Raw genomic sequence first — 144,179 nt, 5'->3', positions numbered from 1 at the left:
CCTGTAATTGTTTTCCCGAGCGGAATTACTTTTGTTAGCTTGCTCTTGCGAGCAACGGGACTTAATGCTGTGTTGGTCTTAGCCGAGAGTTATTTATTAATTAATAACGGTTCATGATCCTGCAGGGTGTGTGAGGCACAGTTCTGTCACAAATAACAACCCGAAATTACAATTCATAAAAAGTATGTTTGCTATTATTTATTAATTCTGAACGTATAAATTTGTTTGTACTACTTCGTAGCGAAAATTCTCGCAAATTTTCCTGACAAATGCCTGACAAATCTTTCTTGTAACACGACCTACAAACCCTATAAGCGCTTGACGCAATGACCCAGACAAACTTCTGTGTTCCAAATAAAGTTTTTGATGTGTAAACATCTTAGCTCTCGGTATACGGCATTTGTTAGGAGAGATTTCGTGAGTTGACCGGAAATCACGTCTAACGGAAATACGTAACCACGGCGCTGCCATCTGTGGCGGATGATGCGAACCAAACTTTGCACAGACAAAGGTAAATGTTTCAATGATTTCAACAAGATGAGCAGTATTTCAATTAAAATTCCTTGTCGAAAATCAGATCCAAAGCCGGAGTTTAGTATTTTTTTCAAGCTTAAACTTTTGGTCTGCAAATTAAATGATTCTACAGTCGACGTAGCTGCTCCGGCAGCGAATTCTAGCGGAGGGTGCGGAAACTACGCATGGTTCGCGTCCAGAAATGTAGTTAAAAACACACGATATCATCATCGCTCGGTATCATTTCATAGAATTATACGTAATATTGCGTGTCAGAGTTTCCTATTATGAGTTTATTTGCAGCACGAGAACACGCGGATGAACTCGTCACCGAGTTTGGATGTCAACACATCACTGGCGAGCACTGAACTACTCGCGCACGTGATTTTTTTTTCCTGCGCGATTCTGAACGCAAAGAAAAAAAAATTGGTTGTCTTTAAAGTTGGTTTAAGGACGATAGTTTAACGCGACGTCATAACAAAACATTGATGAAATGATTGCATACTTTTATGAATAAAATTGAATCATTTTTATTGAATTATCACTATTTTGAATGGATACAAAGAAGGAGTGAAATGAAACCTACAATTTAATTGATAAATTTACTTTTATTTGCACTCATTAATTCAAATATGTTTATTACTTTAACGAAGAGATTATTTTAACTATAACTTTTATACATGTTTGCTATTTAACTTCTTCCAATCTGTGTTATTCTGTTAAGGATAGGACGATGATAGGAAAAGTAGGAAACGAATGGGAGTGTTTCAAGGATGATGTGAAGGAAAATAGCTTACCCAAAACCAAGATGCAGTAAAAAATAATATATTTGCGCCACGGACTCTGCAGCAATGCTAGGAGGAAGGGGTTAGCAAAGAGCAATGAAAATGTTACATTGAAATGCATGAAAACAGAATTACGCCACGGACTCGGTCGCAATGCTAGGAGGTTCAGGTTAGCAAAGAGCAATATAAAATGAGCGTAACGGGACACAGCGAAACGGGACAATGTACGTTACGGGACACCTTTTCGTGCGTGCAGCCGGAGTTCATCGATTTATTAGACGTTGTCACGTCAAAAAACATGCGCTGCACTCGTTGGAACACGTATGCAACTGCAAGGCAGAGTGCGTGAATATTAAGCCCTTGCTATCCTTAGCCTGCGACTTTCACCTTTCAATTTATATTTATTTTTAATCTGGTGGAAAAAAGTGAGAGACTAAATATTTTTTTTTCCCCGTTTCGCTGCAATGCGAGTCAATTTCCAACGGAATAATACATATTTCTGTCTTTTATTCGTTTGTGCGCCGTAGCTGCCGCCGCGCGTACTCTATGGAATAACAGATGGAATGTCTGCAGAATTAATGTTGTACGGCGAGCAGCTGTCAGCACCGCTCACGTGTTTCATGGAATATTTCCTCGGAGAGAGACATGTGCGTGTGTGTACGTGTATGTGTGGAACATAAGGGAAAAGGGTTGAGAGGGAGGGGGGGGAAAAGAGTCAGTTGGTTCGCATGACGTAACATTTCAAGACAACTGGAAAAATTCAAGAATTCATTTCATTTCTGCGTAGATCTCGAAAACGTTCACCTTCACGTTGCTTTTCTGACTGAACCGTAACTGACTGAAAATTTCTACTAAATTCATGAGCCAAAAATAGTAGATCGTCGGTAGTAACGGCACAGCTCGGTTCTTAACAAAAAAAACCCTCAATCAATGAAAATGAAACGTACCTGGTGAATAAGTTTTCCTGTGAAGCATAGGACTGATCTTGGCCAATGGAAACGAGGCTGTTTGAATGTTTACCGTAATTTTTCTCTCGAAAATTAAAACGCAACGTCACAACTGATTACACCAATAACTGACGTAAGGAGAATTTAAATGACTTCTGCGTTAGTCAGAACTCATGAAATTGACCACGTGCGAAAGCTACGAGGGTAATAAATGCTATCAGTCCAGAATCCTGCAAGGAGTGATGAATTATAACTGTAGCTCATTTCTGTTTCTTTATTTTATATAACCTTTTCAAGAATTTTTAGATGAATCATTGATATTTGGTAGCACATAAACTCATTGACATCAGACGAGCCAACTGTGGAAGCCCCTATCGCCAATCATAAATAACCAGTTAATTTTTTTCCCGTAAAAAATGGATATTAGTGAACACGTAAAAAAAATACTTCCGTGACATCTTGCAAACTACAAAATCATGACGCGAAGTTACTGTATGTAAATTATTTGTGGGTTTTAAATGATTCTTGTCTTACACGAACGGGCCAACATTGACTTGCGTTTTGCCAACAGAGCTGTCAAACACAGTTGTTTTAAATAAATTTAAGTTCGTTTGTTCACCAATAGTCTGCCAACAAACACACTTTTCATATATTTTTAGATAATAATTCCGTATTGAGCAAATAATTAGTGTATCGAATTGTTATTGCGTGGAGACTGGGACTTGCGAAGAGCTATTATGAATTTCATAAACTTCAGCAATGCACCAGCCAAGCCCGCCATTGTCAATTTTTAAAAATTAAAAACCGATCAATGTTGGGCGGTTTTTCGCGTGTAACGGATCAATGTTCGGTCAATGGGAGTTGCAGCTTTTGTTCCGGTAGCGTGTGTGCTGTCTCGCTATGCCGCCACGTCGAGTCGCCCGCCGGGAGAACGCCAGCCGGGGACGCATCACAACGCCGAAATACCACAACGCCGAAATGCCAAATCGACCACAACGCCGACAGCTAGAAAACTGATGTGTACCACAACGCCGAATTACCACAACGCTGAAATACGCTAACGCCCAAAAATGTCATTGCAGGACTGCCACAAAGGTTATGTTAGGTTAGGTTGGACTAGGTTAGGTTAGACTAGGTTAGGTTAGACTAGGTTAGGTTAGACTAGGTTAGGATAGGCTAGGTTAAGTTAAGTTAGGTTAGGTAAGGTTAGGTTTGACTGTGGTGTTTCGGCGTTAAGGTACATTTAAGAAACACACACAAATTCATTCAGTTGTTATTTCGGCGTTGTGGTACACAGCAGTTTTCTAGCTGTCGGCGTTGTGGTCAGTTTTGACATTTCGGCGTTATGGTATTTCGGCGCTGTGGTAACGACCCGCGCCGGCCCGCGGAGCAAGTGGACTCGGAGGAGCGCAGGGCCTCGCCCGATCACGCGGCGCGGGGAGACGACCCCGTGTTCCGCCTCCAAGAGCGGGCGTGCGACGGCGAAGTTCTTCTCTCGGTCCCTTCGCTTTCCTTTTGTTTGGTCTCCGGCGAAGTGTGTTTGTCTTGCTCCCCCTCCATTGTCCCTCCCCTTCTCCTCCTCCCCGCCAACACCGCCGCCGCACTTCAGTCCTCGAGGCTTCCCCCGCTGACGTCGACGGCAGCCACGCCGCAAGAACACAGCTCCCTGCGGCCTGGCGACCCTTCTCGTCAGGGGTGTATGTGTGTCGGCGAGGCGGGATGATAAGCGCGATGCTCGCTGGTGCTTCTAGCGCGGTGTCTCCTCTGGACTGGCGCGCAGTCTTCTCATCGTCACAGGATAGCTGTGACATTTGAGCGGTGACCGTAACATTATATGGCAGAGAAATGAAGATAAATGTGTAATGCAAGTCCCTTAAGTGCTTTCAGGAATCTGTACCGGTTGTTTTACAGCTAAAAAATAACTCTGAATACATGCGTTTTTAGCAATTTTTAACTCTTCTGAAAGTGCAGTTTAAAAACTGAATCCAAAATAAAAAGTACTTTTTCGGCCCTCAGCGAACCCTTGAATGCTTTTCGTTAAACAGACCCAATTCAGATATCTCGAGTAGTTTTGAAATCGCGTTGTTTTCCCTGAAGCTCTGCACACCGTATGTGTGTGCCCGGGTGGGCGGAGCCCTTAACTGCGATCTTCAGGTTTACTTGTGGTATCAGAAATATGGGCTTGGATGTGTGTGAATATGCGTGTTTTACTATAAGAAAATGTATTAGTTTTTTTTGACGTGATAACGTCTTATAAATCAATGAACGCCGGCTGCACGCACGAAAAATTTTCTCGTTCCGCCTGAGCCGAGCGTGCAAGAACCGGCCGACCACAGGTGCGAGAAAATCTTATATAATATCAAACAGGTTAAGGCGGGCTTTATAACTAATTGTTCGTGATTATATTTAAAAATAATAATATTTAAATTAAATTTTGCAAAAAACTGTAAATAATATTTGATAATTAATAAGTATGCAATTTTTCATCAATGTTTTCTTATGACGTTATCACGTAAAATTATCGTCCGTAAACCGACTTTACAGACAACTCCCCCTTTTTTTATTTTTTTTTGTCTTGGTTAATTTTTATTTCAATGTTTTATGTCATAAAATATTTTAAAACCTTTTTAAAATTTATCTTTAATATTTTAAACGTTAGTTAAATCATGTTTATCTTATGTATTATATTTTTAGATTTTCTAGTGATTTATCAAACTATCGCTTTTATTAAGTTAATCTTGCATGAACCAACGTAGTAAATATTTATGTTGTTAAGTGTAAGACAAGGTGGCACGCCTTAACTTCGACACTTAAAATAATATGTACAATAATATAAAATGAAATATTTGTGTTATCAAGGCGGAGTGATAAGTGCGGCGCTCACTGGTGCTTCTAAAGCAGTATCACCTCTAAGCGCAAGGCTCTGAACTGGCGCGCAGTCTTCTCGTAGTGCATAGGGCAACTATGATATTTTAGCTTTAATCATTATATTATGTCGGAGAAAAAGGATAAAGTTTTAACGCAAGTCCCTGGAGTACTTTCAAGAATCTTCACTAGATGTTTTATGTCTAAAAAGTATACTAAAAACATACGTTTTAGCCATTTTCATGCTTTTAAAAATACAACATAGAAATAAAATATGGAAGCAGAACTATTAGTACTCCCTCAACGTATTCTTATATAATTTCGTGAACATATAAACATACACCACTCGAATATCTTGAGCAGTTTTCAAATCGTGTGTATTTTTCCGAAGCTCTCACAAAGTATGTGTACCCAGGTAGGGATAATGTTTAGTTAAACAAATTCTATAATCACTGCAAAACTTACCACTGTCGTAAAATTGTTTCTCTTAAGTAAATGGATGACACTGAGCTATTAATAAACCAATTATAGCATTTACCTAATCACGAGTAACCCACCAAAATATGTCACATTTACGTCAGCCAATGAGCACTATTAAAAAGCTAGCATATTTACAGAATATTCCAGTTTTGTCTGAAACGAAAAGAGTCTATGAAATGAACGTGGTCCGTCAGCCTACTTCGCCCGTGCGTGTGGCCGGATGCAACCCGCACAGACTGCAAGTCACGCGGGTTGCCACGCGCTCAGGGGCTGCCCGTAGGCGCGGGCGTCTCTGTCACAGTCCCCTCCCGCCCCCGACTGGGGCAGGCGCCGCAGGGAAAATACGTCATCAATCATGGCGACAGCGCGTGGGCGGGGCGCCGGGACTCGTCGCGTTGTCGCTGTTGTACGCGCCCGCGACCGAAATCCACAGTTTGAGAAGTTCGCTTTGCCTTAGAGAAATATCTCAGCAGAACATTTGCTTTGAATTACTTCAATAATACAAAACACGAAAATGTACATTTGTGCAGTAATTTTTCGGAAGGATTCAATGCTAATCAATCATCCTTTTTTTTGACGTGATAAAGTCTTATAAATCGATGAACGCCGGCTGCACGCACGAAATATTGTCACGTTCCGCCTGAGCCGAGCGTACAAGAACCGGCCAACCACCGTGCGAGAAAATCTTCTATAATATCAAACATGTTAAGGCGGGCTTTTTAACTAGTAGTTCGTGATTATATTTAAACAAATTATTTAAATTAAATTTACGAAAACTGTAAATATTATTTGAAAATTTAAAAGTATGAAAATTTTCATCGATGTTTTATTATGACGTTATCGCGTAAAATTATCGTCCGTAAACCGACTGTACAGACAACCCCCTTTTCTTGCGTAAAAACGTCAGTTAGTCTAACCCTCGAGAAATCAACTTGTATATTTATTTAGGAAACTTGTTAAATATACTTATGTGTATGGGTTGAAACTTCCATTCCATGCTTCTGAAGATAACTATAAATGTTGGAGGGAATCTTCAATTGCGTATTAAAACGTTAAATATATTAACGTGATCCGCGTAAAACGGCCTGGAAGCGGCCCTCTCTTTCGGAGGTGCTTCTCTTCCTGTCCGTCCCTTGACCGGAGAGTGGGGGGTGAAGGGGTATGAGGAGGGGAAGGTAGGGAGGGGAGAGACGAGTCTGCCGCCTGGCGGCCGGGCGGCGAACTACGGCGCGCCGCGTGATTTCGCAGCGCGCGAGCCGTCGCTTTGACGCGCGCCGGACCGGAAGCGGCGGGCTTCTTCCGGGCCGTTAGGCCGGCGCCCGCCCCCGGGGGCAGACCTCGAACAAGCGCCCGCGGACCTCAAAGCCCTGGCGCGATGGCGCGTGAGTCGCCCGTGGGTTCCACGACCCGCAGCCTCTGTTGTTCGCTCCTCGGCTCGTGTGCGCCGGTCGCTATTCACTGGCTGACTTACAGAGAGTCTCTGAACCAACTGCGATACGATAGTCGTGGCCTTTTACCAGCTACTGTTCATCACCTTGTCTACCACTTGACCACAGACAGGATGTCAAATTCAGTTAATACATTGGTAACTAAGCTAACCTAAATAAAAGACAATAAGCAAGAACATGATAAAAAAAAAGGAGGGGTGGTTGTCTGTAAAGTCAGTTTACGGACGATAATTTTACGTGATTAACGTCATAAGAAAACATTGATGAAAAATTGCATACTTTTTAATTTTTTAAATATTATTTACAGTTTTTTCGCAAAATTTAATTTAAATAATTTGCTTGAATACAATCACGAACAATTAGTTTAAAAGCCCGCCTTAACCTGTTTGATATTATAGAAGATTTTTCTCGCACGGTGGTTGGCCGGTTCTTGCACGCTCGGCTCAGGTGGTACGTGACAATTTTTCGTGCGTTGCGGCCGGCGTTCATCGATTTATAAGACGTTATCACGTCAAAAAAGTTTCAAATTACAATACAAACTTACTAGCAAGTACTGTAACATGATTCACGGGTATTAAAATACATTATACTGATATCACAGTTCATACCTTTTTTTAAATAGTATTCACAGGACAGTAATATATTTAACAAAAAAAATGAAACAAAATAATGCCAAATACTTTAGAAATTAAAAACTTTTCACCATCAATTAGATTTTTTTTTGTTGTAAATGGAACAGAAATATTAATGTAAAATCACAGATATTTGTACATTTATATGAAAACAAAATAGTGTTCGCAGTAATACTGGGTTCGGATTATTAGCGGGTATTTATGTTTTGTGTTGTCCCAATACCTCCAGCAGTTAGAGTTGTTCGTAAACCGTTCCCTCAATAGTTTTCCAGTATTAACTGCGCACATTAATAAGTGTAATAAAAAAAGATAAAATCCAATTGTAAAATATTTGATTATATTTTCCATTATTTTTTAAAAAAACTATTGTTTGAATAAAAACATATTTTAAAATATAAAATAATGCGCAAATTTTCTTAATTAATGATCAGTATTATCTAGAAAAACGTATTTTATACATCCAAAAAAAAAGCCATAGCGAAGTCTTGTACACAGATAAAATATCTTTCTTGTAGAATTACAAACATTTCTTGGCGACTGTTTTCTGAAGGGGTCTTTTTTGTTAAAGTCCAGAAAATGTTCTCTAAGTAGGGACCGGAAAAATTCGCGGATTCAATGACCTCTAGGATGGATAATGGCCTCCATTATCCTCTGCATTTCTCAAGTAAACACGCGTGTTCATTGGGTACTAAATTGTGAGGCGTCTCCACTGGGTAGCTTGTGATTCGACGCTTTTTTGGTCGATAGTCTCTCATTGGCCCAGAGAGCTCCAATGAACTGCGAGCCGATAGCAGAACCAGCAGAATTGTACACATGTTTGAATTTCAGCCTATCACGAAATGAATCCGCTAATTTTTCCTGTCTCTATCTATAACTTATGCCTATCGTTGAAACAATCCACGAGTTTATTTTACATTTACAGAATGACCCGCTGTAACGTCCGCGCAGAACAGCTAATCTGATTGGCTAGTCTGTAGTGGTTGTGTTTATTGGTTAAAATGTGAGGAAATGGCGTGCCCAGCGACCCTCTTGCAGCAGGCCGTTCCGAAGGCAGAGAAGGTGTCGGCCATACTGCCTTATCTCAGCGCCGGGACCGAGCTCCGATGGCAGGCCGTCAGGTCTTTAAACGATCGTCACAAAGTACTTTCCCGTCGACCGCACGTCCTCCAGTCGGGAGAGAGGTTTCAGGGAACGATTCCGTGTTCGAAAAAAGGGGGAGAGCGCGGTGTTTGAAATGTGTAAAGTTGCGACGTCTTGAGCGCCCACCGCGGCCGCCAGGGGGAGAAGGAGCGCTGTAGTCTCGTGACGAGGCGATAAGGCGGTCCCGTGGCCGAGCCTGACGACCCTCTTGGCGACTTATCGGGAAGCCTTCTTTTCACAGACGAGAGAGCAAAAACCCGAAGTTCCCCGAAGTTCATGTTTTTTTTCCCCCGTATCTTTAATGTAGCTATCCTAACCAAATCAACCGTCCACAATGTTTTAAAGTATTTATAATGTAGCTAACCTAACCTAATTGACCATTAGTATCCTTTTATAAACACCACCATATTTATTTACAATGAACCAAAAAAAAAACCGAAGATGCACGATTGAGCGTTTGGCTCTCTCGTCTGTGAACAGAAGGATTCCCCGACTTATCTCCCGGACTTCGCCCCAGCGGGCAGCCACGTTCCGGGCATTTCCCGAGTCGCGGCTCCACTAAGGTGCGCCATCTGCTCGCTTTCGGTTTTACGATCCTTTTTTATTGCACCTATGTTTATACATAGTACATACATTGTGAAAAATATTTCATCAATAAAATTCGTTGCTCCAGACAGTTGAATCTCTTTCAGCGTGAGTGCAATTGGTTCAATATCAATCTATTGAGTTGATTATTTTCTCACAGTTTACCATTGACAAAACTAACACAAGATATAAGGCAGCAACTTTTATTCACCTCATGCAAAATAATGCCAACTACAAATAGATACCTTGTTGATACACACCCACGACTATTACCAAAACTCAAAACTTCTTAAGGTACATAAATAGAAGCATGCTTATATTATAGTTACACTGGTATTTATGTGGGGTGAAATAATTTCAAAATCCCTACAATTTGGTTTTTATTTGCAGTTCAATGATCGACCGTTCGTAATCCCGCACTTTTGTTCTTTGTGTTACACAACTTTGGTTTCGATTACATTATTTTTCATGACAATAATATTGCGCTACGTTGCCTTGGTTTACATTTTTGTTAAATTCTTGTGATGATTGTTTGTGGTATTACATAATTGGTGTATATACAAGTGGAAGTCCTCTCATCATGTTTATACTGGTAGTATTATGTTGTTTTTTATTTTGAGTAATTTTATCTTACTTTTTATTTTTGAAAGATAATATGTTACGGACTTTTATACTTAGTTGTGCTTATTTGGTTGCACCTTCACCCTACTGGGTACATTAGGTGCACGCACAAAGAACGGAACTTGTACTGTGGATTGTGTGCCGCTTACCAGAGGAAGATAGACTAGACTAACTGCCTAAGGTATGTCTAGTTCTTGAGAGGGAGATCGTATAGTAATTCACGATAGGGGCGTGCTGGAGTACAGCTGTACAGATATCCATGTAACGTATGCAATATATAGAGGTTCACGTTTGGTACTAATATCACCTACACTAGTGATCAGATCGATTGAAAACCCGAAACATCATCTCATCATTGAAACCAGAAAATTTTCACGAATTGGTTTGATCGTAGTGTAGCCTCTAAACCCTTACACTTCTTGGTTTATTTTATAACGAATGACAACTGCGGAAAACTTTGCACTAGAATAATCTTATAATGCTGCCACTTCTTCTCGCTATTTTGCACGTATGTGAAATTAACTGTCTTCTTGTAGACGAATACAAGTATTATAATCATGTTCGTTCTTACTGGCTCAGCCAAGAACGGGAAAAAATTATCTAGCTTATCAGAGAAGGTAAAAAAATAATAACAGCTATTGAAAAAGTGAAAACAATTTTTAAAGTCCAAACACAATAAGACCTACCCACGATCTTTTCCAAGTCGTTGTTGATTATGTGCATACAATACAATATTTCCCTAGTTGGCCGGTCATTTTTTTAGTCAAATACTAAATGATTATAATTCACCTGTAGATAAGAAAAAGCAAACTTTGTCATAACTCACATACTCGAGGAGGGAGGGGGGGGGGGGAAAGGTACAAGTACTGAAGAACAAATCAGGCCTTATATTTTTTGGACTTAAGTCTCTGTTTGGCCATGGGAACAATTGATTTTATGTTTCATCTTTGCGGCCTTGTGCTCCTTACGGTCTTTGTCGCTTCGCAGATGAGAAACCTCACCACTTTTACGAAATCCATTTCCGCTTGGTCACTACAACGCAGTCACCAAAGGACGTAATTGAACAAAAGACGCGATCAGCTTGTTTAACGTCAATCCGTGGCACGAAGCGAATTTCGCGAAAAATTTCCTAGTCCCCATCCTCGAGTCAATCAATCACGAGGTAATGGAAAAATCAAGTGTACCGGGAAAGTGATCCCCCTTTCTTTCTCTTTTCTCTGTCCCCCCTTAATCTTTCTTGTCTTCCAGAGAGCGGATGCTGGAGATGCCAGATGCAGCGACATCGCCCCCCCTCCCCCTCGGTCAGGACGAGGGTGGGGGAGGGCTGGAGGAGGGGGGAAGGGGAGGAAATGTGATTGATGTTCGTCGTTCAGGGACACAAATATGATCTGCAGGTCCTTTCACCCCGGGAGGTCCTTGCCCAGTGGAGGCGAGCCTCTGTCCACGGAGGATCCCTGCACGAACGCAACAACGTTTCCTTTCACTGAAATGTGTTCCATTCCCTAGTGCGCGGCACGCCTTTGCATGCATAGGTTCCCATGGTTTTGGCGAGTTGTAAGGGAAAAACAAGCTGAGCTTAGTTTTTATTTATTTATTCGTTTGGCACGGTTGAGGTTTAGATCACGAATTTAGGAATTGTCAGGACATGGCAATTCTGTGTGACGTATTTATCCTCGCCATTGCCATAATTGTCACGCCCCAAAAAATTGCTGGAATTGCAACCTCTAACGAGGTTAGTAAGTATGAATTTTAATCTCCGTCGTAATACAGTCACTTCCATAAAAAATATATAAATAATTTTAAACTGTTCCCACGGTGCAAATACTACACTTCAGGCAATGTTCTGGGTGTTTAACGAATACGGCGCGCAACAATGAGCTGAAGGAAATAAACACACTTGCTATGTAATCATGCACAAGCGGCCATCCCCTGGTTCAGTTGCTAAGGGCGACAGTCATTCCTAGTGATTACTAAACCTCATTACATAACTGTTAAAACTCATGCTAGTGGTTGCTGCAAGTGGATTTGCCTACACTCGAGGGTAATTAAAATACAACTTGCTTCGTAGTGCCAACAATTTAAAATATGCGTTTAATATAACGCTGAACGATTCTGTATATTAACAAACGAAAGTGAACTAGAACGAGTTATCAAAGGCAGTTCGAAGCGAACGTTTTTACAAAAAAATTGGTTGCCTGTAAAGTCGGTTTACGGACGATAGTTTAACGTGACGTCATAACAAAACATTGATGAAATGATTGCATACTTTTATGAATAAAATTGAATCATTTTATTGAATTATCACTATTTTGTATGGATACAAAGAAGGAGTGAAATGAAATATACAATTTAATTCATAAATTTACTTTTATTTGCACTCATTAATTCAAATATGTTTATTGCTTTAACAAAGATATTATTTTAACTATAACTTTTATACATGTTTGCTATTTAACTTCTACCAATCTGTGTTATTCTGTTAAGGATAGGACGATGACAGGAAAAGTAAGAAAAGGAATAGGAGTGTTTCAAGTTTAATGTGCCTCGAAAAAAGTCAAATCGATGGTTGTTCCAATCGAGTAGAAGAGCGATAGATGCGGCGCAAGCGTACAATGAGCGTAACGGGACACAGCGTAAAGGGACAATTTGCGTTACGGGACACTTTTTTGTGCATGCAGCCGGCGTTCATCGATTTATTAGACGTTGTCACGTCAAAAAAATATCGATTACAGGCTCTCACGGCCATTGTCCTTAAACTGTCTTGGCTTTGAAGTTGGCCCGCGCCAAAGTGGTAGTGTGTCTCAAGCTTATTTGCACCACCGAGTAGATGGTGTACACTGTTGGCATGTTGATACTACCCGGATTACTAACATTAAAGATCTAATATTGTATTCCATCATTAATTAGAATAAGTTTTAACATCCTTGATTGTTCTATTTGTTGATATTTCTAAGGCCCTTACTGAGTGTCTTATGACAGTATTATTACATTTGTAGTCAACCTGAAAGAAATAAAAAAAAATCAATGATGAACACCAATTATGATTTCAAATGAAAAACTATTTGTAGCAGTTGTTCACTATTAATAAAAGGCATTCCATTAAATCATGAGCTGTGCTATAATGGAGCCAAAATTTCTAGTATTAGATTATATATTTTAAAAAAAATTCTGAAAAATGGTTGAAACCAGATGGCGTCTTTCAGTTACGTCTTTATAGAAAATATTTGTTGTCCTTCCAAAAGTTTTTATATTACAATCAGTGTAAATCAACTATGTTGTGTACTTTAAAATTATTTTAAATCCAAATAACGCGTTTTAAAACGTTTTAAAAGATTCTTGCCACAGTGAATATTGATCTAATAATGTTTCTTTGAAAATGTGCCATTGCTGGTTTACACTATAGGTCATAGAGAAACGAATAAAGAGATAAATACACAAACACAGAGAAAACAAGTTGAAATTACCTGATGTTTTCAAAACAGGCTAATTTTTACTTGTTTTTCTTGTGCTTCTGTATCCATCTCTTTATCCGATCTTAAGGTTTCTATATGACCTACGGTGTAAATTGAATATTAGCAGATCATGTTTTTTTATGACTTGCCATAAGAATAATGTATTTCAAAATTCTAATTCCAAATTATATTTAGAAAATACCATTTATCACATATATATTAGTAATTTCATTAGATACATTATAAATTTGTATATAAATGTTTTGTGCTCTCTGGCAAACATCTGGCAACTCAGCACACCGAGAAAAGGACAGCGCTAACGGCAGAAATCGTGCATTGGAAAGAGACAGTAAATGACCATTTTAATGCACACTGCAAACGAAGGATGAGGCACGCTATATAGCATTGTACAATCCACCGCTAATGCGCGCCTCAAACCTCAAAAGTTAGACATACATATTTTAAAGTATCCGTAGGGACTGGAAAAATTCGCGGTTTCAATGACCTCTAGGATAGCCTCCATTATCATCTGCATTTCTCAAGTAAACAAGCGTGTTCATTGGGTACTAAATTGTGAGGCGTCTCCACTGGGTAGCTTGTGATTCGACGCTTCTTTGGTCGATAGTCTCTCATTGGCCCAGAGAGCTCCAGTTGAACTGCGAGCCAATAGCAGAACCAGCAGAATTGCACACATGTTTGAATTTCAGCCTATCACTAAATGAATCCGCGAATTTCTCCGGTCTCTAAGTATCCGTGTTGGTTTTACTACGGAAAAGATGTACTTAGTTCAAGCACTGCATGTTGCATGTACAGACAAATGTTATGTCAAGCACATCACAACTAGGTCCCGGAGTGTGTGTGGGGTGAGATAAAAAGCAGAGTTGAAGCATGGTGAGGAGAAGCATTAAACTGGTCCGTGGACAACCGGCGTGTTTTCATCCCTTGAAGCTTGTTTGCGATACAACGAGACCGGTCGCTCCAGAGGCACTCAGAGCGCTGGAGACACTCGGCACGAATAAACACGAGCAGAAATAAAGAAGAGAGGGGGGAGGAAGCGAGATGGATCGCGGGACAAAGCCCTGTCCTCATGCGAGAAGGCCGACCGCCGCTAAGCCCATGCATATGAATGAAGGGAAGGAACAAAAGTGCTCGTCCCGTGTCGCACGGCCGTCGGGCGGGTGAGTGTGATGAAGGCTCACACATCGGGCGCAGACGCCCCGCGCATGCATTCGGGCTGATTCCCAAGATTGGTCACACGCTGAACCATTTTTTTAAAATCTTTTGTTTAAAAAATTGTACGTAGATGAACCTAACACAACGCCAAAAGAAAAATTGGTTGTCTGTAAAGTCGGTTTACGGACGATAGTTTAACGTGACAACGTCATAACAAAACATTGATGAAATGATTGCATACTTTTATGAATAAAATTGAATCATTTTTATTGAATTATCGCTATTTTGTATGGATACAAAGATGGAGTGAAATGAAATCTTTAATTCAATTGATAAATGTACTTTTATTTGCACTCATTAATTCAAATATGTTAATTACTTTAACGAACAGATTATTTTAACTATAACTTTTATACATGTTTGCTATTTAACTTCTTCCAATCTGTGTTATTCTGTTAAGGATAGGACGATGATAGGAAAAGTAGGAAACGAATGGGAGTGTTTCAAGTTTAATGTGCCTCGAAAAAGTCACATCGATGGTTGTTCCAATCGAGTGGAAGAGAGATAGAAGCGTACAATGAGTGTAACGGGACACAATGTAACGGGAAAATGTGCGTTACGGAGCACTTTTTCGTGCGTGCAGCCAGCGTTCATCGATTTATTAGACGTTGTCACGTCATAAACTCAGCAGTGGATGGGAAAAAAAATAGAGTACCTCAACCCTGGCTAATTTCGTCACTGAACGTGGCTCGGTCTAACTTATTCCTCGTGATCTAAATGCTTCAACGAATACTGGTTACTTTCAGCTCCAGGAACGACTCAATTCACGAGCAGGGATTTACTTGCTACGGCGGCAAGGAGCTCACTATAGTTTTTGAGAACCTCCCATTTCAGCTGTACCTATTTCTTTTAATATACTCCAAGTACTCATTTCTTTGTCATAGAAAGATTGTACATATTATTGCATAATTATTGTATTTCAATACATTGACTTTAAATTTAAGATTAAACGCTATATCATTAGTAATTGCAAATTTTCCCAGATCCCAACATTTAAAAAAAAATATATATATATATCGATACTTCCAATATCTCGACAAGGTATAACAATAACTGAGATAAAGTAGCTACCAGCATTAAATATTAATTTAAAAAAAACAATCCGTTAAGCACTAAACGTAATTAATCTTATATGGGTTGAATGCCCAAATATATCAACTGTGACTTTTACTGCTTGGTAGCGAGCTAAACAGCACAGCAGATAGCTGATAGGAGAGTCTGCGCATAAGGATTCACCATGAGACCTATACATTTTACAGGAGGGATATATTTTTTGTAATGTTGGTACTGGCAGGAAGCTGTCGCATGTTCGCGAGACTGCAGCGGAGAAGCCTCGCCGGCTCCTGACTAACACTACGGGATCCCCACGTAACTTAGAAAAAGTCAGAACTTAGAACTTTAATAACTTATAAACACATAACTCAGAACACTCAACTTAGAAACGCCATAACTTAAAAAAAATCATAGCTTAGCACTATTTCAACTCAGAAACACACAACATAAAACTGTCATAACATAAAAACACGTAATTTAGGAAAACATTACGCAAAAATACGCAATCTAGAAACTTCATAACTTGGGAACACGCAAAATTAAAACTGTCATAACCTAGAAAAACACAACTCAGAAACACACAACCCAGAACCACGTAATTTAGAAACATGCACATTAGAACAACCAAAACTTAGGGAATTCTAATGTTTGCGTGTTTCTAGTTATGTGTTGCCAAGTAGTGTGTGCGGCAGCACCCCGCCCTAGTGGAGAGCTCTGCCCGTCGGCGGGGCTGCGTGTGAACGGCAACAGCGCAACACACAGCCCGCTCTTCCAGTTTTAAATGACTTTATTTTGACGTGATAACGTCTTCAAAATCGATGAACGTCGGCTGCACGCACGAAAAATTGTCACGTTTCGCCTGAGCCGAGCGTGCAAGAACCGGCCAACCACCCTGCGAGAAAATCTTCTATAATATCAAACAGGTTAAGGCGGGCTTTTTAACTAATTGTTCGTGATTATATTTTAAAAAAATTATTTAAATTAAATTTGCAAAAAAACTGTAAATAATATTTGAAAATTAAAAAAGTATGCAATTTTTCATCAATGTTTTCTTATGACGTTATCACGTAAAATTATCGTCCGTAAACCGACTTTACAGACAACACTTTTTTTTTTTCAATTGAAAGTTACTGTTTTCAACGACGGCCCCAGCCGCTGGTTGTTGCCGAAGCTATCATTCCCTCCCGATCAACAACAGTGAGCGATCCCTCACAGTTCTGTTTTTTTAAAAGCTCCCGAATGTTTATAAAAGCGAACTGGAACTTTACTCCCGTCCTTCCCTATTAGGGCGCATATGTGGGAGGGGAACGTGAGAACGCCGGCCGTAAGGTCGAAATAATTAATCTGTTTTTAACGACGGTAATTCTAATTTATACTTTCTAACCGTCATCAGACGTGGTAAAGCAGCGTTTCCGCAATGTTTAGGGCGAACACAATATGGCGATGGAGATGTTAAAAAAGTGACTGCACTTACGTCTCCTGGCAGTTCGTAACTCCGTGCTGGGAGGGCCGGGCAAGAAACAACAATGGCGCCGCGAGTATTTCAAACAGCTCCCCCTCACACTCCACCCGGTTCCGTGCCAAAACTGGTCGAAACTAGCGCGTCCCTCCGCCTCCCCCCAGCACCAGCCGCCAGGGCTGCCAGTGTTTGCCGCCCGGGAAATTAATATCCCCGCTCGGTCCTTCAGCGGCACGCGTCTGCCCACTGAGGGACGAGAAGGAATAAAAAAAATTTTACGCACATCCGGTGGCAGGACGAGCCGCAGCTGCGAGCAGGGCTGCCAACGCCGCAGCAAACAAGACAGCCGACGATCCAGGAGCACCTGCTCTTTTACGAAACAAGAAATAGTTTTTAGCACCGCAAGAAAGATATTGTAACTCTGTACGACGCATGGCTATGGTTATTTTTGCGTGTATTAAATACGTTTTTCGAGGTAGTACTGAGTATTTCTTACCCACATTGGCGCAGAATTTTATATTTTAAATAAATTTTGCATCAAAAATAATTATTTTAACCTTGGAAGATATAACAGAATATTCAAAAATTTGACTATTTGTTTGTATCATGCTTATTATTTAATATTATATATTGGAGGCAATGGGACAACACACAGCATAAATGATCGGGTAAGAATTCGAACCCAGTAAAAACTGAAGTTTATTTTGAAGTGATAGATTTGTTTTCATGTAAATGTACAAATGCCTGTAATCTTACATGAATAATTCTGTTCCATTTACAAATTTAAAAAAAAAAAAAAATACACGGAGCCGGAACTTAGCCTCGGACTGATCTATCGGAAGTTTCAGCACAAAGTTGTTTATTCCCGTCCAGCCAAACACGTTGTTGCAATATCAATCTCAACATAAGTCACGCGGTATGTATCTTGTTGTTCCAAACGTTTTGTCAGCCGCTTCTTGCATCACCAAAAACAACACACGGCATTTATCGAACAATTACAATTTTTTTTTCCCTCATAACTTCGGTTGAAGGGGGGGAGGGTATGTGTCCATGTAATTATTACTCCCTCCCTCCCCTTACCCTTGATTCCGCCACTGGCCGCCGTGACTTCTACCTGCGCCATGAAGCGGCCGGTGAGACAGCTGAAGTCGAGGACCAGAGTCTCTTCCATGCGTTCACGCGCCGGAACACTGAGATACAACTTCCGGCCGGGCGGTCTCCGCGAACCTCATTTCCATGGAGAAAGATGCGGGGCCGCAGGAAATACAATCTCTCTCTCTCTCTCTCTCTCTCTCTCTCTACCCCCCTCCCCCTACATCCTTTTCCACGGAATACGGTTAAGCCGGGTGCACATTTGAAAAGAAAAAAAAGGGTGGTTGTCTGTAAAGTCGGTTTACGGACGATAATTTTACGTGATTAACGTCATATGAAAACATTGATGAAAAATTGCATACTCTGTTAATTTTCAAATATTATTTACAGTTTTTTGCAAATTTAATTTAAATAATTCGTTTGAAAATAAAATCGCGAACAATTAGTTGAAAAAGCCCGCCTTGAACTGTTTGATATTATAGAAGATTTTCTCGCACGGTGGTTGGCCGGCTATTGCACGCTCGGCTCAGGCGGAACGTGACAATTTTTCGTGCGTGCAGCCGGCGTTCATCGATTTATGAGACGTTATAACGTCAAAAAAAAATAGCTGTAATTGTAACGGTGGGTCGTGTGCACAAGACACTGATTCACAACGTGTACATATGAGGGAAATTAATATATTTAAATTCGGTTGCGGACGCATGGCGCAGCAACCAATGAGAGAGTAGAGTAGGCAGCAAGTTTCGGCGGGTATATAGAACTGTTTATAATTATACTGTGGAGAGAAATTGTTCGCGATATTAAAATGCGTGAATGACGAGCCGCTGTTCTGGATGCTTCGTGTGCTGGGTCGGACCTGGATGGTATTGCTGCTTACACCATGTGTCAATAAGAAACATGTAATTGAGGTTCACACCTCATAGAATTCACCAATACTCCCCCAGGCATATAATCCCGTTAGGGTGTGGTCCTGGTTAGGAGAAAGATGGGTCTTTTACATGCCTGACACTGTTGCCAGTGCCCAACATGGGTTCCGAGAACCGGGAAATAGATTCGCCATTTCCAATCGCGGCATGTTACTGGAGAGCGCACGGCTAGGTCGAGAGGTTGAGGAGAGACGACGAAGGTGAATGCACTAAAAAAAAAATGAATGTGCAAATGGTATTTTGGCAGCCCGTTTTCAAGGAATTGTTCGTTTTAACCGCACGCCGGGGAAGTACTAACGGACTCCGGCTCGAGGCTGGTTCAGGAGCGCGCCCGGAATGTGTCAGTTCGGAACGCGCCCCCTCTCCCCCCTCGACGAGGGAACAAACAGTGCGCCGTGCCGCCGACGCGAACACACCGCGGCTCGGACCGGACCGAGATTTACAGTCGGTCGATATCGGAAACCGCTCCTGACGCGAGCTGGGAGCGCCTGCCTGTCCGCGCGCTCCGAGGGCAGTCGCTGTCCGTGCACTGCAAGCCACCAATGGCGGTGTTGCCATTTCCTCTATAAGATTTAGAGACCTCGTTCAGACGGGGCGACAAGTTGATTCCACTAGTTGTACGGACGGGGTGTCGAGGAGTGTGTAGCGACGTAGCAGATGATTGGCAACCTCGCAAACCTTCGCACGACCATAACGAACGAAACTAAAATAGAATTACGTACATCCATCGTTCGGAACGTGAGTTATGGTCTAAAGTTCATACAAAAATCTCAAAGAATAGAAAAAAAAATATTTTTTTTCCCGCTAATTTGCAAATTTTCCATGCAATTTTTTTTCTAATTTTTTATAAAACCCTTATTCGGTATTTTAAAAAAATTAAAAACTGCCAAATCTGTCCAGCCGTTCTCAAGTGATGCGCTCACTAACGAACAGCATTTAATTAGAGGAAAGAAAGGTTTCGTTACCAGTGCTATGAACTACTGCAAGGGTTGTGTGTCTTTTTCCATCTGCTTCCATGAACATTCCAGCTATATATTTGGGTAAATAGTTAATATGAATTAGTATTTCGGTTTAATTGCATTGTATGCAGAAAGTGTTTTCACTGTCGGAAATTTGTGCCCTGACATGTTATCTCATTAATTTATCTTGTATATTTGTTTTCTGTTATAACATGTACGAGATGATTTTGGGATTTGACTGTGCAGATTTAAATTAATTAATAATTTCTACTGAATTTGCAGAACTGAAACGACACTTCTTTCTGTTGGAATCTTGGCTCTTTAGGCACTTATATTTTTAATTTCTTTAAGATTGTGCGAAATTTGAAAGAAACGTTGTGTATATTTCTTTTAACTTTTTTTCTTTAGGTCCATGATTGAGTTGCACTGCACAATATTAATTTCATACCTAAACGAAATTTTGAGGAAATTAGCCACGACTTCTTGTGTGAACAGCATTAAAGTAGATATACTTACTTGTTGGACAGGCGAACTCAAATTACTTCTCATTTTTGCTGAGTCTCCGTTTCTTGTGACCACGATCATTTTAGGTATAAAGGAGTGCTATTCACCTTTTTTTTATTTAATTGCCATTTAGGATTAGGAATATCTGTATTTTTAGTGTTCATTTGAATCTCGTGCAGTGGTGATTTGATGGCCGATATATATGAGGTGGCGGTCTTGTGCGATGCTGTGATTCAGCTGGAATTTGCAGTGGAATTGTCCTGTATGGGAAAGGAGGGGCGAAAGGGTAGCAGGCACTAGACCGAAAGTCATTTAACCTAAATTTCTGAGAAACGATTTTCGGTCTAATGCCTTTCGGTCTAGTGCTCTCCGGTCTAGTGAATTTCGCTCTAGTGCATTTCGGTTAACGGCCTGTTCCTATAGTTACCTAATGCATATTCCCAGCAAGATAAATATCCAAGATTTCCGTATATTGTCTTGACTGTTTAGTGGCTTTCGGTCAAATGAATTTCGATCTAGTGACTTTCTGTCTAGTGCCTTTCGGTATAGTGATTTTCCGCCCACTGCCGCGTCCCCGGGCGAAATAGCAAGGGCATTAGGGACAGTACAGTTGCGCCCAGAACATCGTAGCCGAGCATACAACAGACTTGCTTGCAGGTAATATTAGTTCCTTAAGGTGTTTGAGTATAATCTGCAAGCATCTCCGGTGCTCGCAGGCGTACAGATTCGCTATCAGTAGAGACCGGAAAAATTCGCGGGTTAATTTCGTGATATGCTAAAATTAAAATTATTATACCGTTGCGCTGCTTCTGCTATTGGTTCGCTGTTAATATGTAGGACTCTTGGCCAATAAGAGACCATCATTTAAAGAAGTATCCATTCACATGCTACCCACTTGAGACGCCTCAAAATTCAGCACCCAATGAACAGGCGCCGTTTGCCCAAGTAGGCAGAGGATCGTGGAGTCTATCTTGAAGGTCATTGAACTCACGAATTTTTCCAGTCTCTAGGTATCAGTCGTTGGCTTCCTCGAGCAGCTCTTGGGAGTGGCTATAGCAAGTACACTGGACAGCGCTATGCTTACAAGGCGGGCGAGAGCGTGGAAAGTAACATAGCGGCAAGAGGATTGACTACAGATATATTAAAAACATATATCAAATTTTATTGGCATTATCTGATGTCAAACATCTTAAAAAAACAAACTTTAAGAACTGGAGGTATAAATCGCCCATAGATATGTATAATCTTTTAAAAAATTGTTTTCCAAGAGAAAAGAAAGTTATTTTTTGTTGTCATGATGTTGGTACCATGTGTATTAAGCAGATATGATGTTCGTACTGGGCCCACCGTCTGCCGTCCATCTGACAGATATGAAAACAACGCCGGTGTTTACACACAAAACACTCGGCGCTGTCTCGGTATTAGTCCCTAGTGTGTTCGGCTCTAGTTGAGCTGGTTTAGGGAGACGGGTCCCGGGGGAGGGGGGTGAGGCGACAGTCCACGGAGGACGGGCGGTGCTCACAATGGCGCCATCAATCAGCCTGCTATCAGCGCGCGCCAGCAGGAGCCCGGGGGTCGGCAAGCCGTGGCCCGCGGGCCAGCGCCTGCTCCTGCTGTCGCCGCTCTGTGGCGCTAGCTGTGACACCACTGTCACCGTTCATAAAATGATTAGAGACCGGAAAAATTCGCGGATTAATTTCGTGATAGGCTGAAATTCAAACAATTGTACAATTCTGCTGGTTATGCTATTGGCTCGCAGTTTAACTGGAGCTCTCTGGGCCAATGAGAGACTATCGACCAAAGAAGCGTCGAATCACAAGCTACCCAGTGGAGACGCCTCACAATTTAGTACCCAATGAACACGCGTGTTTACTTGAGAAATGCAGAGTATAATGGAGGCTATCCTAGAGGTCATTGAATCCGCGAATTTTTCCGGTCCCTAGTTATCTAGTATCTGTGTGTTTGCATTCAAAAAATGGACTATAGATACTGGACACCACCGCGGGGCATCACAGTTGAGGCAGCGGCGCAGCCGGGCGAGTCCTTTCCCGCACTCGCTCGACGAGTTCTCCTTCCTCTGGCTGTCAGTTGCGCCCGTTTGTATTCTGTGGTGTCCCCCCCCCCCCCCCCCCCTTGTTCTCTGCCATTCTCGGTTGCCACTCCTTCCTCTGACGTCAGCCGGCGGTTACACAGGCTTAAAGGAGCGTTACGTAACAACCTAATTACACAGTTTAGTGTTTAAAAACTTGTCGCTTCAGGACACAAAAACAAATTAATGTCTATTGATTTTTAATACGTCAATATTAACTGCAGTCAATTTGATCACATAATGTTTTCGTAATCAAAAATTATTAGCAAATATCTCTCTTCTTTGTATCGCACGATATATCAGGTAATTTAAGTTTCCCTTTTTGTGTTATACTTCAACACACATTAAAATTTTCGCCATGGATCTGAAATGTCATTTATAAAATACAAAATAAATTTGCGTTAATACTGAGAATCAGCCAAGAGATGATGCACCGTAGGAGTATAAACAGTTATGAAATAAAGTAAGGTAAAATAAGCAGTGCTTAGAACAAGTTTATTCTCAGCGTAGTTTGCTAAATGCAATGCATAGAATATCTACCCTAAATTATTGTTCAATTTTTGTTCATCCCAATAAAAAATAAAATAAAAGGGTATTTTTGTGAGTACAAAATCATAGTGTTCCACATGTAGGCCTAAAACTCTGTCTTCCAAAGTACAAAAATTAATGTTTGCTATTCAATAGCACTATATGTATTATTTATCAATATTTTTAAAATAATTACTCCCTTTTTCGTGTTACTACTTATTCAAAATTTGAAGCAGTCATTTTTAAAAAAAATTTTTAAAGTCCGGGAATATTGTTGAGCCAACCATTTTATACGGTTCAGGTTTTCAGAATGCCGTGTGTTTCTCACAGAGATGATGTACGGAAGTTTGCACAGCGCCCAGAAAAGAAAAAAAAAACAAAAAAAACAACGAAGCAGTAGTTTCCCACCGGCTGTTCCGGACAGTTTAGGGAAGGCTACTTCAATTATAAAGTAATTAAACGTTAAGAAGGGGAAAAAATTAAACTGGACAAAAGGGGCCAGAATTAAAACCCATCTCTGAGAAAACTTTAAACGCGGGGAGTTTTTTAAAAAATTAATTTTAACTTTTTCCCCTTTTGCCAGCAGGCGAGTTCGTCTGTAAGGGTTTCAATAATTACATCCTGATAGGTTTTTAAAGCTGAGCACGGCTCCCACACTTACATTGTGAAACGATGCACGGTGTTAAGATTGCCGTGCATTATTTAATGTGGCCAGTAATCAAAATCAAAAGTACGGAGCCACCAACTCACAAAGGCTCTGGACTTCACATAAAGAAGTAACTTTGATCAATCAGAAAATCAAAGAGCATTTTAAAAAAAAAACCTAACCTCATAGATAACAAGCACTAAAATTCCTTTACTTTGAAGATGAAAGAAACGTGAAACATTGCAAAACGTAAGAATTTTATTCTCAATATTTTGCCTCTGTTTGGATTTTATTCGTAGGCATGAAGCTTTGAGGATCTCGTGTGTTATTTTGTTTTATAGATTTTTTAACTGTTTTTTTTTGTTTTACTGTTACTATATTTCATTCCTCTGTTATGTAAAATGTAGCCTTTCTGACGTGATAATGTCTTATAAATCGATGAACGCCGGCTGCACGCACGTAAAAAAAAAGACTCATTGTCACGTTCCGCCTGAGCCGAGCGTGCAAGAACCGGCCAACCACCGTGCGAGAAAATCTTCTTTAACATAAAACAGGTTAAGGCGGGCTTTTCAACAAATTGTTCGTGATTAAATTTAAACAAATTATTTAAACTATATTTGCAAAAAACTGTAAATAAAATTTGAAAATTAAAAAAGTATGCAATTTTTCCATCAATGTATTTTCTTATGACGTTATCACGTAAAATTATCGTCCGTAAACCGACTTTACAGACAATTCCCCTTTTTTTCTCTTACTTTGCTTGTTATTTCTGGTCTTAGTTATGTTTTACTGACAGCGAATATCCTCCCAGCCTGCTCTGGGGCGCACTACGTCAAACACAGGCGACCCGAGGTAGCTGGTTATCACTAGGGACCGGAAAATTTCGCGGGTTCCATGACCTCTAGGATGAACTTTATAGTTCTACGTACACTCGGTCCAATGCCACCCTCTCATTGGCTGCTGTCTTTTGAAGGTGTCCCAACGTAGCGGCCTGTGATTCGATACAGCTACGGTTGAGTGTTTCTCACTGGCCCGGAGTCGTCCAGGTGAGTTGTGAGCCAATAGCAGAGGCAGCACTGAGGTATAACTAGGGTAAAGTTAGGTAATTCCGTGATACTAAACCTTTTATGTTACAGTTTCGAAACTATTAAGCAATAGTTATTTGTATTAATGTTTTTCGATAGAGGGATTTCTTACCAACAATTCCATACAAAATTTTTGAAAATATTCATATTGTGCCCTGAGTTATTAACTAAAAAAGTTTGGTAGTATAAGTAGGTAACTTCGTGATATTCAACTAAGTCCGTGATAGTATTTAGGTTACTTCGTGATAGTACTTATAATGTTTACAACTGGCGGTGTTATTTGACTTTGGTAAATATTTTTTTATTTAAATTAAATGGTGCATAACATTGAAATGAAGGTCTGGTGCATCAGGCAGGCCATAAAAAAACACGATATTGCACAAAATAATTAAAAATAGTAAAAATATTAAAAAATATTAAAAATATTTACAAAAAAAATTAAAGAGCTAGTATTAAGTCACCTTAATAATTTTTGGTAATTTTGCATAGATGATCTGGTGCATTTGATAGGCAATAACGAAACATAGGCCTATTGCACAACATACTAATTAAAAAAAACAGTATAAAAATCAAAATAGGCTTTTAAACATAAATTTACACAAGAAATGACAGCACTTGCATTACGTTTCCTTGGCAGTTTTTAGTCACTATCATCAGATTCCTCGCACCCATCACACATAAAATACAATTTGTCCAAAACTTTCTGGCATTTTACATGATAACAGACACTACAAAACTGGCATTCGATCCACTCGGCTCCATTCTTCTTCTTGGCATCATCTGCGTAGGAACTGCCACATGCACCACAAACATCGTCATTTTCTTTCCGTGGATTCGATTTATGGCTACGGCCATATGCAATTTTTTTTTTATTTCCCTGCCTCCCCTGAAGTTGACGGCTTTTGTGTGCTCGTAAAAAATACTTTTGCATAAGGGTCATTTTTACTATAGTCTTGCGCTCCTTTTGGCTTACTGGGAGCTTCAAAATTTCGTCTACAGTAGCCTTTTCCTTTGCAGACTATTCCGTTCTCTGTCCCTGAGTAACAAGCGATGAAGCTAGGGCATAATCAGAAACAGCATCTTTGTTCAATGGATAGATCCCATCCTTTACGAAACTGTTGCAGATCCATTTTTTGCCCACCTTACTGACTATTTTGCCAGACCTCAGGAAATAAGAGAGCCCAGTTTCGTCGCAGTTCCAGAGTCGTGTTGGCTTGTCTACTAAGTTTAGTTGTTCATTAATTTTTTAGTTTTTTCATAAAAATCATTTAGACTTTTTCAATTTGCCATCGCAGATCGCTCAAGAGATAAATTTTCTGACGTCCTGAGTGTTAGACCATATCTCTGCTTCAAGTTATCCCGCCAAAACAAACCAGCCATCTGCTTATCTGAAGAGAAAGGGTGGTTGAGACCTGCAGCTTCAGCAACCCTATATCCCAAACGTTGGACCTGGTTAGCTGTAAGCCTGAAGCCTAGCGATTGCATTGATGCTACGTAATTTACTACCTTAATTTAAAGTTCAGGTGGCATTACGAAAGGCTTTCCGATTTTTGCTAGGGTTGCACTATCTGGATCTGCTAAAATTTAGTACAATCCTTGAGGGTACTCTAAGGGATACGAAAGCGTTTGCTAGCCTTGTATACAGTCCATCCTTCATCCTTCACCAAACGCAAAGCTTTTTTCAGGGTTTCAGACGTGTAGGAGCGCCCTGGCTTTGTCCGCTTCGGCGACATTTCAGCGCGAAGACTGGAAAAAAATTCCAAAACGTAAGAAAAATCATCACATTGCTAAGCTCGCACGCCTTAAAATAGTTACAAAACTTTAATATAAAATATATATGTTAATTAGCTGTATCTTACCTGTAACTGGCGTTAAAATGAAATTTGTAGGTTGAAAAGTTTGTTTTCTAAAAATAAAAACGTCCGCTTCTGTTTTCGCCACCATTAACTATCTCGTCCGCAATGCTCCGCAAGACGAATATAGTCGTAGAACTTCGTACACTTGCCTAGAGATGGAGCGAACGGGCTTGCCAGCTTACTGAACATGTCGGTGATCTAGCGGAAAAAATCCTAATCTCGTTGGAGTTCAAGCTACGCCGTTACTAAGAGAATTCTATCTATCATGGCGTTACTTGATATCACGGAGTAACCAAACTTTACCCTATTTGAATTTCAAGCTGTCGTGAAATGAATCCGCGAATTTTTCCGGTCTCTACGTTATCAGTAGAGACCTGCAAAATTCGCGGTTTCGATGGCCTTCAAGATAGACTGCACATACCCCTGTACACTCGGGCAAATAACGCAAGTTTATTGGCTGCCGAATTGTAAGTCGTCTCAGCTGGTTTGTCTGTGATAAGATCCTTCTTTGGTTGAGGGTTTATAACTGGTTGAGATTCGTCCAGATGAACAGTAAGCCAATAGCAAAATTATCTAAGAGATATATGTGTTTGAATTCTAGCCTATCACCGAATGAATCCGCGAATTTTGCAGGTTTCAAGTTATCAGGCATTAGTCTGGAGGGAAGTGGAGTCGGCAGTGGCCGGGCCAGGGTTCGAACACGAGTCCACCCGAGCGTGGGCTGCAGTCGGAGCAAGTTCAGCTCGAGGCTCCAGAGGCGACGACGCGAACAGAAGCCGCCGACAGGGGGCGCAACTGAATAGGCGGACTGTGGCCACTGAAACATCTGTGCGATCAGGACATAAACATAACCAACTTAAAAAAAAATTTAGCAGCTTGGCTTCTGAGTTGTAGCCGCATCCTTGGCGAATAATTCACCGACGTTTTCGGTCGAACATTGCAGTCGCCATCATTAGGGAGAAGTTACCGCATGTTACATCAGTTACCTGATGATGGCGACTGCAATGTTCGACCGAAACGTCGGTGAATTATTCGCCAAGGACGCGGCTACAACCCAGAAACCAAGCTACTTCAGACAATTGCCGTGAAAGCCTGCCAACATTATTTTAAAAAAAATTAAGTTTTGGATATCTAGAAATCATAGACATTTCTTAAACAAAATATCTAAAATAAAAATAAGTAATTTTACAAACATTCTTAGTTCATAATTTATGGAATAGTGTATTAACGGAGTGGTGTTTTGAGTATAATGGCAAAATATAATACTTTGGAATAATTTTTGACGTTGTTGAATTATCTTGGTAGCAATGTAATAAGAATGGCTGCCATGTGCACATGTTCAAACGTGTGTTCGTCTGTTTTTTTTTTTTTGCAATTGAAAATGAGGCTGTGCAGTTTTTAATTTTTGAAACACGAGATAATTTTTTTAATCTTAGTTTCTGGTTTTTCCGTATTTCAAATAAAAGTTAATCATTGAACACCTATGGTGCATATAACGAGCAAAAAAATTGACCACAAAAAAAATCAAGGTTACCAACAATTACTTGCGAAACGTTAACGACTTTTGAGGTTGTTAGGTTGCCTATAAATGCCGCGCATTTGAGTTGCGACTCTTCATCTTCCTTGCTCTGTGGCTGTGGTGCTGTAGATGTGTGTGTGTGTGGAGGGGGTTGGGAAGGGGACGAGAAAGGGGGGGGGGGGGGGTCCCTCACGAGAGCAGCTCGATAAAGGCGGCGCGAGTTTAATCGATCTCTCGACGTCTCGGAAGTCACGGCTCCTCGTGAGAGAGAGAGAGAGGGGCTCCATAAGTGACCGCGGGCGATATATCGACTGACGCGTCCCATTCGTCGTCAAAGTGGGCCTGCCGACGTGGTTTCTGGCTGTCGACCGCAGCTCTGACCGCGAAGGACGTTAAAGCACCCGCTACATTTTTCTTTTTTCTCTCATTTCCGGGATACTCCATTCTTTTACCAGTTTCCATGTCCGTCGGTGCACAGAAAAAAAATTCTGTACTTTTATAAAAGTAAGGGGGGGGGGGGGGGGTATTTCTGTGAAGTCGGTTTACGGACGATAATTTTACGTGATAACGTCATAAGAAAACATTGCTGAAAAATTGCATACTTTTTAATTTTCAAATATTATTTACAGTATTTTGCAAATTTAATTTAAATATTATTTCTTTAAATATAATCACGAACAATTAGTTAAAAAACCCGCCTTAACCTGTTTGATATTATAGAAGATTTTCTCGCACGGTGGTTGGCCGGTTCTTGCACTCTCGGCTCAGGTGGATCGTGACAATTTTTCGTGCGTGCAGTCGGGGTTCATCGATTTATAAGACGTTATCACGTAAAAAAAATATATATATTTGGAAATGGTTTGTAATACTACAAGAAAGATATGGTAACTTTGTACAACACATAGCCATATGGTTATATTTGCATGTATGAAATACGTTTTTTCGAGATAATACAGAGTATTTCTTAAGATAATTGGCGCACAATTTTATATTTTAATTGATGTTTGATTGAGGAATTTTTTTGTAATCCATGGAAAATATAATCGAATATTCAATAATTGGACTTAATTAAAGTGCGCATCAGTTAATACTTGAAAACTATTCAGGAAACGGTTTACAAATATTGGAAGAACTGGGACAACACAAAGCTCGGGAAGTAATCGGAACAGCAATACAGTTGTTTTCTTGCAAATATTAAAAATATATATATTTAGACAGAGGCGCAACAACAGGGGGGGGGGGGGGCAAGGGTATTTTGCCCCCCCCCCCCCTCCCTTCTGAAACCTTGAAGTGGGGGCAAACGGGAGAAAAGAAAGTGCTGTACAAGTCGAATATGTTATTTCCACTAGCTGTGTAATCAATTTTTAGATTATAAACCTGCTTAAATAGCACCATTTTCCACCTTGAAATACAAATTTTCCCGGGGGAGGACCCCGGGGATCGATGATTCTTTATAAAAAGGTATATTGCCCCCCCCCCCCCCCATTTTGAAAATTTAGTTGTTGTGCCCCTGTATTTAGAAGTAAATATTTCTGTTAAATTTACAAAAAAAAAAACAGTGTGATGTGTAATTTATTTGTGTCGTAACTACGAGTTCACGTGCATTCTGCTGCGGAGTAATATTTTTAACTTATACGTTTATTTTTTTTTTTTCACCCGGAGAAGCAGCTGGAAAGCGGAGCACTGATTAAACTACAGCAAACAGCACGCTTTAAATGCTACCAAAACCCAAGGCCAGAATTATGGTAAAAATATCTTCAATGAGTACTAAAAGTATCCACAGTCTTCAGAAATATAACTACATCCTTGCCCCACGAATAATTGGGATAATTATGAGGAATGTATATAAGCTATTCATTAGGATACACTTTAAGAAAACAATTTTAAAAGTTTTCTGCTATACTAAAGCCACACGTTAGTAAATTCACGCGTATGTTCTCCAGCTACAGATGCAATTTGTGTACTAACAAATTCGAATGAGCCTATGGCAAAACGTTTTAATATGCGTACTTTTGAAATGATAGGCAACATCATTATAATTTATTCTTAGTGTTATGAAAATGTTATAATACAATTTTTTTTAAAAAATATATTTGAGTTGAGTACGCGTAAGATTTGGCAGTGGTAGTTTATTATGGCTGTATAATTAACTTAATGTAAATTTAAAAAAAAAATAATAATATTTTACATAAGGTTTACAAATAACATGCAGCATTAATTCTAGCTAAGAGGTAGATCTGAAGTCTATAATTTTGAATATTAGTGAAATCTGTATAGCTATGAAACATTGTTAAGAAAATTTAAACTGCGTTTTATGTAAAATCAACTAATAAAGTTAGACTAAAATTGCAATAAAATATGCACTGATTGAATCCCACTAACTACAGGCAATAGCCGAGGCTGTGCCCAGCACCCCTCTGAATATGTAAAACGAAATATATGTCCAGATCCACCCATACAAGGGGAGGGGGAGAGGGGGGGGGGCAGAAAGGGCAGATTTCCCCAGACCACAAAAAAATTCATCAGTAAAAGGGGCCACATCTAAAGCGAAATAAAAAAAATGGATGACAAACTGTTGATTACCTGAAACTAGCACTATTATGTTATATTACAGTTTAATTTTAAGAGCTATCAAACAAAAATTTGAATATAATTGTTAAGTTTTAATTTTTTTTTCAATAATTAAGTTAGTGATACAATTTTTTTTTCAAAAATTGTAATCTTTTTTATTTGCCCTGAAACAGTAACCATAATCATTCCAATACATTTTTCTAAACTAACTACATACGTACATGTGCATATAGTCCTATGGAGCGAGGTAGGAACCAGGCCCTAGGTTTCTCTTTTTCAGGTTCAGGTGAATAGTGTGTAAATGTCAAATTTTAGCTGATGGTGTACAACAAACCCAAACTCTGCCCTGAGGCACAAAATGTCTGTGCATATGTATGTTGTAAAAGATAATTTCACACAGCGTTTTTTATCTTTGCACCTGGTTTCAAATAATTTTTTTGTGATAGTTGGAAACAAAAATCTTTTTTTTTTTTTTCCCTGTCTCTTCTGAACGCATGCCTGGGGCGAGAAGCGGAACGGACGGGTCGCCAGATGACGTCACGCGGCGAGGCTCTGCACAAGCCCCCGTTTCAACACACGGACAGCTGTTTTCAAAATGAAACAACGGTAATCTCCAAACACGTGCTTGTTAGTTGTAAACATGCCCTTTTCTCACTTCCTCCTCCCCCCCCCCCCAAACACTTTTCACGTCACTCGTTATTTTCCTGCCAGCCGTCAACAATGTATGTTCCGTTCGGGATGGAAAAAAAACACGAAAAAAAAACACGAAAAAAACATGCGTTTGATGTCGGAGATAAACACGCCTCCAAACAAAAAAAAATTACTTTTGAACTTTTGCTTTTTTTGTTTTATCATCATTTGAACAGACTGTACAATAATTACAAAACCGTGACGTTTTAAATTTCGCAGCTCGGAGCGAGGCCGGCCAACCTCGATGTCCGCCTGCGGGCGCGCGATGTTGGCAACCCTGCGCGCGACAGGTTGCCTGCCTGCGGCGCGCCGGCCCTTAGTGTGCGAGAGGGGGAGGGGGGTCGCCCTGTAACAGACGGTAACTCGGTTAGTCGGCGACACCAAGTAGTATAGAAGTAGAGAGAGATTTCACTCCCAGGTTGAACCTCTTTCCTTATTTTTTTCTCTCGGATAACCACCACTATGTAATGTAATAATACCAACAACCAGCGTGAAATAAACCATTAAAAAAATGTATTTTAAATACGTCTTTAATTAATGCATAATGTTAAATTATGGTTTTAAAATAGTTTTCGAACGGTTTTTTATTTATTAAATGTATGTACAAAAATGGAATTCAATGTTATTGTTTAAGAACGTAATTTTGTTTGTCCCAATACCGCAGGATCTAGGGCTCCATATTGTATAGGATCTAGGGTGTTATTTTTATTCCAGATTAATGGAAATATTTTAATTCTCCCTTCCCCCCCCCCCCCCCCAATTTTTTTAAAATTATAATCGTTCAGAGAATAACTTAGGTTATAATCTATCCATCAAATTAATAACTTATTCTGAAGTCCAACAAATAGACATAACCTAACAACCCCATGTTTACTTGTAGATTGTCAAATATTTATTTTCAACTAATATTTTTCACATCGTTTCTAGGCTTAATATTTTCACAGTGCGACACCCAACATCTTATTCCAAAATTTTTCTTCTTAACTTTTTCCATCTCAAATTTTTAAATATCTCAAAGTAATACCAAATTGCATTCGTTTCAAATTCAAAATATAACCGTTTTAAATTTTTAAACGATCAGTGACACCAACACCTACATTCAAAATATCAAAGAAATAATGTATTTAGCATGAATGATTTTAAACAAGTAAACTAAAGTAAATTTCGAAAATAAAATCAGATTCCTTGATCAAAGACAAATTATTCAACATAAAATTATAAAATTATTTAGTTTAAAATAGCTTTCTCACGTTGGCACAAGTCTTTTCCACAGTCTTCAATAAGCCATCGTAGGCCCTGTCTAGTGACTATCCCCTGGGCGACACCACATCGGCACGAGCCACCGAGTTTTAGCTGCCCGCGGAGGTCGTCCAAGAGCGAGCATTCCCACCCTCACTGGTCCTGCAATAGAGAGAGCGCATTATTTGGCGGGATAAGATCAATCCCTAACATTTGAAGAAGCGTGGCCGTTTTAAAAAAAAATTTCAAAGCATTCATGAGGACTGCCGACAGAAGTGAAAACATTTTCGCAATTTGTACGAAAAAAAAAAATTATCACACAACAAATTTGTTTTATCACGTTCGTAAAATAACTCCTAAATTACTATAAAATACTCATTGCATTGTAATTGTAGGTATTAAAAAAATAACGATGTTCTTAATTTTAAGGTTTTATTGATACAAAGACTCCGTTTTCTTCGTTATTCAAACTATATATCTATATGAGAATATTAATATATTCTATACTCACTTTTTTACTGCACAGTAATCGTATACTTAAGATTTAAAAGCGCAATAAGTTATACTAATAGGAACAGATATAGTGTTATCGTTAACACGTCACGTGACCATGTCGATGACGACTTAGGCTACATGATTTTACTCCCTATCCAAACCTTCCCATAGAAGTTTTCACTTCAAAAAATAGAAGGCAGGGAGACGTGCTATATCTAGACGTGCTATACCTAGACGGCAAGTCCTCAGAGCAGAACAGGAATTAAAATGAGAAATTCGCTGCATGAATAAGCACTGACATCTTCCAAAGACTAATTTTCGCAAACTTGAAGATTTTTATCCTAATGAAAACATTAGATTCATCTATCTAGCCTGGACCACAGATAACTTTAAACGATTCCATCACTTATATATATACAGATATATATGTGTGCACCAGTTATGGTTACTGTTGTGAAAAAAAAGAACACAGACTTGGCGCTCGCAAATCACTCGTGCAGGAGTTGGGAGCGAGCTATTATTGGAGCACGCTAGCTATGCACCTCTACAATTTTTACTCAAGACTTATTAAATTAAAAAATATATATATATATTTTAAAAAGAGTTCCTGCCAGCTCTATGTGATATTAGTTCTAGTTTCGTTTGTCTACCATCTTCGAGCTTTCTATGTAAGATTATTAATGTAAAAAAAAAAACTTTGTCGTTTTACGTTTCACCAACTTCGCTGGGGTCTTAACGAAAAAAAAAAAAAAAAAATACCGTCGTAGCTGAGACGCTGCAAACTTGACCGGCTGAGCGATGTAAGCCGACAATGATTAGGTAATAAAACGACGCGAGCTGAGGAAGAAGGAGAGACGGATTGATAGCTTCTCCGTGTTTGCATGCTGGGATATGAGATACTCGACGGCAGCCGAACTTCTCGCAACTCGCCTCGCAGAAGCATTCATCATTTCCCGTCGGGGAGCGCGGCCCGCTCACAGTGTAGGCTTCTTCAGGGGGGGGGGGATTATAGTCGGTTTCACTTAGAGGGAAACAATTTTTGACGCGGTAACGTCTTATAAATCGATGAACGCCGGCTGCACGCACGAAAAAATTGTCACGTTCCGCCTGAGCCGAGCGTGCAAGAACCGGCCAACCACCGTGCGAGAAAATCTTTTATAATATCAAACAGGTTAAGGCGGGTTTTTTTTTTAACTAATTGTTCGTGATTATATTTAAACAAATTATTTAAATTTAATTTCGCAAAAAACTGTAAATGATATTTGAAACTTAAAAAAAGTATGCAATTTTTCATCAATGTTTTCTTACGACGTTATCACGTAAAATTATCGTCGGTAAACCGACTTTACAGACAACCCCCCCTTTTTTTTTTCAGCGCAAAAAAAAATTACAATTCGTCAAAAAAAAAACACCGCTAAGCAATTTCTCAAGATCAGATCCACCAGCTCGTTCAAGGAGAATATTTAATCATTTGGACGTTTATTAAATTGCGCGAAGGCGTCTGAGCATCTCTTTTATCAAAAAAGTTTCTGCAACTCGCAGAGCTTGTTACAATCCCCTCGGATCCCTTCCGCTGGGAGATCTCAGCGGAGTTCGTCTCTCCGGAAGCCTTTGAGGGATATTCCTGCCACACCGCAGCCTGTAGGCATTTCCTCGTCGCGACGCTACTAATTAAATGCTAATGCTATAACAACCAGTCTCTTCTGTCAGGTATGGAGGTCGGACGTGACTTCAGACAAGTGTTCAACCTAAGACGTTGTTCTACAACTACTCAAGCCACATTTTATACAAACCATTTCGTACACGCTAACGTCATTAATTTACTGTCCACTTGATTTTTGTGTGTTGAATTTGATGTAGTTTCTAAGTTACTGTAAAACTGGTAAAAAAAATCTCTACATGTTATGAAAGATTAGTATTCCTACAAAGGCTAGAAGTGCCTTTAGGGTGCAAATCTCAGCGTAAAAAAACTGGATTTACGAATTTTTAATAAACTTCACTACCTTCACGCAGCTGCAGTGATTGAACCTCAGTTAACCTGACTGACTGATCCAATAAAAAATACATCAATAAAAGAAGTATGGAATAGCAGACTAACAGGTGTCACGTGTCAGTAGTGTAATTTGCCCGAGTACATAGAGGATCGTGGAGTCTATCCTAGAAGTAAATTTAATGAGTATTTTTTTCAGTCCCTTACATGTAAGTAATTCTTTCCCCAACCTTCAGAGTGAATAAAATGTGTACAGTGAATAGTAGGCTAATTTGGCTCAAAATCTTTCCCGAAAAAATCTCCATAGATCACCATAGAACGGCTATAATTATGTCATCGTACGCCTAGTAAAAAAAGGGGGGTTGTCTGTAAAGTCGGTTTACGGACGATAATTTTATGCGATATCGTCATGAGAAAACATTGTTTTGTGCGGCCGCCGTCTTTATTCTACTCGGACGCATCGGCCGATGGAGTGGAAGAGAGACAGATGCGTCACAAGCCGATCGTGCCTCTCTATCGCTGCTTGTTCCGCGCTCTCGCTTGCACGCTCGACTCAGGCGAAACGTGACAATGAGTCATGCTTTTTCGTGCGTACAGCCGGAGTCCATCGATTTATAAGTAGAGACTGGAAAAAATCGCGGGTTCAATGACCTCCAGGATAGACTCTACTACACTCAACACACTCGGGCAAATGCCACCTGTTCATTGGCTGCTGACTTGTGAGTCGTCTCGACTGTCTGTGATTCGACACTTCTATGAGTGAGGGTCTCTAATTGGCCCTCATTAATACAGATTAACAGTGAACCAGTGGTAGAAGCAGCGCTAAGGTATAATTATTTGGATTGTAACATATCACGAAATGAATCCGCGAATTTTGGAGGTCTCTATATATAAGACGTTATCACGTCAAACAAATTTTTTTTTTTCACTTCTAAACAAAGATGCCAAACGTAGTAATGCATCGCATTCTAAGTTGGGGTAAAACATTTTGGGCGTATCGCACGACCGTGTCTAGCGGGCGCCGGTAAAGCCTTAAGCGCTCGCCTGATCTCGTTCCTGAATAACGCGAAATTACGCCGCGAGGCGCGCCCTCGTCGCAGGCGCTCCGGCCCAATTACGCAGATTGCCGCTGCGAGCTGCCGCCAGGGCCCCTGGCGGCGGGGAACTGAAGCCCCATCAATTATTCACCTCCCTGCCATTCCTCACCCCTCCACTCCAGCCGGTAATCATTTCGTCACCAGCGACGACGATCGGTCTTCTGCAATCTTCTGCAGTCTTCGCGAACAGGCAGAGATCAAACAGATGGATGAAGCTTTGTTATTTTTTTCGCATCTAAAGTTAGCTCAAAGTAATCCAGGCACAGAAAGTGCTGTCGTGACAGTTAACCTTTGAAAAAAAAAAGAGAACTCGAGGTTATACCCTGTTTTAGGTACGTACTAATAATTTAGAACCATATAATGCTTTTGCTTTGTTTGCAATACACTAAAACTCCGTTTTGGCATGTTTTTTTTAAATAATTTTTTTTTGCCAAAATATTCTTGTAATGCAAGTAGCAAAGTAGCGAATATGGCCAGAATTAGTAATCCGGAAAGCATCTTCACCGGTAATTTTTTTTTTTGTGTGTTGAATCAATCTGCCATTGATTGCCCGTCATAGCTAACTTACGATCTCACTGTACGTGTGACACGAAGTTTTGATCAAACAAAGTAGCGCATAATTAGAATACCCGGGCGTGTAATGTTTTAGTAAAAAAAAAAAAAAATGAAAGGCACAATGTGGTCAATTTACAAGTTTATGGTCGAAATTTTACATTTTCTCCGTAACAACTTTTAAATGTTGGTATTTTATTTAGAGCCGTGTAAAATATTTTTGGCACATTTATGACGTGATAACGTCTTATTAATCGATGAACGCTGGCAGCACGCACGAAAAGCATGGCTCATTGTCATTTTCCGCCTGAGCCGAGCGTGCAAGAACCGGCCAAACCACCCTGCGAGAAAATCTTCTATAACATCAAACAGGTTAAGGCGGGATTTTTAACTAATTTTTCGTGATTATATTTAAACAAATTATTTAAATTAAATTTGCAAAAAACCGTAAATAATATTTGAAAATTAAAAAGTATGCAATTTTTCATCAATGTTTTATGACGTTATCACGTAAAATTATCGTCCGTAAACCGACTTTACAGACAACCCTCTTTTTCCATATATATTTTTCTTAACGTATACACTGTCCTCTTACTCCTTTGTTGAAATGCGCTCCACTGTTTTCTCGCCTGGTCCTCCCCCCCTCCTGCTGGCTTGCCGCAGCTTGCAGCGACCCCGCTGTCGCAGGCCTGTCGCCTCGAACCTGGTTCGGAACAGCTGTCAGACGGGAAGACTCCACGTCACCCTGCTGAACACGCGAGCCGCCAGCCGCGTCAACAAAGGAGCAGCGCAGGAGTGACCTAGCGTCAGACCAGTCGCAGCTGTCTGCGCGGCGTCCCGGCAATGCGTGGGCGGCGTTGCCAAGTTCACCCGAAAACACGAGCCACCAGCCGCGACAACACTGGAGCAGCGCAGGCGCGGCCAAGCGTCAGACCATGGAGGTAATAGTTAGTCTATGGAGTGGAAGTCTGGAAGCAAACATGAAGCACCAAGCAGACGATGTTAAAGACAAGGATAGAGCTAGTAGTGGCAAAAACGCGAATGCTTAGCATTGTTTTGAATGGCACCGTTTTAATTTTTCGCTGAATACACGTGATGGTGAAAGCTTGTGCAACTTTTGGTTGCACTAATAGATTCGGCAGTTGTGGTGGATTAACTTTCCACAGGTAAGAAACTGTTATTTTCTTTTTGTAAATGTATTATGTGCGTTCATACAGGTAAGTTGATTAGCAAAAAAATGTGCACATGAACAATGTTAAGTATGCATAAAATCATGTTGGCCTACCCTAGGCACTTTCAACTGTTGATTTAAATTAAATTTTAAGTAATATTAAAACAGAATGTTTTTTATTCACAATGCACGAATCTTGAGAAGTATCTACATGTAAACAGCAACACACACTGTGACTTTACACTTTCGCAACCTTTGAACAATTTTCTCATTAACTGTTTTTTAAAAAATGTTTTATTCGACTACAGTTTGCAGCATAGCATTTCGTGGAATCCAAAAATTCGTTTGAATTGAACATTCGTTAATTGTAATATAAAGTATAGTGTCGATTTCATAACACTTCGCATCAGTCATCGCAGTACATCAATAATAATATATATTCACAGTAAAAGAAAAAATATCAAGACAATGTTAAAAACCAAGTATTATAGTTGCTCATTGTATTAAACAAACATGCAGAATCGTAAATACTTGAATGTGGTATTGGCAGTTCGTACACTCATAGTCTGTAATTAAATCGTTCCTAATTAAGTACTTATAATACCGTTTAAATGTGAAAGCTATGCTAGCCCTCCTGCGTGGTTCTTTATTACTAATAATATAAAAAGAATAGTTTCATATTTAAATTTTTTGCACGCACATTTCCTAAAGCGTCATACAAATTACATTGCTGTCTGCTATTCTTTTGCCACCCGCGATATGGCGGTACATGTAAACAATCGTGCGCATGCGCAGTCCGGAGATTTTATTTCGGGCACAGGCTACATTGATTACCCTTGAAAAGTACTCCTGCTTCCACTCCATTACCTCCACGCGTCAGACCAGTCGCAGCTGTCTGCGCGGCGTCTCGGCAGTGCGTGGGCGGCGTTGCCAATTTTACCTGGACATGAGGAGACTCCAAAGAAGCATCGAATCACAGGCTTCCCAGCTGGTATTTCTCACAATGCAGAAGCCAATGAACAGGTGGCGTTTTTCCGAGCAAGCAAAATACTCTTGAAGCTAGCCTAAATGTAGTTGAACCCGCGAATTTTCTAGTCTCTACTTATGCACGTAAACTTTTTTTTTAATTTTTTTTATTTAATGGCGATAGAGAATTAAAATTTTTAATATAAATTTTCCATTGTTGGACAGGACTAAAACACAACAGAACGGTAAAGACTAATGGCAATGCGGCACATACAAGAAGTTGAATAGGTGCTGCTTTCTTTAATTTTCTGCTGATAATACTCGGTCTGTGACCAGAAGGAAAAAAAAATTGTTAATTTTATGCTTTATAGGTACCGACAGGTTTTTTTTCTCTCTCCGAAGAATTGGGTTTTAAAAGCGTTCGGGATAAGAGCCGGTGCGCCTGAAAAGGGAGAGTTCCACCAGGGGCCGATCAGCCGCAGCTCGCGTCACAGTAACAACTCCCGCGAGGCCGCGCCACCGGAGAACAAAGGCGGGAACTCTCCCGGCATTAATTTCCTTTTCCAACCGCGTATAACTGGAAACATTAACTTCACGAGCAGCAGGGGGAGAAGGAAGGAAAAAAAAAACCTCACCCATCGCGGGCTTGTGATAAGAAGAGGTGTGTGTGGGGGAGGTTGGGGGATATCTCCAGGAGCCCAGGGAGAGGGGAGTGAAGAATAAAGCCGCGGGAAGCCAAGTGTGGCGGTGATACAGCGCGGGGCATGCCGGGACGCGGGCCGCTCGCTCTCTTTTTGAAACGCCCTGCCGCGGAGGAGGCGAGCCGAGAGATACCAGCTCGGCGCGGCGGTTGAACGCATTCATCTGCCGGACCTGTAGAGGGGGCGGCCATTGTTGGCACTATCTTCCGTTCAGACGGTCGAACACCGGCTTTGGGAGCTTGCGCAAGATCCCTGTTGTTCAGCGACGGGACGCACTGCAGACTCTTGACATTCCAAATACATTTGTGGTTAGAGACAATAATGAATAGAGACCGGAAAAATTCGCGTATTAATTTCGTGATAGGCTGAAATACAAACACTTGTACAATTCTGCTGGTTCTGCTACTGGCTCGCAGTTTAACTGGAGCTCTCTGGACCAATGAGAGACCATCGACCAATGAAGCGTCGAATCACAAGCTACCCAGTGGAGACGCCTCACAATTTAGTACCCAATGAACACGCGTGTTTACTTGAGAAATGCAGATGATAATGGAGGCTATCCTAGAGGTCATTGAATCCGCGAATTTTTCCGGTCCCTGTGCGGGGACCAGCGACTGAACAAGAGTTCTGACCGCCCTAGGCTAATTATGAGGACGCGACCCCCGCCACGTGTGTGTGTTACGGTCGGCCTAACAAGTAGTATATTAGTTTTGACTTTGTTTACTAGTGTGAAAAATTTAACACGGTTCATACTGCCTATAGAAGGTTAAAATCAGGGAGTCCAAAGCTTTTTCAGTTCACAGCGCATTTAGTTTCAGTGTTTTGTCTCGGTCTAGTTGAAATATGTAGAGTAGATGCAATGATGCTAGATTAATAGTGCATGCGAAGACACGATTTCAGCGCTTCCCCCCCCCCCTCGATAATCGCGCCCTAGGCTGCAGCCTAATTAGCTTAAGGGTTAATCAGGCCCTGGCGGGGACAAACCCGAGGGGGGAGGGGGGTGTTTGGACACCTCCCTTCCAGGTTTTCAAAACTAACAAGCGAATACATAAGACAATTACAGCAACTTAGCTACATAAGGTTACAGAGAGATTATTTTAGAAGGTTTATTACAATACCTGTATAGTGTGCTACTATAACGTATTTCAACCCCATTATAGCCGGACATTCAGCTGGAATTGTGTTTTTCTAAGTAGTTTGTACTTAAAGTTGGTTTGCACTCATGTTACTGTACGCATATATTTCCTACAAACTTGACATGTGTACTTTATGTATTGTGAAATAATACATGGCTTAATTTAAAGAAAGAATTCAACAATCAAACAATTGACTTCATATAAAATATCTAATTAATAAAATAAAGTACTAGAGTGATATTATAAATACTGTTGGTGTTTAATCATTATTGACAGAGAAGACGTCAAAATATATTTTAGATGCGCGTGATACAAATGTAATTTACCTACAAATAAATTAATAATATATATTCATAGCTGCAGTACACGGCTTTGCCCGGGCTGAACACATGTTTATAATAGTATATTATAGTGTGGTAAACATAGAGAAATGACACAATTACTGTTTGTACGTCTATGATAATATGACCTATGATTTTCTGTTTACCCATGGCGATCGGTTGAACGGTTTAGAAGTTGATGCGCTGCAGCACCATCTAGTGAAGAGTTATAACAAAATTGATATCGCGAAAATATACTCCGTGTTCAAATTTTTATGTATACCAATTTTCATGGCGATCGGTGAAACGGTTTAGAAGTTGATGTGCTGCAGAAAAAAAAATGGAGAGCATAAAAACCTTTTCCATGAATAAAACACTTCGATGTGCCAACATTAATGGCCTTGACGGCAGTAATTTCTCTTTAAAAATGAGCCACGATTAACATAGTTGTTCCAGCCGCAGTAGTGAGAGAACATCATGAAATACTGTTTTGAAGACTTTATTGGCGTGGTAATACTTTATTCCAGTCATCTGTAATGAACAGACTCCCAATGTTGTGACGCGTATTTCTTTTCGACGCTGCGAATCAGAACTATAACTTTTTTTTGGACATACGCCACTGTTGTTCTACACCATATGTCATACATAGACAAAACCTCGAGAACGGACAATGTAATGAATACTCGAACACACAGAAAAACAAGCCAAAATCGGCCGAAATCAAAAGTTCTCTTTATCCGTTCGTGAGGTTTCTCTTTGACGTACAGAGTGTATGAAAAAAAAAAAAATTAAAAGCGTAGTTTGGGTTAGCGCTGTAGATTTTTCGTCAAAACGTCGGGATGAAATCATAACAAGTGTTTCGTATTTTGTTATGCAATTTGATTATCAACCGTAACAAGCATGCCTGCGCCTACACTGGTAAGATGGCGAAACAGGAAAACACAAATACTGCGTGACAAACGCATGCTTTATCCTTTGTGGGCTCAACCATTGTTTACACATTATTAGTCTCGTAGTTATTAGCGATTAAAATCTGAAGGTATTTGGTCACACAAGAAAGTTCGACCGACGACTATCACGAGCGAACGGGCGTGTTTTCACGTCTAAATTAAAATCCCGTTGCAATAATCATTCAAAGAACGTGTGTTGCAAGTCTGGCGACGATGAGCGACGCAGTCCAGAGCGAAAGTCAGCTCGCTTTGGCCACCCCTGGCGCGTGTTTGTCGATAAAATACAGTTATCCGTGGCGCGCGGCCCACGAATCCACCCCCTCGCTTCCCCACCTAACATGGCGGATGTCTCAATATTTCACGCCAGTTGCGTCGCACCGGCCGCTGGAACTATAATTAATTTTCAATCCGGTAATCCGGCGAGGCGGGAGTCGCTGCTAGGACGGCTTTACTTTTTTTTTTGTTTTTTACGTGTCCGCGGAAACATGGCAACAGCGCCTCTCCCCTCCCCCCGCGTCCACTGTCCGAGCCAGCGCCCGGAGAGTTCGTTAGTTCCTCCTCCGCCGGATGTTCGGGAGAAGTAGTTCCCGAATTAATCCGCGCTGCCGAAACGACACTCCAACCGTCGAAGGAATACTCGGAACTGGTGGTTTATTTTTTTCTAGTCCTCTGGACGAAATGAAACACACCTTCCCTAATTATATAATTACAGAGCAGCTAAAATCGTAGATTATTTTCCGATACCCTTGACTTGAAAACAAGCGGCTATAAAGACCGGAAGAGTTCCACAACGCTTCAACTGGAGATCTAAATTTATATAGTCAATAATAATTTTAATAATAATCACGTTCATTCACTGATTCATGCAACGGGTAATTTTGATTTAATACAGTCTGTTGGACATACGTCATTGCAGTCTTGCACTGTTTTTAATTAAAAAAATAATAATGAAGAACTCAAAATAAGAAATAAACATGAAAACATAAACCCATAAAAAAACTTATTTCATCGATGTATTTGTGTTGCCCATAATACCTGTTTATTATTCATCGTTGTGTTCGAATGTTTGCGGCGTTGTCAATTTTTGTTTTCTGTCTGCATTTACTGTTCTTGAAAATGTCTCGGTTAGCCCACTGTGGTCATAATCTGTTACATAATCACAAATCCTTCCACGGAATTCTTGTCCTGTCTGATATCTTTAGTTTGATTGTTTTCTTCTGTGCTGTCGTCGTTGTGTTGTCCATAATACCTGTTTAGTTTCATCGTCTCGACCATCTGTTCTATGTCAGCTGATTTAGGCCTGTACTCTATGGGTTTATGAATTCATTTTTTATTTCTCACTTTGAATTATTGAGTTTTTTTTATGACAAAACAGTGCAAAACTGTACTGGCGTACGTCCAAAAAAATAATGTCTTAAAGTGAAAAGTAAGGTTTTACATCACAGCTATGCACGCAGGCTTAACTGTGTGCCGCAAATGGGCAACTATAAGGGACATCGGCACGTTCATTAACTCTATAGGCCTACGCAGCACTAAAACATTTGTGTCATGTCGCACGAAGCTATGAGCTATGAGCTATGAGCAGAGCTCCCGGGTGTAAACGCGCCGTTTACAAACCGCACGAAATTTATTTAAAGTGTCTTCTTACGAATAGCATTCAAGAGCCACTGCCCGTGTCTATAAAAGTTATGTTCTGTAGTTTCTTCTAAAAGGTGTGCTGTCTGAACAGCGAAAACGTCTAAAAACCTGTGTTTTAAGTGCCTTTTTGGGTATGAAAAATTCCACACATAGTATTGCAAATGGTACAGAAAAACGCAGGAGCCTTTAACCTTAAAATTTCACCATAAAACTATACGGTCACCTCTTAAAGTTTCACAGAGGCGCGTTATGGACGCGAAGACTGCGCGTCAGTTCGGTGCCTGGCGTGTAGAGGCGAAGCGTCATGTGATGTGAGAGCCAGTGTCGCCCTTAGCGCCCGGCCAGGTGGCCCCGTTATTCACTGTTTGCGACAAAATACAAAATTACTTAATAAAATACTTGGACGTTCTGTAAGTTGAAGAGCCTGATTGGCGGCCTCTCGCAGAGTATATCTTTCTTCTATTCCCGACGGGTTTTGTAATCGGTATCACGTATTGCTGGTTTTTCACTGTATGTCATAGAGAGACCATAAGAATGTACAAGGAAGATAAGTACACAAAAACACGAGAAAAAAAGCCAAGAATCAGCCGATGTCAAATGTGAGAATGCAAAGACAGCACAGAGAACAATTTGAGGAAGAATAATTCGAAAAAAAATATCACAATACGAACTAACACAGTAAGCTAACAACGACGAGACAGTTGTAACAATAACAGAAAATACAGACAAACAACACCCTTGGAAAACATACCCGTATGATACAAAATACGGATAATCTGGACGATACAACGACGACATCACAGATCAACACAGTTAAGTTTCCTTAGACAAAACAGCTGCGACGTTTCGGGAACTGATATCTGTTCCCGTCCTCAGGCCGTAAAAAGGATTTTAATCATCAATCTTCCCCAGGACAGGAATGGTTCAAAGAACATGTTGGTTATGTTGTTGATTGTTGCGTGGCAAATGTGGCGGACATATCCGAGTGTTGAAAGGTTCCTCCTGAGCGCCTGGACATCGAGACGTGGACGCCTGGCGCCGGGACGCAACGACTGGCTCAGACGCCGGCCTCCGACGAGCCGTCACAGAGGCCCACGATGTGGCCCTGTCATGATGGTATAAGCCCTACTCGGGCGCACGTCGCTGTGAGAGGCGAGGCACGCGTTTAATTACGCCCCTCCCGCGCGACGCGTAATTACACGACGCCCCGTTAATCAATAAAGCACTACAATGCGAGGTAGCGGCACGCCGGCGCTACCGGGCGCCGCCTCTGAGGCAGTGACTACCGGGCGCCGCCTCTGAGGCAGTAGCTACCGGGCGCCGCCTCTAAGGCAGTAGCTACCGGGCGCCGCCTCTGAGGCAGTAGCTACCGGGCGCCGCCTCTGAGGCAGTGGCTACCGGGCGCCGCCTCTGAGGCAGTAGCTACCGGGAGCCGCCACTGAGGCAGTGGCTACCGGGCGCCGCCTCTGAGGCAGTAGCTACCGGGAGCCGCCACTGAGGCAGTGGCTACCGGGCGCCGCCTCTGAGGCAGTGGCTACCGGGAGCCGCCTCTGAGGCAGTAGCTACCGGGCGCCGCCTCTGAGGCAGTGGCTACCGGGCGCCGCCTCTGAGGCAGTGGCTACCGGGAGCCGCCTCTGAGGCAGTGGCTACCGGGCGCCGCCTCTGAGGCAGTGGCTACCGGGAGCCGCCTCTGAGGCAGTAGCTACCGGGCGCCGCCTCTGAGGCAGTGGCTACCGGGAGCCGCCTCTGAGGCAGTAGCTACCGGGAGCCGCCTCTGAGGTATTAGCTAATGGGAGCCGCCTCTGAGGTATTAGCTAATGGGAGCCGCCTCTAAGGCAGTGGCTACCGAGCGCCGCCTCTGAGGCAGTGGCTACCGGGCGCCGCCTTTGAGGCAGTGGCTACCGGGCGCCGCCTCTGAGGCAGTAGCTACCGGGAGCCGCCTCTAAGGCAGTGGCTACCGAGCGCCGCCTCTGAGGCAGTGGCTACCGGGCGCCGCCTCTAAGGCAGTAGCTACCGGGCGCCGCCACTGAGGCAGTGGCTACCGGGCGCCGCCTCTGAGGCAGTGGCTACCGGGCGCCGCCTCTGAGGCAGTAGCTACCGGGAGCCGCCACTGAGGCAGTGGCTACCGGGCGCCGCCTCTGAGGCAGTAGCTACCGGGCGCCGCCACTGAGGCAGTAGCTACCGGGCGCCGCCTCTGAGGCAGTAGCTACCGGGAGCCGCCTCTGAGGCAGTAGCTACCGGGCGCCGCCACTGAGGCAGTGGCTACCGGGCGCCGCCTCTGAGGCAGTGGCTACCGGGAGCCGCCTCTGAGGCAGTGGCTACCGGGAGCCGCCACTGAGGCAGTGGCTACCGGGCGCCGCCTCTGAGGCAGTAGCTACCGGGAGCCGCCACTGAGGCAGTGGCTACCGGGCGCCGCCACTGAGGCAGTAGCTACCGGGCGCCGCCACTGAGGCAGTAGCTACCGGGCGCCGCCTCTGAGGCAGTAGCTACCGGGAGCCGCCACTGAGGCAGTGGCTACCGGGCGCCGCCTCTGAGGCAGTAGCTACCGGGCGCCGCCACTGAGGCAGTAGCTACCGGGCGCCGCCTCTGAGGCAGTAGCTACCGGGAGCCGCCTTTGAGGCAGTGGCTACCGGGAGCCGCCTCTGAGGCAGTGGCTACCGGGAGCCGCCACTGAGGCAGTGGCTACCGGGCGCCGCCTCTGAGGCAGTAGCTACCGGGAGCCGCCTTTAAGGCAGTGGCTACCGGGCGCCGCCTCTGAGGCAGTAGTTACCGGGCGCCGTCTCTGAGGCAGTAGCTACCGGGAGCCGCCTCTGAGGCAGTAGCTACCGGGCGCCGCCACTGAGGCAGTAGCTACCGGGCGCCGCCTCTGAGGCAGTGGCTACCGGGCGCCGCCTCTGAGGCAGTAGCTACCGGGAGCCGCCTCTGAGGCAGTAGCTACCGGGCGCCGCCACTGAGGCAGTAGCTACCGGGAGCCGCCTCTGAGGCAGTAGCTACCGGGAGCCGCCTTTAAGGCAGTGGCTACCGGGCGCCGCCTCTGAGGCAGTAGTTACCGGGCGCCGTCTCTGATGCAGTAGCTACCGGGCGCTACTGAAATGCTTACGAGGGCCACGTACACAAGTGCCACTACACACCGCTCACAGAGGAGGGGCCGAATACCAGGGGCGGGGAGGGGATGAGTTCCCAGATAGTTTTATGCACTAGTTTTTTCCGATAGTAGCTCCAAGTCATTCGCTAACAGAATCCATTGGAAAGTTTACAACTTTTGCAATACACACGGACTTACGATCTTTGATGTGTAACCACGGTGCTGCCATCTGTGACGGATGGCGCGAAAAGAAAGTCCACAACTACAAAGTGAATCTTTATATCATTTAACTGTTCGATGGATTTTAACAGTATGGGTAGTATTTTAACGGGACTCCTTGTCGAAGATAGGTCCGAACCAGGGTTTTGGTGTTTTAGCAAGTATTTTACGCTCTTATCGGAGCCGATTCGTTATTTAAGATTAAAATTTCTGTCTGCAAATCGAATGATTCAGTTGTCGACGACGCTGCTCCGGCGGGCGTTGAAACAGAACAGTGGAGGGTGGATACGTAGAACCATAATACTTCTGAGGACTGTCAGGATTGAAACACAAATTACATCACACAGACTACAGCAGAAAGGAAGTGGACAACAGGTAGGAAAAAAAAACCAATGCCAGGTCTTTTCGTAGAGCAATTGTCGCAAACCGTAGGAAACAGGAAGCTTGGTGGTCGAACTGCTGTGAACACGAACGAGGTTCCAGTACATTAACACTCGTTCAGGCCTTGGAAATTTAATACTCGACTGTAAAACAAACATACAACAGAAAATAGTTAAGTGTGACTTGACTTTTACAAACAGCGGAGATCGCGTAGAAATTGTCAGCTACAAAAAATTTTAACAACAAAATGAATGATTGACTCTTGCGATGGTCATAACAAGAAATGGTCGTAACATGAAATAACCGCAACTTAAAAAAGTACCCGAGAAAAATTAGAAAGGCCATGGTGTTTTTGTGCGACGGTGCTGCTATCTCTAGTAGTTTTGCCGTAACTGTTGTGTCGATAATTGCAAAAAGACCGCATAGAATGCTTTGAAAACATATTCTAGCCTGGCGCAGGGCACCGTTTATCAAAATGGTTGTCGATCTGTTCCCTTACTGGGGTTCGATTTGGACGCGTTCTGGAGTAGGGGCCGCGAGTTATGTAGGTTACTGTTATGTCCCAGGAAGGCTTATTCGTAGAGACCGGAAAAATTCGCGGATTCATTTCGTGATAGGCTGAAATTCAAACATGTGTACAATTCTGCTGGGTCTGCTATTGGCTCGCAGTTTAACTGGAGCTCTCTGGGCCAATGAGAGACTATCGACCAAAGAAGCGTCGAACCACAAAATACCCAGTGGAGACGCCTCACAATTTAGTACCCAATGAACACGCGTGTTTACTTGAGAAATGCAGAGGATAATGGAGGCTATAATAGAGGTCATTGAATCCGCGAATTTTTCCGGTCCCTACTTATTCTCTACCTCACCTGGAAGTCTTGGAACACCGCCCTCCTGAGTGCTTCGCACGTTGGGACTGGCATCGTGTGAACGGCACTTTGGCAACCGTCGATTGGGCCTGGCTTCGCTTGAGACAAAATCGATGATCGAGCCAAGTCCCGTAGTTACTTTCACGTCCTCTCCTCCTCACCTCTCCCCCACTCCCTGAGCCAAGCGATCCGTAAGCCTGGATCAGAGAGCCGAGCGGAATGGATGGAATTAGACCGCGCAGCGCGCCGTTATGTTTACATTCAAAACATCGCCCTTTCCCCGGTTTTTTATTTGAGTTCCAGCCTAGCACACCTAGCTAATGCACGGAAAGGGATGAAGGATTCCCACTTCACGCCTTGGATTAGACTCTTACTTGGGGTGGACAGGCTTATTAGGCATGAGCGCACGTAATATACTATAATTACAGAACTTAAACCGGTTGTACATATCATACACACTAAAAACTATTCATGTTTAAAAAAAATGCTTAAGATAATTTTTGCAGGGCCTTTTAGGGGGGGTTTATCTGTGATAGTGCTATACTCGCTGGTGCTTCTAACACGGAATCGCCTCTAAGCGCAAGGCTCTAAACTGGCGCGCAGTCTTCTCGTCATGCACAGGAAAACTATGATATTTGAGTCGTAACCAAATAACGTAATAAATGAAGTTAATAATGTATAATGAAAGTCCTCGAGTGCTTTTAATTTCCATGCTTTAAATTTATTTGAACCATTTAAATTTCAAATAACATAGTTTGTAAATGAAATCTGGAAACATAACAATTTATCCGATCTCAGCGTATCCTTAAAGTATATACATTTTTTTTAAAATAATGGTAACGATAATTGAATATTGAACCATTTGACAAATTTTTTTTTCCTCGTGTTTATTAAAGTGCGCAGTTAATACTGGTAAGCTATTCAGGCAACGGTTTACAAATAACTATCATGTATAAAGTAACCCTCGGATAGCTCGCGTATTTCAAATCGTGTGTGTTTTCCTGAAGATCTGCACACCGTGTGTAGGCGGGGCCCTTAAGTAAAAAGTACGTGCATTGGTACGGTAGTTACGTAGACAGCGGCAGACTGTATTTGACTAAAAATGATATAGGTAATTTGACGAAACTTCTTTTGAATCCGCGCTAAGTATACGCATTTCATCCTAGTTACAGAAAAAAGTGTCGTGACATTCAACTCTATAATACACATAGACTAGTAAAGTTCTAACGAGAATTTTAACAGTATTTTTTTTTATTTCCACTAGATAATTTTACATGTAATGATCAAAATCACTCAAAATAAACTAATTAAAAAACTTTCGTAACTATATAGAGACACGACTAGTTCAAAATTCAAACAATTGTAAGGTAAAGTTTAAATAATTTTAATCTTCATTTTGCTGAAGGAACATAAGTAATTTTGACTCGCCTTCTGCTTAAATGGGTCAAATAAAACTAGTAGAAGAAGGATTCAATCATATATCCAGCAGGTTTCCAATAAGAAATAAATAGTACACTGTATTTTTTTCATAAACGGAACAGAATTACAGAAATTTGTAAATTTTCACCTTTACATTAAAACAAACGAATCACTACAAAATAGTGTTCGGAGTTATATTGGGTTAGGTTTCTCTCAGAACCTCCAATAGTTATTTGTAAACCGTTGCCTGAATAGTTTTCCAGTATTAACTGCGCACATTAATAAACACGAGGAAAATTTTTTTGGTCAAATGGTTCAATATTCAATTATCGTTACCATTATTTTAAAACAATGTTTGAATGAAATATTAATAAAAATTCATGTAAATAAATACTCAGTATTATCTCCAAAAAAACGTATTTATTATATGCAAAAATAAACATAGTTTTGTATAAAGTTAGAGTATCATTCTTGTAGTATTACAAACAATTTTTTTGGCTAATGGTTTCCAAAGGAATCTTTTATAAAGTCTTTGTGTAACGACGTCAAAAGAACCCACAAAAATTGTCGGGTGTGTCTTTATCTCGAAAAGTATTGCGGTCATGAATCCTTTTCCTACCGTTTTCCTTCTTGTGAAATTTGGGGCGCGTAAGACTGCCATACTGGAAAACTACCATAATGACAGAATTCCGCCTGGCCTCTTCGAAAAAGGCGGAAAAGTAGCATAACGGAAAACTGCCATTAGTTAAAAGGATGAGACGGAATTCTGCCATGTTTTCTTATACACTCCATGGAAAGAGTACAGCAGCATTGCTCTCGAAGTAGTGTATATAATACTCGGTAGGTAGCGCTGTCAACCCTCCAGTTTTTTTTCGGGTTATCTTTAAAGCCTACAGATAACGCTTTTGACTGTCACAGTTGCAACCACAAATCACCGCATTGATCGCGCACTAGTAGAAACAAATGTTTCCAAAAATGTGTTATAGGTAGCACTGTATTCTTATTACAACGATTTGTATAAAAAAATAACATTTGTAGTTTTCCATTATGCCACTTTTCCTCCTGTTTTGACGGAGGCGACGGAAAAGTACTTTATGGAAAACTGTCATAACCTAAAAGGACAAAGGGGAATGAGGAAAACGGCCTTACTCGTAAATTCGTAATCTAACTAGCTTCATAGAATTTACATTTTTCCATACTGGAATAATTAAAATAATTGTAGATCATTATTTAATGAGTGCAAATCCAACGCAAATATTCAAGGGTTTTCTTATGTAATGTTTTCATTATTAGGGTGATAGAACACAATTCAGATATTAAGGTTTTTAATATTCATATTAAATTGAATTAGTTTTTTTTACTAAAGGTTATACAATAAATGGTATTATAATTCAGAGACGTTGGTTAACTTGAAAATCAGATCTGTACGGTTGAAATATCTAGCTGAATAGTTCAGGAACATATTTCCCAATTATAATTTTTTTTTCATTAGCATATTATCTTGATCAATTCTGATTACAGTTTGAATATCATTTATTAAATATTAAAGCGTAGTTGATATAAACAACTACTTTGCGGAACATCTAGTACCATGAAATTACATTTGCAAATTTGACTGAAAAGCATCTATTTGTAAGATAATTAAAACATATACACACGCATTGCTTGGCGAGGCCAAAAATTGATAAGATTGTGCTGGAAAGTATCAAGGGCTTTCCTCGTGTTGAAATAAATGGACTATTTTATTTACACCTGGAATATACTGGTACACACACATACATATATATAATACGTGTGTGTGTTAAAAGACGATCTTCCTGATTAAAAACTATGTGGTTTTTCAGAAATATTTTTTTCCTCGAAAACTTCTGAGATACCATATAACTAAAATTTAACTGTCAATAATACTTCAAGAAAATATACATCCTTATACAACCACTCACTGATTGATACACAAAAATATTTTATGTACAAAAGCAAATATTTTTATGATAATGCTATAGTTACTAAAAACTAAAACGCTACAAAACTACAAAAAATGTTTTTGCAAAACTCCGTTCCCCCGGAGAAACCCCCGGAATGGCCACCGCATGGGGAGCCCAAGAAAAGAAACGGGCTCCCCATTTGGAAGCCACCTGGTAGGTTTTTTTCTGTTCCACCCACCGTTTCTTTGGTAGCCTGACTTGTTACAAGGGATTGTATTCCTACCAGAGAAAATGCCACCATTTTATCTGGGCAATACGCCTTGGAGGAGCCGGGGCGCGAACCCGGGTCCTACAAGTCACAAGGCAGGCGCTCTACCCCAGAACCAGAGTGGTAGAGCGGATACTTGCAGTCTTCTTAACACTGACATGATGTTATTCCATGATTTTACTGAAGTTTCGTGCAGTAACATCTAACCTCGGTAACGAACACATTTATGTGTTCTTATGTTGTTCGTTCAGCATTAATTATGTAATTTCATAACAGTGAAATACAATTTGTATAACTAGTCTGGCAATTTATTAGTTGATTTCCTGCAAACAATCATCCCCGCTGTACATAGTATAGACTAGTAAAAAATAATGTAAGTTTTCAATGTTGATGGTAAAGTTATTTTGAAATAAATGTTAGATATTAAAAGAGTGTGATTATTTAAAATATGTGTGTGCTTACAAGCATGAAGTTATTGTATAAACATTTTATTTAATTGGTCTTAAAACCACAGAAAAAATAACTATTTTATATCACTTTTGGCTTTCTTTTGCTTTACCGTGCTTAATATATTGTATTGTTTTTATTTTAAACCATTACACTAAAAGCGACTCGCTGACACAGACGTTTCATGCGAAACCAACAGCCGCGTGTCTCGATACAGCCCCACCGATTTCTTACACGTTTTATATTAGCTTCACCTGTATGTTTGTTTGTATGTTTGTAACCGACTCCTTTGCACTCGATTTTGACCTACTTTTAACGGACAGATTTAATCTAAACTTCGTACACTTATCGAGGACCGGTGACAATACACTAATTTAATAAGTTTATCTCGTTATCCTGATTAGTATTGACAGGATTAAATAATTTCCTCACCCAGCCTCTGTGTGAGAGCTAGTGAGACAACCGTGCAGTCGGCACATGATTGCCGTGTACCTACTTTCCAGCTCGTGCACTCGCTTTATTAGTGTTATTACATTACACACGATTCAGTTGGTTGGTTGGCCAAGCGGTTAAAAGCGCGGGTCTTCGATGACGTCAATATACGGATTTCTGGTCGTGAGTTATAATCCCGCTACAGATAAGAATTTTTTTTTTGTTTTCTTTTCAACAAATTTTGGGAATGGTACTGTAATTCGTCTGGGACTTCGCCAATCCTTCTATTCAAACTAAAAAGTGAAAAATAAATATTGTTTAAAAAAACTAATAAACACGCTTTAAAAGCACATCGAACTAAAAAGTGAAAAATAATTTTTTTAATAAGCTTAAAACAATAATGAATGAAAAATACTAGTATTATTGTGAAAAAAGCGTGGGGCGCTTTGTTCCATATTTATCGTACATCGAGCGCCCGATGGTAGAGCAGCCGACAGTTCATCGGAAGGCTCTGGGTTCGAATCCCAGTCCGGGCTATCCGATTTTTTTCTCACATATTCTATACACTCTCGTTGAGAAGGTCCTTTCCTCATACTTTCCAAAATTCCTGTTACGTAAATGTGGAACGCTTCACGTAATAATTAATCCGTAACTTCCATCCTTTCCTGCTTCACAGCATTAATTTCGTACAGTATGTAAGACTGGTCGATATCACTTGTTCGTCAATAACCTTATACCATTAAGTCTCACTGTATATATTGATAATGTTAAAATCTTTGAATGGCTTCTAAAATCGAGATTTGACTATCAATACAGCTGTACACATTAATATTTTGGAAAATAATAACATTTCCTTATAGTTATCACGGAATTAAAAGTAGATTAGAACAAATAACAGTTTAAAAAATTAAAAAAAAAACACGCTTTTATAAATATACCAAATTCAGATAATAATAAATAATAATAAATTAAGATACTATCAAAATGATAATCCTTCTACTCATATCTATCAATAAAATAATTATAACTATTGACACCATGAACCCCACGCTTTTTTTTAAATAACATACTTTTTTATTTTACACTATTTTTAATTCAAATTTATTAAAATTTATTTTCTATTTTTAGTTGGATTTCTATAAAATCGTGTTTTATTTATTTTTTTTTTTAAACTATTATTTATTTTTCTGCTGATTCCTGAAATAATTCTAAGGAATCGGTAGGAAGTTTCCTTACTGTAGGTCATGGTTAATTCCTTTCACATTGTCGTTCTACTGTGGCGTTGTGTTTGGCCGTCTGCATTGACCGCGCTATTAATCTGTTCGCGGTAAAGCAAGCATTTCAGAATCAGAAGAAATATCATATCGGAAATAGGCTATTCCCCTGATAAACGAAATGATTTCAAGGCTTTCATAAATTAATATTCTGAAATGTTTTCACTTAACCAGCTCATTTGAGTATTTCTAAATTATTTCGTAGTCATTGACGCAGTTAACATATGGGCCTAATTTCACAAGTACTTAATCAATAAAACAAACAGCAAACGTGAATCGTTCTCAATTAAAGTATAACAAATTTTTCGTATTCACAGTTCCTAGGTTGGAAATGTTGTGATTATTTTATCTATTCTTAATGGCAGTTGGTTTTATTTTTTGGATCTATATGTTAAAATACTCTTCTAGAGGTTTTCTCAGCATATGCTAAAAACAATGCTGGAATCACAATATCCCGTGACAACCCCGACACGACAAAAACAACACCATTAAGAAGTAAGGTCGTAGTGAAGTCAGCCCACTAAAATTGAACCCCAACAGCCCATCAGAAACATAATGTGGGTATTATGAATGACGTAGTAACGTATACATGTTTTTCTGTGAATTCATTCATGCTTAAGTTTATTTTATCGTTCTTTTGATAGACATGACGTAAAATAAAATCAATTGAATTGCCACCTCAGTACTATAGATGGCTATACAAATGATGGTGACAATCTGTCGTGGCATTTTAAACTTATAATATGAATCATGCAATATTTTACTTACTTAACCATCGGTTGTCAGGGAATTGTGATTTTCGGTCACTAGATTGCATTTCATTTCAACTAGTGACCTGGAGTTAAAACATCAATTAGAATTACAAAACTTTGTAAGCTGGTTATTTCTACCAATTCTTTCTAAGATAACAGACATAATTTACTCATGTCGTTCGAGTATTAGGACTGTATGGTTACGTTTTAACTTATGTTAGATTTTCTGTATGGCAGTCTTCCGTTGCTCCCCCCCCCCCTTGTCAAAACAGGAGGTATAGTGCCATAATGGAAAACTACCACATTTATTTAAAGATCGTGTTTATAAGTATACCGTGCTGCTTCCTATAACCCATTTTTGTAAACATTTATTTCTACTAGTTCGCGATCTGTTGAGTTGATTTATGACGAACTACAGAAAATCGCCGCCAGAAGTGCTATCGGTAGCCTTTTAGATTAACCTCAGAAACAGCTAGGGGGTTGACAGCGCTACCTAGAGACGTATTCTATACGCTACTTCGAGAGCAAAGCAGTTGTACTCATTACATGGAGTGTATGAATAAATATGGCAGAATTCCGTCTCGTCACGGCAGTTTTCCGTTATGGTGCTTTCCCGCCTTTTTTTCTTTCGAAGAGGCCAGGCGGATTTACGACATTATGGTAGTTTTCCATTATGGCAGTCTCCCGTCGCCCCGGGAAATGTTTTCCTCTCGGGATGTGGAGCCAACCTGCGATGTCCCGGAAAGGACGCGCGAAATTATCTCCCCCCCCCCCCCTTTTATCATTTTTTTTCCCCTAATCCAACCCTTCCACGAACCCGTTCTACCAGGGAATGCTTGTTGGAAATAGTTCAAGGCAGCACATCGCGAAGCGGTTTGTGTGTGTGTGTGTGGGGGGGAGGGGGGGGGGTGGTCGGTCGTTATTTACGTGATGTTATGATAATCGAGTTGATGGGACGTGTGGGAAGCGACCCAGCTTTACTTCTCTGCTCGGCCCACAACACAGGTACGGATAATGGCCTCCACCCTAACCCCCTCCCCCCCAAACCTACTACCTCCTGGCGCGGGCTGGAGATTTATACGCCCGCCCCGGCTGGCTGGCGGGCGTCAGGTGCTGTAGGAGGGGGCATTACCCCCCTCCCAGGCATGGACGAGGGGAGACGTTGGATATGAAATAAAGTCCCCCCTCTCCCTTTGCGGCAATATTTCTATTTTCGTCCGGGAGAAATAATCAGACAGTGAATTTCCCGAGCGCTTGTACTAGCACGGGATGCGTCACCGCGGAGATAACAGGGCGGGGGGGGGGGGGGGGAGCGCGCTGTTTAGAAGAGGAATAAAGAAACAGGTCGGTGCAGGTTTGCTTCCAGGAGGCACGGGCTGTGTTCGCTTCGGCTGCACCTTTTTTGCCACTCTTGCACACGAAGGTGTAGCGGGCGCAGAGGGAGGTAATTTAGTTTTTTGTGCAGACAGTACAAAGTATGTGAAGATTGCCATCCGAACGTATTAAATATTTGAAAAAAAAAAAATTTATAAGCTTTAACATGTTTATTTATTTTAAATTATGAGTGAAAAATAAAGTTTGTATATGTGAACATTTTTTTTTTCGTATCCTTTTTTTATTTTTAATATTCAACTTGTAAATTAAAATATATATTTGCGAACCAAAAACTTTTGTTGCAAAATCGAAGAGAAGGCCGGTACTAAAAATTTACCCCACCAGCAACTCCTGCATATTTGATACCTTCAGAGCAGGTGTGGAAGTTTCACTCACACCCAGTGTGTTCGCGGGCGAGAGGCCGAGGCAACAGGCGCCCGACCGATGGGGTGGCCTGAGTCGCACTGGCTCGCGGGACCCGACTTCACTCTTGGAAATTTAGGGACTGGAAAAATTCGCGGATTCAATGACCTCTAGGATAGCCTCCATTATCCTCTGCATTTCTCAAGTGAACACGCGTGTTCATTGGGTACTAAATTGTGAGGCGTTTCCACTGGGTAGCTTGTGATTCGACGCTTCTTTGGTCGATAGTCTCTCATTGGCCTAGAGAGCTCCAGTTAAACTGCGAGCCAATAGCAGAACCAGTAGAATTGTACACATGTTGGAATTTCAGCCTATCACGAAATGAATCCGCGAATTTTTCCGGTCTCTAGAAAGAACACTGAATTTACGTATTTTTCAACGAAGTATTTAACTCCAATAAACAAAGAGTTATCCGTAATTTCAAATAACTGAATCTTTGTAGAAACTACACCGTAACTCGACTTCTGAATTTTATGTTTTCGTTCTAAAAAAAAAAAAAAAAAAAGTAAATAAACACACGTAGACAAAATGAGAGTGTTCTTACTGCGGACTTACTAATTTTATTTTATTTTTAAGTTTCGTTAATATGTTGTACCTATTGCCTACTACGCTTTTTCCTTATTTTTGTCTTTTGTTGTGGCCTGAATGTTTTTTTTTATTAATGTGGCTAGTGCTGTGTGTGTGTCATCCCTGGGAGGTAGGCAACTTTCAACTAAATTAATGCTACAGAGAAAAAAAATGCCTCGCTTACCGGAAAGAAAGTTTTGCTTGTGTCATGTGTAGAGACCGGAAAAATTCGCATATTCATTTCACGACAGCCTGAAATTCAAATAGTTATACCTCAGTGCTGCCTCTGCTATTGGCTCACAACTCACCTGGATGACTCCGGGCCAGTGAGAAACACTAACCGTAGCTTAATCGAATCACAGGCCGCTAAGTTGGGACACCTTCACAAGACAGCAGCCAATGAGAGGGTGGCATTTGACCGAGTGTACGTAGAATTATAAACTTTCATCCTAGAAGTTACGGAACCCGCGAATTTTTCCGGTCCCTAGTCATGTTGACGCTGGAAATGTGTTTGTTGCCGCTCAGTCACGGAAGGTCTGGGAAGCTTCTTCCCCGTGCTTGAGGGCGACTTGGCCCGCGAACTGCAAAGAGGGCAGGGAGTTCCTGCAGAAGCCTCGGAGACTCCCGTGTCCGCGCTTACGTCACTCCTGGCGTGCTCTCGTCGCTATCGTGAGTGCTGAGATACAAAACACATAACACATACGTAGCAACATGTAAACAGGTTTTGCATGAAAGGGTGAAAAGTGCTATTTTTTTTCCCCCTTCCTTCGTGAGCGTTTGAGGGGGGAAGGGGGACGACGCCGCATGTGTCGTGACGCGCGCAGTCCAAACCGCAGGGCTGTCAGCTCCTGTGGGCTCGCCGCGCCGTGGGAACTGCGCGCGCTGATTCGCTCTCGAGCGACGGTGACAACCAACTAAAAGTAATTGGTCGGCCGAGCGCTGCGAGGCAGGGAGGATAAAAGGGAAGGAGGGGCCACGAGGGTCCGGCGGCTGCGGGCGAAGAGAAAGAGTAGAGAAAGGGGTGGTGTCGACGTATCGGCCATGCTGGAACAAGATGGGTGGGGGAAATGCTCAAAAGGGATCCCACGCGTCACGGAGAGCAGGTTTCCAATCAATCAGCCCCGGTTACACACTCCCTGCTCCTCCTCCTCTGCCAGGCGCGCGGTTCCTGCGATCTGCCGGGCCGCACCACCACACCTGACTTAGAACTGTCGTAACTTAGAAACACGTAACTTAGAAACACACAACACCGAACCACATAACTTAGAACTATGATAACTTAACTTGATGTAAGCTTTTGGACAAACGCCATTGCTAAGCACATGTATGTCTGTAGAAGAAAACTTTAAAAAACCAAAAGACAAAAAACACAAATTAAGCAAAAATTGCTGTTGTCAACAGGATATATACACCACATGTTATGGAATATAATGTGGTGTATATATCCTGTTACAAAAATCAATTTTTGCTTAATTTTTTTTTTTTTTTTTGTCTTTTGGTTTTTTTAAGTTTTCTTCTACAGACATACATGTGCTTAGCAATGGCGTATGTCCAAAAAGTTACATAAAGTCATGCACTCTCATTACACAAATCTTTCAAAGATAATATCATAACTTAGAAACACACAACTTAGAACAGGCCTAACTTATAAGATGCTATCTTGTGCGTTTCTAAGTTGTGACAGCACCCCTGCCGGGCCCAGGAGCAACTGTGGCGGCGCGGCGCGGCGCAACATCATTATTCCTCGCTAGGGACCACATCACCGCCACATGGTAGACTGGCATCGCAGCGAGGCGGCGCAGTGGACTCACATTCCAGACGAGCTGGGTTCGAATCTCAGTCCGGCCGTCATGATTGGTGTCTTTCGTGATGACCCGAAAACATTTCAAGAAAATTCTGTAAGTACGATAACGCACACGAAATATAACGTAGATTTTTTTTAAATTATGTCGACGGTGATAAATATACGCAATTAGTGCTTTCAGCTACATTTCTTAACGCGAATCACACGTAGATTCCGCTCCCTCCTCTAGAATTCGCTGCAGGAGAAGCTACGTCGACTATTTAATCATTAGATTACCATATGATGAAAGCGAAAACGACTGAAAAAAAAAAACACTAAACCCCTGCTGTGGGCTTGATTCTCTACAAGGAATTCATTAATCAGTTCATACTAAAAACAACTTTTTTTTTACTTTATTTCACGCCATCAGCCACAAATGGCTGCGCAGCGGGTGTTACAGATTTCCGTTCCTCGAGTTCCATCGCATTCACAAAATAGCTGCCACCAAATGCCGTATACCGAAAGCTAAGATGTTAAACATTAAAAAAAATAACAATTATCTCTCGTCCTTCCGGAATTAACGTAACTGATGAAAGAGCTGTATTAACTGAACGAGAACCTGAGATCTTTCTGGTTATAATCCCGACAAAAATGCAGATAAACCGAAGGATGAACTGAGCGTGAATGTAACACACTTCACACGGAAGTCCATCTCGGCGTAGAGGCAGGCGCAGGAGATGACTCCATCAGCCAGAAGGAGACAGTCCGTGGCAGCAGCAGGAAGAATGGTCCTGGGCGCGGGGGGAGACGGGCGGCGGACAGGCAGCCGGCAGCTCAAGCGGCGGATTATCTCAACTTCCAATTTTCTCTTCTCGCCGTTAATCTAATTCCGCGAGGTTTCTCCCCGCCCCTAAGCCCACTCTCCTAACCCCCAGACCCGCACTCCCCGCCTCCGTCAAGACGTTGCCCTCGCTTCGTATTTCTGTTTTTAAATTTTGTTTGATGTAATTGTCTCCGCTCAGTTTTCTTACGGTTTTTCTTGGAAATAATCCCCTAGCAGGAACAGGAAAACAAATTGCAATATTATCTCTTTTAAAATGAATCTCCAACTTTAATAACACGAATTCGCGTATGCTGATCTCAAATTGTTTTTTTTTTTTGTAAAGAAACATTTAATTCGAATTGTATTTGATAATCGGACAAGGTGTTATAAATTCACACAAGCTGCGAAAATGTAATTTTGCTACCATTTATGCTGAAAAAATTTAACATATTCTTCTCTTCAACCGATAATACTCCATTCTGGTTATGAGTGTTTTTTTTTATCCATGTCAAGCTGTTCACATAGACACATACTTAATTATTTTGCTTCTATTATTTCGTGATTGGCCCCGGGCAAACAGGGCAATGTCTTCTCTAGCGCAAGCATACATAATTACTAGAGACCGGCAAAATTCGCGGATTCATTCGGCGATAAGCTAGAAGTCAAATACATATACCTTTTAGATTATTAATTTGCTATTGGCTTACTGTTCATCTGGACGAATCTCAACCAATTGTAAACCTCCAACCAAAGAAGGATCGAATCACAGACAAACCAGCTGAGACGACTTACAAGTCAGCAGCCAATGAACTGGCTTTATTTGGCCGAGTGTACAGGTTAAATGTGCAGTCTATCCTGAAGGCCATTGAAACCTCGAAATTTTCCGGTCTCTAATAATTACAGTCTAATGAACAAACAGAGAATTTTTATTTCCGCAAAAAAATACATGGCCCTATTACGTGTTAGAAACAGATTTTTAACAGAATCGTGAAAATAAGAAACCCCCAAGTCCTCATGTTCCCCAGTATTCTCGGTCATGTTCGCGGTGGGGGTTGAAAGGCTTCGCCCAGGACAGGGCTCCTGACCTCAGCGCCTGTTCGGGTCGCCTGTGCCTTCTACTCTCGGGGGAGAACAGCTACTACCTTCGACGGGGCCAATCACAGGGCTCCTTGCGACCGGCCGGCCTCCGTTTCCAATTAACGCGGCCGGCAAAGCGACGGCGGGAGGTGGTGGGGTGAATGAGAAGGGGGGGGGGGGGTTGCCGGGGGGCAATTAGTCAGTGTCGGCCACGTAATCAGTCGGGGAATTCCCCTAATTCCCGGGAGCCGACGCCATTCCTGCCGCGTGGTTTCTCGCGCCCGACAGTCGCTAGCCTCACCAGCAGCGCTTCCCGAACTGAATCCTGCCTAGTTTCTAGTTCTTCTCGGTCACTACCGTCCCACTTCCCCGACCCCCCAAGTTCCGTTTCTAGTGACTACGCACATTTCAACCACATTAATAGGAACCGGAAAAATTCGCACCGGCCTGTGTACATGTATACGCATATATGCACTAATGCATTGTATATACTCGACTGTATCATGTGCGTGTTGGACTCTTTTTTTGGATGGGTAAAATCTTGTGAGTTCGCATCACCAACATGCTGTAGTAGCAGTAAGTGAAATTAATAAGGCCACGTGAATACATGACCTAGGTCTGACATCACTGGTAAGTCATAGCTAGGTAATGAATTTTTACGTAATTTTTACATACCATTGATATCGGTTGTGACTAAAAAATGATGTAAGGATAAATGATATCATGCTGACATCGTACTGATATAATACCAAAATCATTTTCTTATGTACATTTGACGTAGAAATGATGTCATATTACTAGGGACCGGAAAAATTCGTGGATTCAATGACCTCTAGGATAGCCTCCATTATCCTCTGCATATCTCAAGTAAACACGCGTGTTCATTGGGTACTAAATTGTGAGGCGTCTCCACTGGGTAGCTTGTGATTCGACGCTTCTTTGGTCGATAGTGTATCATTGTCCCAGAGAGCTCCAGTTAAACTGCGAGCCAATAGTAGAACCAGAAGAATTGTACACATGTTTAAATTTCAGCCTATCACGAAATGAATCCGCGAATTTTTCCGATCTCTACCCATTGATAAATAAAAAATTCAAAGCAATCATTAGGACTGCCGACAGAAGCGAAAACTTAAAACTATAAACAAACATTTGTTATTTTTGGATATCCAAATAAATTGTTTCATCTTAAATTAAAACTTGTAAATCAAAGTAACTATTATAAATATTAATAATATAATCAAGAAAATACAAATGTAATTTGAAATAAGAAATACTAACTTTGTAAAATATATTTGTGTAACATAAGAAAATATTTTTTGATAAAAATCAGATACTTTTTCGCAATTTTTACGAAAAAATATTATCACACAACAAATTTGTTTCATCGATTTCTTAAAATAACTCCTAAATTACTATAAAATACGCATTGCATAGTAATTGTAGATATTAAAAAAATTAACAATGATGTTCTTAATTTTTAGATTATATTGCTACAAAGACTTCGTTTTCTTCGTTATTCAAACTATATATCTATATGAGAATATTTATATATTTTATACTCACTTTTTACGGCACAGTAATCGTATACTTAAGATTTAAAATAAAAATTCAACAAAAACACAATTTGAACACTAATGGGAACATGTGTAGTGTTATCGTTAACACGTCACGTGACCATGTCGATGACGACTTACATGAATTTACTCCCTATCCAAACCTTCCCATAGAAGTTTTCACTTCAATAACTAATATTTGAAATGCACGTACAAAAATTTTAATTTTTGCTACGTAAGTATTATATATAATCCAGTTACATTAAATTACTTGTTTTATTCATCATTTTACTTTGAGGCATGCAGTTTAATTATCTCTATATGAAAACTCGCCTCTTTGGATACCAAGCCAGAAATTAAAAATAAATTTATTTTGGGATTTTAAAAGCCATTCGTGAGTTTATTAAATCTATGGAAAACCCCTGAAATTTTTTTTATCACACACTAACTAAAAAAAATTTCATTTTCGTACCTAGCTCTAAGAAATTTTATGAAAAATACAATCAATTGTTCTAAAATTATTTTCGAACAAAGTCACATACATACATACATACATACATACATACCGTTCTCCGATCGCTGTAGATGTCATTTACTCTTTGTTTCACCCGGCCATACTAGCATAAAGCCAGAGTTGTAACAGCTGCGAATGAAACCAAATATAAAGTTGGAACTAGAATATTGAGGAATGTATGGAAAATTAAAAAAAAAAGAACCTAATTGGTGATAAGAATATGGATGTCAATACTTGGATTCATCTTCCTAATAATATAACACCTTATATAAGTTACTACTTTTTATTTAAAATTCAATTTTATACATAGTAAAGTGAATACCACTTGACACTTATTACTGACCAGAAGTAATGGGCAAAACTTATTGCCACAAAATGTCACAAATATAACCGATTTATCTATATTCAAAAGAACAATCAAACAAGTTCTGTTAGAACATCCTTCCTACTCTCTGATAGAATTCTTTGAGCTAATAACAGATAAGAAAACTAAACTCTGGTAAATATTATTTAAATCCAACACAAAACGAGGAAAAAAATATTGGGTTTTGTAAACTAACTCTTCGCTCTGAGCCTTAGACTTGAGTTTATACCATTTCTTATGTACCCATTTTTTTCTCTCTTTCTTACTTTTGAAATGTAAAAGTACTCTGTAATATTTAGTTTTTGTTGTGGTTGTACAGTATGTTTGTATATATGTATATATTTGTATTAATTGACTTGTTCTATATCCCGGAGTCCTTACCTCCATATGGGATCTACCGATCAAAAACTGAATAGATAAATAAATAAATAGAAAATGAGGTAGGCGTAGGCTTAGGGTCTTCGGAAAACGTAACAAGTGAGGACCGAACTCAACTTTGGGGGAGGAAGTCACCCTCAGTGCAGTCGGCAGGGTCCGAACCCTCGACCTGCGGAGTGCAAGTGGGACAATCTACCGCAGCACGTACCACTCATATGGTACCACTCCCTGTGCGGTACTACATTCTGTCAAGTGTAATGCAATCCGTGAACTTTAATAAGTCTTTCTACAGAGATAAGGAAGATTGTCGTTTGTGAATGTCGTCTCTAAGTTGTAATTACAAATGTTAAAAAGTATAATGTGCAAAAAAAGTAACTATGGTTTTAATTATATACCTATTTTGTAAAGGAAAAAAATATCACATAACCTTTTGAAGAAGGAAAATATCAGCGAGTATTTTAGTACTTGCCAATGATGTGTAAACATCTAACCTCGGTAACGAACATATTCATGTGTTCTCATGTTGCAAATAAACTTATAATACAAATCTCAGACCCGAAATTAACTTAGAATTCTTTTTTAAAAAAAATACCATACAAAAACTGGGCTTTCAGCCACTTTTGTTGACGCGAATCACAAGTAGTTTCCGCAAACTAGAATTCGCTGCCGGAGCAGCTACGCCGACTACCGAATCATTCGATTTGCAGAGTGAAATCTTAAACTATATAATGTGACGGTTCCTTTAATAGCATTAAAAGGGTGTTTTCTGTAAAGTCGGTTCACGGACGAGAATTTTACGTGATAACGTCATAAGAAAACATTGAAGAAAAATTGCATACTTTTTAGTTTTCAAATATTATTTACAGTTTTTGCAAATTTAATTTAATTAATTTGTTTAATTAAATCACGAACAATTAGTTAAAAACCCCGCCTTAACCTGTTTGTATATTATAGAAGATTTTCTCGCACGGTGGTTGGCCGGTTCTTGCACGCTCGGCTCAGGCGGAACGTGACAAAGAGCCATGCTTTTTTCGTGCGTGCAGCCGGCGTTCATCGATTTATAAGACGTTATCACGTAAAAAAAAAAAATATGAACCCCTGCTTTGGAACTGATTTTCGACAGTTAATTTTATTTTAAAAAATAATCCCATTTGGTTAAAATTCATAAAAAAAAAAATTTTGTTTACGTTTTTCCTTTGGCTTTGTGAACTTTGGTTCGCGCGATGCCGCCACAGTTTCAGCCAGCGCCGTGGTTGCCATGCACGAACTTACTTCTACCAGATGCTCCTAAGGTGTTTACGCATCAAAGAAAGCCGCAGTACGCCACACTCTGTAGTACTCCCGGGGGAGGAGGTCAGGCGCTCTTTACGGCCCGGCTGGGTCAATACGGCCGTTTACGAGCGCCGTGACGGCCGGCGGGACCCGACTGCGCCCCTCGCTCGCGCCTGACGTCACGAGGGCGACCCGGCACGGAAAACAATCACTAGGGACCGCGGGTTCAATTACCTACTTCTTGGCAACTGGTTTCCGAAGATATCTTTTGTAAAATTCCAGAATTTTTTTTTTTTTACGTGAAAACGTCTTGTAAATCGATGAACGCCGGCTGCACGCACGAAAAAGCATGGCTCATTGTCACGTTCCGCCTGAGCCGAGCGTGCAAGAACCGGCCAACCACTGTGCGAGAAAATCTTCTATAATATCAAACAGGTTGAGGCGGGTTTTAAAACCAATTTTTCGTGATTATATTTAAACAAATTAAATTGATTAAATTTGCAAAAATTGTACTATCCGCAAGATCCCAGCCACTTAACTGCATTTCGAGAGTGTATGGACATAATGCTTTGCAACTAACAGACTTCTGGTAGGTAAATTTGTATACGGAAAGTTTTTGGGACATTACAGAACTTTCCGTATATTAGTTTTTAAAACTTTTTTTACTGTTTTTTTTTTAAACTTTTTTATTGTATTTTTTTTCCTTTCCAAATAATTGTAAACAAGAAAATGAAATAAACTCTGTCTCAGAATTCCACTAAAAATATATTTTCCCGAATGTGCAAGTAATATTTTGTTTATAATTATTTTAATGTCATTTAACATGAAAAGTACTAAGTTCCATACACGAACCACTCACACTGACACATGGGGGAATAGGAAACTTGAGGGTATTATGTTTTTGTAATGGGGTGGAAAGCTTCCACTCTCATCCCGTCGCGCCTGAGTGAACTAATCACTTGGCCACAGTCGATAGAGGCAACGGAGGGAAAAAAACTTTTTTTTTTTTTACATCAGCATGCAATTAACAAGGTTTCCCCAACTTTTCACTTTGCTAAATCAAACGAAACAGTTGATGAATTGTCAGAGATCAAGAGAAAATCCATTAATGAAACCAATATCAAATTCTGTTTTAAACATTTGAAGGTGTATCTTTCCATTTTTAATTAAATTTTAAACAAAACCAGCATGAAAACTGTATCAGGTGCAGTCAGGCCAGTATGAACAATGGCTGACGTCTGAAACAGTAGCAACCACTAAAAAGTGTGATATTTTATTTACAATAAACGCATAAATTATTAAAAACCTTTCTCTGTTAAATACGGAAGTCGAACGTCTATAAAATACTTGTGTGGCAATCCAAGACTTCGTGAGATTTTCTGTAGTTTTTAGCCCTCGAGTATGAGGCAGTGGTTCAATCCAGATGGCAGGAAGGACGGATGAAAACCATAAACAATCACTCCAAGCCCAACTATCAGCTGTCATTCCTCCAGCTATTTTTATTATAAATTTAATTCGGCTTCTTTGCAAATCTCACATCTTCGCCTGCGTGGATAGCTTGTTTTCTTGCTCATTTTAAGTAATTTTATTGTACTGGCATTAAGGGAAGTACTTAAAAATAAATCGAAGTACGTGCTCGCTATTTTTTTTTATCGCAATGTTTTTTTTGTCTTTGAATGTATCCACTGCGAAATGTAAAATGAAAACGAACGCCATCACTAACAGCTGTGATAACTTCCTATAGGTAGGGGCATGTATTTTTTCTCTAGCTGATCGCTCGCTAGACTGCAGTAAGTAGAGACCGGAAAAATTCGCGGATTCATTCGGCGATAGGCTAGAAGTCAAATACATATACCTTTAAGATGATTTTGCTATTGGCTTACTGTTCATTTGGACGAATCTCAACCAATTATAAACCTCCAACCAAAGAAGGATCGAATCACAGACAAACCAGCTGAGACGACTTACAAGTCAGCAGCCAATGAACTGGCGTTATTTGCCCGAGTGTACAGGGAAATGTGCAGTCCATCCTGAAGGCCATTGAAACCTCGAATTTTCCCGGTCTCTATCAATAAGGTTTTCCCGCGCTAGTGACTGCTCGCTTGCAATTAGCAGCAGTCTGCGAGGGAAGTCACTGCCCTGCTTGACCGGGCCGGTCTGGATGCGTTAGCTCCCGCACAGGGTGGCTGTGGTTGGTGTGCTGACAGTGGGCGTGTTCCAGAAATGAAGCCAGCCACGGGGTGTTTAAAGCCCTCCGCGATACGCCCTAGTGCGCGCGCGCTGAGGGCGGGGCGGCATTTGACGGCCGTCACCCCTCTGTGCCCCGACACGCGGGCCCCACACGACCGCAGCCCTTGGAAAGGTCACTGGAGGTCAGTGCCCCCTGTAAGGCGCGCCAGTTCCCCCTACCTCCTTGTCGACACTCTCTGAACTCTGGTGACATTACATAGCTCTGGTTGGTTCAAATACCTGCTCCACAGACGGATACCTGGATCCGCGATGACTTCGTAGAGTCAGTTCACTCCAGGCTAGACCAAATTTCCCCATGATCAAGCCTTATCAGCGTGCTGATTGGTCGATAACGAGATAACGTACTTTAGCGGGTTACGCGTGATTGGGTAACTACTGGTTCTCCTTGTTTATAACTGGCTGAAGGTCGTCACAGACCAACATTGTGCTTCTAGTATACATACTTTGCCACGTACCAATACTCTAGTCTTGATGTAAGCTTTTGGACATACGCCATTGCTAAGCACATGTATGTCTGTATGTCTGTATGGAATATTATGTGGTGTTATATCCTGTTGAAAACAGCAATTTTTTGCTTAATTTGTGTTTTTGTCTTTTGTGTTTTTTGTAGTTTTCTTCTACAGACATACATGTGCTTAGCAATGGCGTATGTCCAAAAGCTTACATCAAGTCATGCACTCCCATTGCACAAATCTTTCAAAGATAATACTAATACTCTACAAATACCCGAAAAAATAACCTAGCGGCATGAGGTGTGACTACAGAACAATTTTAAAGATAAATTGCTGAATAATATATCATATAATAATGGTATTAAACAATATTAACTTCTTTTTAATAGATTTGAAGCACTGGCAGTTTATTTTTTCCACGTAAATGTGTGTAATGGTAAAAAAAAAACTTTATGAGAAAATAAAGTTAGATTTGTTGTCATAATGTTGGCTGTATTTGTATTTAACAGATGCATTTTCATACGGGGGGTTCTGCCTTCAATCTATCATAAAAGCTAATCAAGGGGGATGTAAGTTAAACTGTATTATTTATAAACATGCAAAATATTGCCACTCATTATTACTACTTGCTGAAATTGTATTCACTAAGGGGTGAAGGATTATAAATACCTATGTTTAAAACATTAAAAAATAATATCTTCTGATCAAATAAAACTTCATTTATTAAATTGGCAATGATTATTAAACATACCTTAAACAACCTTCTCTTACTAAATGTTACCGAAATATGACCTTTTTAAGTTGAAACTATTAAAAAAATATGGATACACTAAATTATAAATGGTAAGACAGATTTAAAATTCAATATAAATTACGGAATTCTCATCTATGGTAATAAATAACGGGATGAGTTTGATTTTATGTGGTTAACGGATATTGTCATATTTACTAAATCTGTAGTTCTGAATTGTAACAATGGCATCCCTGTGATAAAAGAGGAGAAGGTTGAACATTTTGTTAATTTGTTTTAAGTACTACTAAGCCTGATTAAGAATTCACTAATACGTTAGAAAATAAAAATGACACCTGCAATCTACAATTCAAATTAATGCGATTGTTTCAGAAATCTTACAAATAATATAGGTATCTGTAATAAGCTGTATTTATTTAATAATTTTAAGCATATATTTACCCAAAATAAATGGAAGTGTAAGTGTAAACGATGGCATAATCTCAATTAAAATTAAATAGGCGCGTGTTTCAATTTGTTTTAAATTGGTCATCTCATTAAATAAAAATAAGGTGTGATTTCATCCAGATAAATCCTTGAATACACTAAATCGGGAAATAAAATAAGATAATTTCTATGTACTAAAAATTAAAGGGATTACGCATGACCACTTAAGTAAATATCATCCTTAAACGGTTTTTATATAAATAAAATCTTTTATACACCTGAATATTTATTGTGTCTACTTCTTTAGTAAAAATAATTGAAATTAAACACATACTTTTATTACAGTGGTAAAATATCAGCACTACCCTGAGATCACGTAAGCGAATCCGCAGGTTATACTATAAGAAATTTTTTAAAAAGGGGGGATTGACTGTAAAGTCAGTTTACGGACGGTAATTTTACGTGATAAAGTCATAAGGAAACATTGATGAAAAAATTGCATAATTTTTAATTTTCAAATATTAATTACAGTTTCTGCAAATTAAATTTAAATAATTTGTTTAAATATAATCACGAACAATTAGTTATAGAAATAAACTGAAATCAAATCAATGTCAATAAATTGTTAATTTGAAATGACGAAATTGGACAAATAATAAAAAAAATTTAAATTGCTGCTTTTAAAAAGCCCGCCTTAACCTGTTCGATATTAAAGAAACTTTTCTCGCACGGTGGTTGGCCGGTTATTGCATGCTCGGCTCAGGCGGAACGTGACAATGAGTCATGCTATTTCTTGCGCGCAGCCGGCGTTCATCGATTTATAAGACGTTATCACGTCAAAAAACATATACGAGTACATAAACAGCTTTAATTTACGTGTCTTTTTTAAATTATACACAACGCACTTCCTTTGTGGATCAGAGCAGCAGTAAGAGCACAAATTGGGGTCTTTACCACAACGCAGAAATACCATAACGCCGAATGTCTAAATTGACCACAACGCCGACAGCTAGAAAACTGTTGTGTACCACAACGCCGAAATAACAACTGAATGAAATTGTGTGTGTTTCTTAAATGTATCTTAACGCCGAAATACCACAATCAAACCTAACCTTACCTAACCTAACCTAACCTAGCGTAATATAATCTAACTTAACCTAGCCTAGCCTAGCCTAGCATAACCTAACCTGGTCTAATCTAGTCTAACCTAGCCTAGTCTAACCTAACCTAGTCTAACCTAACCTAACCTGTGTGGCAGTCCTGCAATGACATTTTTTGGCGTTAGTGTATTTCGGCGTTGTGGTACACAGCAGTTTTCTAGCTGTCGGCGTTATGGTCAGTTTGGCATTTCGGCGTTGTGGTATTTCGGCGTTGTGGTGCGTCCCCAAAAAATTGCTGCAGGCGTGAACGAAGCGTATCGGCAGGACCTAACTCGCTCTCAAATGTCCCCAGCGCTGCAGCTGGCGGCAGGTCGCTGTGACGTCACAACACCGCCCACACGCCGGGTCTCTAGAGGGTGGCTTCGCGCCTCCAGGGACAGCTTTTGTTGCTTTGTTTATCTGGCGCCGCCGCCGTGCCGCTGACGTGTTTATGACGTCATTAATCACGTGGCGCTGTGGCCAGGACCGCGACCCTGCCCCCTCCTCCCCTCCACAACCTCAACCCCCCCTCCCTGTCTTCTGCCACGTCGGGTGCGCAAAAACATTTACAGCGTATATTACAACCAAAACTGTAGTGTTCTGTATTCAGTTAACAACTAACAAAAACAAATAAAAAAAACGGTTAAACCTGAGAGTAAGACCCTAAAATTCATGAGGATACCACACATGACTTTCGCCTAGGGTTGGCATTTCTGAGTATTCTGAATATTCGGTACAAGGAAATACATCTAAGAAGAAAATGAAATTTGTTAAAAATAATTAATATTTTTTAAATTATATATTGGTAGCTCAGAGTACCTAAAATAAGTTAATAATTTTGAGTAAATAACCAAAACAGTGACAAATATTTTTATTTCTAATAAAATTGCACAAATATTCTCGATGTTTCACAGAAGCTGTCACGCCATCGACTGAAGTTAAAACAGGATTTTGACAGCCATATTTTAGGGCAGTGACGTTCGAGTGACAGCCGAATGAGAGGTCAGCGACGGTAGAGTGTCAGGACAGTGACGGCAGTGTCAGGACAGTGACAGACAAATGAAAGGACAGTGACAGCCAAATGAGAGCACTGTGACGGTATAGTGTCAGGACAGTGACGGCAGTGACAGCCGAATGAGAGGACAGTGACAGCCGAATGAGAGGACAGTGACAGCCGAATGAGAGGACAGTGACGGTAGAGCTTCAGGACAGCAAAGACATCCGAGGTCGCCGAGGGGAACCTCGATGTGTGGTTTATTCTTGCCGCGGCAAAGCTATCGGACCTGGCATGTTTTAAAGCGTTAAGCTCGCGTCCAGCCGCTGTAATTGACTCCCGGAGGCGTTTAACTAGATCGTCGGTGAATCACGGAACAGTTCGAGTGAAGCGAGCCATTATCAGCAGCGACGCTCGCTACCTCCGCGCGGGTACGTCTGGCAACACTGGGTCGGGAGTAAGGAAAGGAAGTAACAGGCCCCACACCCCCCACCTCAACTCCTCTGTCGTCGGGGATGAAACACAGTCACCCCCGCAGAGCAATATCCGCCCCCGCGACTCCTGCAGTTGGAAACTTTCGCCCGCAGCCGACTGCTCCACGGGCTCTACGACTGAGACTCTACGGCTGCGATTTGCGCATGCGCCGCAAATCAATATTCCGATATTCCCCGCCGGTCTTTGTGGCGTGGGGGGGACGGGGGCGCAGGGAGAAAAATGAGTCTCCGGGAGGGAGGTCTTAAATTAGGTAAAGTGCCTTCCAGTTTAAATTGCTTTCTTTGTGCCGGCGAATCCTCAGTGTGGTTGGAGTCGCGGCGCACCCGCCTGGAGGGCTATGCAGCCCGCAGTACAGCGACTGCCACAGTTGTCGCGAGAACACCATTGTTACAGGATATAGCGTGGATGCTTCCTACAACTGTTCAATGTGTCGCCATGGCATTTCTCATTTCATTTGCAAACTAATTTTCAAAAGAATTTGAAGATTTTGTAGTAACGCGATTTCAACACCTAGACGTATTTTATAGATGATTAAGAACTAGAATAAATCAAATGAGCATATAAAAATAGAACATATAGACTTATTTTGATTTATAATTAATTTTTTAAATTATAATTTAAAAAAAAGAATATTACAATTTCTATTTAAGAGTCTGACTATATTATTTAACTATTTATATTTTGAACGATTTGAGTGTGAAATATTGCCTAAGTAACGTCTTGGAATAAGGACGCAAATTTAACGTTTTTCTATATTCTTACCTAATTCACTAAAATCTTATTTAGGTATTATATCTTAAAATTGATTTTCCGTGGCGCAAGGGACGCTTGGTTAGGCATCGATTGTTTTTCTTAAAACTTAACTTTGAATTTTTACGTTAAATAATAAATTACAAGACAAACAATAAATCAACGCCAGCTCTAGGATATTGGAAATGCACATTCTTGAATTAAGGGTCAAGCAATCAGGACAATGTAGCTTAACGAAGCACTTGTAAATATTTTCGCGTTTCTCACTTGCCATTCAATTGTTGTAAATAAACAAAAGACCAATAGTACTGGTGGAACTGAACACACAGCTATATTTTTAACAAGTTAGAACTACGTAGTGTTACTAAAACTATTTGAAAAAAAATTGGTTGTCTGTAAAGTCAGTTTACGGACGATAGTTTAACGTGACAACGTCATAACAAAACATTGAGGAAATGATTGCATACTTTATGAATAAAATTGAATAATTTTTAATTTATAATAAAATAATAAATACTTGAAATTAAACTAGTAATCATATTTTTAAAATGCAAGAATAATTAACATTTATTGCCGAAATTGTTGTTGTAATAACTAATAAGCAATGAAAACTACATTAACTTTTCACTTCACTTTATAAACAGTCGAGTGGAAGAGAGATAGGCCTAGATGCGGCGCAAGCGTACAGTAAGTGTAACGGGACACAGCGTAACGGAACAATATGCGTAACGGGACACTTTTTCGTGCGTGCAGCCGGCGTTCATCGATTTATTAGACGTTGTTACGTCAAAAGGATTATTCAATAAGATACCTGCCAAGAAGAACTAATACGGGTAAAAGTATCGATTAAGAAGTATCTAGTACTATCGAAAGAAAACTACTCGATACCAAAAAGAATCGATATATTCCCGTGTCCCTGCCGCGGGGCATAACTGCGTGTGACGAGCTGACGGAGCAGTTCTCTCGCCTCGGCGCCCCTCACAGCCGCGCGCGACGCAAGAAGCGACAGCTGCGACGGCATCAATCTTCCTGCGCCGACGCGCGCCGACAGCCTCCGTGAAGTGCAATCAATTAGCGTGCGGTGACGTCACGCCCCCTCCTCCTGGCTCGGCCGGTTCTTGCGTGCGGTCGCCGGCGCCTCGGAGGAACTGCGCGCGGGAGTGGCCACGCACCTGGCTCGAGTGAGGCCGCGGCGCGGCTGCCCGTGCGGAAGGCGGCACACGTGACCGATACTGCTGCTGTTACTTCCACGACTACTGCTGCAAAGCGGGGACGCACCACAACGCCGAAATACCACAACGCCGAACGTACAATAACGCCGAAAACCATGACGCCGAATGACAAATTGACTACAACGCCGACAGCTAGAAAACTGATGTGTACCACAACGCCGAATTACCACAACGCCGAAATACATTAACCCCGAAAAAAATGTCATTGCGGGAGTGCCACAAAGAGGTGAGGTTAGGTAAGGTAAGGTTAGCACACAAATTCATTCAGTTGTTTTTCATTTTGCTCCTGTGCCACCCCCCCCCCCCCCCTCCCCCGCAGGAATATTTTTCGGCGTTACTGTATTTCGGCGTTGTGGTACACAGCAGTTTTCTAGCTGTCGGCGTTGAGGTCAATTTGGCATTCGGCGTTATTGTACGTTCGGCGTTGTAGTAACGACCCCTGCAAAGCTGCTGTTGCTTACTACTGCCACTACTATTGTGTATGCCGCTACTACAGCTACTGCAATAAGGTATGCCCGCGCCGGCGATTGTTCCATTGCAACTGGCAGTGGACGGCTGTGTTTGGTGCGGACACGTACTTGAAATAAACTAAGACAACCACGAAATGCATACAATGCTGCAAAGTTTTAACTCAAAGCTCAGCTGGGATTTTTTTTTAACGTGAGAAATGCATGTACCTATTAATGTGTTTACTTTCATGAGGTACGATCACAATTTCCGTCACGTCAATTTAAGTAATTAATATAAAGTTTCAAAGTAAAATACAGTTCAGGACAACCTGTTATCTATAAGGCAAACCCCCCCTTCCTTTTCCAAGGGCACACTACGGTGTGCAGTTTCAGAAAAAAATACTCGATATGCATACTGCACAAGATATCCTAATGGTGTCTGTTTACGAAAAGCATTTAAAAAGACGTTGAGGGTGGATGACTACTTATGATTACGTATTTCATTTTTAAAATGTATTTTTAGAAGAGTAAATATAGCTCAAAGACGCGTTAAAAATTATTTGTGAGCATGAAACACCCGGCACAGATTCTTGAAAGCACTCGTGTGACTACTATTACAACCGTATGCTCATTTTGCCGCCATATAATGTTATGATTCAAATGTCATAGTTGCTCCATGCAGATTGAGAAGTCTGCGTGACAGTCCACGCCTTACTATTAGAGGAGACACCGCACTAGCAACACTAACACAAACACACCCTCGTCTAGGCGGGCCCATTACGCTTCTCTTCACAAGACGCAAACTGCACCCCTGCAGCTGTACGTGGGCTGGCAGTTTATGTGCGGCCGAAAAACAGCAACTCATTTACGACCGTATACGGCCGGCGGGCCGCAACTGCAGATATCGACAAACGTATCTCTCCCGCGCGGCGCGGATGTTTACGAGCGACGTGCGCGGACGTGCGCGAGGACGCCTGAATTTTTCAGGCTCCACTTGCCCGTGGCGGCCCTCTTCTTCTTCGATTGTGTATTGATGGCGAGTCCAGCAGGATGACCTCCGGCTGCTGTCCCCAGTAGCCCCTGGCAGCTGTCCCCGCCAGCCCAGTAGCCCCGGCTGCTGTCCCCGCCAGCCCACTAGCACTTGGCTACTGTCCCCGCCAGCACAGTAGTCCCTGGCTGCTGTCCCCGCCAGCGCAGTAGCCCCTGGCTGCTGTCCCCGCCAGTCCAGTAGCCCCGGCTGCTGTCCCCGCCAGCCCAGTAGCCCCGGCTGCTGTCCCCGCCAGCCCACTAGCACTTGGCTACTGTCCCCGCCAGCCCAGTAGCCCCTGGCTGCTGTCCCCGCCAGTCCGGGGCGACTGAATTGTTGCCCATTGGATGGGTAGCCCATCAGGATTTTTCTGACAGTGGTTTATTTGTACAGAGCCTGGAAGGGCAGCCCATCCAATTTCTGAAAACACGCTCCTTTAAGAGTTTAAATAATCCTGAAAAATTGCCCCTTGGATGGGCAGCCCATCAGGATTTTTCTGACAGTAGTGTTTTTGAAAGGTTGCCTGAGTTGTTGCCCCTTGGATGGGCAGCCCTTCAGGATTTTTCTGGCAATGGTTAGTTTGTAAAGTGACCTAACCTAACCTAATCTAAACTAAACTAACCTAACCTAACCTAACCTAACCTAACCTAACCTAAACTAACCACGGTCAGAAAAATCCTGAAGGGCTGCCCATCCAAGGGGCAACAATTCAGACAACCTTTCAAAAACACCACTGTTAGAAAAATCCTGATGGGCTGCCCATCCAATGGGCAACAATTCAGACAACCTTTCAAAAACACCACTGTCAGAAAAATCCTGAAGGGCTGCCCATATTTTTTTATATTTTATAAATTAATTTCAATATTTAACACCTTAGCTCTCGGTATACGGCATTGTGAAAGCGATGGAAGTCATGGAACGGAATTTTGTAAGAACCACGATGCTGCCATCTGTGGCGGATGGCGCGAACCGAAGTTCACAAAGCCAAAGGGAAACTTTACAGTATTAACTGTTTAATGAATTTTAACATGATTTTAAAATGCCTTGCCAAAAATCATGTCCAAAGGCGGGGATTGTAATATTTTTTTCAAGTCCTTTTCTCTTTTATCAAAGCCGTTCCATTATATAGTTTAAAATTTCTTTCGGGTAATTCAATATCTGACTTAGCTGCTCCAGAAGTGAATACAAGTAGCAGGTTTGAGAACTGCGTGTGATGAATATTTTGTAAAAAAAAAAAAAAAAAAAAAATTTAACACGGATCGTCGTATTTAAGTTAATCCAAAATATTTTGTATACATAAAAGTTGCTGTTGACAATCTGTTGGGAAAGAAAGTATTTCCAGTTGATTTATTCCTTATGTAGGAGCTTTCATAAGAATATAACGTCTCCTGAAAAGGCGCGAGAAAAAAAAATGCCTTAGAAAAACAGCGGTAATCCCATTGTACCTTTGAGGAAAAAATATAGCCAACTTTCTGACTTTTATTTTCCTCTTCTATTCTCCAAACGAAATAACTTCGGTGGAGCAAAAATGTTCTTTTTATAATGAATATCTATTATAAAGATTTTTCTTTATTTTCTGTTCAAAACAATCTTTGGAACTACTTCTTTCCCAGTTTATTTACTTTGTCAACGGGTTATCAAGCCAAAATAATTATTTAAAATATTAGAAAAGGGTTTTTGACGTTTATTAGCTTTAATTTGGTTTTATATTATTTTATTTTGTGATTTGTATACATCTTTACAATACATTTATGTACACCGATTTATATTGAGATTCATAGTTCCAGAAACATTTATATAAGTCTTTTCCAATATAATTGCTTTTTTTATTTCCGTTCGGATTCAATTCCCGCATAATATTTAAAATAAGATTACACACATAGAAACAAGTAGAAAATAAATTTAAAGAACGCCTAAAAAAAATTACAATATGTTTAACAGTAGTCGAGTCTTTAGTTTTTATTTAATGTTAGGTAACAGGACTTTACTCTCAACTCAGGTTGGTAACAGACCACAACCAACAAAAAAACGAAAATCTTATTTAAAAAATATCAGAATTATCGCCAATAAAAGTGCCTTGAAATTAATAATATAAAAATTAAAAAAAAATTCGCTTGAGTTTTCAGCATAATTGGCTGTATTCATTTTAATTTAGTTTTTGTATTCAGAATTGTGAACATTTTGTCTTCACTGATGTGTCATACACAGAAAAATTAATTTCCGTACTTTGCTTTGGAAACAAGTTGCCAATAAATAGTTTGTAATACTATAAGAACTAAAAACTTTAAAAACATGGCTATGGTTATTTTTGCATACCTCAAATTTTTTTTTAAATATTACTGATATTTCTTACGAAATTTTGCGCATAATTTTATAATTTGATTGATGTTTCATTCGTGCGTAATTTTTTTAATAATAGGAAAGACAAATGAATATTTAAACATTTTGACTTTATTTGGTTGTATCGTGCTTATTACGCGTGCAGTTAAAGAGAAGCTATTCAGGGAACGGTTTACAAACAGTTTGTAACTATTGCAGGTACTGGGATAACACAAAGCATACTTTCCGGGCAAGAATCCGTACCCAGCATTGTCGCGAACACTATTTTGTAGCGATTCAGTAGGTTTAATGTAAATGCGCAAATGTACAAACATCTGTAATTTCACACGAATGTTTCTGTACCGTTAGGGAAAAAAATTGGTTGTCTGTAAAATGGGTTTACGGACGATAGTTTAACGTGACAACGTCATAACAAAACATTGATGAAATGATTGCATACTTTTATGAATAAAATGGAATCATTTTTATTGATTTATCACTATTTTGTATGGATACAAAGGAGTGAAATGAAATCTACAATTTAATTGATAAATTTACTTTTATTTGCACTCATTAATTCAAATATGTTTATTACTTTAACGAAGAGATTATTTTAACTTAAACTTTTATACATGTTTGCTATTTAACTTCTTCCAATCTATGTTATTCTGTTAAGGATAGGAGACGATGATAGGAAAAGTATGAAACGAATGGAAGTGTTTCAAGTTTAATGTGCCTCGAAAAAGTCAAATCGATGTTTGTTCCAATCGAGTGGAAGAGAGATAGATGCGGCGCAAGCGTACAATGAGCGTAACGGGACACATCGTAACGGGATACTTTTTCGTGCGTGCAGCCGGCATTCATCGATTTATTAGACGTTGTCACGTCAAAAATATGTATGTCTCCAGCCTGCAGACACAGCGGAGCAAGTCCCGTTGCCCGGGGGAAATGAACAAGTGCAGTCGGAACCGCGCAGGGGTTGCAGGGAAGATACGGTTTTGTTTTTTTCCTTCCACGTGCGGGGTTTTTCCCCCGTTTTATTCCTGGCTCGGAGCGTGGAGCACGCGAGCACGTGAGCACGTGAGCACGTGAGCACGTGCGCGGGTCCACTGCTGCTCCGGCGCCGCGTATATATATATATTTTTTTTTTCCGCCCGCGGCCCCGAACTTATCCATAACTCAGTGTTTAGGGCGGGCTGCAAGCTACTCCCTCCCCCCCCCCCCCCCCAACCCAGCACCCCGGGGAGATAGCCCGAGGGATGATGTATGCTGGCTTCGTCGCATAGCCGTATCTTCCCCTATCTTCCCCCCCCCCCCCTCTCTCAAAACCGCACCGCCAAAAACACTCCCCTCCGCCACTAACTCGATATCCCTTACCGCACCCGAAACCCCCGACACGCATTTCAATTCCGAGCTCATCTGACTGAGCCCCAAGTCCCGGGCTCACTGGTGCTCCTTTTATTTTATTTTATTTTATTTTTTATCTGCCCGCTGTGGCAACACTGCGCGCACCATGCGAGCCAACCACGGAGCTGGAAACTGTCAGCGACGAAGTTGCAGTCGCTTGTTCCGCACAATACCACAGAACAAGGAGGGAAATAAAGAAGTGCGACTCTTACAGTGGAAACTGAAACCAAGTTTCACGCGACATGTGTCGCTATCTGTCGGGCGGGCCCATAACTACCAGCAATTAAAAAATCGGAATAGAGGTTCTCATACAAAGTTTTTTTTTTTGGTAATTTTTTTTTTAATGGGAAACCCCCCCCCCTTCCCCAGGGGGTCCGCCCCGCCAAAATATGTGCTCTTTATTTTAAAAAGGGCGAGTACAAATACAAACATGGAGGAGAAAAATTGATACAAGAAAAAGAAAAAGATATTTACATTATTATACATTACATGGCACTGGGCCCCTCCCAACAATAAAGTCCTTCAGGGCTGGTGATTGGTGAGTGGTGAAAATGTTAGTTACAGGTGATGGTGACGGTGGTGATGGAGTTGTGGTGTGGCCAGGCCCGTTTGGCTCGGGTCTGGCCTGTACAGACGGCTTCGGCATGGTCATGGTAGAGGTGATGGAGTACCGGGATTATTTGTCCCGCAGCGCTGTTCTGTAGACGTGCTGGTCCCCTGGGTTAGCCGCCGGCCCCGCCCACTGGGATGTCGTCTTCTTCATCGGCGGCGTCTTCCTCTGCAAGGTGGTCAGTAGTGAAGAGGGGTCTTCTTGGGTGTGGTGAGTCAGGGGGGGGGGGGGGGTGGTCGGCAATGAGTCTGGTGAGGGGATTGAGGCTGTGGGACCATTTCTGGAGGAATTTCTTGGTGGTCTTGGTGATGATATCATGGATGTGGGGGAGTTGGGTGTGCTGTAGGAGTTGTTGACGTGAGGTGGCCCGGGGGAGTCCAAGGTTGAGTCTGATGCCAAGGAAGTAGGTTCTGGTGATGGGTCGGAGGTTGAATACTTTTTTTGGTTATATTAAGTTATCTCCTTGGCGGCGCAAAACTAATTTAATCGATGCGAAAATACTGAATGCTGTTTTGTAGTAAACCGTCATGAATTAATAAACAAACATTTTAACAAAAAAAAACCGACTTCAAAATAAACAATTCCAACACAAAATAATATGCACTAAAAAGTAAAAAAATAATTGTGTATTCTTCTACAACTTAATAATCAAATTACTTTTTCTACTCATCAATTTGTATGTACGATCTATGTGTTTACCACGCAAGAAGGTAGGTAGGTACCAACCCACTTCAAATATAACTCAACACATACCTATGAATAACAAACAATGATCAAAATGTTTTATAGAGTTCTCCTAAGTAAAATGAAATGAAACATATTAGACTACTTAAAAGTCAATCAAATTATTACGATAATATAATGTAGTTACAATTATTGTTATTTTTGGAGTCGGTGTCAGCCAAGTATGCTAGTTTATTTGTTCATAGGTATGTGTTGAGTTATATTTGAAGTGGGTTGGTACCTACCTACCTTCTTGCGTGGTAAACACATAGATCGTACATACATATTGATGAGTAGAAAAAGTAATTTGATTATTCAGTTGTAGAAGAATACACAATTATTTTTTTACTTTTTAGTGCATATTATTTTGTGTTGGAATTGTTTATTTTGAAGTCGGTTTTTTTTGTTAAAATGTTTGTTTATTTTTTTCATTTTTAGGGACTCTGAAGTATTATTTATTTTATACTTTTTAATTTAAGTTCGTAAATATAAATACAGGTATGAAATGTTTTTTAAACTACCTCTTGAAGTCACGTTTAACCAAATTAAATGAAATTAAAATAACAAACTTAAAAAAAAAAATTTGCTATTGCTAATTAGCGCCATGGCAGGCTCCTAAGAATTGAAGAGTTCCGTTACTTTGTCATGGATCCCATGATCAGAACCTAACCAAACTCTCATTAAAATACCCTTGAAGTACGTCTTTTCCAATAAAAAAAAAAATATTATCGAAATCGGTTGGCGTGATATTGAGTTATTCGTCCTTTTGTCGCGCACACATTTAATGAAAATTTAAGACTTATATGGTTTTCTCATGGATGCCATTGTCAGAACTGGACCAAATTTAAATGGGACCACACGGGAAGCACCAGCTTTCAAATGAAAAAAGAATCATCAAAATCGGTTCACCCAGTCGAACGTACTGAGGTAACAAACATAAAAAAAAAAAAACATACAGTCGAATTGATAACCTCCTCTTTTTTTTGAAGTCGGTTAAAAAAAGGAGTAGGATGTGCAAAAACTCAATGTATTACACACCACAAAATTAGTGGCTAACTAAATAGAGTGAATTTTCACTGGTTTTTTTGCCTGATAATAGCTTATACATTACTTCTAATAAATTAATGTAGGTCTCAGTCTCGGTAATTAGAGTTTCTCCCCCATGCACAATACATTGCGGAGATGTTGCTTGGTTGCGTCTAATGCTGGTCAGTGTCGGTGAAAGGTATTTTGACGGCAGTAACCTCGTGAATGCGACGGAAGTCAAGGAACGGAAATGTGTAACAAGCACGGTGCTGTCATCCGTGGTGGATGGCGCAATCCAAAGTTCACAAACCCAAAGGGAAACTTAATACCATAAATTGTCTAATGAATTTTAACAAAATTGGCAATGTTTTATTAGAATTTCTTGTCAAAAATCAGGTACAAAGTCGGGGTTTAGTATTTTTTTTCTAGTCGTTTTCGCTTTTATCGGAGCCGTTTAATTAAAAAGTTTAAAATTTCTGTCTTCAAATCGAATGATTAATTAGTCGGCGTAGCTGCTCCGGCAGCTAATTCTAGCGGCGGGTGCGGAAACTACGTGTGTTTCGCGTCCAAAAAATTACGTATATTTATCACGCTTGGCATTATTTTAAAGAATTCTAAGTTGAATTTCGTGTCAGAGTTTCGTATTTATAAGTGTATTTGCAACATGAGAACACACGAATTTGCTCGTTACCAAAGTTACATGTTACATATCTCTGGTAGCCTAAGTGTTGAAAGACTAGCTAACATTTTTTTTCTGTCACTATAATGTTTTCCGAATGTATTGTCTTGCGGCTGAGGGTATTTCGAGGAACGGTAAAATATTCTAAAATCATCTAGCAGAGTTATTTTAATTTATCCTGAAGTGTTCAAACCCACATTCACATATCTATGAAACGGAACGGCCTGGTGTTCACATATCTAGGAAACGGAACGGCCTGGTGTTCACATATCTAGGGAACGTAACGGCCTAATGTTCACATATCTAGGAAACGGAACGGCCTGGTGTTCACATAACTAGGAAACGGAACAGCCTAATGTTCACATATCTAGGAAACGGAACGGCCTAATGTTCACATATCTAGGAAACGGAACGGCCTGGTGTTCACATATCTAGGAAACGGAACTGCCTGGTGTTCACATATCCAGGAAACGGAACGGCCTGGTGTTCACATATCTAGGAAACGGAACGGCCTGGTGTTCACATATCTAGGAAACGGAATGGCCTAATGTTCACATATCTAGGAAACGGAACGGCCTAATGTTCACATATCTAGGAAACGGAACGGCCTAATGTTCACATATCTAGGAAACGGAACGGCCTGGTGTTCACATATCTAGGAAACGGAACGGCCTGGTGTTCACATATCTAGGAAACGGAACGGCCTGGTGTTCACATATCTAGGAAACGGAACGGCCTGGTGTTCACATAACTAGGAAACGGAACGGCCTAATGTTCACATATCTAGGAAACGGAACGGCCTAATGTTCACATATCTAGGAAACGGAACGGCCTAATGTTCACATATCTAGGAAACGGAACGGCCTGGTGTTCACATATCTAGGAAACGTAACGGCCTGGTGTTCACATATCTAGGAAACGGAACGGCCTGGTGTTCACATATCTAGGAAACGGAACGGCCTAATGTTCACATATCTAGGAAACGGAACGGCCTAATGTTCACATATCTAGGAAACGGAACGGCCTGGTGTTCACATATCTAGGAAACGGAACGGCCTGGTGTTCACATATCTAGGAAACGGAACGGCCTGGTGTTCACATATCTAGGAAACGGAACGGCCTGGTGTTCACATATCTAGGAAACGGAACGGCCTGGTGTTCACATATCTAGGAAACGGAACGGCCTGGTGTTCACATAACTAGGAAACGTAACAGCCTAATGTTCACATATCTAGGAAACGGAACGGCCTAATGTTCACATATCTAGGAAACGGAACGGCCTGTTGTTCACATATCTAGGAAACGGAACGGCCTGGTGTTCACATATCTAGGAAACGGAACGGCCTGGTGTTCACATATCTAGGAAACGGAACGGCCTGGTGTTCACATATCTAGGAAACGGAACGGCCTGGTGTCAGGAGGCAGCTCGTGTGTTCATGCGGGACACCGAACCCCTTCTCCACCAGCGAGGAAATAGGAAAAACCACCCTTGTTTAATTCGGCGAGATTGTTTTATGGGTTGCGCGGGCGTTTAAAAAAATTAATCGACGGGTTCATCGGCAATGGGCGATACCTTGAAGTTATTTATATACTCGCGCCGTTCGCTGGCGGATGCCATTAGGGAAATTGCTCTTCATTTAAAACCATTTTAATGAATGGCTAGAGACCGGAAAAATTCGCAGATTCATTTCACGACAGCATGAAATTCAAATAGTATAACGTTGGTGCTGCCTCTGCTATTGGCTCACAACTCACCTGGATGACGCTCGGCCAATGAGAAACACCCAACCGTAGCTGTATCGAATCACAGGCCGCTTCGTTGGGACACCTTCACAAGACAGCAGCCAATGAGAGGGTGACATTTGACCGAGTGTACGTAGAACTATAAAGTTCATCCTAGAGGTCATGGAACCCGCGAATTTTTCCGGTCTCTATGAATGGCCCATATCCCGGTATGTTTCACACAAGCTGAGTTCCAATCACAACTATTCTGAACAAAATAAAAAGAAAACGCTATAGTGTTTAGTAAACCATCTTGTGGTAACATTTTTTTTTGGAGGGAAGAAGCATCGTCTTTACTCATCAAAGGGATCAAAGGGACATGAAAAAAAAGTCTTTTCGCTCATTAGACTACAAGGTATGCCTACGCTAGTGATTGTTCCCTTGTAATTAGCTTATCTGTCGTCTGCAAGAGAAGACATTGCCGTATTTGGCCGGGTGTTACTGGTGGCGCTTGCTTCCGCAATGAATGGCTGTTGGTCGGTGTGGTGACAGCAGACACGCACCTGAAAGAATCAAAGACAATGCTACAAGTAGAGACTGGAAAAATTCGTTAGTTCAATGACCTTCAAGATAGACTCCACGATCCTCTGCCTACTTGGGCAAACGGCGCATGTTCATTGGGTGCTGAATTTTGAGGCTTCTCAAGTGGGTAACTTGTGAATGGATACTTCTTTAAATGATGGTCTCTTATTGACCAAGAGTCCTAGCGAACCAATAGCAGGAGCAGCGCAACGGTATAATTATTTGAATTTTAACATATCACGAAATGAACCTGCGAATTTTTCCGGTCTCTAGCTACAAGGTGTTAGCACAAAGCTGGTCTGTAAATCATTTCACAAAAAGTAAATGGCCCCATACATGCCCCTACTCATCAATTGCGTTCCCCACTGATGACGAATTTAGTGTTGTAGTTTCACGACACGTAGTTTCCCTACCTGCGTCACGTGAGCTGTTTAAATGCTGCAGAAACATGGGTTTCGACATTTGTTTGGACTTCGTTCGCAAGCTGCGCTGTGGAAACTTTTGTATTTCATCACTAAACGGCTTACTGGCCGTGAGAACTGCCATGGCGGAGAGCAGTCAGAGCGTCTTTGAGGTTGTGAAATTCCGCGTGTTGCTTGGAATGCACGAGTTAGATTTTTAACGTGAAAACTTTTTTAAAAAGGCTTCCACTCACAGTTTGCACTCACGGTTGTTTTTAATTAGACTCTTGTTTGAAAGTGTAAAAAAATTCATTCAAATCAAAATTATGATCACAGCAGCTGCGTTTACATTCGTCAAGTAAAAAAAAAAGCTATATTATTTAAACGGCATGAGAAGGTTGTCAGAGAGATGAACGAAGTATATGGAAGCCTCAAAAACAGTTTTGTAAAAAATATTATCGGTAAACTGACTTCCCAAAAAATCATCTTTGATCAAAGGTGCAGCTAATTGCGCCTGAGTTTAATTTTGCAATGTTCGCGTGCAAATCCCTTGTCACTTTATCTCGGCTAGCTGATTATTATTTTTTGTTGTTGTTTCCCCTCCCAAACTCCTCCCCAATTGCTGACAGCCGCGAGCACCTGTAACAGCTCCCCCCACCCCCCTAGCAGCTCGATACGCGAGTAACGAGTGTTGTGATTGGTGGGATGCGCAACACACGCGCTCACTCGACCACTCCGGCTCTGCTGTTCATGTCAGGGCCTCTGGGCGCGTGATCAGTGTCGAAACACGTAACGATCACTAATTTGTGTTTTATCTGTCGTGTGCTAAAGCAGCGGATCACGCTTCAAACAAATGTATTTCTCTTTTAAAATTATATAATCGCAACGGATATTGGATTGGGGGGAAACAAATATTTAAATGATTGCAAGCTAAACTTTAAGCACAGTATAACAACTGTTCTATTTTAAACATTTATTCGGAAACAATTTTACTTTTTTTTTTTTGTGGAAAAAGTATGCATACAAGGATAACTTTTAATATTATGCTGCATTTCCGTGAGTCCACCACACACCCTGGGCCAGTCACAGGAACACATACTGAATGAAAAATAGTTTGGATATTAATCTATCGTGTAATGTAACTGGGAATAATTCCGGCTCAATATATACAGGTGTCTAATTTATGCCGAGGGTTGTATAAGAGAGATTTCATGAAAGGCCCATTTAATATGTAATCAGTAGGGGCAGGCATTTTTCGCGAAAAGATCTGAACACTTATTAGACTGCAAAAAGGTATACCCGCACCTGTGTTGTCTTCCTTGTGATTGGCGGCCTTTTGTGAGAGAAGTCGTTGCCTTATTTGACCGAGCCACTCAGGACGCGTTTACTTCCGCACTGAATCATTGTAATTGGTGTTGTTACAATCGATATGTACCTGAGAGAAACTTACCCAATCACGAAACACAGACGATGCTACAGTGTTTTAACTTCCATCTAGTCCCGAAATCTTTTCGCGAAATCTGCATGCCCCTAGTAATCAGTTAAAAATTATACTGAGCGACAGTGATGTATTTTGAATGAAAATTTGAATTTTTGGTACAATTTGATACTGTTATTATTTTCGCAACATTTGTTTTCTTCATTATTTCCGTGATGGATGGATAAAAACTAATAAAAATGAAATATTAACTTAATTCGCTTAACCATTATATGCTCGTAGTCTTCCGTGATATATATATAGTGTATATATTTAGTGCGTATGTGTTGGTGTGTGTAGTTGTGTATAGGTATGTGTGTTTATATTTTTTTTTCATTTATCACGAAGAACCTTCAACCTTAATTTGTTGATCTATTTCTGGCTCATATTTTATACCCATTACTCGAGCCAGTATTAATCCTCGGATTCATTAGGTAGCAAAGTTGACTTAGAGCACATGTACATCTCCCTCACACGATGGTGATTGGACTACAGCGCTATCGACCACCCTGGGCCAGTTATGAACAAGGACAAGAAGTGGGTAACCAATCACGTGTAACCAGCAGAGGATTGCGACCAATGAACACTCTGAAATGGCTTGGTTATGTATCGGCAAGTCGAGTCCATCCTGGAGTGAAATGAACTCGTGCAATAATCGTTAGGGACTGGAAAAATTCGCAGATTCAATGACCTCTAGGATAGCCTCCATTATCCTCTGCATTTCTCAAGTAAACACGCGTGTTCATTGGGTTCTAAATTGTGAGGCGTCTCCACTGGGTAGCTTGTGATTCGACGCTTCTTTGGTCGATAGTCTCTCATTGGCCCAGAGAGCTGCAGTTAAACTGCGAGCCAATAGCAGAACCAGCAGAATTATACACATGTTTGAATTTCACCCTATCACGAAATGAATCCGCGAATTTTTCCGGTCTCTATCTCAGGCACAATCCAGACTGCTCCATTTCCCGACAGGAGTGTTGCAGGCTCCCTCGCTGCAGCGAATTGAATCGCAGCTGTATGTTCCGCAGTTTTATTCGTGCTTCGTGAGAGCGTGATTTTTTTTTTCCTATCGCGCAGAGGAAAACGGTGAGAACCGAAGCTGGTTAGAGATAGTGCCTTCGGTGGTGGGGATGATGTGTGTGTGTGGGGAAGGGGGTGGTTGTAGCCTCTGGGATTCCTTGTTTTATTTAGTGCCGCGGCTAAAGCGCGTATCTGCCAGGATGAACCTTAGTAGAGGCCCGCAGACCTTCATTCCACACCCACCACCCTCCCCCTCCTCTCTCCCCCCTCCCCCCTTGCACGCAGTCCTGTGCCCCCGAGCAAGATGGCGCAGTGGCGAGCAAGATGGCGCTGTGGTGAGTCACCGGACCAGAGTCGGATCGGTATAAATAGAGACCGGAAAAATTCGCGGATTCAATGACCTCGATGATAGTCTCCATTATCCTCTGCATTTCTCAAGTAAACACGCGTGTTCATTGGGTACTAAATTGTGAGGTGTCTCCACTGGGTAGCTTGTGATTCGACGCTTCTTTGGTCGATAGTCTCTCATTGGCCCAGAGAGCTCCAGTTAAACTGCGAGCCAATAGCAGAACCAGCAGAATTGTACACATGTTTGAATTTCAGCCTATCACGAAATGAATCCGCGAATTTTTCCGGTCTCTATAAATTGCCAACAAACGTTAACATCTGCTGCTGACCGAGCCAATGGGAATGCACGTGGCACTCGACAGGATGTTCGTGTTTCGTCTGGAGTCATGTGTGATATCCAACTTTGGTAATGAGCTATTTCGTGTGTTCTCGTGTTGCGAGTGCACTTATAATACGACACTCGAACGACGAGATTCGATTAAAATAATTCCCTCGTGTGATAAATACACGTAAATTGTGTTTTCAACTACATTTCTCGGCGCAAATCAAACTTAGTTTCGCTGCTGGAGCAATCAAGTCTACTATTGAATGTTTTTGTTTGCAGACCGAAATTTTAAACTTTATCATGAAACTGCTCCGATAAAAGCTAAAAGACTTGAAATTACTCTAAATCCCGACCTGATTTTCTAAAATTAATTTTATTTACATACCGCCCTTTATTAAACAGTTAATACTATAAAGTTATCCTTTAACTTTGCAAAATTCTGTTTGCGCCATTCGCGCCAGATGCCAGCACCGTGGTTGTTGCATCTTTACGTTTCTTGACTTCCGTCGCATACATGAAATTACTCCCACCAAATGCCGTATACGGAGAACTAAGATGTTACATTAAAAATTTTTTCCAACAAAACAAAACGGAAGAATGTTTTCCAATGTTATTTTTTATATATTGGCAACAAAAATATAATTTATCGCAAAAATTCACTATACTCAGATGTGCTGCAGGCGTGCGCAGAGTCGTGAACATATGTGCTCGAGACTAGGGACTCTTCAGGACTAAGGCTCTGGTCAGCTGGAACCACCTTGTGACTACTACCTTAACCTCGGCCCACAAGGAGTACAGAAGTAAACAAGAGATTTATCTCCCAGGTTAAACATAATTGCATATTTATTTCTCTGGAATACATCATAAAAGATTCTACATTTTAACTACACAGCTAAATACCAAAGGAATTTATTGTACTAAAACAAGTGTTAGCACAGTTGTTATTGAATTATTTTTATTTCCTGCGTTTTATTAATTATGACTTTATAAACAATAGTTTGCTTTGAAATGTAATCCATATCTACGAAACCACGATCTCTACGACTATTGTTTATCGAATGTCAACGCAATGCACACACCACTCTCAGGACTATTGGTCATGATATTTGTAAACTGAAATAGTTTTATATTATTAAATATAACACTTTAAGTATGCTTTCTTTTTAAATCCGTGTTATTTTATACTTATCAAATCTTCGTTGACAGTTTATATTGTTATAGTGATTGGGGAAAACGTTTAATCTCACGGCTTTCCAGCCAATCAGGAAGTAGCATTTTTTAGTTTAAGAACAATTTAAATTTTATATATATGTGTGTATATATATATATATGTATATATATATATATATATATATATATATATATATATATATATGCGTTCAATATGGAGTTGTGCTACGGCATTATGTGGTGTCGAATCCTCTGATTTAATGTACGAACAAGGATTTTCACTGTTTGCAACTATAACCAAGTGTTCTATTATTGTTGTTAAGTGTTTGATGTATAAAACATTTTGATAATCTGCGATACCGTAAAGTGAGCAGCGATTTCCATGAGTACACTGTTCTGCACATTTTGCCTCACTTGCCCTGTGTCGTGTCAGCCAGGCACGACGGCAGTGGCTCAACTTCTCGTTGCCCTTGGGTCGCCGATCATGCAGTGCGAGTTCCTTTGGGAATAGGAGGGAGGGAGGGAGGGAGGGAGTAATGGCGCCGTTCGGAGAACTTGGGCGTCTCAAGTGGGACACTATGCTTTCCCGCTCAACCCTTCTCTTTCTCCGCCAGCTCCCCCCCCCCTCCCCCCCTGAACCGACCGTAATTACCAACTTCCACGGCTCGAGGACTTGAAAGCTCCCCAGCTTGAAGCGCTCCGCTCCGCCCTCGACCTGGAAGGAGGGGGCGATCACAGGTGTAAAACACGTCACGCACTGGGGCTGTTGGCACAAGAGGGTCGTGGGTGGAGGGAGGCAGGTCTCCCAACCCTTGTTGCGGGAAATATACGTGACAGAAATAACACGCGGCGCCCGGTCGCGTATTTCCAAACCCTAGGTTGACTCGCCGACGCGTGCCTGAACTACGCAGTCGTTGGCTGAGCCTTAGTTGGAGAGGGGAGGGATATGACCGTGAGGTGGGGGAACCGCGCAAGGAAAGGGAAGGGCGTCGGATAGAAGCAATCCTGCATGGTGACGAGAATTTAATTTTATATGTGATTTTGTTTATATGCATATACTTATTTACAGAACATATTAGTCATCTCTGCAACTTCACAGGAATAGGAATTAGTATCTGGTTAGGAGCGGGGTTCAAAACTGGACAATAACTTTCAAATGCTGCAGCATTTATGTAATAATTTAGCCTTTAACTAAATTTAGTATTTTAACACGTAATTATTTCCATTTTCAAATAGTTTAATTAACGCAGGCTCTTCGACGGCCCCGACTGCTGAGGCTCGCTCGAGGTGAGTTCCCTCGGTTCAAGCTTGGCCCCTGTCATTTTAAGACTCAGTGAGACGAGAAACCAGTGTTAATTTATCTCAATGATGGATTTTAACCCATATAACAACCTGTATAAACTTACTCTTTTATTAGTGCTAGTAATCTAAAATGCCACCGTTTTAACTCAGGTTAATCTGAACGAAGCCGTAAAAAAATTACCAAAATTTACCATTATGATTACAAACACACCTAAATGAACTTGAAATTATATATGAATTGTCTATATCATAATAGTCGTTGTGAATATTGTGTTTTCCATGCAGATTTATGTAACATTAGTTTTTCGAACATTTTCACTTAAAAAGGCAGATAAAAATATAATTATTAGTCTGAATAAATAATATATAAAAATAAACCACAAATTCTGAAAAAATTGCATTTTAAATTTTTTTAATTTAAATTATTTTTTAAATACAATCTAGTTTAGTAACATTTGCATTTCTCACTCCAAATCGCCGTCGCATTTAGTTGCCTCTGTCTTGGAAATAGCACTAAACTAAAACGTTCACTGTTCATTTCATTGTTAACTCTTCTGAATTTTACACCATCGGAGTCTTCTGAAATAATCTTTTCTAAGTCTTTTTCAGAATCTGCAGCAGTACACTTTCTCGCCCTCGTCTATTTGTTAGCTTGCCATAGCCACGTCATGATGACATTTTTATTCCCCTGTGCCGGCAGCAAGAAGACATTTATGAGTGTGACGTCATCGCTAAACAAGAATCTTCCCTCCTTCCTCCTCTCCTTCTTATTGCCCCCTCCCTTGTGGTTTGTGCTGCCTTCCTTCCTTTTCCCCTACTCCAGTCTTCTCTCTGCGCATGCGCTCTAGCGGTCGGTCGTCCTTGTAGGTGCAATGGCTGTCTGACGTTCTTATGTTTTTAGGTTCGAACGAGGTAACATGTAACTAATTGGGTAGCAGGCAGTTCTTCGTGTCCGACGTGTGTGGGCAGCACGAAGGTTAGGGTATGTGATTAAATTTGAATTAGCCTTTTCCTAAGTTTGTTTTTGGATTGCCTTTGGAAATTCCCCCTCCAAGATAAAAACAACCCTTATCATAATAAAAGTTCGCCAGAGGGCGGCCCCCTCTCCAGGGTGACCCTAGCCGCAAACACCCTCCACCTCCCCCGCCAGTGCCGCGACCTATCCCAGCGCGCTCCAAGGGCCAGCACGCGAGTCAACCTAGGGTTTGGAAATGTCCGGTCTCCATGCAGCGACTGCCAACCAGGCACATAGCAGAGGCCATCCTCGGAGGTGAACTCGCGGGAGGGTTGTGAGCAATATTTAAGGACCTGGGAGACGCTGAAAATTCGCGTCAAGCCAACACCTAACATTTCTAATCCAACAATAAGTAGTGTTCGTCTCTGTAAGCATTTCTTTCATTTGTGTGAACGGAGTCAAATATATTTTTAGACCATCAATACTTCGAGGTACTTCACTATACGATTCCGTACATACCAACAACATTCAAACTCACATTCGAAGCAGATGCAATTTTTTTATAATGTGACATGTAAGTAAAATGCAATGCTACTTCCTAAATCTCGTTTATTTGACAAGTACAAGGTTTAAGTTTAAATAAAGGTGTAAATCAACAAGTGTTACACAAATCAACAAATTTTAAGAAGATCGCAAAATAATACGAAAAGATGCTGGTGCATAAGGAATATTGTGGTACTGTGTGCACAAAAAATAATTAGTATTAAAATATCTCTGGTCCCAAAATATACCATGTTATTCGCAACGGAACCATCAAACACATGTGATATGCCGCGAGCAGTTGGGAAGTTGTACATTTTAGGCTATGCGTTGGAATTGCATTGCATTTCGTATGCACGAATTTTAATGATGATTGTGGTCCTGATAATTTTGAGCAATAGCAAGGGTTAGCTGAGGTGTCAGAACAAAACAAAAGTATCCGACTTTACTTATAGAGGATCATACGTTGCACTGGCTTTAGGACGGAGCCGGATTGTAATTCCTGTTCCGTGATTCCATGGGATGACTGCTCAGTGGAGAGTCGGTGCGGGTCATCTACAACAATCCAATGCCTCTTATTCCCTCCCAGACTTGCGCTGCATGTGTCCGTGTGTGATGGTAGCTGTCGGCAACGATCTGTAGAGACCGGAAAAATTCGCGGATTCAATGACCTCTAGGATAGCCTCCCTTATCCTCTGCATTTTTCAAGTAAACACGCGTGATCATTGGGTACTAAATTGTGAGGCGTCTCCACTGGGTAGCTTGTGATTTGACGCTTCTTTGGTCGATAGTCTCTCATTGGCCCAGAGAGCTCCAGTTAAACTGCGAGCCAATAGCAGAACCAGCAGAATTGTACACATGTTTGAATTTCAGCCTATCACGAAATGAATCCGCGAATTTTTCCGGTCTCTAGTTATGACTCGTAGGCTACCTGCCTTTACAGTGGAGCGTATGCTGTTAAGACAACTCTCCTGGCAAATGTCCATATCGGCAGGTTCAAGAACCACATCGACGACGGAGGCGAAGTACAGCGGAGCACGACAAGAAGATCTTACAACGTCCGCAACACGTAAAGAAGTAGTTCGGCTTCCCGGGTTGTAGCCGTATCTTTGGCGGATAATTCACCGACGTTTCGTTCGACATTGCAGTCGCCATCATAAGGGAGCAGTTACCTACTTGGTCCTTCTGGTAACTGCTCCCTGATGATGGCGACTGCAGTGCCCAGGACGCGGCTACGACCCAGAGACAATGGCCGCGAGAGCCTGCGAGCGGGGACGGGCCCAGCGGGTGACGGCGCCGCGCGTGTTGCAGGCTGGCCGCGGCTCGTGGTGGCAGCACTGGCGCCGCTGCTCGCTCTGGCCGCGGCGCCCGCCTGCCGCCTGTCCGAGCTCGCCTGCGCCAACGGCCGCTGCGTGCCGCTCAACCGCTACTGCGACGCCGCCGACGACTGCGGCGACGCCTCCGACGAGCCGCGGGGCTGCACGCGTGAGTACCTCGCTCCTCGAGAAGCCCAAGATGTCCATCAAGTTCTGTCCCTGCACGAACACGCCCGAATATTCACCTTCGGCCAACCTCGGGATTTGTTTTATTTCTGCGCAGGAAAAATGAATTCAAATATTAAAAGTGGTCGGTTAGGTTAGCTACATTAAAACACTTTAAAACACTATGGACGGTTAGTTAGTTTAGTATAGCTACATTAAAATAAACAGAGAAATATAAATATATATAAATAAACCCGAGGTTGGCCGAAGGTGAATATTCGGGCGTGTTCGGGCAGGGACAGAGCTTGATGTACATCTTAGGCTTCCATCGCTCCACCTGTGCATCCTGCTCTTTGGCGCCGAAAACCACAACAAAAAAAAAATTCCCTATTTCAATGGGAAAATTTCCCGTTTTAGCTCACGAAAAAAAAGTTCTAAGTCTTGAAATGTCCGCCAAAGCTGCTTAAATTCACCATCGAAAAACAGCCCTAAGCCGCCGAGGTCATGCATGACCTGAACCAGTAGGCTGTCATGGCCGCCATTTTGAACTGTGACGTAACCGTTGCAAGTTTCGTTTCGGTCGCCATCTTAAAAATCCTTGATTATTATCAGAACAATTTTTGGAATTTTTTTGTAATTTATATATATATATATATAATAATTTTTGGAATTTTTTGGAATTTATAAATATATAATAATAGTTTTGATAAAAAAACATTCCGCCATTTAAATATTAATAAATTACGTCCGGCATCTTAAAAATGCGTAATTATAAAGCTAGGAAATTAGGAAAAAATTAAATTTAATGAAAATTTATTGAAATATAATTTTAAAAATTAAAATGCAGTTACTTATTCCTCTGTTTGGACTCGGTTGAGAGCAAAAAAAATGACGACAGATCCTTCCTCCATGGAAACCACCGACAGACTGATCTCCCACCACTAATTTCAAGGTATAAATTATGCCAGCCAGTATGACGTCACGTCCGCCATATTGGATTCACAATATTGTTTTCGTTTGCTGGAGCCGTTATCGTTGAATTATGACATCATTGCCGCCATATTGTTTTCATCTGATGGAGGCAGCCATCGTTATTTTCAGTACTTGTTACTAGGAGCGCTAGTGTCATGTAGTGCACACATCGTCCACTAGATAGCACTGCCGCCATAATTTCTTCAGTACTCGATACCAGGAGCGCTAGTCTCACGCAGTACATATGACAGAGGGCGCCTCCGCCATATTGATTATATTTTTAACCGTCGTGGCATCCGCCATCTTGTCGGCCGCCTTGGCCACCATTTTGAAAATTTTTAATTATAAAGCTAGATATTCGCGAAAAATTCCAAAATTCATCAAAAAATATACAATTAATATACTGATTGGTTCGATCGGTTCCTGTCCTTGGTTCGATAATATGACATAAAGTCCTAAAATAAGCTTAAATTCCTTTACTACCAGCTTCCAGTAAGCCGATGATGACATATTGACCACCAGATATGTGGCCCAATGCATAAAAAGAGAAAATTAACTTACAAGAACAACGGAAGGAACGGTTGTCAGAAAAGTGTTAGATAAAAGTTAACGATTCTAGTTTAACAAGTTATAAAGAAAGCAACATGAGTGGTAAACAACATAAAATACGAGGCCAGGCCGTGAGAGGTCATGACAACAGGTAAAATATCACTGATGATAATGATGATATTATTTTTATTATTGTTGTTGGAAGAAAATCCATCGCGATGAAGAATAATTTTGAATGAAATGATGTTCACAATCAATCGTCTTCCGTTCAATCAGGTGCAGCGCGGTCTGAAGTGAAACTGCCCTCTCGCCGTCTCAGCAGTCAGAGGAAAAATGGAAAAGCAGAGTGAACAGGAGAACAGCGACTCCTGGCTTGTGGCGAGTAAAAAGGCTAATTTCCCGGCTCCCTCCCCCATCCACTCTCCCGGGTCCTCCCAGGAGCGACGACAGGCGCCCGGCGCCTTTTCACGGGCCGTTAGCGCTTCTGTTTGCACACCGCCATTGTAGCTGCCGTGTTTAACTTCCGCCCCGAGGGGGGCAGGGGGAAGAGAGGGGAGGCACAGCGCCGAAGGGTGCACGACGTGTCCTGAAAGTAGCACGGGCACCAACCCTTCCGGCGTTCAGGGAGAAATTTACCAAAATTACCGCGGTAACGTGCCGGATGAGAGGAGTCTGTGAACTGTCAGCGAACTGCGGATATAGTAGTGAGGAACAACACACCTTACCCCATCAACTCCTGCCTTCGCACAAGTTGTTCGTAGGTTCAGCCATGTCTCGTTGTACTGGGGGGTGGGAGGGGGCGAAAATTCTCACAAGAACTTGATGCCAATTACTGGCTAAAACTTTGAAGGGCAGATTAATGGGAAACGTACGAATGTCACGAAATGCGTTTGGGTTAGTGTATCAAGATGGATTCAGTCCACTGGTCTCGTCATGTTATCTCCGAACCAATTGGCCCCTCCCTCTTGAAGTTTGTTGGGCGTGGACGGTAGTAAGTCGTGGACTTGTAACCACAACATTGCGTTGTAACCACTTTGACCATCAAGTGTGGCAGTGATGCTGCGAGTGACGGAGATTTTGAGGGTTTGTAAATTTGCAGCGATCAACAAATATTAATAATTGGAAAATCGTTTGCAAAGGTAATCTTCTGGTTTCAACGCTTTCAAAATCACGTTAGAAATGATTCCATATCACAAATATGAACTAAAACTTAATAAGTTTTAACGAAGTAACACCATGTGAACATTATGTGATTTTACAACGCCACAGTCATCAAGTTCATGCCGCGTATTAAACGGTAACATAGGTATGCTTGTTTCTTATACGTTTCTTAATCAGACCCAAATGTCGCGACGAGTTTAAATGAAATTTTGCATGGCAATGGTGTATTACGTCTGATATAGAGACCTGAAAAATTCGCGGGTTCATTTCGTGTCATGCTAAAATTCAAATAACTAGCTATACCTTAGTGCTGCTTCTGCCATTGGTTCACTGTTAATCTGGAGGACTGAAGGCCACTCATAGAAGTGTTGAATCACAGGCCACCCAGTCGAGACGACTCACAAGTCAGCAGCCAATAAACAGTTGGCATTTGCCAGAGTGTGTAAAGTATATTGGAGTCTATCCTGAAGGTCATTGAACCCGCGAATTTTTCCGGCCTCTAGTCTGGTATAATAGTTGAAAGAGTTATTGAATGTAATTATTGGCCAGTTTCAAGTACTCATACAGACCAAGAGTCGTAGAATCTTAATCCACCAGCGTTGCTTACGGACTCTGTACGCACGGCTCTTTCTGGTACATCACTCCAGCCATAGCCCTCCAGTGTAGAAGACAGCGTGTCTGAATGGGCCAGTCAAAAGGGGCAATGGCTTGTCTTGCAGTCTCACGAGCAAACACACGAACACGTCGCAATTGTCTTTTTCCAGGACACCTACTGCGTTCGTCCTGTTGTCGTTGTGTTGTACCTGTTTAGGTTCATGATTGGGTTTATCTGTTTGACTTCAGCTGATTTATTCTTGTTTTTGTGGGTTTATGGTTTCATTTTTTTTCTTACTTTGCATTTAAGAATATTTTCCAAGACTAACAGTGCAATAAGTGCAAAAATTCAATGGCACATTTCCAAAAATTTTTTATTAAATCGTAAATTGTATGAATAATTTAAAAGAACGTATTATTGTACCGTTTATTAAACGGAAATATGATTTTTGTGGACTTCACCAAGTCTGAAAGCCAGTATTTTCAGCGGGTTTCAAAATTCAAAGGGTTTCAGATTTATCGCTTCGCCTCAGAGCTGGCACGTTGTCACTTTCCTGTGCTGACGTCACAGTCTCCCCTCCGGTGGTTTCCCATTTCCGTCCCACCCTCCCGCCTACCTCAACCCCTCCCCCCTCCAAAAGAGCGCTTCGCGAACTGTGCCATTCAGCAGTTCCAAATACTGTGGACGACACTGGGGCATCTACGTGGTTTCAATGACTTTATAGAAATGTAATCTACTGACAGACGATGCAGGAACAGTAAGCGCCATTTTGGTTTAAACAGATTTTATGCCATAACAATTTTGAATAAATTTAAAATTTGCTTTATTAAATCATATAACCCAGTTTAATGCCTGAAGTTAATAGTGACTAGCTTCTACAAATTCGAGTAGTTTCCCCTTTGAACTAACTCATTGGCGTTTAGCACTGAATTAATTTTATATAATGACTGCATCCGTAATAATACTGTCAAACGACACTATGTCATCATTTCTGCCTTAATGAAAACAAATTTTCAATATTAAACGTCCCTGAAATTGTAATGGGACGGAAACTGTTACATCCAAAATGGCGAATTTCACATACTATGGTTGCTCTTCTAGCAAGATTATTTTTACACAGTTTAAATTCTAAATTTGCTGTTTCATGGTCATCTCGGAATTTCATAACAGTGGCCAATTATTTGGGCACCAATGAGCTTGGCGTATTGTTTGTGTAACGGGTCGGCATAAGAACAGCCGTGGCTTCAGTTTACAGTTATTTCACGATCACACAGCCGGCTATTTAGCGAGGCCTGGCGAACCTCACTCACCAGACCATGATCCACAGTTGTTTTCCCCAAAGTGGCGACCTGTGAACAGTTTATTTGTAGAGATAAAAAAAATATCGGAATTGCTCCAAACATCAGTACTTTATTACTTCTTCTTCGATGAAGGCAGAGGCTGCATTAATCGATCTAAAGGTATTTGAGTCAATGACAAACCAGTCATCTAAGACCGAATCACAAACACAACCAATCCAAGTTCCTCAAAGTCGTCGTCTAATGAACTAAAAATTTCATATATTAAGGACGGGGAAGTTTAGCATAGTTTTTTGTGCTCTTTAACATTTACATAAACCCCCCCCCCTCCTTTTTTTTGTGGTATACATTCATCGACCGTGAAGAAAATCTTATAAGACTTTGGTACTAGCGCAGTTATTTCGGCACGCGTGACAGTACTATGGGACGTGTGCCGTAGTTGTTGTGAACACGCCGTATTTGCGGCACACGCGACGCCTCGGACTCCGAAGGCCTGGCCCAGGAGGTTTAAGCCCCTGGAGGCCTTGCAGAAGTTGGAAGGAGGGGGAGGGCGGGTGATGAACGGCTTTCGTGCGCAGGAAGAGGAGCCGAAGAGGAAGAGAATCTCGAAGAAAGTGTAATAAAGAAGTGGAGGACATAAAAGCTTCAGTGGGAAAGTAATGGCTGGCAGGGTGTTATGTGTGTGTGTGTGTGTGTGCGCGTCAGAGCACCTTCCGCTTTGCGCGGGGCGACCTCAGATAATACAACTCTCCTCTGTTTGGCTTCTCGCGAGCGCGCGGAGAGCTTCATCGTCGTCCTCTGTGAATAGCGAGCTGGGACTATTTCTTTAAATAACTCCGAGGCAAGAGAACAATGAAAAATGTCAAAATATCTTTATACGTATCCTTTCGGTTATTCTTCTAAAACATCACTCTGTGGCAGTAGAAGTCGGATCAATAATGCCGATGCGTGATAAATATAAGAAGAGTATTCACTATCGAGAAAAAATGTAAAACATTTTCCCATTTTTGAAACTTAATTATAATTTTCATTTAACAAAAATTATAGTAGGTGCAAGAAATATTCAGTATTTTTTTCTATAAAGGTATTTCATATATGCAAAAATACCATAGTGAATTGTAAAAATCTACAATGTATTTTTCTCTTGTGTTTCAAACCGTTTGTTAGCAACTGATCCGGGAAAGCCAGCAGTGTGCGGGTTGATAAAAGGGGGGGGGGGGGGGGGGGCTTCTGGTGGCCGCCAACTGGGTCAGTGGTTGTCCAATCGATGGCAGCCCTGCAGCCCGCGACTGTTGTGCATGAGCCACGCCTCTGGGCCGCGACACGCCTAAGTTGCCCGGAGTCTGGCGACGTCACGCCGGAAATGCCCGAATACTGACGATGTCAAGCCGGAGATGCCCGAATACTGACGACGTCACGCCGGAGATGCCCGAATACTGACGACGTCACTTTAGAGATGCCAGAATACTGACGATGTCAAGCCGGAGATGCCCGAATACTGGCGACGTCACGCCGGAGATGCCCGAATACTGACGACGTCACGCCGGAGATGCCCGGAGACTGGCGACGTCACGCCGGAGATGCCCGAATACTGACGACGTCACGCCGGAGATGCCCGGAGACTGGCGACGTCACGCCGGAGATGCCCGAATACTGACGACGTCACGCCGGAGATGCCCGGAGACTGGCGACGTCACGCCGGAGATGCCCGAATACTGACGACGTCACGCCGGAGATGTCCGAATACTGACGACGTCACGCCGGAGATGCCCGGAGACTGGCGACGTCACGCCGGAGATGCCCGAATACTGACGACGTCACGCCGGAGATGCCCGAATACTGACGACGTCACGCCGGAGATGCCCGGAGACTGGCGACGTCACGCCGGAGATGCCCGAATACTGACGACGTCACGCCGGAGATGCCCGGAGACTGACGACGTCACGCCGGAGATGCCCGAATACTGACGACGTCACGCCGGAGATGCCCGGAGACTGGCGACGTCACGCCGGAGATGCCCGAATACTGACGACGTCACGCCGGAGATGCCCGGAGACTGGCGACGTCACGCCGGAGATGCCCGAATACTGACGACGTCACGCCGGAGATGCCCGGAGACTGGCGACGTCACGCCGGAGATGCCCGAATACTGACGACGTCACGCCGGAGATGCCCGGAGACTGACGACGTCACGCCGGAGATGCCCGGAGACTGGCGACGTCACGCCGGAGATGCCCGAATACTGACGACGTCACGCCGGAGATGCCCGGAGACTGGCGACGTCACGCCGGAGATGCCCGAATACTGACGACGTCACGCCGGAGATGCCCGGAGACTGGCGACGTCACGCCGGAGATGCCCGAATACTGACGACGTCACGCCGGAGATGCCCGGAGACTGGCGACGTCACGCCGGAGATGCCCGAATACTGACGACGTCACGCCGGAGATGCCCGGAGACTGGCGACGTCACGCCGGAGATGCCCGAATACTGACGACGTCACGCCGGAGATGCCCGGAGACTGACGACGTCACGGGCAGGTCCGCGGTCATGACGTCTCCCGTATGTCCCTACGTTTGAAATGGAGAAGGCCCTTATGTTCCATGTCCGTTCTAATAACAAAATTATCTTTTTTTTCGCGGGCTGGCGAGTGGCATGGTGGGTAATGTTGCGGATACGTGTATGATTTCTTTTCTGTAATCTTAACTGTTCTAGAACCAGCGTAACCGCTGGCACGAGCGTTGCTTTGAAAAACCTTACTACAGGGTGATTACCAAATTCATGTTGCAATATTAGGCTGGTGGCGTATTAGGAAGGAAGCATACATTATTTTACAACAATTAACAGAATTAAACTATGTTTATGGGAAACTATGAATTAGAGTATGAATACGGTATCATGTTACAGCGTGTAAAAACATTCGGTTTGACAGCAAGTAAAAAACTACAACATGTTTTCAAATTTTTTTGTGTTGTAACTAAGCTATAGCACAAAAAAATTTCAATTTAATTTTAATCATAAAAAAATTAATTTCATGGTTCGTTGATATTTTTTTGTTTAAAAATATTCAACGGGACTGCCAAACGTTTTCCAGCTGTGCATTCCATCAGGAGTTGAATCTGCGAATAATAATGAATTGCATCAAGCCAAACCCCATGCGGAGAGGAATTTTCGAATTTTTTTATTGTCTGACAGGGGAGAAAAAATTAAACAAATATTTATGCATGTGTGCCTTGCCTACGTTGAAATCTGTGAGCAGATGCGGAATTAAAAAATCTCAGGCTTCATTACGTTCAGTATTGGCTATGGGTAAAGAATTTAAATAAAAATTGAGGGAGGTTTTGGGGGCAATTGCTATACTTTAAACATAAATATCTCCTCTCTTATTCCTATACACACAAACTCACACTCAGAAGTATGCTAGGGTACTTTATGCAGAATAATTTTTAGCAACTGGCTGCCAATTATGTAGGAAAAATCACATTTCATTGTTCGGCTGGTTCGCACGGAACCCAGGAAGTCGAATCACTCAAGCAATTGATATAAATCAATTAAGTCCAGCCTGGTTGTAAAATTAATTATTTTGGTGGCATTAAATCTCTAGTTTGTTTCTGTGTTGGTGATGATATCCTGATATATATATTCTAATGTTTTTTTTATTTAATGTGAAGTCCTGAACTGACATCTTGTGGGGGAAGGGGGGATATATCCCCTCATCCATTGGCTCTGACTCTTTGTAGAAATAAAAAACTAGTAATTAAAAAAAGAGTTAAATACAATATTTAGTACATGCTGCAAAATACTAACTAGTTTAAGAGTCATTTTTCTTGGATGTGTGAAACCTAAACTGAAACATTACGGCGCATAAATCAAAGTATCGAAACCAAGAAATTATTATTAGAAATTGTATTTACAACTTGGTAAACAGTCGAAAATTTATGGAAGATATGCTATCCTGACAGCTGAGTTTGTAAATTAAATATATTCTACTAATTTTGTTTTGCGATAATAAAAGAATATTGTAAATGAGCTCATCGCACATTAATGGATTGTATTAAACTACACTACAAATCAATTATTTGGAGTATTTATGAGTAGTTACAGGATAGTTAGAAATAATTATTAAGTTTGTTATTATAGTGAAAAATTGAGAAATGGTTAATAGAGTTAATAAAATTATTTTGAAACTGCAAATGAGTGATTTTTCATTCTTAATAATTCAACTAAAAATTTATAATTACCAAATTAGTTAAAATTATTTTACACAATCACCATGTGTCGGAGATTAAAAACATAATATCTTGAAGATAACAGAATTATTTAGCTATGGAGAACAGCAATAGTAAAGCAATTTCCCTATTATTATATCATATTGATTTAATGCTAACTATTTAAATAAATCCCAAAATTTTCACATTAATTTTAACATAGAAACAAAAGTTTTGTTTTTCCTTCTTTAAAAGAACACTCAACTGACGTAATACTGCAATGATTAGTTATTGTATAAATGACCACTTTTAAATCCATGCCAAATATTTTCTTATGGAAGTAATGACGTTATTATACCAAAATAACTATCTTAACGTGTCTTCAACTGTTAAGTCAGGTTAAAGTTTTAAGTAAAATTTTGTGAAATAATAGACAGAGATTATTTTTATGTTTAATCCAAGAATTCAGATTATAGGAAAGTAGTATGCTAATGCGCTAATCAAGATTTGTCTTCAAACCAAACTAAAACTAAACTTTAAATATTTCAATATTTCAATATTTCAATACTTATTTGGGGCTTCATACCCAAAATCTAGTGAAATGTCTTAAGTTAAATGTAATTTCAGCCAACTGCGACCAGTTGATAAGCCAGTCTTATTTGATGCAGATTCCAAAAAATTAAATTATTTAATTTAATTTACACAGAGCCTTTGACCCTTCAAAATGTACTAGTCCTGCAAACAGACGATTCAAAAACTAATGTGTTTTAGTGTGCCGTATGTTATTTATCATCCACGAGCTATAAATACGGAATAGTACCTATAATTCATCTAAACTGCTTCCAATTTGATCAGTAAAAAAATATTATCTCGTAAAACCAACTGCTCTTTCAATGATCACGTATAACTTTTTCCAACAATTATTTCTGAGGCTTAATAATTATTTTAGTATATATATAACTACGGCAAAAGACATAATCTATAGCATTTAAAGTTTAAATACGTGTGCTGACAAATAAAGGAAATACCCAACTGTGGGTGAGGATGAAAACATTCCAATTACAATTATGCTAAGTGAATAACAGGCGAGTATCCAGCCACCAATACTTTTACTCTTATTGGAAACATTCCCATGTATTGAAATTACAGTTTTTTTTTGTGTGTGTGGGTTGGGGATAAATTCGCGGGGATTTTCATTCCCTCGTCCCAGGGCGCGGGGGAAAAGGGGTGGAATGCACCCCTCCATTGTAATTGCAATACGCAGCCCGCGGCGAAACAAAGGCGACAAAAAAAACCACCCCGTCCTCGGACCGACGTCATCGCTCTTCCTGACAATGAGAGTGTCGTCCTTCGCCGAGGCGAAGAGCAGCTGGGCGTACAGAAGCAAAACTGTCACTGATCGGCTGCGTTCCGTCTGTCGCCAAGAGACGCGAGAACCTGCGTCACGTGCTTGCTGGAGATCGCCAGTTACACTCGCGAATAAACATATCTACCACTAGTTCTGATAGTTACATTTAGTAGGTAGCTATTTCGCTCTCAGAAACACTCGAATTTTATAGGTTGGGATAACAATTTTTTGTAATTTTTAATGAAATAAGTTACACATGTCGTTAAGATATATATATCTTAACGACAGGTGTATATATATGTATATATAACGTCCATTTACTTTAGGATAATTGAAGACAATTTTAATACACCACTCAGCGATAGGCCTACCTATATTACCACATCACGCAATTTTTAACCAAACTTTCGATGTATTATATCGACCATGGCCAGCATCATCTTAAGCAACTTACTGAGCCTACAACTTAGTCTGAAACACTGGTTTCTTCAACGACAGCTTCTTCCTTAGAGATAAAACGTTTCTCACTAAGTCCCAGCATTTCAATGGTATTCTAGTTTTACTAATAATCTTAAGAATCCTCGCATTAGAACCTTCTCAAACGTGTTCATCAGGGGAAGGTCATACTAAACAATACCTGAGTATGCTGACAAAGATATGCAAGACAAGGTTAAAACTTAAAATTCTAGGTACCAACCTTAAAATAATTTGAAGTGTTTAATTGTTTGAACAGAAATTAAAACATACTGCCACTTCTTCCTTGGATGAGGGAATCAGAAAACTATAGCTAATATACGGAGTTGTTTACATTGTAACTGTAGGTACCTTAAACAGAAACATGTTCGTGAAGTTAAAATTACTTTAACAATAATGCAAGTTGTGCCTAAGCAGTAGCGACCGAAAAAATTCGCGGATACAATGACCTCTATAGGATAGCCTCCATTATCCTCTGCATTTCTCAAGTAAACACGCGTGTTCATTGGGTACTAAATTGTGAGGCGTCCCCACTGGGTAGCTTGTGATTCGACGCTTCTTTGGTCGATAGTCTCTCATTGGCCCAGAGAAGCTCCAGTTAAACTGCGAGCCGATAGCAGAACCAGCAGAATTGTACACATGTTTGAATTTCAGCCTATCACGAAATTAATCCGCGGATTTTTCCGGTCTCTACTAAGCAGTAAGAACGCGTGTTCACACGTAGCCGCTGCCAGCGCGCCGCCATGTTTGATGGTGACGTCAGGCGGTCGGGCGGCGGGAACAGAGACGCCGCACGTGACTCAGAACACCGGTCACGTTAAGGGCGCCCATGTGAATGTTTGTAAGGGGAGGGGGGGGGGGGCAGAATTTATATTATTCATTAAGCTTCCTTAATTTATTGTGTTCACTGGTGTGGTCCCAATGTTCAGTGTGAAAGTGTTTTATTTTTATAATGTAGTGTAATAACACGAGTAAATTGCAAACCGGCCTAGTGCTGAATTTTGTGTGTATAAAATAAAATAAATAAATAATTTTGTAGGGGGAGGGGGGGAAAACCATCACAAATGACAAAAAAAAATGGCCAAAAATGGCCTCAAATGACTCAAAATGTGCCCAAAATGCTCAAGAACACCTAATATTTTTTCTTTGCCCGGAAGCTAGGGGGAGCCACGGACCCACCCTGACCATAGGAATGGGCGCCCTTGGGACACGCGAGATCCTCCGACAATGGTCTTCTCGCGGCCGGGGAACTGCCGGGGGTCCCCTGGCGGTAAGCGCCCACCGCGGACCGACTGGGCTCAAAGGCCCAGAGTCTCCGCGCAGACTGCGGTGTAGTGGGGGGTGAGGGAACCTGCACTTGTGATGACCGAGAGGAAGCTAACGACGGCCCATTCAGCGGCGCGGGCTGAATAGCGCAGCCAGAGGTCAGAGGTCACGGAGGCGGCCGCACGCCGATTCCTCCCCCTCCCCCCGTCACCCCTCGCGAACACAACTGGAGCAGCGACGGAACCTGGCCGCTCATCAGCTCACTAAAAGACAACACCCAGGCGCATCACCCCCCACTCCACGCAACCAGACACCAGCATTCAACCACAGCCACCCCCTACCACAGACTCCAGAATCATCTACACCTCAAACACATCAGAAACCGTGCACACAGTTCCACAATACAAGAGGTAATGGGCGGCAATCAGCCCCCCTGGATCCATGCCACAGACAGGCACAGACAGGCACAGACTGGCACAGACAGGTACGCGGACCGGGCAGTGACAGACGGTGTCAGCTCCGCGGCGCACTGTTCGCTGACTGCGCTGTCCGCACTAGCAGCTGATCTGAGCCAGCTCACGACCCATCAGTGACATACGGGCATTTCAACGAAAAATTCGCTCAAAATAAACAAAAAGGCCTTCTTAATTTCAGATAGCCGAATATTCGTATAAACTACACCGTATTTAAAAAAAATTAGATCTGTTTTTGGTATAAACACACACGTATAAGAAATAAAAGCGTTCTTGAAAGTAGTCTTTACAAGTTTTTCAGGTTTTGCTGGTATACCGGGATTGTTCTTGTGGATTTATGCTCATTGTAAGAGAACTTAGTGCCCGCATTATTACGAAGATAACGGTAAATTTACGAAGACCCCTGGATATGTTTTAACCAGCATTGTTCGTAAATTTAAGGTAAAAATTTTTTATCGGTGTAACCAAAATATCAGCAGAAGTAGGTAATTATAATATGTCCTGAGGCAAGGGTAGGGGGGGGGGGAGATCAAGTGAGCCATGGCGACCATCATGGATTACGTCACTCCCGGCGGCCATCTTGTATTTGACCTTAACCTTTGACCCCAGCGGCCATCTTTGATTCCGCCATGGCTCACTGGCTCCCCCATCCCCACCCCTGCCCCAGGACATACTATGATTACCTACTAGCAGACATTATTAAATATATTATTAGGGACCGGAAAAATTCGCGGATTCAATGACCTCTAGGATAGCCTCCATTGTCCTCTGCATTTCTCAAGTAAACACGCGTGTTCATTGGGTACTAAATTGTGAGGCGTCTCCACTGGGTAGCTTGTGATTCGACGCTTCTTTGGTCGATAGTCTCTCATTGGTCCAGAGAGCTCCAGTTAAACTGCAAGCCAATAGCAGAACCAGCAGAATTGTACACATGTTTTAAATTCATCCTATCACGAAATGAATCCGCGAATATTTCCGGTCTCTAATTTATATATATTACCTTGTTAATAATTTAGATTTCTTATGAGTTGTCCGAAATTTACCTGTGTTCATTTGATGAACTCTCAACGCTGCAATGACTTCACGGAGGCTCGTATAAGGATCCGATGTGAAGGGGACCTCCCTACGCTAATTAGCGGCCGCGCGGTGGGAAAGTCTTCCCGCTGACGGAACAGCAGCGCACCTGGCGGCGGGCGGCAGGGAAGCCGAGTTGATGAAGTGCTGCCGGCTCCCCGCCAGACTGCGCGCAAGAAGTTGCGCTGCTTTCGGAAGCAATCCTGCGGCTGCTGATGAGACCCACTCTCTCTCTCTCTCTCTCTCTCTCTCTCTCTCTCTCTCTCTCTCTCTCTCTCTCTCTCTCTCGCAGGGAAGCCTGATTGGCTGAACGGGAGCACGCGTGCCAAACTCACAAGGGAAAGAAAAAAAATTGGTTGTCTGTAAAGTCGGTTTACGGACGATAGTTTAACGTGACAACGTCATAACAAAACATAGATGAAATGATTGCATACCTTTATGAATAAAATTGAATCATTTTTATTGAATTATCACTATTTTGTATGGATACAAAGAAGGAGTGAAATGAAATTACATTTTAATTGATAAATTTACTTTTATTTGTACTCATTAATTCAATTATGTTTATTACTTTAACGAAGAAATTATTTTAACTATAACTTTTATACATGTTTGCTATTTAACTTCTTCCAATCTGTGTTATTCTGTTAAGGATAGGACGATGATAGGAAAAGTAGGAAACGAATGGGACTGTTTCAAATTTAATGTGCCTCGAAAAAGTCAAATCGATGGTTGTTCCAATCGAGTGGAAGAGAGATAGATGCGGCGCAAGCGTACAATGAGCGTAACGGGACACAGCGTAACGGGACAATGTGCGTAACGGGACACTTTTTCGTGCGTGCAGCCGGCGTTCATCGATTTATTAGAAGTTTTCACGTCAAAAAATACCTCGTGTTGGAGCATTTTCGAAGGCAATTATGTACGATGCCGAGTTTTTGATGCGCAACATCTTAGCTCTCGCTATACAACTTCTGGTGGTAGTGATTTCGTGAACGGAACGGAAATGTGCAACCACGGTGCTGCCATCTTTGGCGGATGGCGCGAACCAAAGTTCGCAAAGACAAAGGAAACTTTATAGTATTAACGGTTTAATGAATTTTAAGAATATGGGCAGTGTTTTAATAAAATATCTGGCCGAAAACATGTTTAAATCGGGAGTTTAGTATTTTTTTTATTCAAGTATTTTTCGCTTTTATCGCAGCCGTTTCATTATAAGGTTTTAAATATCGGTGTGATAATAAAATCTTCAAAACTCGACGTAGCTGCTTCGGATGCTAATTATAATGGCGGGTGCGGAAACTACACGTGTGATTCGCGTCAGGAAATGTAGTTGAAAACACATTTTGCGTTATTGCAAAGGATTCTAAGTTAAATTTCGTGTCAGATTTTTGTATTATAAGTGTGTGTATCTGCAACACGAGAACACGTGAATTTGCTCGATACCAAGGTTACATGTTACACATCTTTAGCGAGTACTGAAAAACTAGCTCACTTTTTTTTTTAAAGTTGATTTTAAGTCTCGTTAAATGGCGATATAACTTGAGATTGTAATCAACTAAGCCATAAATCAAGGATATTGGGGAATAATCTATCATAGCCGATAATTTAACCACCCAAGCACTTGCGGGTGCATACTGAAAGCCGATGTCAGGTTGGCCGGAATGTAATTCAGAACCCTAGTATTCCGGAATCCGAAACCGACTCCACCATCTCGCTTCGTAGGTGTGTTGTTAAAATTACACAGAAATAAAGCTGAAGCATTCACTCCGAATAGACTATTTATCACCACTACAGAATATTTTTTGTAAACTCATTTTGCCCAGTTATTTGTGTTGGAAGTAAAGCGAATTGTGATATCTGAATTGTGGCATCAACGCAATATCGAAGTTGGCTCGTCCACAATGTAAAAAAAAATAATATTATCATTACGTAATATCTTGCGCATTGAAACAGACTGAAAATATCAGGTTCGAAACAGGAGATTTTAGTTTATTTTATATTTTAGCTTCTGCATTTTACGTCTGAAATTTCCAGAGAAAATGTTAATCAAAAAATGCGTTCCGAGTGTCTAACCCTACTCGAGGGGTATAGTGTTTCTGTGGAAGTCAAGGTCAAGTTATCGATTGATTGTATAGTGGTCTTAGCCACCGGCAATGATGTGATACTGACAGTTTTTTTTTCCTTCTGCTCACGAGATAAAAATTGGCTTGCGGTTTGCCAACAGATGAAAAAGAACTGCGGATTTCAAATTAGTGCGAACATCGACATGTTAATTAATTTACAAAGCGTGCCACAAATATCACTATTTTAAAAATACGTTAGTGATAATTAGTACTTTAACGCAGACCATATTTCAAGTCACAACAAATGAAATACCAAACACTTGCTCTATTTAAACTCAAACATACAAATTTTATAACCTCGACAATTGCTCAGTTTTCCACAGTTCTATTTGGCTAAAGAGCCTTTCACTGTTTGGTCCAAAAATATTCCACCACAGACGACGAAGGCCTATCTGTATTGATATATATGTTAGATTATTTATAACATTAAATTATATTAATATTTTTTAAGGAAGTCGGTTATAATAAATAATTTCTATTACGAGTTCAAGATTTTAAGTTTCTTACGAAAATGGCGTAAAAATTAAAAAAAAAAATTAAAAAAACTTATTCTTATCATTTTACTAGAAGCTGAGACATGTAATACAAAGCCAACAAAAATTTAAAAAAAAAAGTATATAAAAGCATACTTTGTTTAGTGAGATGATGGTCCATTGCATTAAAACAACAATAATGACAGAAGTGGTTGAATACAGTCCTGAGGGTTCCACGAGTCACCCAAAGGTCGCAGCAGCAGTACTGTCGAATCAACATGGCGACACAGCGCTCGTCCTTGAATAATCGTTATAACTCCCTTTTATGCCGGGCACGCAATAGCGGCGGGACCCACATGTCGTTAACCGCTGTTTGCCAATCCCGCCGGCAGTTTGGAAGGAAGGGGGTGGGAGGCATAGGGGCTTATTGCAAAGCCGTGAGAGGGCGGTGAGCGCTTCGACCGCACGTGGAGTAACAGCGCCGCACAGGAAATTGAATAAAAGAACAAAAAATTCGGGACCATAGACCGCGGACTTCGACGGTTAGTAGTGAAGGCACGTGAACACAGGCAGCGCTGGCGAACTGCTAGCGAGCGTTCGGTGGTTGGTATTCGATCCGCGTATCGCTCACTCATTTTAATTCCCTTCCTCTCATTGAGGTTCCGCCTGTCAGTCAAGTGTTTGAAGCTAATTAATCCCCGCAGCAGCCAAGTATATTGCCAATATTCCCAAATTAAACGCGCTACCCCAGCATATTAGCACATCGGCTTAAAGTCTCTATTTTTATTACATTTTCCATTTTGAAGGAAATTTAAGTAATAATGGCATCATAAGTTACAAACGGACAGATAAGATTATTTGCATTCTCTTTAAAATTTAGTATTATGGATTACATTAGGAAATTTCGGAAGTATCGTTCTTGATGTCATAGGATTTTCCTTTGAGATCTTGTTCTCAAGCAATTGGGGATAAGTTTATTTTTTTCAACAGAAATACCTGCAAGCGAACGATATTAACTTGTAATAGAAGACATTTCTTAAATATTCCTAAGTAACTAATAAACATTTTTTTAAGATTTAGATATACTTTATACTAACGAAATATTGTAAAAATACGTAGGTTTTCTGCAAGAATCAAATCTTAATAGGCCTACGAAAGATTACTTTAACTATAAGGAACCTGTGTCTAATTTGTCCCCGATCATAAATAATGAGTTACTACTAGCCACCATCTTGCCAGGAACTCTCGTTTCCGTATTGGACCTCTATATTAGCATTGGTAGTGAGCATAAATCTTCCATAGAAGTGTTTCAAACCTTAGGCGAGCCGCACACCAAATATGTCGAGACACAGCACAGCCAAGAAGAGCGTGTCTGAAACATTTCACAACGGAAAGAGCACAACAGAAACAGAAGATACTTCACAAACGACCGCACACGTGTCCGAGTCAAGCAGTGACGTGGCTCGCTTGTCCTTGTGACCTGCTTCAGACATTAGCGATGGTTTGGCAGGCGCAAGAACATAAGTGAATAAATCAATAATAAGCTACAGCAGGCGGTGGTTAGTTGTATTTGTGTGTGTCATGTTTCCTCAGAAGCGGTAAAACTTTCAAATCAAGTTCTCGATGTGTCTCTGGAATCATTCGATAAAAAACTTTGGAAATTAATCGGATCTTCCAACAAAACGTGAGCTACGACGTGTGCACTTTGTATGTTAGCAAACCCTGTGGTTATTAAGCAGTAATGGATGCTTTTCAATGAAAGTGATGTCAGTGATGATTTTGAGGATGTAACTTATGCAGACGCCAAAGATCAAATAAAAAATCGTCAGAAAGAGTCTGATACAACTCAAGATTAAACCACTTAATAACTATTGTCACTTAATATTAATCATTCTACACTAAATTATAAGTGCCTTTATAAAAAAATAATTTGGTTTCCTTTCTATATTTATATGAATGCAAATATCCCCATTTTCGGGCGAGTTGAATTTGTTACTCTTCGTTGTTTTTCAAATTTTTCCGTCTTTTGTTGTCTCGTTTTAACTCTGCTGTATATTTTATTCGTTGCCTTTGATTCGCACCACTTACCTCGTTGTTATTTAACTGACCACATTTGTTGTATACGTGATTTCTGCGCTTTGTTCGATTTTAGAGGACATTGCTGACTCTGTGGTATGTAACAAACACTAAATGAGTTACACTTCTATATTGATCAAAGACACTGAATACCCAGTAGTCAACATTAATTCAATATATTATATAATAATATAGGAATGGGTATAAAATTAATTATTTTATTTATAAAAATAGTGGTAAATTATAGTTAATAAATGAAAATCAATAAAAATACTGTATGTTTGATCTGATTTATTGATTTTAATTATTTATAGAATAATAATGTAATAACTAGGGACCAGAAACATTCGCGGATTCAATGACCTCTAGGATAGCCTCCATTATCCTCTGCACTTCTCAAGTAAACATGCGTGTTCACTGGGTACTAAATTGTGAGGCGTCTCCACTGGGTAGCTTGTGATTCGACGCTTCTTTGGTCGATAGTCTCTCATTGGCCCAGAGAGCTGCAGTTAAACTGCGAGCCAATAGCAGAACCAGCAGAATTGTACTCATGTTTGAATTTCAGCCTATCACGAAATGAATACGCGAATTTTTCCGGTCTCTATATGATCTGATTTTTTGATTTTAATTATTTATAGAATAATAATGTAATAACTTATGATGCAAATTAATTACAGATACGGGAACATAACCTCACTTCACGAACACACGTGGAAGGGTTTGCAGACACCGGCGGGGTGTCCCAGGAGTCCGGGGAGGTCCAGGCCGCGCCAGCCACCTCCTTGTCCCTCGTCGCCCCCTGGGGAGGGGAGGGGGGGTTTAATCTCCCCGGCGAGAGGGCAGGAAATGGTATTGCAGGGCTTCGCCCCTCGGGCTAGCGGGCCGATCCGTCAGCTGTGTGCGCGTGTGTGTGTGAGAGTGTGAGAGAGACAGGGACACCCTCTGCTCCGTTCGCCCGTAGCTTCGACCATTCTCTTTGCGCTCGGCGCGGCTGCAGATTCGATTTCCACACTCACCCCTCCCCACACCCTCCCACACCCCCGCATGCACTGGCGAAGGGCGGGGCGTGGGTCGACTCGAGTTAACACTCGGCGCCTCCCCCCCCCTTCCCAGCCGTGCAGAAGCCTTGGAAACCTGCAGCGTGTGTGTGTGTATATATATGTATATATATAGTTAAGATTTAATAATGTAGGGAGAACTACTGGGTTCGTAAGGGATATCCCAAATAGGTTTTTTTTCCCCCACAGTTTTATTGATTACTAATTACGAAATTAAGAACACTTTTTCACAAATTCAATTTTTTTCGACTGCAATTTTTTTTTTCAGCGTGAATATACTTTTGTTTTCTTTCTGTGAAATATATTCTTATGTATGAATTGTTGCGAATTAAACATCCAAATTTTTAGAACAATAACACACTCCGGAGAGCTTGTAGGGGTCAAAATACGACTGGGGACGAAATATGGGCCACCTACCTCATCTACATTAACAATAAATAATTGTACTTCAAAATGTCCGATCACAAATCACTGGCACTTAAAGAATGTTTATCTTAAAGTCACTCGATATCTGTCCAGTCCGCAGTTCGCACTCCTCACTGGAGCTACGCTCGGCAGTGGTTCGCCCCTCACCTCGCGCCTGTCCACACACACAGTCTCGCGCCACTCAGTCGCACTCTCACGGTCCCTTCACTCCGCGTCGCGCCACTCTCGAGGGGGTCTCTCACACTCTTCGCTGGTGTCGCACTTCCATTCGCTCTCGGAACTGTCGCGGAACTGTATATTACCAATTGCAATAAAATAAACCGTTTGAATTGAAACAAAATCAAACGAATTGAATGATTTCAATTGAAACGAATATAATCAAAAGTTAATAATTGAAGAAATGTGTTGAAATGTTACATCATTTTACATATCAAAAAAATGCATACGAAATAATTTAAAACGAAACAAATGGAAATAAATGAAATGGATTGGAACCTTATTTATCAAACAAAATGAATTCAAATCAAATTAATTAATTAAAATGTAACCAAATGTACTGAAATAAATAAAATGAAGTGATTTTTTAATGAAACTGTGAGCTATTCCCGTCGCTTAAATTTTTCGAAGAAAACTATTAAGGCAAAATTATTTTAATCCTGCGTTCTGTGGTTCGGCTCATTCTGTAATCCGGCACTGATGGAGCAGCTCGCGTGTACCTCGCTCGGCTCTTGACCTTGGCTGCTAGGGTGTTGCAGTTCCCTCGGAGTTGATCGTCACTGCCGGTTTTTATTTCATTGCAGTGTGTCATTTTTTTATGGTGCCATGAACATTTCTGCCTGGGCATTTACGCTTTGTGTTGGCGCAGTACTTTCATAAGTTTTAAAGTTATTTGTCAACCGTTTCTCGAATAGCTTCCTACTATTAATTAGTAGAGACCGGAAAAATTCGCGTATTAATTTCGTGATAGGCTGAAATTCAAACATGTGTACAATTCTGCTGGTTCTGCTATTGGCTCGCAGTTTAACTGGAGCTCTCTGGCCCAATGAGAGACTATCGACCAAAGAAGCGTCGAATCACAAGCTACCCAGTGGAGACGCCTCAAAATTCAGCACTCAATGAACAGGCGCCGTTTGCCCAAGTAGGCAGAGGATCGTGGAGTCCATCTTGAAGGTCATTGAACTCACGAATTTTTCCAGTCTTTAAGAATATGTTATCGGGGTAGGGGAAAGATTGTTGTTTTAAGGGGTGGGGGGGGGGTAAATGCACCATCATCATTGGGTGAGGGGCGAGGGGGAGGGGGGAAGGGCACCCTTGCATGACTGCGCGAGGTGTACCCTGTTGAAACAACGGACTCTCTCTCTCTCTCTCTCTATCTCTCTCTCGCACAGCTGGTCGTACGCAGGCACGAACCCGCACTTCCCCTGTCTTCACGGGCGGCTGACCTCTGACCCCGCCGCCAGCGCCCGGTGGACCGCGAGGCAGATAACACCTCCCGGGACTCCTGGCAGGGGTTGCAACCCCGCTAGAGCAGACATGCTGGAATACAAGCCGTCGACGATACTGCGTGCGCTCTTTAACAAAACATTCCCCGTTCCTTTTTCCTTTGGAAAACAGTTGCCAACAAATGTTATAACTTTGCACAACCTATGGCTATGGTTATTTTTGCATACATTCAATACGTTTTTCGATATATTACTGAGTATTTACTAAGAAAATTGGCGAAAATATTGTAATTATATTAATTTATGTTTTATTCTATCATTATTTTTTTTAAACCATGGAAACGATGACTTAATAATTAAAATATCAACAATTTGACTTTATTTCGTTGCATCATGCTTATTAATTCAGGAAATGGTTTACAAAGAACTTTTAACTATTGGTAGAGACCGGAAAAATTCGCGTATTAATTTCGTGATAGGCTGAAATTCAAACATGTGTACAATTCTGCTGGTTCTGCTATTGGCTCGCAAATTAACTGGAGCTCTCTGGGCCAATGAGAGACTATCGACCAATGAAGATTCGAATCATAAGCTACCCAGTGGAGACGCCTCACAATTTAGTACCCAATGAACACGCGTGTTTACTTGAGAAATGCAGAGGATAATGGAGGCTATCCTAGAGGTCTTTGACAAAGAATAAATTCCTGGTAAAAATCCGAACCCAATATTACTGCGAACACTATTTTATAGTGACAGTTTTTTTTCATGTAAAATGTATTTATTTTCTAATATCTGTAATTTTACACTAATATTTCTGTTTAATTCACAAAAAAAAAAAACAAAAAAAAACAATGTTTTCGTAAGATATTGACTTGTTATTGTGAGACAACGTACAATATGTGGCATGTGAATTGTATCGGATAGTTAGCAGGATAAATTTTATGACAGTTCCTATTTTCTAACGTCCGAATAATAATTGTGGAGTGCGAGTCATATCCATGGAGGTATAAGTGTCTGGAGTGGGTATGTGTTCTGAAGTAGAAGTCAACTGGTTAGCAGTTGGATAGCAAAACAAATCGTAGTTGTATAAAGGCTAATCTATATACATAAAAATGAATGTTTGTTTGTCGCTTGTCGCGTATGCGTTCCCATAACATTCATCCGATTGCGATGAAACTTGGTGAGTTGTTATGCGCATGCCCGCAAAGGTTTCGGAATCAGTACAAACATTTTACAATAGATGGCGCGTGATAGTTTCAACAACTGTGTGTATTTCATATAATGTAGTGGCAGTTCATGTGTTTTCGGTGTATGAGTGGGCGTGCATGACATAATTGAATTAAATTGAATATAAAAGGGAGATATAGAGTGATAGAGGGATTGAGATATAGAGTGGTAAAAATTGATAGAGATATAGCGAGATATAGAGGTAAATATGGAGAGATATAAATGCATAGAGAATTAGATAGAGGAATATATAAAGAGATATATACAGACATGTTTAGATTTACAGAGGAGAGGGATAATGGGAGATTTAGAGAGATATAGAGATATGAAAAAATAAAGAGATAGAAATAAAGCGAGGTAGATAGGTATATAGATATTGAGAGAGATATGGAGAGATAGATAGATAAATAGTGAATTAGAGAGGATATGTGATTTGTATATGTATACCTGCTTAAAACAAATTATAAAAAATTTTGAATGACGCCATGCATTTCAATGCATGCCAGGCATAGGTAATGGCCAATAAATGCAAAGGCAGAGTTCATAGCAAATAAAATTATTGCAACAATTGATATAGACCTAAACAAAGTATTTCTCATTATTGCGCCTTAGTACACATATTCGTACAAAAAAGTTTTCTTTTCTTTTTTTTTCCTATGGCTCTGCAAAAAATAGTTCTGATATAATCTTCCGCTATTTATTTTCATAAATGCAATACATTGCTTTCACGGTGTTTTTAAGATAATGTAGGCAACAATTATCCTGAACTACATCTTTTTTTTTCCAACCCGCTCCAGTCTTCACCATAGGATAGGAACTAACTGAAGTGTGTGTCTGTGTTACTACTAACAGAATTTTTTTTTTTAATAATAAGCCTATGGATAAAATTTCTTATTAAAAGGCTGTTTTTTTATCATTGCTCAGACGTGATATATTTAGGGCCCGGAAAAATTCGCGGGTTCCATGACCTCTAGGATGAACTTTATAGTTCTGCGTACACTCGGTCAAATGCCACCCTCTCATTGGCTGCTGTCTTGTGAAGGTGTCCCAACGTAGCGTCCTGTGATTCGATACAGCTACGGTTGAGTGTTTCTCACTGGCCCGGAGTCATCCAGGTGAGTTGTGAGCCAATATCAGAGGCAGCACTAAGGTATAACTATTTGAATTTCAGGCTGTCGTGAAACGAATCCGCGGAATTTTCCGGTCTCTAGGTATATTGTTCGCACGTACAGTAGGTCTCCCTGCAAGAGCGTGAAGTCTGCCGGGGCAGGCCTCCTGGGTCTCTCTTTAGGGACAGAGTGTTCTGGGCTGATGAAGGGAGGGGGGAGGTCTCTGCCGGACCCATGTAGTTCGCACCACGTGATAATTTGCGGCGCAAGTTGGCTCTGTTGTGCCCCGGCCGGCCAGAAAGGGGGGAGGGGGGGTGGAGTTCCGGGCGACGACAATGAGCCCCTAACTACGAGGGGCGAAGTTTGGTTAGTGGCGCTAATACCGCATCTGGCCACACCCTCGCCCCAGGGGCTGCGCCACTTAGCGTTTCGCACCAGCCAGTTCCTTCGCCGGATTGCGCCGATGCAAGTCTACGCTCACGTCTATTGCGACGTGCGTTGTGATACGAAGCAATCTTTGTACTCTTGAAAGAAAAAAATATCATTTTTAAATTAAGAAGAACGCTGGTTACACAATTATTAAGTCTACAGTGAGAACATTCTTGTTTGTCCACGTGTGTGTTTACCTTTGTTTGTAACGGATAATTCAACTCTCGGGAGTCGAACTACGGGGTAGTTTCTGCGAAAATCCAATTATTTAAAATGACAAAGATCTCTTTGTTTATTTCAAGTTAATTCTTTGTTGGAAATTCCGTAAATTTACTGCAATTTATAACATAAATTCGCTGTATCTATCCTACATTTTTTTTAAATTTAAATTCTTTGGAAAATTGTCGTATTTGCATGGTAAATTTCCCATAATATTTATGTAAGAATATTTATGTTCATCACAATATTTACGCACTGATTTAATGCTAGATGCTCATTAGTTCATTACTCGTCATTAGTTGTGACTATCCGTTTAGACTTAGTCAACACTAGCTCTTCATTTCGGGGATGTGTGTGTTTGTGTTCCATATGTATAATATATGGTACTGTTTTGAAGCGCAGCTGTTTAGGTCTTCGTCATTGAATCCGCGAATTTTTCCGGTCCCTATGTATTGTCATCCGGATTACATACACTTGCAAAGTTTCAAATCAATACGACCGTTATAAGTAGGTTAAAATCGACTTCCAAGATTTGTTTGCACAGCTAGTGTGTTAGTTACAAGTGGAGCTAATAAAAGCGTGTTAAAAAGCATTTAAAAAGTCACCAGTTCGATCATTGTTTAACTTTCACACGCGATGGGGCTGCGTCGCAAAACCTGCAAGCAAACAAGCGGCGTGCACGCTGATTGGTTCGTGTAACACGGGCTTTGTTCCGGTGCTCCGTGACCGTGTGTACTCGAGCCGCTGTGATTGGTCCAGTTGCCGCTGCGAGAAGCTAATTCCGCCGTCGGGGAGGTTGTGTTTGATTGGCTCGTCCTTTTATTGCTTGACTGTTATTGGCTCAGCGCAGGGTGTAGAGACAGGCGCGGCCCGCATGCCAAATCAACGCAGGTTTTTTTAAGTTGCTTACGATGAACAAAGTTAAGGTTTTTGACGTCGTGCTGTTGTGCACAGAAGCTGTGATGGCGACGGGAATGTCAATGTTGTAGTTGGGCCAATCACTCGGTCGACCGCTTGATACTCGTCAATTGAATAATGTCTGGAAAAAACTAAATTTAAAAAAAATTACAAAACAGCTTCTGCCAACTTGTGACCTTCTCGTTTGTTCAGCAAAGATAGCGTTCTTGCTCAAGCCAGATGTTTTTATTTAATTTTTTGTTACTCAGCAAGACACACGTTGGTTTTCTCCGTTTGCTCCTGATTATTCCCGTCAATATTTTGTTGGTTTTCTCCGTTTGCTCCTGATTATTCCTGTCAAATTTTTTGTTGGTTTTCTCCGTTTACTCCTGATTATTCCTGTCAATATTTTGTTGGTTTTCTCCGTTTGTTCCTGATTATTCCTGTCAATATTTTGTTGGTTTTCTCCGTGTGCTTCTGGTCATTCCTAGTGGGACTTCTGTAGGTTTTTTTCATGTGCTTCTAGTTATTCCTGACGGGACTTCTGTTGAAACTTACTGCAAGCTTTCTACCAATAGAAACCACACCGTCACCTCTAAACCCCCTTTACTGGCTCTCAGTAGCCTACGTGTACCTAATTCCTTCCTGAGCGTGAATAATTACGTGGAAACCTTTTTAAAAATGATTCTTGCAATGGTGAAGAAGGATTGAAAACATTTTTTTTCTTGACGTACGCCAAACAGAAAAATAATATGTACTTTTACAAAAGTTTCCTTTGGAAATCAGTTGCCAAGAAAAAGTTTGTAATGCCACAAGAAAGATATTATACATTTGTGCAACGAATGGCTAGGGTTATTTTTTCGTATGAGGAATACGTTTTCCTAGGTAATTCGGCGGATAAATTTTACGTTTTAATTTATGTCTCATTCAAGCATAATTTTTTAGATATCATCGAAAAGATAACATAATTGTCAATAATTGGACTTCAATTTTTATTTTATCATGCGAAGTCCGTACTGGAAATATATTTAGGGAACGGTTCATATATTGGAGGTACTGGGAGAACACAAAGCATAAATACGGACAGGAAAACTCCGCGGGATCAATGACATCCAGGATGAACTCCATAGTTCTACGTACACCCGGTCAAATGTCACCCACTCATTGGCTGCTGTCTTGTGAGACGTCCCAACGTAGCAGCCTGTGATTCGATGATTCTTTGGTCGGGCGTTTCCCATTGGCCCAGAGTCATCCAGGTGAGTTGTGAGCCAATAGCAGAGGCAGCACTGAGGTATAACTGTTTGTATTTTAGCCTGTCGCGAAATGAATTCGCGAATTTTTCCGGTCTCTAAGCATAAATATGCCAGGTTGAGAATCCGAACCCATATTACTGCCAACATTATTTTGTGGTGTTTCTTAGTGAATGTATAAATGTACAGACATGTGCAACAAATGACAGTGCGCGGCTAAGTCACGTACAGACGGAAGAGCCAAGCAGCTGGTGCTTGGTGAGAAGGGTGGGGGGGGGGGGGGGAGGCTGACCGCACAGCGGGGTCAGTGACCTCCGGGTTCCCCCTCCCCGCGGCTCGCTGACTGATTCGCGCGGGTATTGGCCGAGACCGAGGCGCCTGCCTTCCCCACCTTTATTAATGGCCGAGGGAATGAATCGCCCCCTCCCCCAACCACCACCCCCGCGCCAGTCCTGGAGGGGGCGGCTGACAGGTCTGTGCTCGCACCCTGCACAATGGGATGAGTGCGTAGTTAGCCCCCCCCCTCCCCCCCCCCACATTGAAAATGGCAAATCTTAATATTGCATGAGACCGGAAAAATTCGCGGATTCATTTCGTGATAGGCTGAAGTTCAAACATGTGTACAATTCTGCTGGTTCTGCAATTGGCTCGCAGTTTAACTGAAGCTCTCTGGGCCAATGAGAGACCATAGACTAATGAAGCGTCAAATCACAAGCTACCCAGTGGAGACGCCTCACAATTTAGTACCCAATGAACACGCGTGTTTACTTGAGAAATGCAGAGGATAATGGAGGCTATCCTAGAGGTAATTGAATCCGCGAATTTTTCCGGTCCCTAAATATTGCATAAGAATCATTAGTTCAAGTGCCCTCGCGGGGACATTCCGCGGACCAGCGGGATGCACCGAGGGTCCTCGCCCCCCCCCCCCCCCCCCAATCCCCATAGGCACGTCACGTGAGAGACGGCATACATTCAACCCTTACATGTCCGTGTGGAGTCGTCAATGTCTAGGGACCGGAAAAATTCGCGGATTCAATGACCGCTAGGATAGCCTCCATTACACCTCTGCATCTCTCAAGTAAACACGCGTGTTCATTGGGTACTAAATTGTGAGGCATCTCCACTGGGTAGCTTGTGATTCGACGCTTCTTTGGTCGATAGTCTCTCATTGGCCCAGAGAGCTGCAGTTAAACTGCGAGCCAATAGCAGAACCAGCAGAATTGTATACACATGCTTGAATTTCAGCCTATCACGAAATGAATCCGCGAATTTTTCCAGTCTCTATACAATGTTCAGTACATTCATGTCCATATCCTGCTAGCTCATTCCCGGCATTCGTTGCAATTTTTTTTTTTTTTTTTTAATTGTTTGAAGTAGGTTTATATGTACAAATCATATTACCATCTCTCTAATTCTCTTTCTCTGTCCACACCTTTCTATACAACTCTTTACTAGAGACAGGAAAAATTCGCGGATTCATTTCGTGATAGGCTGAAATTCAAACATGTGTACAATTCTGCTGGTTATGCTATTGGCTCACAGTTTAACTGGAGTTCTCTGGGCCAATGAGAGACTATCGACCAAAGAAGCGTCGAATCACAAGCTACCCAGTGGAGACGCCTCACAATTTAGTACCCAATGAACATGCGTGTTTACTTGAGAAATGCAGAGGATAATGGAGGCTATCCTAGAGGTCATTGAATCCGCGAATTTTTCCGGTCCCTACTCTTTACCTTTCTTTATATCTTTATACCTTATATATAGATTCGTGGCTTCATTCGGTGATAGGCTAGAATTCCAACACATATACCTCTTAGATAATTTTGCTATTGGCTTACTGTTCATCTGGACGAATCTCAACCAGTTATAAACCCTCAACCAAAGAAGGATCGAATCACAGACAAACAAGCTGAGACGACTTTCAAGTCGGCAGCCAATGAACTTGCGTTATTTGCCTGAGTGTACAGGGGTATGTACAGTCTATCCTGAAGGCCATCGAAACAGCGAATTTTGCAGGTCTCTACTTATATATATCATTATCTATGCCTAGCTCTATATCCCTCTATATCTCTATCTATCTCTCTGTCTCTATATCTCTCTTTTATATTATTTAATCCAGTTCAATTCTTTAATGCAGGTGTGCTCAAACAATAAAAAAAACATTAAATGCCGCTAAACTATATTAAATAAACACATTTTTTGAAACGATCCGCGCGCCACAAATTGTAAAATAGGTTGTACTAACTCGAAAACCTTCGCAATCGTATAAATGTTATAGGAACGCATACGGGACAAACCAACAACCAATCAAAAAAGTATACATATTTATATAGATAAGATGGTGAAAATATATAGTTTGGCCATTCCAAATTGAAAAAAAAATATTCACATTATGAAAGGCAACACCATTAAAGAGTAGAGAGTAGTTTTCCAAGTAAACAGTCGATGGGCTTCTGATTGTTTGCACATCGTTTTAAAATATTAATACTTCGCAAATGCGTGTTTTACTCGAGGATTTTTTCGCCTTAGCACTATTTTTTTTTTCTCGCACTGGACGGTAGCAAACATTCAGCAGCAGTGACATTCAGCAGCAATGATATTCAGCAGCAGTGATATTCATCAGCAGTGACACTCAGCAGCAGTGACACTCAACAGCAGTGACATTCAGAAACAGTGTGGATGGTTTCTATTAGGACCTTGAGCCTACAAAACCCTGAGATGTTTCCAACTACAGACAGTGATTCCATGAAATGTTGCCATTACTATTCTCTTTACAACAATAAGGGAAAAAAAAGCCTATTAAACAGAAGTAGGAAATTTTCATCTTCAAATGAAATAGGCAAATTCTCTGTTCACCATCTGTCTTTTCATTTTCCTCGTTCCTGTAGATTTGCGTGAATTAAAGCACTCCATTACTTGCCTGCTCTAGTTCGCTCAGTGATCCTGAACTCTTGACGGTCTTCCTTGGAGCCTGGAGACGAGATATCTGAGGTCTCGAAGACCGGAGCAATTAACTACTCCAGCTTTGATGTCGAGTGGTGCTCTCTCTCTCTCGCTTCCTCTCTCTCTCTTTCTCGCTCTTTATTCATTTTCTGCATGTTTGGATGGCGAGCGAAAATTGCTTACGCAAGCAATTGTCAGCCTCGCTTTTGATTTCGTTTCAACAGCGAATCCATTAGCTCATCGTTATAATCCTAAACGATTTGTACTTGCGTTATTTTAGTTTCATAATAAGTATGAATAGTTTTACAAATATTACTTTATTTTAATATAATTTTAAACTTTTACACAGTTTGCGATTGATTCGTAGTGTAAATGTTATTTTTTTATAATTATTTTAACTGATAAACTAGCAGAACAAAATAACACATGACGATAAGAGGTTTTGCCAATAACAGCAGTCTTCACATCAATAATTGCATCCAGGTGATGGCCAGAATAGTCTTACGTCTACCCAGGACTCTGACTGCTAGCACACACGTCACTGAACGTACAGTATTTTGCCGAGTATTTGACCACACAAGTATAACATCGGCATTTTCCTAGAACTTAAATAAAAATATAAATAGATAAACGTGTGACGAACAGATAAGGGATAGTTTTTGGGTTCAAAATTAAGTAGAGACCTCGGAAATATCGCGAGTTCATTTAATGTCAGCGAAAACTTAACATTTCATTTAACGTCGTACTCCAGTACGTTTGACACTTGCATACCTTTTTAATTTTCAAATATTATTTACACTTTTTGCAAATTTAATTTAAATAATTTGTTCAAATATCATCACGAACAATTAGTTAAAAAAAGCCCGCCTTAACCTGTTTGATATTATAGAAGATTTTCTCACACGGTGGTCGGCCGGTTCTTGCACGCTCGGCTCAGGCGGAACGTGACAATTTTTCGTGCGTGCAGCCGGCGTTCGTCGATTTATAAGACGTTATCACGTCAAAAAAACATTTAGCATGGAAGCTTTATTGCAAGCGCTATCTGAATATTTTGAGATTGCAAGAGGACGAGGCCTAATCCCCCCCAGTATCGACCCCGGTCGCTCCTGACAGGCCGATTTCTTTCCACGTCAGGACAATGGAACTGAAATATACGTCTCACTCGGCGCGCGGCTGAAGGCGCGGCAGACGCCCAAACGATGCAGCTTTCACAAACAGCTGCGTCCCCCCGACTGCCGGCCGCCGGCGAGAGTTGCTTTATTTGTCGCCATTGTTTCACACTCCACTTTGTTTTCCCTGTTTCAGTCCATTGTAGTCCATTCATTGTTGTGATTGTTCCTGGCAGTCGGACCCTCCCCTTTTCCCCTCCGCCCTGCGTCTGTGGCGAGTTTTATCTGGCCCGCCGCTTCCCGCGGTGTTTGAGCGCGGCGCTGGTAATTGTTTTGCCCGCTTATGCTGAGCTAGAGATTTTAAAAAAAAAAACAAAGCCGTAGAAAGATAACTGTGCAATTAAGGCTTGATCTCATTTACAATGTTGCTTATTTCAATATCTGGTCATTTCTATTACCTAGCTTTACAAAAGATCGCTTGCGTTTTATATTTCGTCACAAATGTTGTCAGTAGATATTTGCTAATGGGCTTCCGCATTTTAGTTTAAGTCCACACAGGAGTAAATAATTATGATTACTTGCGGGACCTTTCAACTGGCTCGCAAATGACGTTTAGTAAATATCTGGTGAACAAATTTGCGACCGAACAGAGGTACGGTGATGAAATATGCACGATAGCACTAAGACCCAAGTCATATCATTATAAAATGTAATAACCTTGCAATGTGAGACCGTGTTCGTGCCAAGACTTTCCCCAATGTGCTCGTCTGCGCTGCCTTTCTTGTGCTGGTCAGAGCTGTTGTTCCGTTGTGAGTAATACGGTCTTTTTTTTTTTTGTTGTTTATTCAGTAATTTTTTCTATGGTTTGGCTGATTCGATTCATCTTATTTTTGCAGAATGCCATACGTAGGGACACCTGTATTTCGCGAATACATTTCGTGTCAAGGTACTTCACAAAACTCTGCATCTTTTCTTATGGTCATTCGCTGTGGTTGGTGAGAGGTGTTGTCCCGCACTTGACAACGGGGCCAATGAGTATTTCCTGCGCGCCCGCGATTCGCCATAACGCTAACAACAAGCCACGGTGTTTTATGGAATACCTCGACAAGAAATGCATTCGCGAATTACGTGTCCCTAGACTTATTAGATTCCGACAACAGCCTGTGTTGACGGGAACGACTGGTGGTTGTTGCAGCCTGCAACAGGACGTACTACGGCGACGTGGGCAAGACCTACGAGCTGGAGCTGCACCGGCCCAGGGAGGACAAGCTGCCCTTCGCGTGCCAGCTGACCTTCGCCGCGGGCGGTGGGGACCTGGGTGACGTGGTGCAGGTGAGAGCACTCCTGCCACTCTGAGAGACCGAGCCCCAGGCGGCTGCAGTATTCATCTTCTCACACATGCGAGGAACATACGACACGTTTATCATAGTTTGGGAAACTACAATACTTACTTCTTCAAACACAGAATTAGTAGTGGCATGCATATTTTTCGCGATAAGTTTTCTAGACTAAATAAGGACTGGTAAAATTCGTGGTTTTGATGACTATCATATCTATGTACTAGGGAAAATTACACTAGCTCAGTGGCTACTTATTTCTGCGCCTCTTACTGGGGTGCTTTTGATTCGATACTCTTTTGGTTGAGGGTTTTTTAATTGCTCATCTTCCGTCAGATATATCTTGGCCAAATCGCAGAGGCTGCAAAAACGTAAACGTTTTTGGATTCCAGCCTACAGCGAAATGAATCCGCGAATTTTTCCGGTCTTAGAATTGCTTTGTTGTCTCTGATTAGTGATTGGTTGAGTTTCTCTCAGGTGCATGTCTGCTGCAGGCACACGAATCAAAGCCGTGGGGAAATGGCTTTTATTGCAGGGAGGACAAACTTTTATTTTGTTGGAGTGGACCTAATACCATCAGTTTTTTATGCATGGCATGTTGTATGTAGCATTTTCCATAATCGCAAATTAATCTACTGTTTTTTTATAAATAACTTGTCGCGGAAAGTTTTCACCTAAATACAGTGTTCTCTATTAAGTTGTGGCAAACTTGTAAACTAATTTTCCGTAGCCCGAACAGACATTAAAATACATTAGTTGCCATTGAACAACTTGTCTATGAAGAAGAATACGGAGTCTCGTCGAAAGTAACTCGAATTGTTTTGATTTCTCTAAATGAATCCGTAAAATGGGCGTGTCTTTGAAAAGGCGAGGTCGCTATTTCCGCAGACTTCACGCCTTGAGGCTCGCGCGCCGGCGATAAAGCGCTCATTTCCGCTTCCGGGCTAGCTGCGCCCTCTAATGGAAGCTCACGGCAGTTTCTTTACTAGATAAGGCGGCGGACATGAGCTTCCCCGCTTCGTTCGCCAGCGAGGAAGCACTCCTGCGGGAGCCATTAACCTACACGCAGAGGAGGGTGCGTTCCCAACCACGTCCTGCAGTTGGCCTCTGCCATGTCTCCCTCTCTCCCGGCTCAAGTGGCGAGTTGTTACTGGTGTCATCCCAACACTTCCTTGAACTCCGCCTGTGGATTCATCCAGAGCTGAGTTGGTCCATAACAGCAGCAGTTGTCGCTACGGTAGGAAATATAAACGACAGCAAAAAAAAAACTTACTGCAAGTCGAGCATGCTTTCTTTCACTGATGGGTTCTGTGAGAATTACGTATAATTTATAAAATGTATATAATCCACAATCATAATCAGTTGTGTTAATTCACCAGTCGTTCAATACCATCTACATTTAAAATAAGTCTGTAACTTTTTTTTAATAAGTATATTTGGTGATAAAAAATTAAACAGGGACCAAAAATAAATATGCATACACATAACTAATATTATGTGTGTTTTAAAATGTTTCAGGTTAATTTTTTAAAATAGATCTGCTGGACTGGAACTTTTGGTTTGATAAATACTTCAAAGATAGCTCTGCGTTCGTAATACAGTACATTAGAGAACCACTAAAATGTTAAGTATCTTTGACGCCATATTCGTTCCGACCCAATTTTCCTTGATAATAAATTATAGATATTTTAAAAGTTGCAGTTATATCATGTTAGGGCTATTCAAGTTTACAAACGGTATTCCAGGATAGTTTCAGTTGGTGCTCCAAACCTCTCATTGTTAAACTGACTGTGGTGCTTTGCGAGATTATTTTATATATTTATTTGCGATTTGGCATGATTTATGATAATTCTATTGTTTTAATGTTTTCAAAACTATCACAACTTGAGATATTTACGTCTCGAAGAGACTGGTGTAATATTTTGATTAGCACGCAACCACAAGTAGTGATAGCTTAGAATAAAAATAAGGAAAAAAAATTTCGAACGAAAAATTTGCATTTAACATTCATTATTTACCGGGAGAAAAAAAAGGGGGGATTTCAAATACAGAAATAATGGTTTCGTTATTTTGCAATCAGACTCTAAAAAAAGGGCCCCTTCTTCGTTGTTCCGTGCAGGAGGTGGAGGTGTATTTTTTTATCTTGCAAATCCTCGCTTCGCCCTGCGAGTAGCGAGTGTGGTCTGAGATGCTTATGCAGTCCACGTCTTATAGGCGGCAGGCTGGTTCTGCCTCACGGCCAGTTTTCAGACATTGTCGTAAACCACCGCCCTCCAAACGGCCCGCGGAGGCAAGAAGGCCGTGGAGAAAGTCGAATCGGCAAGATCCCCTCGAAGGGGCATTCAGTCGCAATAAAAAGCGCTGAGCGAGGAGCCAGTTTTAAATGATTGCAAATATCAGGTCCGCGTGCTTCGAAACGATCACCGGAGGAAACGATAAAAATTTACGTGGCCATCGACTGTGCTTTTATTTTCCCGTTCAATTGTTCGCTTTTGTGGGGGTGCGTTTCCCCCCATATCCCCTCCCCCTTTTCGTGTTGGAGTCGCACACTCCCTGGGGTTCTTTCCATCTCCTTTCCACCCCACTTCTTTTCCCAAACAAGATGGCGTTGTACGAGCCCTTACAGCGTGCATTACTGCGCGATTAGAGCAAAGTTTCTGCTGATGCGTTTCCAGTCGAGAACTTGACTATTTCCACCCAATGCCTTCATTTCAGGAGTATTCAAAACCAGTCAACGTTTATACACGCTAACCATTCGGAAAATACATTCCTAAAGTACAGTTATCTCAAATGTCTGTCGAAAATGTGAAGTTTGTATGTGTTTGGTTTTCATTGCGACATTTAACACATGGCGAGGGATTAAATGTCAATTTGAAACCTGGCTCTCTAAGTTCCGAGGAAAAACGTTCTCCTTGGACGCCCAAGTTTGTAAGTCATAATAAGGTCGAGCAAGCATGTAGCGCGCCGTGAGAAATCGAACCTATCACTTCACCTTCCACACGTGTATACAACTAGTTTGGCGGGACATGAAATTAATGCTTGCCAAAACTCATTTAAGGTGTCTATGTTCACATACAAAAATATTTCGAATACAGCGTTTTGCTGTACGCCATGCATTGCAACACAGAGTGCTAAATATTTTCTCTGTCAAAGAAGCACTTGATGAATTTAGGTCTTGAAGAGTTTTTTTTTAGGTCCTAAAGTAAGGTTTGTTTGTGTTGCGACTGTGAACCTACAGACAGATACAGTATCCGTTAGGAGGTGTGTCACTCTCCCGCCTAGAATCACAGTCATCTAGAACTGTCTCTTCGCAGTCTCCTGGAGACTCATGGAGACTTTCCTGCACTATAAACAATTTTTTTTGTACTTTTACTAGGAAAATCCTTGGGAACTCAGTTGCCAACGGAATCATTTGTAAAATTACAAAGCTCTGCCTTGTAGTTTTACAAAGTGATATCGTTGGCATCTGAGTTTTCAGGGGCTTTCCTTGTAAAAAAGTACGTACAAAAAAAATGGGTGCGTGTACTTATGTACACGCTTTAAATTTATATTTACTTGGCGTAATAAAAAACTAACTTCAATTTTGCATACAAGCAATTAATATAAATAAAATAATAAAAGGACTGGAGTGATATTATAAATGCGGTTGTTAAAGAATAAATAATTCAATCAGATTGAAAAATTTAAATACACACTCAGTATTCAATACAAATATAAACACGTGTTACAAATAATTATTTAATTTAGTGAAATAATCTAAATGAATTAAAAATAATAATGCTGATCAAAAATATACTTAACATTTATTCTAATTGATTAATTTTAATTATTTATTATGAAAATAAATTATACATACAGCAACATAAATTCACTTGAAAAAATACACTTTAAAATACACCTGAAAAAGTTTATAAATACACATTCTATCACTAATATTCACAATAAATATTTTTTTATTTTATTTTATGGACCAGTATCCAGTATTAATAACTAAAGTACCTATATGATTTAAAAGTGCATACATAATTTTTATATGTATGTAGCTTTTTCATTCTTCTCAAGTTTTGTTGCATCTTGCGTGCGCATGGTAAACATTCTTTCTCATCATTATTTCATAAAGCACTTAATGAAAAATAACCTAACCTCACTCTTATAAGTACTCTTGAAAAATTTTATAAACACAATTTTTATCACCAATATTCACAATAAATAAATGTTTTTAATGATATGGACCAGTTTCCCTGCCAATCACTAAGTATAAGATTTTTTCGCATGGTGCGCGCGCGTTGTAGAAATGCACTCTTAATCACTGTTCCACAACGCGCGTAAATAAGTAGGCTACAACTTCAAAAAAATGTTTACAGTGTGCGCCTTACTTCCCCGCCCAAGGCAGTTTCACGTCTCGTAGCGGGACTGGAATCAATAGCACAGTCCCATTACGTGTGCATTCCCGGGATTCCTCTGCGCAGACATGGGGGCCGCCTCCTTAGTCTCTCTCTCTTTTTTTTCCATCGTTTCCACGAATTCCAGCAAAAATTCTTTGCAGCATGGAAATTGCGCTCCGCTAAAATTACATTAAACTTCGTAATGCGGACGGGTTGCATTCCCCCTCCCCGCCTCTCCCCCTGGCTTTGTTATTGCTCGCGAGCCGCGCTACATTTCTGGGCGACTCTGGGGAAACGCGCGTCGCCGCGACACTGGGTTGGGGGGGTGGGGGGCAGGTCTCATCACGTGACCGCCAGCCCAGTGTGTAAGGGGAACTCCCGTGCTAGCTTCAGTACTACACACAAGAGCTGTTCCGCAAAGCTTAGAAATAACAACAAATATGTCCAACCTTTAATTTCATTACATTTTTTTTTACAAAAAAACATTTAGCTAATTTTCATTTTTAATAAAATACGAAATAATCTCTTAAGTAACGTTGGTGGAATACACAGAACCAACTTGAAATATTTGGTTCAGTAAGTGATTTCAAGTTAAAATTGAGGATTCCATGTTCGTCACACTGCAAAAATTCTGTGGAATTAAGTGAGGTGTCGGAAAAGGGATATCATCAAAACATTTTTTATGGATTCCAGATTATGTTGAGCCAACAAGAGGCATACAAGTGAGTAAAGACTCTATTATTTACGGTACTTTCTACCATCAGGCAGTCCTGTAAACACACGCGTGTTTCTTCTCCTTTAGCGATGGACTCGCCTTAGAACTCCTCGATTCAGTGGTGAGCACTTAGCCACAGGTAGGTATATATATATATATATATATATATATATATATATATATATCTTTATATATATATTTCTTGTGTGCGTGTGTATGTCACTGAACTCCTCCTAGACGGCTGGACCGATTTTGATGAAATTTTGTGTGTGAGTTCACGGGGATTCGAGGATGGTTTAGATTCACAATTGGATATTTTATCTCGATTCTGAGTTAAGAAAAACTAAAAAAAAAACACGCTTAAAAGCAAAAATTGCAACGCATTATTAGAAGCCATTAAGTTTTGCTATTGTAAGGAACTAAGTAGAGAGTAAGAAAAAAATAAAGATCCTGACAGTTTATAGCGTCGCCATATTTGTTTCAATTTTCAATACCCTTTTTGTATATTACAATTTAAATTGCATAAAAAAAATCATGTTTCATGGCCACACAAATAGTTAGGATGGTTTAGATTCACAATTGGATATTTTATCTCGATTCTGAGTTAATAAAAACTAAAAAAAACACGCTTTAAAAGCAAAAATTTCAACGCATTATTTGAAGCCATCAAGTTTTGCTATTGTAAGGAACTAAGTAGAGAGTAAGAAAAAAATAAAGATCCTGACAGTTTATAGTGTCGCCATATTTGTTTCAATTTTCAATACCCTTTTTGTATATTACAATTTAAATTGCAGAAAAAAATCATGTTTCATAGCCACACAAATAGTGAGTGTGTGTCATTTCTCTATGTCCACGAGGTCTCTCCGCGTCAATTTTCTCCTTGGAGCGAACCCGCCCGCTTAATTAAATAAACAGCTTTTATCGTTGAATGATTTCATGATTTATTTAATGAAAATATGCTCTCATAAAAAAATTAGTTAGATAGACATTCAATAGGTGTCTTTCTCTCACTCTCTCTCTCTCTCTCTCTGAAATGTATGTAGCTTGCTCGCGGGTCAGTAATGCAGACAATCTTTACATTCTAGCTCAAGACGGAAAAAACAGTAAATGTGGTTTACAAAGACATTTTATGAAGTGTCTTCCCGTCATTACATTTGAAAGTAGAAACATATTTACTCAAAATTTATGTAGTAACATATTTTTATTGCAAAGACTGAAATAGAGGTGAGAAAAATTATCATTTGTGAACATAAGAAAACTGCTACAACTGTATCAACTGTTATGTTATAATGTTTAAATTTCTAAATGGTGCAAGATAATACAAAATTCCATGCGGAAAAAGTCGTGGGCAGCAGATACGTATAGTTATAGGTGTGGGGCTATGCATGCTGATTTTTCATATACTGCATGGATGCGAACATGTAAGAATAATCTATCTATCTTACTATAATAAAACAGTACTTTTTCTGTCTGTTTGTACGCGATTTTGATGAAATTTTGTGTGTGAGTTCACGGGGATTCGAAGATGGTTTAGATTCACAATTGGATATTTTATCTCGATTCTGAGTTAAGAAAAACTAAAAATACACGCTTTAAAAGCAAAAAAATAAGCATTGTTGATAATTAGCCTCCATGGCAACGGGCTTTTGCATTGTTGTTGCCTTCTGCGTAACCATGGGAAAGGTTTTTGGTAACGGCAGTGGCGTGCCCAAGAGGAGGGGTATGTATAATGAGAAGATACAAAATGTCCAGCGTAGAAATACTTACCACCATATCCATATCTCACAAAAAGTACATTTGGGCAGGACAATGTCTGTCGGGTCCGCTAGAAAGATATATAGAGAGATAGAGATATAAATAGAAAGATAGAGAGAGTTATAGAGATATACATAGAGAGATAGAGAATTAGAGAGATAAAGAGAGATGCTTAGTATACGTTTAAAAAATTACAAAAAAAAATTGATTGAGGCATTGCAACGCATGCCGGGCATTATCTAGTCTTATATATAAAATTCTTGTGTCACAGTTTTCGTTGCCATACTCCTCCGAAACGGCTTGACCGATTTTGATGAAATTTTTTGTGCTTATCCGGTATCTATGAGAATCGGCCAACATCTATTTTTCATCCCCCTAAATGTTAGGGGTAGTCCACCCCTAAATTTTTTTTTATTTCCAGTTTTTGGTAGGAAATCACCATGGCAACGGCTGTTGCTTTGTTGATGCTTCATTCGTCTCTATGGCAACGGCTATTTCATTGTTAGTGCAGTCCTTTTTTTTCAAGTATATATATATTTTACAGACTTTAAACTTCACAGTAATGTTCCTTATGTTACGCAGGATGACATTTTCCGAAAATTAGATCCCATAGCATAGGTGGTTAAAACCAGGCAACAGTTGGTACTTTGTCTGCATGAGAACAGTATTTTGCATTGTTCATGCCTTCTGCGTCTCCATGGCAACAGGCATCGCGCGGCAGTGGCGTACCCACAACGAGGGGCATGTATTATGAGCGGCGCAAGAGTGATCTGCCTGTAGACTGCCGTAGCGAAGTACGGGTACATCAGTTTTATGTTGCGTGCACGAGTCGGGAAACCATCGGTACATTATACAGCATTGTAATAAATTTTCACGGAATTTTTTATTATTTACCATTACTGTAAATGGGAGATGTGGCATAATTCTTTTTCCATTAGTATAGCCGTGCGAAGCCGGGTCGGGCAGCTAGTATATATATATAATTCGTATTCTAACGAGCTGAGGTATGGGAACTGGCAAAATAAATTTTTCTTGGTTTAGATTTTGCTAGAGTCTTAAACAACAATTGATCACCCGGCTTGTGCCTACGACGAGTAGAGTTGTCCAGCAAACAGCCGCATAGTTTTTTTACGTGCCGGGTTTGGTGGTTAACTGCCCCCGTTAGTTCTGGATCACCACCTAAACGAGCTCCCTGGAACCCAGAGGGATATTAACACGCCATTTCATCGCGTCTTGGAGGTGTTTGAAGAGAAGATACAACGAGAGGCTGAGTCATCACTGCCCTCCCCCCCCCCTTTTTTTTAACCTGCTCAGTACAGATTTATTGCTTCGTTTACAATCAAAAAAAATTATCTATAACTAGGGCCATGTAATTTTCGTGAAAATATTTTCCGATCAGCTGTGTGTTAAAACTGTGTAGCATTTTCTGTGTTTCGTGGTTGGCTGGGTTTACTTCAGGTGCATGTCTACAGTCGGCGCACCAATCACAACCATCCAGTGCGGAAGCAAACTCGTCCTGAATGGCCCGGCCGAACAGGGCGATGTCTTCTCTCGCAGACGGCAGCCAATCACAATGGAACAATGGCATACCTTGTTGCAGTCTAACGAGCGAGCATATTATTTCGCGAAAAATGCATGGCCCTATCTATAACTTTTGATAATGTAATGCCACCATCAGAATTCAGAGACAGCCTAAAGGATTTTTTTTTTTAACTGCAATCATCGTTGACTCCTGTTTTGTGATACACGAATCTGTACTGAGAGGGGTTTAACGGAACTAAGACCCCGTGCTACTTCGAAAAAAAAAATAAAGTACACGTTGGTGAAGTTGAGGAACTGATTTCACTCAGTTCAACCCCGGAATCGTTAAACTGTGGGGAGTGGTTCGCACGACCAACTTCACTCGGCACTCAGAGTTTGTGACCCTTTCCTTCCGCAACTCCCCAAGTGGCTTCTGCCAGACAACTTTCCAAGTCCGGACAGGGAGATGGCATTCCAGCCTCGCGAGTGCGTCAAGCTTTGACGTCAACAGAACCTCAGTTCTACAACAACTAACTTGCCGGCTCAGCTCTTAACATACAGCATGGCCCAGTGGCGGATACAGAGGTTCACCTCGGAGGGGGCACTCTAGGATTTCAGAACAGCCAGAGAAAAAAATGTCTTAAAATGAACTAAATTTGTATTTAATCTGCTCACACTACACATAACATCCAACCACAAGATTTTATGATTATACAAGAAATTCATTAATTATATTAAAATATATTATTGGTTTCAGAAACAATCATTTTTGTCGGCAATATTAATGTAGCAGATAACTGGTTTTTCGGGGGGGGGGGGGTGCACTTGGCCCTGGTGCCCCCCCCCCCCCCCCTTGGATCCGCCACTGGCATGGCCACACAGCTGAACAGAAACTCATAATCCTTGGACCGCCAACCAACATTCAGGGCCGCTGTTACGATGTTGACAGTCAAGAAACATGAAATGAGTTTTTGTGATATAAATGCAAACCACATCACGAAGTAGCCGGTGGCATTGCAGTTAAACCTAAAAAAAGTTTCAGTTCTGCAATAAATTAAATTCTCCTTATTTGTACAACCCAAAAACGTTAAAAATGTAACTTTGGCAGCTAATAATGCAAAAATGTATGCGCCGTATAATTTTTCAATTCATAAAAGTTAAACAATTGAAAAATACTGCAAGTTTATCTGTAATTATTGTAAATATAAAATCTTGACCGGAAATGGGAGGCACCCCTTTAAGGAAGCAAAGCACTGAAGCTTTATCAACGTCCTCGCGAGCTTTGCGAGAGCTTCCACTGTTCTCCGTCGACGCAGCAGCGACCTGAGGCCCGGAGTCTGCGCGGCTCCGAGCTGCGGAGATGCCGGGTCCTCGGGGCGCGCTGCGAACACACGAGCTGCCAGTCGCTCGGACGATCAGGAAGTGAGTTCGTCCTGGAGCAGCCAGTGCGGCACTGTGCCACCCAGTTTCTCACATTCAGTTGATGTCATGCGAGAGTACACATTTTGCACTGCGTTCATTTGATTCTGTCTATTTCTTTATTTTTAATGAAACTTCTTTGCTGAAGGGGGCTTCAATTTTCTAGGGCATCAACAACTCAGAAAATAACATACATAAATGAAAACAGATATATATATATATATATTATTTTTAAAACTCGTATTTAAACGAGTTGATGTGTAGGAAGTGGCAAGAGAATTTTTTTTCTTGGATTAAATTTGGCTAAAGTCTTAAACAACAATCTTGACCTGAAACGGGCGGCACCCCCCAAGAGCACAGCCTCGGGGGAGGAGGGAGGTGGGGGTTAAGGGGGAGACTGCCCCGGGCCGGAGTCTCCACATCAAACAGGCCGCGGCCCCAGGAATGCGCTCTGCTTGCGTCACTCCCGACCAGACCCGCGGCCTTAAAGGAATTCCCGCCTCCCGCGAAGTAACCGCTGTGTTGGTGCACCTCGCCCCACCGCGCGCGCGTCAACGAACCAACTAACCCGTCTATCAATCAAATAATTTCAGTATTAAAAAAAATTGGTTGTCTGTAAAGTCGGTTTACGGACGATAGTTTAACGTGACAACGACATAACAAAACATTGATGGAATTATTGCATACTTTTATGAATAAAATTGAATCATTTTTATTGAATTATCACTACTTTGTATGGATACAAAGAAGGAGTGAAATGAAATCTACAATTCAATTGATAAATTTACTTTTATTTGCACTCATTAATTCAAATATGTTTATTACTTTAACGAACAGATTATTTTAACTATAACTTTTATACATGATTTCTTTTTAACTTCTTCCAATGTGTGTTATTCTGTTAAGGATAGGACGATGATAGGAAATGTAGGAAACGAATGGGAGTGTTTCAAGTTTAATGTGCCTCGAAAAAGTCAAATCGATGGTTGTTCCAATCGAGTGGAAGAGAGATAGATGCGGCGCAAGCGTACAATGAGCGGAACGGTACAATGTGCGTAACGGGACAATGAGCCATCCTTTTTCGTGCGTGCAGCCGGCGTTGATCGATTTATTAGACGTTGTCACGTCAAACATTTGACGTTTTTTTGAAGTGAAAACATCTTTAGCCGCGTTGAGCGATTTTCGGTAGGGGCAAAAATGGGTTCGCGTCACCGACATGCTAGTGACGTGTTGCGCCAGACTGGCAGAGCGCAGCGGCCTGTGTACATGTACACGCATATATACACTAATACATTGTATATACTCGACTGTATCGTGTGCGTGTTGGACTCTTTTTTGGATGGGTGAAATCTTGTGAGTTCGCATCACCGACATGCTGTACTAGCAGTAAGTGAAGTTAATAAGGCCACGTGAATACATGACCTAGGTCTGACATCACTGGGGTAAGTCATAGGTATGTAATGCATTTTTACGTAATTTTTACATACCACTCATATCTGTTGTGACTAAAAAATGATGTAAGGATTAATTATATCATGCTGAAATCGTACTGATATAATACCAAAATCTTTTCTTACGTACATTTGGCGCAGAAATGATGTCATATTACACAATTAAAAACAAAGTTTTAAGTTTTCACTTCTGTTGACAGTCCCCATGACTGGCTATTATTTTTTGACCTCGTCACATCCACCTCAGTGCCATGTTTCCGAGGATAATTTACCACAACATAGTCAATTGTTTGGGGTGGTATGTACATTGGACAAGTTAACACTAAGGACAGGAAATATTCGCGGATTCAATGACCTCTAGGATAGCCTCCATTATCCTCTGCATTTCTCAAGTAAACACGCGTGTTCATTGGGTACTAAATTGTGAGGCGTCTCCACTGGGTAGCCTGTGATTCGACGCTTCTTTGGTCGATATTCTCTCATTGGCCCAGAGAGCTCCAGTTAAACTGCGTGCCAATAGCAGAACCAGCAGAATTGTACACATGTTTGAATTTCAGCATATCACGAAATGAATGCGCTAATTTTTCCGGTCTCTAGTTAACACCCCTGCTTTTAGTTCGGTAGGCTAGCCAGAAGGCGACTTACAATCTGAATGTTACCTAATCACACAATTAAAAACGACACACGCAGCAATGCCTCAATTGCGACTAACACACAGAAGTTAGCGTGACAACCAACTGTTCCGCAATATCTGAAGTTGTTTTTGAACTTCGCTTTTGCTTATTAATATGCCTAAAATCCTCAACATTTTACACAATCAAATAATCTGCACAGTTAGTTTTGTTTTATTTCTGCAGAGCCAACTAAATTAGTGTTGTGTAAACACCTTAGCTCTCGATATGCGGCGTTTGAAAGAGTGATTTCGTGAACCTATAACGGAAGTCGATGAACGGAAATGTGACACAAAGATGGCGGCACCACGTGTACACACATAAATCCATATATAGTCACTACAGCAATTTTTTGCTTAATTTTGTGTTTTTTGTCTTTTTTTTGGGTTTTATTTATATATTCCTTTATTTTTAGTTTTTAGTTTTTCTTCAACAGAAAAAGTTTTTAGCAATGGCGTATGTCCAAAAACTTACATCAAGTCATGCACTCCCATTGCACAAATCTTTCAAAGATAATAGTCACTATCGTTGGGAAGCCATCTTTTCACAGACGAGAGAGCCAAAACCCGAAGTTCCCCGAAGATCATGCTTTTTTTCCGTATCTTTTATGTAGCTATCCTAATCAAATCAACCGTCCACAATGTTTTAAAGTATTTATTATGTAGCTAACCTAACCTAACTGACCATTAGGATCCTTTTATCAACACCGCCATATTTATTTACAATGAACAAAAAAAACCGAAGATGCACGATCGGGCGTTTGGCTCTCTCGTCTGTGAGCCAACTAAGAAGATGGATTCCCCACTATCGTTAGCATTAGGGTACTTATCAAACATATTGGATTGCCAAGTGAAACTTTGTGATAGTGAAAAGTGTAACTACCCTGAGATATATTAATTTAGTAAAATAAAATAGTCATAGTAAAAAGTAATCCCAAGTTTTAAAATACGTAAGAAAACTGGGGTATTTGCTACTCTCATTCCGTAACCCCCATTGTATCGATAGCGCAATGGTAGAACCCGCAGTAGATGATCTCTAAGGGTAACTTTTGACGTGATTCAAACCTCGTCACCGAGAAAGATTTTTTTTTTTTTTTTTTAACTGATTCTTGGATTATAGCCTACAAGTTGTAGTACTTAAGCAAATATTTATTAATACATTTTATTTGCTATAAAATTATTAAAAATATATTTCAGTGATTGGTTTGATTATTTCATACTAGGTAGACCTTAACCATTAGTTTTACTTAAAATAAAAAAAATTAATTACGTTTATTAGGAAATTAATGCCAATGAATAGACTTAGGTATTAAAAAATAAAACTTCTTAACAGTACAACTACCCTTAAATGCTTTGTGTGATCATTTATAATCCTCTAACATGTGCGGAAAATGTATGGTAAGTTACTTATTAACTGTTTAGTGAAACCTAACCAGATGGTCAGCGTTTTAATAAAATTCCTTGTTGAAAATCAAGTCCAAAGCTGGGATTTAGTTTTTTCATTTTTTACTGTTATTGCAGCCATTTTATTATATAGTTTAACATTTCGCTCTGCAAATCGAGTGATATAGTCGACGTAGCTGCTCCGGTGGCGAATTATAGCGGCGGGTGCGTAACTACGTGTGGTTCGCGTCTATAAATTTTGCTGCAAAAACAATTTTCGTATATTTATCACGCTCGGCATTATTTTAAAGATTTATATGTTAAATTTCCTGACTGTGTTTTTTTGTATTATAAGTTTATTTGCAACATGAGAACACATGAATTTGTTCGTTACCGAGGCTAGATGTTTATACACATCACTAGCCAGTACTGGAAGACTCGCTAGCAAATATTTTTTTTCTGCTCATTTGCAATTTTGTGTATTTTTTCGTTGACAGGATATATATATATATAATCACGAAAAAAACTTTACTTTTATAACATATATCCTTTTATTGCAGCGACCGAATAAAAAAATGTAGAGAAAAGTGATAACTTTTACCTATACGTACTCACGAAATAAAAATACGAGGCTGAATACATATAAATAGTACAGAAGCTCATTTTTAAAAAGATACTGGGGCTCTCTTCTGCTTTCACTAAGTTTTTTTTTTTTTTTTTTTTGCAAAATTACTACTTTTCCTGTTTTCTTTTATTATCTCTCACCAAGTTCTTTCCTTCTCCCTTCTTCCTCAATCCTTCACCAAAAACAACCTCCTTCTGGTTAATAGAATTTCGGCAGACTGGCCGTAAACCTTATTACAACCGTTTCTCTCCCCCACCTTATTTCCCATCTATGAAGAAATGTCACAGCTCCGGCATATTAACCAAATTCAGGAAAATGCTGCTCGTTCAGTTATCAGTTCTTAATGGACCGCTCCTTAAAAAGAGGGTAAAAAATGGTGCCTGGAACTCTAAAGATCGTAAGTGGAACTTATCATTGTTTTTATAATCGTTGTATACCTCTTTCTGCGGGTCTCACTTGTTGGTTGGTGTTGTTCGTGGTTTGTAAACAGGTACGCTAGTTTGCGGTTATGCTACTCGCTTACTCTAACTGCTACAGTATACCTCATTGATAGGGACCGGAAAAATTCGCGGATTCAATGACCTCTAGGATAGCCTTCATTATCCTCTGAATTTCTCAAGTAAACACGCGTGTTCATTGGGTACTAAATTGTGAAGCGTCTCCACTGGGTAGCTTGTGATTCGACGCTTCTTTGGTCGATAGTCTCTCATTGGCCCAGGGAGCTCCAGTTAAACCGCGAGCCAATAGCAGAACCAGCATAATTGTACACATGTATGAATTTCAGCCTATCACGAAATGAATCCGCGAATTTTCCCGGTCTCTACTCATTGACGGTCGCTACAGTCATAGCTCCGGCTGTTGCACTGATGGGCACGCACTGCTCTCTTGTTTTATACTGGCTAATGATCGCCCAGGTCATGAATAACAACAATCCAACGGCTTGGTTGACTGCAAACGTAAATGCTGATTTATTTGAAGAGACTATGCAGCAATAAATACTACCGCGAAATCTTTCCCCGCCGTGTGACATTTGTGACCTCCTGCGACTCCATGCTACCCGGATACTGCGGACTCCGAACGAACATCACCCGACACTCGGTCTGGTGCGTGTGGACGCGACGCAACACCGGCCGATATGTTCCCTCTTGTATCCGGAGCACATGAACCTATCAGAGGTACACGACGTGGCGAACATCAAGTCGTTAATGCTTACTTGATTCAGTTTATGTATGTACATAGTTTGATGCTGTATCGTTCTACTTGTTTCCACTTGATTTTACGATATACTGTACCAAACCGCACTTATAATGTTTACGATTTACAGGGTTCGTAAAGAGATAGCCCAATTAAAGATTTTTATCACACACACAGTTGTAATTTAATGCCACTATTTACATTACTAGCAAATAATCTAAAAATGCCAATTAATCAATTGTACTTAAAAATGTTGCTTCCTCAGTCACTCGTTTTTACACACCGCACACCTCGCTGGGCCGCACCTCTGGCGCAACTCTCGCCGCGGCACCCCTCGTGGTCCTCCGTCGCCGCACTCCGCCGCCGCCGCCGCCGCACTTCCCCTTCGCCAAGATCCCACTCGACGCCTCGCTCGGAACTTCGCTCGGGACTCCGCCGCGCCCGCGACACTATCGCCCGGAACTGAACTCTTCGCCCTGGAACCTTCGTCCAGGGACTTCGCCGCTCTATCGCACGGAAACTCCGCCGTGGGAAAACTCCCGACTCCACTCTGAACTCCCTGAGGCCGGCGTCCCCCGGCTTTTATATCAGCCCAGACACCTTCCAGAACTCTCGAGCGCGGCTGGGGCCAGTCGCGTCATTCCGCGCCGACCCGACGGCAGAAATCTCTCGAAACACGTGTCGGCGACTCGCGTAACTCCGCAGCTGTCAGGTTTTGGATGTCAAACTAACAGCGCCGCGCGGGTGCTGAGGGCTGGAGGGAGGGGAAGCGGCCACCCAGGTGCGCACTGCACATCTCATGTTACGGCGGCATGTGATGCAGCCCAGCTAGCTCTGCACCTGCGCGTGACGCAACCTTGCTCACGTTCGTAACAATAATATCACTCACTCCAGTCCTTTTATTAATTTATTTATAATAATTATTTGCATGTAAAATTGAAGGTTTTTTTTATTACGCCCAGTAAGTATAACTTCTAATGCGCGCACCCATTTTTTTTTTTACCAACACAACCTGATAAGAGTTGCATAGTACACATGAAGTTTTACTACTTTGTTTGGCAACTGTTGGTACAAAAAACCAAATAAGTAGTGCCTACTTTTGTCTGATCCCGTTAAGTCGATTTCATCTTTCTTACAAAGTAAGTTCAGAAGAGACTTCAGCTATTTCGCCAACATTACAGCACACTCACTCCATTACGAATTAAGGCAGACGCACCTAGATTTACAGTTTTGTTGACTGTACAGTACAACCTGATAAAAATTTGTCTTACAGTGTTTGTATAACATATTTTATATTTGAGAAGGAATTAACGTACGCTATTTGAAGCTCTGTTTAACAACCAACATCCAGCCACCATTTAGAAATAGAATACAAAGCATACATTCATATTATTGGCTTTTAAAATATATACTATATAAATTTTAACTGCTGTCGTACCCGTAATGACGAGTTAAATTTCAATTGCGTTCCAATACTGCACTCGGCTGCAGTATTTATATACCACAATGGTATAATACATGATGAATAAGAGAATTTAATATATTGTAAATAAAAAATTTTAATGATAAATATCGCAAAACTATTTTTTTTTTATTTTATATGCAGTCAGTCATGTCGATTTTCCCTTAGAAAAGTTAACACTATAACTTGATGTTGTGTTAATGTTTTAAGTTATTATTTATCAATTCAATATCTACTTAACGCGATATTGCTCATTAGGGAATCTGAAAAAAAAAAATAGTATTGTTAAAGTAAAATCACGAAACGTATCCTGAATCTTTTTTCGGGGAAAAAATACTTTTACCACGCGGAATGCCTGGTAACAAATTTTTATTCTAGGCCCTTCAACAGGGTCAAAACGTGTATTATTTATTACACTTCTGCATCTTTAAAAGAATAGACATTCCAACAGAATATCTTCGATACGCCCAAGGCTTAGAGAAAGAGAGAGAGAGAGGTTTGAATCGTTGTCACTCTGCCTTTCTCATTGTTTACTAACTATTGTTTCGTCTTGTATCCGGACACATTAATTAACAGGTTGGGATGTGTTTACTGTGTGATGGACGGAGAGCACACACGCACGCACGCAGCACGCGACACCGTAGCACGAGGAGTTAGAACTAGAAGTATCCGGGGAACATGAGAGAAGCAGAGGTTATACCCCCCGAACAGCCTTCCAGACGTAACGAATAAACTGATATCTTTTCGCAGCATAGACCTCCATGAACAATTATTTTAAGTTTGACCGTTTCATGTGCTGCAACGCGTATTACTAGAGACCGGAAAAATTCGCGGATTCATTTCGTGATAGGCTGAAATTCAAACATGTGTACAATTCTGCTGGTTCTGCTATTGGCTCGCAGTTTAACTGGAGCTCTCTGGACCAATGAGAGACTATCGATCAAAGAAGTGTCGAATCACAAGCTACCCAGTGGAGACGCCTCACAATTTAGTACCCAATGAACACGCGTGTTTACTTGAGAAATGCAGAGGATAATGGAGGTTATCCTAGAGGTCATTGAATCCGCGAATTTTTCCGGTCCCTACGTATTACGAGATCTTTGCTGGAAGATGAACAAGAAGAATCAATCACCCATTTCAAATTCCCGTGCCGACATTCAGACATTCATGTGCCTCGATATTATGGTTTTATTATGTTGTGTCCATAGGTCGATTGAGGTAAAAATAAGTTAATGCTGATACTTTAAGTGAGTGCTTCCCATTTCAGGTCAAGATTTTATATTTACAGTTATTACAGATAAACTTGTAGACTTTTTCGATTGTTTAACTTTCACGAAATAAAAAATATTTACAGCGCATACTTGTTGCATAATTAGCTGCCAAAGTTACATTTTTTTAACGTTTTTGGGTTGTACAAATAAGAATAATTTAATTTATTGCAGAACTGAAACTTTTTTTAGGTTTAACTGCAATGCCACCGGCTACTTTCATGATACGGTTTGCATTTGTATAACAAAAAAAAAACTCTTTTCGTGTTTCTTGGCTGTAAAAATAGTAACAAATTTGAGAAATTTCGAAATGCCAGGTAAAGTTAATTAATATTTGCTGATATAAATTCAAACCAGTTGTCGTAAACGTCCTCGATGGACGGTCGGAACACGGCAATGACGACTCCGGCGTGGTACACGTGGTGAGGGGGTTGCTGTCACAACTTAGAAACACACAACTTAGAAACACACAAGATAGAATCTTCTAAGTTATGTCTGTTATAATTTGTGTGTTTCTAAGTTATGACGTTTCTAAGTTGTGTGGTTCTGCGTTGCGTGTTTCTATGTACCGTGTTTCTAAGTTATGACAGTTCTAATTTATGTGTTTCTAAGTTGTGATAGTTCTAAGTTACGACTTTCTAAATTATGACGTTTCTAAGTTGTGTGGTTCTGCGTTGCGTGTTTCTAAGTTACGTGTTTCTAATTTACGTGTTTCTAATTTATGACTTTCTAAGTTATGACGTTTCTAAGTTATGACGTTTCTAAGTTGTGTGTTTCTACGTTGTGTGTTTCTAAGTTATGTGTTTCTAAATTATGATCGTTCTAACTTATGAATGTTCTTGAAACGTGGATTTTTTTTCGAGGTTTCTAAGTTATGACTGTTCTAAGCTGTGTGTTCCTAAGTGATGTGCGGTACACGTGGTGAGGGCGTGTTGCAGCTGACCTTCGACAGCTTCACGCTGGGCAGGTTCGTGTCCTTCACGACTGACGGCTGCCCCGACGGCGCCATGCACATCTCGGAGGCGGGCCGGCCCGCGGTGGGCGGGGCGTGGTGCGGCTCCTCCTGGGGCTCCGCCCTCTACTACAGCGAGACCCACTCGGTGTCCCTGGGGCTGCGGCTCGCGCGCCTGTCCCGGGACCACACCGGCTACAACTTCGACTTCCGCCTCGGCTACAAGACTCTGCCGCGCCGCGCCGCCGTCGTGCGCTACGGGCAAGGTGGGTCCCCGCTCGCTCACTCACTCGCTCACTCACTCGCTCACTGCTCAAGTATACGCATGTATACACTAATGCATTGTATATACTCGACTGAATCGTTTGCGTGTTGGACTCTTTTTTTTGGATGGGTAAGATATTGTGAGTTCGCATCACCGACATGCTGTAGTAGCAGTAAGTGAAGTTAATTTGACCACGTGAATACATGACCTAGGTCTGACATCACTGGTAAGTCACAGCTAGCTAATGAATTTTCACGTAATTTTTCACATACCACTGACATTTGTAGTGACTAAAAAATTATGTAACGATAAATGATATCATGCTGACACGGTACTGATATAAGAGCAAAATCAATTTCTTACGTACGTTTGACGTAGAAATGATGTCAAATTACAC

Source organism: Bacillus rossius, chromosome 6 (assembly GCF_032445375.1).
Source record: "Bacillus rossius redtenbacheri isolate Brsri chromosome 6, Brsri_v3, whole genome shotgun sequence".
Lineage (NCBI taxonomy): Eukaryota > Metazoa > Arthropoda > Insecta > Phasmatodea > Bacillidae > Bacillus > Bacillus rossius.
Note: the sequence above shows the minus strand (reverse complement) of the source record.